This window comes from Chiloscyllium plagiosum, unplaced genomic scaffold (assembly GCF_037043375.1).
Source record: "Chiloscyllium plagiosum isolate Xiang-an unplaced genomic scaffold, Cpla_swu_hap1 HiC_scaffold_52, whole genome shotgun sequence".
NCBI lineage: Eukaryota > Metazoa > Chordata > Chondrichthyes > Orectolobiformes > Hemiscylliidae > Chiloscyllium > Chiloscyllium plagiosum.
Genome location: NW_028270190.1, coordinates 22,951,082 through 23,095,260, shown reverse-complemented (window position 1 = coordinate 23,095,260; position 144,179 = coordinate 22,951,082). Strand labels below are relative to the sequence as shown.

At 42.9% G+C, this 144,179-nt stretch overlaps 1 pseudogene; it reads right to left on the bottom strand.

Annotated features, from left to right (window-relative positions):
• Positions 1-88,957: 88,957 nt before the first annotated feature.
• On the bottom strand, positions 88,958-90,701 carry LOC148134878 (uncharacterized; annotated as a pseudogene).
• Between the last annotated feature and the right edge of the window lie 53,478 nt (positions 90,702-144,179).

Below are 144,179 nucleotides of genomic sequence, written 5' to 3'. Positions count from 1 at the left end.
AAGAAAGACAATGTTATAAAATTCATGGTGGACCTCAATATGCGGTTGTACTTGGATACACAGCTTGGTCACATATCTCAAAGAAAATGAATTTGTGACGTATGCGAGATTTTGTTTTTGATCAGCATGTGGTAGTTCTTGATTTGGGGATGATTGAGGACAGAGACTTGTTTAGGGATCTGCAAGTGATGTAGCCTCTAGAAGACACTGATCGCTGTTACCCTCAGTTTGAGAACGTGAATCTAAAATCAGAATTAATTTTATGTTGACTAAATGTAGCGACAAATATATGACAGAGTAAATGACAGAGCTGGAAATGAAATGCGAGTAGCAATGGCTGGGGTTTCTGGCAGTAATTCGGGACACACAGCAGAAATACACCCTCGGAATAAAACCCACTCTAATTTGAGAGAGACAGAACAGAGGTATTGACTGATATACCAAGCTGTTTACGGTGGCTGGCAGTTAGAAGACAGGAAACTATAGGCTGGTAAGGCTGACCTCTTTCGACGGTTAGATATTTCCACCATCACTCACGACGATATTACAGAGTACTTGGAAGTGCATGGTAAAATAGGGCTAAGTCAGCACGACTTCGTAATTCAGAAGTCATGCCTGATAATTCTGTTAGAATTCAATGACAGATTAGACAAAGGTAAGCTAGTGGATGTGATCCATTTGGATTTCCTGAACGCTTTTGATAAGGTGGCATTGCAGGAGTTGGCTGACTAAGATAAGTGCCCGTGCTGAAAGAATGTACAGGGGATTTGCTGTGTGGGAGGAGGCCAAGATTTGGAATACAGGGGTATTTTTCAGGATGGCAGCCACTGACCATATGAGCTTCGATGGGGTCAGTGTTGGAGTCACAACTTTTCACGTTGTATATCAACGATCTGGACGAAGTCATTGCGGGAATTGTTGCTCAGCTTGCAGATGACACAAAGATTAGTGGAGGGACAGATAATGCGGTGGAGGCGGAGCCGCAGCAGAAAGTTAAATCGCTAAAAGTGACAGGCAAGTTGAATAACATAATTTAGTACGCGTAAAGGATGCTTTATTATTCAAGAAATTAATTTTTAAAAGCGGGGAGGTTATGTTGAGCTGTTCAGAACATTGGTTAAGCCTCAATTGGAATACTGAAGATTAGATTAGATTACTTACAGTGTGGAAACAGGCCTTTCGGCCCAACAAGTCCACACCGACCCGCCACCCACCCATACCCCTACATTTACCCCTTAACTAACACTACGGGCAATTTAGCATGGCCAATTCACCTGACCTGCACATCTTTAGGACTGTGGGAGGAAACCGGAGCACCTGGAGGAAACCCACGCAGACACGGGGAGAACGTGCAAACTCAACACAGTCAGTCCCCTGAGGCGGGAATTGAACCCGGGTCTCAGGCGCAATGAGACAGCAGTGCTAACCACTGTGCCACTGTGTTCAGTTCTCGCAATCACGCCATAGGAAGGATGTGATACACTGGAAGGAATGCAGAGGACATTCACCAGGATGATGCCTGTGATAAGACCATCAGACAAAGTAGAAAAACGAGGCCATTCTACCAAAAAGCTGATTTGATAGCTCTCAATTAGCCTTTCCTTTCTTGTTCCATTGATTTTATTACTGAACAAAAATATCCCTATACCTGTCTTTAATTTATTTAATAACCAGCCTCATAAACTCTCTGTGATGTCCAATTCCACAGAATCAAGAAAGATAAATCTAGTAATTGGAATACGGTCAGCCAGCTGGAAATCAGTGTGAGAGTTCGCAGATTTAGGCAGCAAATCCTGGCCACTTAGGAAGCCTTGGCTGACCGACATGAACAAGAAAATCAGAGGTTCGCTCTGAGAGGCAACTCTGAGAGAGCTAGATCAGTGTCAAGGACTATCCACGAGTAAAGAAACAATGATTTTATGAAGACATACTGGCCACTTTGGAGTTAAATCAGGAAAAGGTATCTCAATCCTGTGGGATTATCTGGATGTTCTCTTATTAGAGAGATGACTTGTGGCATAAACTGAGGATCACCCCGTATCGGGCAAGGTGAGCGGATGAGATGTAGAATCACCCATGGCAATCTCAGCAAGCAAGAAAATTGAAGGCATGTTGCTGGCATCCGTCTGTTTTACAAACCATCGATTCATCCCACTGACAGAGTCAATCCACTAAATCCATAGAGTCAATTCACTACTATCTGATAGGAAAAGAAATGACCCCGCTCTTTTGCCTCAAATGGTCGACACCGTATTCTGAGAATCCGTCATCTGATTCAAGAATCCCACAGAAAATGAATCATCTTTCCAAATGTAGACTATCAAAGCTCCTATGCATCTTATTTCTTTTGTAAGGTCATAGTTGTACAGTTTCGTGAGGCTTCTCTTGTAAGTCTGGAAAGAGATGCATTCGAAGTCAGTTTCCATTCTCTGTTTCCCAAGCATCGCTTTTTCTTGTCAACAGAACAGGACAATTTATCAGATCTTTTCTTGGAAGCAAAACTCCAAAGTACAGGAAAGCGGCAGTAGGATTCGTTCATGTGCAGTTTGCAGTATAAGGAAAATCTACTGACAAAGCCCTGAAATCAAGCAATGATGTTGACACTTGTCTTTGCCACCAAACCGCACGCACAACTCTAAACAGAATGTAATTTTCTCTGACCTCAATTCCTTAATGTAGTCAATTCCCTTCCTATATTACATGACACAGCTTGTTCCGTCACAGAAAGATGGCTATTATCCTATCGTTTCTCTTCTGACATTGTTAATCAGCAATTCACCTTTTGCCATTCCCAATAACTATGCACATTTCTCCTTTTCAGACAATAATTCTTGCTTACTGGAATGAAACACCTTCCATTACATTCTTCAGCAGAACATTTCAGATCATAACCCTCACTCGAAGACATCTTTGCTTGAGTTGCTATTGTTTCTTTTGACAATTATTTTACATCTGTGTTTTTTTTTTGTTCTCGATTCTTCCATCAACTCCAAACCATTTCTCTCTCTCTACTTTGAACAGCCCCTTCACGATTTTGAGCACCTCCATCAAATCTCATCAGAACTTCGGCATCTCCAAGTGATACAGACCCAACCTTCTGCATATTGTCAACATCATTGAAGTTAGAGAGTTTTACAGGTAATTGCACAAGGAAAACAAAAGGAGGATGGAATCTTCCGATTAGGATCCCAGCTGTTACTGCACGGCAGGTTGTTCAATCACTTCCAATGGTCAGACCGGAGTGGGAGCGATGTGCATTGGTCTGGTCTGTAGATTGAAAATAAGGATTAACAGGGATTGCAAAAAAGATTGTAAAATATGACCGCAGAGCTCCTAAATTTTCACAAATAACTGAACACTTCGAGGCACTTTCATTCAGGAACAAGAAACCGGAGAAACGACCGATTAATGTATTTTAAAATTAACAAGGATATTTGCTCAGTAGATGTAGTGAAGGTGCTATTCACTTGTGTGGGAGTAAGGGTGAATAGTAAATGGTGTTATTTATGAAGACAGTTGAAGAATAACATTAAGAGCGAGGGCAGAAAGTGGAGTTTGTTATTGCGTGATCAGAACAGGCAGATTTCATACGGATATAGTCGGAACGGACACAATGGGCCTGAAAGCCTTCTTTTGTGCTGCCATGACCCCATGCATTTGACAGGAAAGATTTGCCAGTATCTGAAGGAAAAATGAATAGAAAATACAGATATTTGTAGACGAAGTGGGTGGGAGGATGATCATGTGGAATGTAAAGAATTGAACAGATTGAGGGGAAACAGTTCTTCCATCTCTGTGTTCTACGTTATATGTAAAAAAAAATTAAAAATGTATGTGAGACATAAACTTAGCGAACTGAGTGATTACTGACTCAGGTATGGGATAAAGCAACAGCAAGGCTATCTGACAGTAAAACAACTTCTCATTAAACAAAACAATATCCGGAATATTATTGTGCAGTGTGCATGTATTTTCACGATTGAAACAGAGTGGAAGAGGGAAGTTCAGAATGAACTAGGTTTGAGGAACCCAACCGGGGATAAGGTTAGCTTCTAAGTCTTTGAATGATAATTTCAGTGCCTTTCCAGGAGCAACAATAACTTGCTTTTGCATAACGCCTTCCACATTGTTGAATGTTACACGACGCTTCAAGTAGGGCCTTCTGGCGTAGTTTGGCACTGTTCGAGGAGGAAATAGGTGGAAATAAATCTGGGGCAAGATCGGAAGAGGACTTCAGGTAATAGGAGGAGACCATTCAGCCCCTCAGCCTTGTACCAACAGTCAATTTAACACACCTCAGCTTCTCTTTGATGTCAGCTCTTCATTACCACAGTTTCAAAATTCTATCCATCTCCTCTAAAAATCTAGCATTCGCAACTCTCTGAGTTACAGAATTCAACACAATCATTAACGTTTATGAGAAGAATTGCCTTCACATCTTAGTTTTCAATTAGTGGTCCTAAATTTTTTAACTAAATGCCCTGGTTCCAGATTCAAACACGAGTGGAAACGTCTTCTCAATATATTCCTTTCAAGCCCCCACTGAATCATGACTTTGAATAGAACATAGAACATAGAACAATACAGCACAGAACAGGCCCTTCAGCTCACGATGTTGTGCCGAACATTTGTCTTAGCTTAAGCACCTATCCATGTTCCTATCCAATTGCCCCTTAAGGTCACCAATGATTCTGACTCTGCCACTCCCACAGGCAGTGCATTCCATGCCCCCACCACTCTCTGGGTAAAGAACCTACCCCTGACATCCCTCTATACCTTCCACTCCCTTCACCTTAAATTTATGTCCCCTTGTAACACTCTGTTGTACCCGGGGAAAAAGTCTCTGACTGTCTACTCTATCTATTCCCCGATCATCTTATAAACCACTATCAAGTCACCCCTCATCCTTCTCCGTTCCAATGAGAAAAGGCCTAGAACGCTCAACCTATCCTCGTACGATCTATTCTCCATTCCAGGCAACATCCTCCGCACCCTCTCCAAAGCTTTCACATCTTTCCTAAAGTGAGGCGAGCAGAACTGCACACAGTACTCCAAATGCGGCCTTACCAAGGTCCTGTACAACTGCAAAATCACCTCAGGACTCTTGAATTCAATCCCTCTGCTAACGAACACAATCAATGCCCACAATCAATGCCCACAATCAATGCCACAGAGAGGAACATCTAATCTCAAACTCATAAAGAGTTGAAATCTTCTTGCAGGGTCTTAGCGTCGTTAAGTTGTATTAGCAGCTTCCAATGCTGGCAATATCGTCTCCAAAGTATATGATCAAAATTGTTTGCAGTATTCCAGGTATAGCAACAGCAAAACCACTACAGATAGAACAAGATTTACATTTAAAAACTCCAGCCCCCTCTCAATAAATGCCAAAATTCCTTTTTCGATCTGAATTACTTGCTGCACCTGGACGCTAAAATTTTGAGTTCCTTGAAGTCTCATCATTTCATCTACAAACATCAATGTTGATTCCTCCGAAAAAATGAGCCTTTTGCGACATTGAACTCCATCAACAACGTATGTGCTCCCTCATACAATCTATCTATATTTCCTGAGAGATTATGTCTTAACTCATCACTATATAACTTACCATTTTTAACATTATAGGCTAATAGGGGTACATTGCATTCTTCCCCGTGTCTGTTATTCTTATAGATCATAAATAATTGAAGATCCCAGCCATATTATTTTGGTACTCCACGAATTGCGTCATTCCAACCTGAAATAAGATCCATTAACTGTCAATTTGTCTTTCGTTTGTGATCCCTTTCTCAATTCATCCTCATGTATGACTTCCTAAACTAACAGCTCTCATTTCGTGCAATAATATATTACTTGAACGTTTGACCAATAAGTATTGTAAATTCAAATAAACAACATCCAACCGTTCCCCTTTATCAAGTCGACATCTCTGATCTTCAGAAAAATCCAAGCTATTGTTTCAAAAAATCGTTTCTCTTTCACAGCACATTGTTTAATCTGTTTCATAATGTTTAGGTTTTATTATATGTCGAGCAATTGCTACCTTATTAAGGGGAGAAAGAATGTTTCCACCAATCGATATGAAGCTCTGTCCTTTCATTTCCTGTTTCCTGTGGAGCTCCATTCGAGAATAAAGCCATCACTGTCACGATTTTTCAATTGACTGGAACCATCCTTGAATCCAGTATGCTGTGGAATATTTCAACCCATGCCTCCATTTTCCATGCAGACCCATCACATGAAACCTATAGAGACAAGCTGTAAACTCCCAGTGATCTGTCTTGCCATCAGGCCAATAACTTTGTTCAAACATTGTCCCTTGTATGAAAGAGACTGCTTGAAGTTATTTCCTACCATTATTACCTTGCTTATTTCTCTTTCAAATATTTCTATTGCGCCGAACCGTGATGACCAAATGACTAACTTATTTTTGGGTTCATATTATGAATTCCTCAGTTCTATCCACTCTGGGTTCCACATGCATTTGAGGTACTCGCGCTCTTTTTACATTCACAGGAAACCTTTGCAGTTTGCTTTTATATCTATTTTCAATTTACATTTATCAGTTTTTATCACTTTTCCTGTCTTAGCTTTTGATTCGACCCTTACCTTGACAGATTTCATTAAACACAAACGGATCTTCACCTCAGCGATCATAGTAGATATCTTCAAAACGCGATGAAACATCGGTCTAACGTTTACCACCTCCCACAAAAATCAACAAGTCAGTCAAATACTGTTGGTTCGACGCCAGGATTTGCACAATGTTTCAATGGGATTCCTCATCCCATGATAGCGCAATAGCGTGTAACACAGAGCATCAATGGAAAAACGCAGTTAAGTTTCAAAGACGTGAGTCAAATCTGCTCAAACAATCTGTGACTCATGGAACACCATAAAGTGACACACTCGGAAAGGAATTATAACACAAGACACATAAGGTCATCCTTTCAGAACTTTGTAACTACTCTGCAGAGTTCAAATTCATGGACAGGGAGAAAACCAGAGGATACCATACTCACTATCAAAACAGAATAAGACAACAATATTCCATAAGGGATACCATAAGGGTTAGGAACATAAATTCGGCGGTTTTGCCCATCGAATGTGCTCCACCGTTCAAAAATGGCTGATAAGTTTTAAAAACCCATTTTCCTGCTTTCTCCCCGCAGCCTTTGCTCCCCTTTGCAATCAGTGGCTGATCTATCGTCGTCTTAAATATAGTCAATGACCTGACATCCACATCCTTCTGTGGCAACCGGTTTCGCAGATTCAGCACTCTCAGGCTAAAGAAGTTCCTCCTTATCTCAGTTCTAAAGGGTCTTCTCTTTTCCCGAAGGCTGTGTTCTAGGGTCCTTGTATCTTTTCACAATGTAAATATCTTGCTAACAACCACTCCATCCAATCCATTCTTATCGCAAAATTCCAATTAGATCCCCTCACTCTTCTAAACTCCATTGAGTATATCCCAGAAACCTTAAACAGTCCTCATATGTTAAGCATTTCATTCTTTGGATTATCCTCCTCTGGGCCCGCTCCAGGGCCACATCTATTTCCCTGATATATGGCGCACAACCTAATCAATTTTCTAATCCTCTGGGATCCTTCCTGAATCCCGTACTACCTGAAAGAACACTAACATAACCGCCATTGTCTCATATGCCGTCTCCTTCAGAACTCTAATGTGTATCCCATCGGGTCGACGTGGTTTATTCACTTCCAGACTTTTCAGTCTTTTCAGCACCTTCTCCTTGGTGATGACCACTATACTCATCCCTGCCTTGTGACTCACTTGATTTTTTTTGGGTATAACACGTGTATTCCACCTTGAAAATGGACGCCCATTGCTCATCCAGTTCCTCAGTCATTTCTTTGTTCTCGATATTTCCTTCTCCAGCCTAGTTTTCCTGCTGCCCAATGCCTACTTGTTCCTCTGGTTTGCCCTTTATACATCTAAAGAAATTCTCGCAATCTTTTTGAATATTATCGGCTAATTTACACGTACATGTAATCTTCTTCCTTCTTATTTCTTTCTCCGTTGTCCTCGGTTCATATTTTTATGATTCCCAGTCCTTTGTTTTCCAACTGCCCTTCACCACATTATGTGAATTGGGCACTGCGTGAACAAGAAAATGAATAACATAATGATATGTGGGATTAGTGGTATGAAAACTATACCGATTCGAAGAGAGACAATACAGAGCACTCCACAGTAGCGAGAAAGTTAAAATGGAAGCATTAACACAGCAGACACGGTGCAGGTCAAGGAGTCTGGGATGACAGGTGAATGGGACTGTGCATGTCAGTGAGTCCAGAATTGATGGTAAAATGGAACAGTTTGGGTCAGTGAATATGGGGATGGTGGGTGAAGGGGCGAGTGTCGACCACTGAGTAAAGGGGAGATTGGTGAACGGGACAGCGTAAGCCTGTCAGTCCAAAGGTGATGGGTGAATGACTCCGTGTTGGTTAGTGAACACAAGGGTGACAGGTGAACGGAAGACTGTCATTCAGTGAGTCTGGTGTGACGTATAACCTGGATATTGTACGTCAGTGAGTACAGGGTGATGATTGAACAGGAGAATGTAGGTCAAGTGAGTACAGGATCGAAAGATTAACGGAGCAGCGCAGATCAGTGATTCTGGTGTGATGGTTGAATGGAAAAGTGCAACTCAGTGTTTCCAGGGTGATAGGTAAGCAGGGCAGTGTAGATCAGTATGATGAGCCACGATCTTGTTATGAGTGAAATAGTGTCAAAGGGTCAAATGCATTTGGCCTATTCAGTCCTGTATTGTGATGTCCCATGCAGCACTTCAGAAATGCGACGAAGAGCAGTTCAAGGCTATTCAAATGGTTTGGTGGAGGTTGGTCAATACAGTTGGGAGCATCCAGGCTAGTTCAGGAGGAGCCTCCTCTTGGATTTCTTCAGCTTGCCCATTCTACGTTTACCCCAGATGTTTGTCAGTCCTATTTTATGTTAATGCAGAACCAGTTTCGTTATGAATGCAGCCGACAAACCTCACTCAGTGTTTATTCAATTATGTCCGCTGATCTCGCCAACTGTGACATTATATAACCCACTTCCAAGAAAGAAACCAGCAAAACTTCCAAAAACGCGAACACAGACGGAACGATGCTGTGGTTATATAAGGTGTATTGTATCCTGTTTTATGTAGTTTTAAGGCAGAGGTCGCATTCAATCCATTTGTGTAGATAAGAAACGACTGATGCTACATTGTGGAAGTTGTGGAAGCCTGGTGGATACATCTTTTTTAAACTCTGCAGCATTCCTGTGTTGATAATGGGGTGCTGACGTCTTCGTTGGAGTGTTAATACAACGTTACAGGGCTTGTCTTCGTGGCCTATTTTGAAATCCTACTATGGCAAGTTTTAGCATTTGATTTAAACGAAATTCTGTAATTAAGAGTTTGATGGTAACCATGGATCAAGTATTCGAGGAAACTCACAATTTCTTCATTAACATCTTTTGGGGAAGGAACTCGACTTACTGAACTGGCTCAGATGTGAATCTAGACCCACAATGATATGCAATTTGGAATAGCCAGAGACGTGCAAAGCCTGTGAATTAAAACATAAAATCTCGACTCTCATTCTTCTCTCAATAAACTTTTATTTTGTATACATAATCAATAACCTTTGGAAAGCCAAATGCACTGTCTAGTAGATCCCTTTCAGCAAGTCTCTTTGTTATGTTTCCAGTGAACTCGAACAAATCTTTGCAGTGATTTTACATGGCAAAACACGAGTTATCCTTCATATACCCATGCAGACTCTGATTGCCTTATTCGTTTCCAAATGTCCTGCAATCCTTTCTTTATGATTAGAATCAAGCAGATTCCCAACAGTAAATGTCATGCAAATTGGACTAATACTTGCTGCCTGAAGGAAGGTTCATCGGAACCAGAAGATTATTTCTGATTTTTCTTCATAAACATTGCCAGACTTGCTGAGATTTTCAACCAACTGCACTTTTGTTTCTAATTTACAGCATCTGCAGATCTTCCAGTTTTATTTAGAGCTTCCTCCGTTCCGTCTTCCTCCTTGCTTGACGCATTAGAGGTTTGACAGCTTGCGAGAAAACTCCTGAAATCCTGGGACTTCTCGGATATTTCAACAATGCTGCTAGTCACTCTGCAAGCACATATGTGTGTACTGGGTGTCATTTTCTACTCGCCTTATTCCCCAGAGCCTTGTTGCTGATCACAATCCTTGTCCCTTGTGTTCGAGACAATGCAGGCACTTTCTTCACTTTACAGTCTTGCTGATATCTGTAAAATGCCAGTACTACCTTGCCCCGTGAGTATCCATGCAAAATACTGATTTAAATTACCTGTCTGTTCTCTATTTTACGTGATCCTTTTCCTTATTGCATCACTCAAGTGAACCACATCTGCTTTGATGACTTCCTTTCTTCCAACGCTCACATAGTCATTTGAACATTTTTATTTACGCACGGAAACTTTCTTGCTACTTGTTTTTATATTTATTTCCAATTTACTTCCATGGTATTTATTTTGTTTCCTTTCGTTTTATATTACCTTATGGTTCCGAAGCATTTTCTCCCAATGTAACAGCAGAAGCCAATTCCCTAGTCCTGCACATATTACTTGAACATTTGACAAAAGGATGCCTATGTCAGATTCCTTCACATCGAATATAGCTCCACCTTCAACGCCATCATTCCCTCCAGACGATCTAAAAACACAGTGAATTTGGTCATAGCGTCATAGAGTCATAGAGATGTACAACATGGAAACAGACCCTTCGGTCCAACCCGTCCATGCCGACCAGATATCCCAATCCAATCGAGTCCCACCTGCCAGCACCCAGCCCATATCTCTCCAAACCCTTCCTATTCATATACACATCCAAATGCCTCTTAAATGTTGCAATTGTACCACTCTCCAACACATCCTCTGGCAGCTCATTCCATACACGTACCATGCTCTGCGTGAAAAAGTTGCCACTTAGGTCTCTTTTATATCTTTCCCCTCTCACCCTAAACCTCTGCCCTCTCGTTCTGGACTCTCCAACCACAGGGAAAAGACTTTGCCTATTTATCCTATCCATGCCCCTCATAATTTTGTAAACCTCTATAAGGTCATCCCTCAGCTTCCGACGCTCCAGGGAAAACAGTCCTAGCCTGTTCAGCCACTCCCTGTAACTCAGATACGCCAACCCTGGCAACATCCTTGCAAATCTTTTCTGAACCCTTTCAGGTTTCACAACATCTTTCCGATAGGAAGGAGACCAGAATTGCACGCAATATTCCAACAGCGGCCTAACCAATGTCCTGTACAGCTGCAACTTGACCTCCCAACTCCTGTACTCAATACTCTGACCAATAAAGCAGAGCATACCAAACGCCTTCTTCACTATCCTATCTACCTGCGACGCCACTTTCAAGGAGCTATGAACTGCACTCCAAAGTCTCTTTGTTCAGCAACACTCCCGAGGATCTTACCATTAAGTGTATAAGTCCTGCTAAGATTTGCTTTCCCAAAATGCAGTACTTCGGATTTATCTGAATTAAAGTCAATCTGCCAATTCTCAGCCTATTGGCTCATCTGGTCAAGATCCTGTTGTAATCTGAGGTAACCCTCTTCGCTGTCCACTACACCTCCAACTTTGGGGTCATCTGCAAACCTACTAACTGTACCTCTTATGCTCGCATCCAAATCGTTTATGTAAATGACAAAAAGTAGAGGGCCGAGCACCGATCCTTGTGGCACTCCACTGGTCACAGGCCACCAGTCTGTAAAACAACCCTCCACCACTACCCTCTGTCTTCTACCTTTGAGCCAGTTCTGTATCCAAATGGCTAGTTCTCCCTGTATTCCATGAGATCTATCCTTGCTAATCAGTCTCCAATGTTGACCCTTGTCGAACGCCTTACTGAAGTCCATATAGATCACATCTACTGCTCTCCCTCATCAATCTTCTTTGTTGCTTCATCAAAAACTCAATCAAGTTTGTGAGACATGATTTCCCACGCACAAAGCCATGTTGACTATCCCGAATCAGTCCTTGCCTTTCCAAATACATGTACATCCTGTCCCTCAGGATTCCCTCCAACAATGTGCCCACCACCGAGGTCAAGCTCACTGGTCTATAGTTCCCTGGCTTGTCCTTACCACTCTTCTTAAACAGTGGCACCACGTTTGCCAACTTCCAGTCTTCCGGCACCTCACCTGTGACTATTGATAATACAAATATCTCAGCAAAAGGCCCAGCAACCACTTTTCTAGCTTCCCACAGAGTTCTCGGGAACAATCTGATCAGGTCCTGGGGATTTATCCTCCTTTAACTGTTTCAAGGGTCCTGGGGAATTACCCACCTTTAACATCCAGCACTTCCTCCTCTGTAATCAGGACATTTTGCAAGATGTCGCCAGCTATTTCCCTACAGTCTGTATCTTCCATTTCCTTTTCCACAGTAAATACTGATGCAAAATATTTGTTTAGTATCTCCCCCATTTTCTGTGGCTCCACACAAAGGCCGGCGTCTGCAAGTGGATCTTCAGCTTCGTAACCCACAGAATACAATCAGTGAGGATACGTAACTGCACCTCCTCTACATTCTCTCCAATTCATGACAATATAATTCAATACTCTTGCCCTGGAATGGTATGTCTTCAACCCCCTTCAGTACTCCCTGCACACTCACTACTGTGTTAGCAAATTCTGAACAAACAACATCTACAGTTTTGCTGCCAACACCAGCGTTGTACAACAGATATCTAACAACGTGTCTTAGAATACCTAAAGTATGTGGGGACTTCGTGGCGTTTTTTAATGAGAAAAATCGCTCTCTCAATGTCGGCAACACTAAAGAAATTATCATTGACTGCAGCCAAAAATTGAAGCTACCACGCCCCCATTTACATCAATGGAGTGGAGTTGAGAGGGTGGAGAGCACAGCAGGTCAGGTAGCATCCCAGGAGCGGGGCAGTTGACGTTTCGAGCATAATGCCCTAAACGCCGATTCTCCTGTATTTCGGATGGTACCTGACCTGCTATGCATTTACAATACCACAATTTTCGAATCTGACTCTCCAGCACCTGCAGATCTCACTTTCTCCTACTTTGGATAGCGTCAAGTTCCTCGGAGTGACGATCACAGACAATCCGTCCTGGAATTCTCACACAGATGCAACAGTGAAGAAGGCGAAGAACGCTCCTCCTTCCTCAGGTGCCTCATTTAAGTTAACTTTGAATGGACGTTATCTACCTTTTACAGATCTACCATTGAAGGCATGCTGTACACGTTGCTTGGGAGGGCGTATGCATGGGTAATGGCTTGGTACTGCAACAGAACTTCCCGGAACTCTATGCAACCACAGAAGTTTGATTGCCCAACCCGGATCATGATGCTAGCCATCCTTCCCTCCATGGACTCCATTCATACGGTTCAGTCGCAGAAAGGCTTGCAACACCATCAAAGACCCATCTAATACCGTTCATGTTCTTCTACAGCCTCTTTCATCAGGCAGACGATACAGTAGCTTCAGAAAATTCAACTGCAGGTTCAAGAACAATTTCTTCCCGACAGTAATTACACTAGTGAATGGACTCCGTTACTTCACATTGTGCTCATCTTGTTAATGATGATCTTGCCGAGTGCATGTCCTGTGTAGTCGAACCTGTTTGGGTTATGCTGTTTATTTTTATGTTTTGTCCCCGATGATTGGTCTATTCTTGGTCTCTGAGATTTGCTTGCACTGACCACAAACAAAGTTTTTCACTTCAAGTAGGCACACGTGACAATAATTCAAAACAATCATCGTCTCACTGAGTCCTACTCTTTATCAGAATGAATAATTTATGTGCGTTACAAAATATTTCCTTACTTTTCTGCTACTGTTCACCCAATGACTTTCCCTGGGTCGAATTTCGCATCCTGCTTTCGACAAGATAGAAGACAAAAATTTTGCAATTTAGACAATTGGTTCTTTCCAATCGATTGAGGGGAACCTCTACATGTGGTCGAACCTATGATCAGCTGTGAGTAACACAATTGTCCCAGCCTTCTCTGTCACTTGTGACCCAAGTGTACCACATTCCAGTGGAAAGTTTCCAACATGGAGAAAGTGAGGTCTGCAGATGCTGGAGATCAAAGTTGAAACTTTATTGCTGGAACAGCACAGCAGGTCAGGCAGCATCCAGGGAACAGGAGATTCGACGTTTCGGGCACAGGCCCTTCTTCAGGAATGAGCAGAGAGTGTTCAGCAGGAGAAGATAAAAGGTCAGTGAGAGAGGGACTCACTGAAATCTTTGTAGAGAGAGGCAGAGAGCTTCTTCAAGGAAGGCATCCTTGTAAGAGGATTCGCAGTAGGTTGAAATCTTCGAGGAGAAAGTGAGGTCTGCAGATGCTGGAGATCAAAGTTGAAACGTTATTGCTGGAACAGCACAGCAGGTCAGGCAGCATCCAGGGAACAGGAGATTCGACGTTTCGGGCACAGGCCCTTCTTCAGGAATGAGCAGAGAGTGTTCAGCAGGAGAAGATAAAAGGTCAGTGAGAGAGGGACTCACTGAAATCTTTGTAGAGAGAGGCAGAGAGCTTCTTCAAGGAAGGCATCCTTGTAAGAGGATTCGCAGTAGTTTGAAATCTTCGAGGAGAAAGTGAGGTCTGCAGATGCTGGAGATCAAAGTTGAAACTTTATTGCTGGAACTGCACAGCAGGTCAGGCAGCATCCAGGGAACAGGAGATTCGACGTTTCGGGCACAGGCCCTTCTTCAGGAATGAGCAGAGAGTGTTCAGCAGGAGAAGATAAAAGGTCAGTGAGAGAGGGACTCACTGAAATCTTTGTAGAGAGAGGCAGAGAGCTTCTTCAAGGAAGGCATCCTTGTAAGAGGATTCGCAGTAGGTTGAAATCTTCGAGGAGAAAGTGAGGTCTGCAGATGCTGGAGATCAAAGTTGAAACTTTATTGCTGGAACAGCACAGCAGGTCAGGCAGCATCCAGGGAACAGGATATTCGACGTTTCGGGCACAGGCCCTTCTTCAGGAATGAGCAGAGAGTGTTCAGCAGGAGAAGATAAAAGGTCAGTGAGAGAGGGACTCACTGAAATCTTTGTAGAGAGAGGCAGAGAGCTTCTTCAAGGAAGGCATCCTTGTAAGAGGATTCGCAGTAGGTTGTTCCCTGGATGCTGCCTGACCTGCTGTGCTGTTCCAGCAATAAAGTTTCAACTTTGATCTCCAGCATCTGCAGACCTCACTTTCTCCTCGAAGATTTCAACCTACTGCGAATCCTCTTACAAGGATGCCTTCCTTGAAGAAGCTCTCTGCCTCTCTCTACAAAGATTTCAGTGAGTCCCTCTCTCACTGACCTTTTATCTTCTCCTGCTGAACACTCTCTGCTCATTCCTGAAGAAGGGCCTGTGCCCGAAACGTCGAATATCCTGTTCCCTGGATGCTGCCTGACCTGCTGTGCTGTTCCAGCAATAAAGTTTCAACTTTGATCTCCAGCATCTGCAGACCTCACTTTCTCCTCGAAGATTTCAACCTACTGCGAATCCTCTTACAAGGATGCCTTCCTTGAAGAAGCTCTCTGCCTCTCTCTACAAAGATTTCAGTGAGTCCCTCTCTCACTGACCTTTTATCTTCTCCTGCTGAACACTCTCTGCTCATTCCTGAAGAAGGGCCTGTGCCCGAAACGTCGAATATCCTGTTCCCTGGATGCTGCCTGACCTGCTGTGCTGTTCCAGCAATAAAGTTTCAACTTTGATCTCCAGCATCTGCAGACCTCACTTTCTCCTCGAAGATTTCAACCTACTGCGAATCCTCTTACAAGGATGCCTTCCTTGAAGAAGCTCTCTGCCTCTCTCTACAAAGATTTCAGTGAGTCCCTCTCTCACTGACCTTTTATCTTCTCCTGCTGAACACTCTCTGCTCATTCCTGAAGAAGGGCCTGTGCCCGAAACGTCGAATCTCCTGTTCCCTGGATGCTGCCTGACCTGCTGTGCTGTTCCAGCAATAAAGTTTCAACAAAGTTTCCAACATGACTTCCCTTTCCTTCCATTGAGATAAACGAGAACAAAGAATAAAAAACAAAGCAAATTTACAGCCCAGGAACAGGCCCTTTGGCCCTCCAAGCCTAAGCTGATCGAAATGCACTGTCAAAATCTGTCAGTCAATTATAAAGTATATATATTCCTCTGCTCCTAACTTACACATGCATTTGTCCAGACGCTTCTTAAATGAATCTGCCATGCCTGCCTCTACTCCCCCTGCTGACAACGCGTTCCAAACGCCCTCCACCCTCTGTGTGAAGTACCGGCCGCGAGTGTCCCCCTTAAACGTTCAACCTCTCACCTTGGCTGGGTGAACTCTCATTATTAAATACTTCACCCTGTGCAAAAGTTTGCCTCTATCCACCCTGTGTATACCCTTCATGATTTTGTAAATCTCAATCAGGTCCCATCTCAATCTCCTTTGTTTGAATGAAGATAAACCTAACCGACTCAACTTTTCTTCATTGCCAGCACCTTCCATACCATGCACCATCTTCGTTAACCTTCTCTGTACTCTCTCCACAGCGTCTATATCCTTTTGTTAATGTGGCGACAATAACTGTGCACAGTATTCTAAATGTGGCCGAACCAATGTCTTGTACAATTTTAACATGACCTGCCAGTTCTTATACTCAATACCCCATCCATTGAAGGCAAGCATACAAAATGTCTTCTTGTTCAGTCCATGCATCTGTGCAGCAACCTTCAGGGTACAATGGATCTGCATTCCCAGATCTCTCTGCTCATTAACGTTTCCCAAGGCGCTTATGTGCATTGTATAACTTTCTCTCGAATTCGTCTTGCCTCAATGCATTGCCTCACATTTTCTGGATTGAAAGCCATCTGCCACTTTTCCGCCCTACACTCCAGTCTCTCTATACCCTCCTGTATTCTGTGACAGACCCTTATGCTTTCTGCTACTCCAACAATCTCCGTGTCATCTGCAAACTTGCTGAGCATACCAACAATGCCCTCTTCCACATCGTTTATGCATAAAATAAACAAAAGTGGCCTTAACACTGATCCCTGAGGAACACCACTGGTCACCTTTCTTTTCTTTCGAGAAACTCCTTTCAACTACTCCTGTCTGTCTCCTGTTGCTCAACCAGGTCGTTATCTACATAGCTAGAACATCTTGCACATCAGGGGACTTCACTTTCTGCATTAGCCTACCATGTGGAACATTATCAAACGCTTTAATAAAGTCCATGTATATGACACGCCTTACTGAGAGATCACCAACTCCTAACTGTGTAGTTGTGGATCGTCCTTTCGCTGTGACTGAGACATCTCCGTAATTCCTCCCCTCACCTTCACCCTTCGTTTCCAGAAAATTGAAAGAAATCCACTTGTCCCAAATTTCCCACTGCAAGAGAGTCCACATTCAAAACCGTCACTCTCCGTCACTTCCACCATTTCGAACAATACAGCTCAATGAAGCACATCTTCACTTCCCGTCCAATTTTAAAATCAAACCGGGAACCTTCCTTTTGTGACACCCTCCATCACCCTGAACATCTCATCATTCCAGTATGTCTAATTCGTGTGAAATTGCAGAATAGCCCTTGCGGAATAGCCCTGACTTTCAAATTGCTTCCCAATCCAATCACTTCCCTTGCTCGCATGTTCACATCTCAGATCTGGGCAGCTGCAGTGTTCCAATGAAGCTCAACGTAAGATATGGTCACACCTCGCTTGACACTTTGTTACATTACAGCCTGTAAGACTTAATGTACTGTTCCATAATTACACAGCCTGTCCCCATAATTCCTGTTGTCCATCGTCAGTAAGTTTGCAGATGACACCAAAATTGGAGGTGTAGTGGAAAGCGAAGAAGGTTACCTCAGATTACAACAGGACCTTGATCAGATGGGCCGATGCGCTCAGAAGTGGCAGATAGAGTTTAATTCAGATAAATGCGAGTTGCTGCATTTTGTGAAAGCAAATCTTCGCAAGACATATACAGTTAATGGGAAGGTCCTAGGGAGTGTTGCTGAACAAAGATACCTTGGAGTGCAGGTTCGCATCTCCTTGAAAGTGGAGTCACAGGTAGATAGGATCGTGAAGACGGCTTTTGATATGTTTTCCTAAATTGGACAGAGTATTGAGTACGGGAAGTGGGAGGTCATGTTGCGGCTTTGCAGGACATTGGTCAGGCCACTGTGGGAATATTGTGTGCAATTCTGATCTTTTTCTTATTGGAAAGATGTTGTGAAACATGAAAGAGTTCAGAAATGATTTACAAGCATCTTGCCAGGAGGATTTGAACTATCGGGAGAGGCTGAAAAGGCTGGAGCTGTTTTCCTTGGAGCGTCAGAGGCTGAGTGCTGACCTGAAAGAGGATTGCCAAATTATGAGGGGCACTGACAGGATAAATAGACAACGTCTTTTCCCTAGGGTCATGGAGTCTAGAATTAGAGGGTATACGTTTAGAGTGGGTGGAGAAAGATATAAAATATACCTAAGGGGCAGCTTTTTCACACAGAGGGTTTTGCGTGTATGGAATGTGCTGCCAGAGGAAATGGTGGAGTCTGGTACAATTGCAACATTTAAAAGGCATTTGGATAGGTATATGAACAGGAAGGGTTCAGAGGGATATGAGCCGGGTGCTGGCAGCTGGGACTAGATTGGCTTGGGATATCTGGTCGGCATGGACGGGTTGGACTGAAGGTTCTGTTTCCATGCTGTACATCTCTATGACTCTATGACTCTATAATCGTTCAATACGTTGTTCGGTGGAGGCAGAACGCCTGCAATGTGATAAAGGCAGTGTAGATTACTGAGCACATCGGCAACGAAACAAAAAGTACGTGCTTAAGGGGAAGTTTATGTTTTGGGGAAAGGATAATAAATCAGTAAATTATATAAGTGGAGCTATAACTCAGAACGCTCCCTGGTAATGATAGGCCAGTGAGCCTTACTTCAGGATCACTTTTGCGTTCAGTAATGATTGCCATATTTAAAAGTGGTTTGGATGAACGCATAGAAGGATAGGTTAGTCAATTTACGGAAGACACTTCGGTCTTTAGATTTGTGGATAGTGACGAATGATATTTTAAGCTACAGAGGGACATCGATAATCTGCAGAGCGGGGCTGAAAGTGGCAAATTGAGTTTTTGCGGAGAAGTGTGTGATGATTCACTTGGGAATGAGTAACAGGAATTCAGTGTACTGGGCTAATCGTAGGATAGTTGGTAGTGTAGATGAGCAGAGAGGTCTCAGTGTCCAGCTACGTAGATCCTTGAAAGTTGCCGCCCAGGTTTGATAGCGTTGATTCAATAGCATACATTATGTCAGACCTTTTCGTAGAGGGATTAAGTTTCGCAACCATGAGGTAATGCTGCAGATTTACAATACACAAGGAGCAGTCGCACTTGGTGTGTTGTGTCCAGTTCTGATCACTGAATTATAGGAAAAATGTGGAAATTTTGGAAAGGGTTCAGAGAAGTTTTCTTTTCGTTTGATGCCTGTTATGGAGGGAAGATCTTCCGAGGAAAGGCTGAGGGATTTGCTGCTGGTTTCATCAGAGACAAGAAGGCCGAGAGGCGACTTCAACTGAGCCATATGAGCTAATAAGAGGGTGAGGTAGGTTGGACAATGAGAGCCTTCTTCCACGGATGGCAATGGCTAGTACGAAAGCACAGTTTTAAATTGATTGGTGATAAATTTAGTACACATATCAGATTTATTTTCTTTACTCAGAGAGTAGTAGAGGTATGGAACACACTGCCTGCAATGCTCGTCGACTCTCCAAATTTAAGGACATTTATATCCTCAATGGATAGGCATATGGACGACTTTGGAATGGTGTAGGTTAGATGAGCTTCATATTAGTTTCATAGGTCAACGAATCATCGAGGGGCGAAAGGCCTCTACAGCACTGTAATGTTCTATGTTTTAACTTGGTGTTCTACAGAGCAATTTGTGCATCCTGGTACATGAGTAACATCGGGTTATTCTGAAGAAGCAGGAAATTGAATAATGTTATTTCTTGCAAAGGGTCTCGGATATGATCTTAAAGTTTTCTTTTTCTGAGTCTGTAAAGGGCAATTCAGAGAAAGCAGCGGTTGTAATGTGTGTAGTTATGATGCCTGAAACTGGCAAAACAAACGCAAATGCTTTCGAAATTTTTCAAAGATGTTTCCCTTTCCACACTAGGGGTTGAAGGCCTTAGTTTATTAAGTATAGACCTGATAATGAGAGATCTTCTTATGATTATTTAATGTCTTGAAAATAACATAGCCAATGAATATTTGATGGATATTTCTCCTGAATGGGAGAATAACAATGGGCGGCACGGTGGCACAATGGTTAGCACTGCTGCCTCACACGCCAGAGAGCCGAGTTCAATTCCCGACCCAGGCGATTGACTGTGTGGAGTTTGCACGTTCTCCCCGTGTCTGCGTGGGTTTCCTCCGGGTGCTCCGGTTTCCTCTCACAGTCCAAACGATGTGCAGGTCAGGTGAATTGGCCATGCTAAATTGCCCGTAGTGTTAGGTAAGAAGGGTAAATGTAGGGGTATGGGTGGGTTGCGCTTCGGCGGGTCGGTGTGGACTTGTTGTGCCGAAGGGCCTGTTTCCACACTGTAAGTAATCTAATCTAAAAACACTGGAGAAGTTATGTACAGATACTTGGAAGGATAATAAATGTGGCTTTGTGCATGTCAAATCATGTCTCACTAAATTGAGTTTGTTGAAGAGGTAACAAAGAATTTGGATGAATGCATTATGGTAGACGCTGTCAGTATCAATTTCAGGAAACATTTCGACAAGATTGGTAGTCACATTAGTGAGGTTAGGACACATGGATTCCAGGGTGCCTTGCCAATTGAATACAAAACTGGCTTAAAAGCTTCGGAGTGGTGGTAGAGGTTTGTTTTTCATTCTCGAGCCTGTAACGAACGGCGTGTTGGAGGTCAACATGGTATCGTTGAGAGTGAATATAATCTCCGATTATAACTGGTCCTCGATCAGATTGTTTGATGGACCAAGGAGTGGCAGATGGAGTTTAATTTAGACACATTTTGGTAATGTAAAGCTGACAAGCCTTATACAGTTAATGGTTTGAACCTGTGGAATATTTCTGAACAAAGTGACTTAACGTTGTAGGTGCATGTTTCCTTGAAAGTTGTGTCTCAGTTAGACAGGGTGGTGATGAACACGTTTGGCAGTCTTGCCGTTATTGAACAAAGCGTTGAACATAGAAGTTGGGAGATCACATTGCAGCTGCACATGTCCTTGGTGAGACCACTTTGAGAATGTAACCAAAAGCTAGGATTGTTTGGTTAAAGGAAGTACGTGGTAAAACATGAGAGGGTGCGGAGAAGATTCACAAGAATGTCGAATGTGTTCAAGAGGCATGAGAGAAGACAATTTTTTTGAGGCCTTCCTCCGGATTTTCGGAGGCTGAGGGGCGAACGGATAGAAGTTCATAAAATCATAAGGGGCATAAAGAGTGCGAATAAGCAAGGTATTTTTTTCCACAGCACGTTTGAGTGCTTAACTAGATGGCATAGTTTTAAGGTGAGACGGTAAAGGTTTGAAAATGACCTGAGCAGAAACATTTTCACGCATAGGGTGGTGCGTGTTCACAGTAAGCTGTCACAAGAAATGGTGGAGTCTCGTAGAATTAAACATTTAAAAGACATTTGGATGGTTACATGAATATGAGGGATTTAGTTGGACATGGGATACATGCTGACAAATGAGGCGAGAACAGATTGGGATGTTTGGTCAATGCGGACAAGTTGAACTAAAGGGTCTGTTTCCATGTTCTATGACTCCCGGAATCTCTGAGAGGTATGAGTTGAAAAGCTAAAGGGGCCTTTCTATTGGCGACTCTCTTCACCACAATTTAATGGCGCAATTCTGTTCTCATTTAGTTAAAGCTGAGTGAAGTAGCATTTGATAGAGAAGTGAGTCACAGATTATGAGATATCGACATGAAAGTGATGCTGAGACTACAACCAGATCAAGTCGAAAGTTAATATCGGCGGTTGAAGGCCCACTCTTGATTCTCAGTCCTACGTTGCTATGTTCCATTCACTCCCTCAAATCTACAGGACAGCAGCAGCTGGAGGAGAATAACTCTCGTGTTCAGAAACAGAGGAGATCATTTAGAACCTCAAGATTGTTGCACATGGTTTGGGTATTAGGGAAATGCAAGTAGAAAGTTCAAGCTGGTTACAAACGAAGCTCTTCATCTCTCTCTTTCCACTCTCTGCAACTTGTGCTTCATCTGTTGGACCGTTTGTAAACCCAGATTCACTGTGAGTACAGCTCTCATGCTTCATTCACAGACGGTTCACAAACTTCATTTGTTTCACTGACTGCAACATTTAATAACAGGACCCGCAGGAAAATAACACCTGGTAACTTTCCAATAACAGAGCATGAGAACATTAGAAACAGAAGCAGGTAATTTTCATCGCTGCCACACCCCCAAGCCACCCTTGCTCATCGATAATATCATGGGTGATTTGCTCCCAAATTTTCTTAAATGACAAGTCTTTTATTGCTTTCAACTGTCTGATAGATAAAAATCTACTTTCTTGTCTTTAAATATTTTCAGTGACCTTGCTCCCCAACTCGCTTGATTAGCGAATTTCCGATATTCACTGCCCTCTGCTTGAAGAAACATTTCTTGTCCTTACACCTTGACCTATTTTTGGTTCAGCTGCAGAAACAGCGGGATCCTCGACCAGTGGGCTGACTTGAAGGTGAATCACTGATTAAAAATTACTTTGGAGCACACGCCAAGTCGGAGCGGACACTAAACTGCTGGGCAATTGAACAGTTTTATTTGGGTAGTTTCGTCATCCGAATCGCAACTTAGGTAATGTCGCCCATCCACCCTCCTCGTCTAACTAAAGAAGGTTTATGTGCCCCTAATTGGGAAAAATAATGTTTTATTATAGTCTTTATTTTTCTACATCTCTTTAGGAGTTTAAAATCATGGGAATATCGGTTAGGGCAGTTGAATGTTCCTCCTGCAGAGCGTGGGCGGTAAAAGTCATCACATGTATCCCTGCTGACTTCCTCTGCGGTAAGTGCACCCAGCCACAGATCCGCAAAATCACATTAGGAAACTGTAACTGGAGACGAATGAACTTCAGATCGTTTGTGAGACGGAGGGGCTTGTTGAGAATAGTTACAGGGAGGTAGTCACACCTCAGGTGCAAGAATACGGCAAAAAGGTTTACAGTCGGGGTCGAAAAAGGAACCAGCAGATAATGCAGGCAACTGATGTAGCCACTCCCCTGAAAAAGTACACCGTTTTGATTACTGTTGGGGTGTATGACTTACCAGGAGTAAAGAATAGGTACAGGTCACTGGCACAGAGACTGTCCATGTTGCTCAGAACTGAAGGGGACAGAGGAGCACAGCATGATTCACTGGGGAATCCATAGTGAGGGGGACAGATAAAAGGTGAGTGGAATCTTCGTGCTAGGAAAAAACAGTGTTGTTATCCACGGTTCTGTTGCCCATGTCATGTGCTGGTGAGGCAAGAAATACGGAGAGATATGAGTTAAACACGTGGCTACAGGAATGTTGCAGGTGGGTGGTTTTGGGATATTTGGATTATTGGTGTTTATTCAGGGGTAGGTGAGATCTCTACAAATAGGATGGTCCACACCTAAATTAATGGGTAGAATAATCGTTTTGGTGGAACGTTTCTCATGCTCTTCGGGAGAGTTTAAATCAATTCAGCAGAGAGATGGGAAAATAAGTTGTAGTTCCAGTGTCCAGGAGGTGGAGAGTAGAGAGCTCAGACATGAGGTTTCAAGGTAGCAAAAGTTCACCGGCAAGCAAAAAAGCGGTTTGCAGTGTTTCTACTCAAACGGCAGGAACATCCAAAATAAAATGCATGAGCTTGCAGCACGGGTTGGTAGCTGGGACTTCGATGTTGAGGCCAATTCTGAGACGCGTTTGCAACAGGGATAAGAATGGTGGTTGCAATTTTCTGGACGTAAATGTTTCAGTAAGAACAGAGAAGAAATTAAAAGAGGGGGAGATGTCGCATTGATCATCAAGGGCAGGATTTCGGTAGCAGCAAGGACGGTTGTGGACAAGTCTCCTGAGGCAGTATGGGCTGAGGTTAGGAACAGAAAAGGTAAAGTCATCGTGTTGTGAGTTTTATGTTGGCCTACGAATAGTTCCAGTGGCGTAGAGAAAAGGACAACAAAGATAAATCTCGATAGAAGTAAAAGTAGCAGGGTAGTTGTTAAGTGGGGCTTGAATTTTCCAAATATTGACTGGAAATACTATACTTCGAGTATTTTAGATGGATCAGTTTTTTGTCCAATGCGTGCAGGATTGCTTGCTGACACAGTATATAGACAAACCCACATGGGGTGAGGTCACATTGGATTTGGTACAGTGTAAAGAACCCGGCCAGTTATTAGATTTTTGTGAGCACTTTGGTGATAGTGACTATATTTCATTTCTGCGTTCTTTCGCTGTGGAAAGGGATGGGCATGTTCCGCACGGCAAGATAAATTGTTTGGGGAAAGACAATTATGATGCGATTAGGCAAGATTTTGTATGCATCGGATGGGGAAAGAAACTGCAGTGGATAGTCACAATTGACATGTGGAGTTTATTCAAGGCAAAGATACTGGGTGTCTTTAAGTTTCTCTCTGTCAGGCAGGGAGGAAGTGATCGACCGAGGGAGACATGGTTTACTCAAGAAGTTGAATGTCTTTTCGAGAGGAAGAAGAACACAAATGTTAGGATGAGAAGTGAGGACTCAGTTAGGACGGTTTTACTTTACAAGATAGCCAGGAAAGACCTAAAGAGAGATCTAAGAAGAGCGAGGAGAGGATATGAGAAATCGTTGGCAGATAGGATCAAGGAAATCCCTAAAGATTTCTATACGTATATAAGGAATGCAAGATTGACTGGATAAAGATGAGGTCCAATCAATGATAGTAATGGAATCCATGAAGAATAGGGGAAGCGCTAAATGAATATTTTTCGTCAGTTTTCACACTGAAAAAAGACAAAGTTGTCGAGGAGTATTTTGGTAGACAGGATTTAGTTTGACAATGAGGATGTGTTAGTAATTCTGAAAATTGTGATCATTGATCAGTCACTTGGGCCGGAGGTGATTAATCCTGGGATCCTCTGTGAAGCCAGGTAAGAGATTACACAGCCTTTGACATTGATCTTTATGTCGTACTTGTCGACAGGAATAGTGACAGAAGAAGGGAGCAGGGCAAATGTTGTCACCTTCTTCAAGAAGAGAGTAGAAGCATCCCTGGTAATTATAGACCAGTGAACTTTACTTCGATTGTGGTAAAGTGTTGGAAAAATTTATCAGAGATAAGAATCATAATCATCTGGAGAGGAATACGTTGATTAAGAATATTCAACACGGTTTTATGAAGAGTACGTCGTGCGTCACAAATAGTTTTGAGTTCATTGATATTGAGAACAAACCGGTAGATGAGGGTAAAGAGCTTGATGTTGTCTACATGGATTTCAGTCAGGCGTTTGATAAGGTGCCCCACGGTCGGCTAGTGCATAAAATACGGAGGCATGAGATTGAGGATGATTTCGACTTTCGATCAAAAATTGGCTGGCTGAAAGATGAGAGTGTGGTGTTTGCTGGAAAATGTTCACCCTGGAGTTGAGATGCTAATAGCGTACCGCAAAGATCGGTTTTGGGTACACTGTGGCTTTTCATTTTTATATATGACCGGGATGTGGGGGAAGAGGAATTGCTAATTCCACTGATGTCGCTGGATGTTTGAATCGTACTGAAGGATGTAGTAGGCTGCAGAGGCACGCATACAAGCTGTAGATCTGGTCTGAGAGGTGGCAAATTGAGTTTAATGTGGAAAAACGTGATGTGATTCACTTTGGAAGGAGCATCAGGAATAAAGAGTAGTGAGAATGGTAAGAATGTTGGTAATATAGATGAGCACAGATATATTGCTGTCCACGAACATTGACCCTGAAAGTTGCCACTCAGGTTGATAGGGTTGTTAAGAAGGCATACAATTTTCTAGCTTTTATTGCTGAAGGGACTGCGTTTTGGAACCACGTGGTCATGTTGCTGCTGGACAAAAATCTGGTGTAGCGACAATTGGAGCAACGTATACAATTTGGTTTACCGTATTATAGGAAGGATGTGGATGCTTTGGGAAAGGTTTAGAAGAGATTTAAAGGGATGTTGCTTTGTATGGTGGAAAGATCTTATGAGGAAAGGCTGAGGGAATTGAAACTGTTTTCGTTGGAGAGAAGACGCTTGAGAGTTTACTTAATTGAGACACATAAGATAATCAAAGCATTAGATCGGGTAGACAGTGATAGCCAATTTCTTCAGATGGTGATGGCTGGCACGAGGGGACATAACTTTAAATTGAGGGGTAATAGATATTGGACATCTGTCAGAGTTTCTTTACTCAGAGAGTAGTAGGGGCGTGGAACACACTGCCTGCAACAATAGTCTGGCCAGCTTAAGCGCATTTAAATGGTCATTGATAAACATACGGATGAAAATGTAATATTGTAGGATGGATACACTTCAGATTGGTTCCACAGGTCGGGGCAACGTCGAGGACTGAATTGCCTCTGCTGCCCTGTAATGTTCTATGTTCTATTGACATGAACAAAATAAGTGAACACAAGAGTTCATTGAGGATTGACTGAGCTTGATGTCAAGGCACTTTTTCACTGAGGATGACATCAAGGATCTCAACAAATTTGTACTAATGGCAAATGGTTGCAATACCGACACGGGTTGGAGTGTTTTTAAGTACAAAGGAAGTCGTTTCTGATTCGTTGATCTCAATCCCCTCAATCCGAGGCGATCTTTGCAAGACATCTTCGAGATATTTTCATCAGCGCAAACATCTTTAACTCCTTAATTATTGTTTTTCTTCCAACAGAAAGTCAGACGTGGAGATGTTAACTGAGGATTACACAATCTTCTAAACAGTTTGCCTCACCTCAGCTCCTGAAGCACTCTGTATCCATGTGCAGGATAGCCTGTACAACATTCAAACTTGTGATATTAAATCAGTGGTAACATTCCTGCAATAGTACTAGCAGATAATGCACTTTTCCACAGTAAGACGAGCTAATTGAACATCTTACGTTGGCTTCGCAGCAATATGAGGAACCTTTCAGCCTATTAAAACCATTAGAAAAGAAGAGGGTTTGCCCATTCCTTCCCCCGGCCTATAACATAGTAAAAGAAGGCGTCGAGTATTTTGGATTGGATCAGAGCCGCTCAAAACTATTTTAAGAAGACAGCCTAGATTCCAACATTTACTTATTTTCAAGGTAAATGTAAAATATCTCTTCCAGTTGTTATATATCTGTTGAAACTACTCAATGTTAAGCAAAACACAACGAATTTAACAAGTGTAATTAAAATACAATCAAAGAAAGAGCGATTTCGAATAACGTAACTCTTCAAAAATTCAACAGAGTAGTATAAATTGTCACTATTAGTAATTAAGCGTTCGAATAAAGGAACATCGCATAAACACAGCCTTTGATTACAAAAGAAAAAAATAGATTCAGATTCTCATGTGCAATTCTCCCATCCAGCAGGGAAACACTCCTGAGAAAGAGCAGAGAGTGCAACCAAGAGACATTCACTGAAGCTTTCAATTCTTCTGAGACCCCAATAGCTAACATTCCCCAATATTACTGAGAAAACAACACTTAGAAATCCTCTTCTACGCGAATTGGCCACATCAATTCAGGTTGCAGTATAATAAACCCAAGGCCTCCCAAGATATATAACCAGGTGGTCTTAACGAAGCAGCTCAGCACCGCTCGTTCAATGTCTTTCTTAAAAGAGTCCAGGGCAACATAACCTCTTGAGCTCTAACATCATCAGAAGAGTAAGCACATTAAGATCTTAATCAGGAAGCATGGGGAGCCAGTCAGGACCTAGACCCTTTGCAATCGGGCATGGAAGAGACCTTGGAGAGCCGCTTTACTTAGACAGGTGCAGGAGGAAGCCACTCTGCAGCTCGACTAATTGGTACAGGGACCTATTCTGTAATTGATGCCCCATCATGATGCTCCATCATAAATGGATTAGATTTAGCACAGACACACTGCTCTGCATTATTCCCGCGGCTCCATTGCTCGTGGATTATATGTGGAATTTTAACATGGTTTTGTCGCAGTGACGAGGGAAGCGAATCGTTTTGCGTGAACTTTCAGTACAGCAAGATACTGAAATGTAGAAGCTGTTGGCAATGGCTAACTGTTTCAGAAAGATAGTTGTTGGGAGTGTGACATTATGATGTTCAATGCTGGGTCCACCACCAATTGAACATTAATGTGGGGAGATTTCATTCAGAGCCTGTATCTCTCTATCAATCGATGTGGGGCTCTGCAGAGGCACATAAACTTTTAGAATGTCCTATCCTGAGTAAGTATGTAATTTCTCACCCGAGCATTGTCTTTTTAGACATAAGTGCTCACAACCAAACTTCAAATTTCAACACAATTTCTTCTTATTCTCTAGCAGCGCTATAAATTAAATTAACAGCTTCTTCATTTTCTCCTCATTGTACCATCTTCTCAGTTATTAGACTGGTGACGGTCGTTTGAACTGGATCTGTAGCAGTTTTACAAAGGTGAGTAAAACTGTACTCAGTCCCCCTAAAACTCTCTTATCCGTACTCGGCAATTGCTGGAAGACGGATTTATATATGTCTCTGAATCTACTAAAGGAAAACTTATAATTTATGACCCAATTACTGGCGCCCTATATGTGATATTTTTGTTGCCTCATGATCAATGACACGCAGTCCACTTGGGAAAGCAACTTTTCCTAATCTGGCACCATTTCCGAAATGCAAAATGAGATGTATGTTTTTTTCCTACATCCAAACCGCTTATATGCATTTTAAAAAACTGTTACATGTGGTAGTCCATGAGCAACGGCTGTCAGTCCAGAAAAGGACGCTAATTTGTGTGAGTTGTCTCTACCTACCAATCCACAACTCTTTTAGTATTCTTAAACCCCTTACCCATAGACCTTTACTTAAGTGTCAATAACTTGTAAAAAGTATTCTGCAAATTCAAGTAAAACACTAAAACTGGCTTTCATTTGTGGACACCTCAACAAACACAAACCCCGCAGGTTTATCAATCTGACTTCCCTTTCCTGAATCTAAGCTTTCTCCTCAAAGTCATATCGTGAATCCCCAAGTGTCAAGTTATCATGTTCCTTCCAAAAGATACTGATATGTTTCTTACATCTGACATCAAGTTGTGCAATGTTTACCTTTTTTTCTGTTTTCCCTTTCAATTTATCGTTTTAAATATTTTAATATTTAGGTTTAAAATACCTAATTTCCAGTCTGTTGGCATGAGAGTTTTAAGAATACAAAGAAATTTGAAGAATATTCAAACATTCTTTCTTTTATATCCAACATCGGAAAAGCTCAGGCATAAGGCTAGATGTTTAGATTTGGATTTGTCGGCATCGATTGGTGGGATCGAAGCGTCTGTTACAGCGCTGCATGACGCTGTAACATTTTCACTGGATCCATTGCCATCTCCCTGGAAACTCTGGGATAAAGCACATCTCATGCAGCAACTTACCAAACTTCACTTAAACTAGTTCTTTGAGCTGGTGCTCATTATTAATTCCAATCTCCCAGTTTCTCACTTTCATTAGTCACTCTTTCCTGCAGCATTTCTGGAAATATTTCTATGCCTTCCTGTGTGGTGACGGAACGATTTTTTTCTCCCCAGCGGGCAAGGCAGCCTCCATCACCAATTGAATGTACAGGAGAATGGTACCCATTCATCTTCAGAATGTGCAAGAGTCACAACAGTACAATGAAACTGTCACTTCAAGGTCACTGACAGCACAGTCCTCCCCTAATGTGAGGTCACAGGTTATGCTGAAAGAGGTGACACAAAGCTGTGAAAACATCTGGAGTCAGGTATTTTGTGACACTTGGCCATCTGGTGAATGATAAGAGACACGGCTAAAGGGGTTGCCTGGTGGCACAGCGGTCAGCACTTCTACCTCACAGCGCCATAAACCGAATTTGGATTCCAGCTGAGATGACTATCTGTGTGGAGTTTGCACATTTTCCCCATGTTTGGGTAGGTTTGCTCTGGTCTTCTCCAACAGGTCAAAGACGTGCGGGTTAGGTGAATTGGCCATGTTAAATTGCCCATACTGATGGTTGCATAATTATTTGGAATATGGGTGTGCGGGTTACTTTTTGGAGGGTCAGAGTAGGCTTGTTGGGCCGAAGGGCCTGTTTCTGTATTGGAGGGAATCTAATCTAAAAGCTTGTATTGTTAACGCCTGCAGCTCGCCTCTCAGCCGTGGAACAATCTATGTTTTTTAAAGTATGTCAAACGACTTTCTGTGGGTTTTTTTCCTGAGAACTTTATAGAATGGATTACTGTGTTTTTTTCTTCGTATAACTCCGATCGCATACGGTGCAAAGCAACAACAGGAAACTGAACAGAGCTTGTGGTTTTAAAAAATATAAGTTCCATCCATTATGTTATCGGGGATATAAACAACACAGTGAACTAAGCAATGTTACGCTGGTGTGTGTTTCCAAAAAACGCTTGTGTTTAATAAATGGCATCTGATTGATTTCCAGATTCAAATTTGTGGAATTATTTATTCTATCTGAAACAAATCGGTGTAGTCGGCAGGGTCCTGTCTACTGGTCTAGACAGCTGGCCACTGTCCAGTAACTGGAGAAGAGTACTGAATAACATTGCAAAGAATCAGACGTCAGTAATTATTGACTTGTCCTGTCGTGTCAGAGGTGAGCGCAAACAAACAGGGAAGGACTTCTTTCCCTAGCATCTCGTCCGAGAGGTAGTTCAAAGGTGAGATACCCCGTGCGAAACTCTTCACGCTTAAGTAGGAGTGGACACTGGAAAATGACACTGGAGGCATGATATTCCGATGTCAGTGTTAGTATTCCTTTCTGGGAAATAGACATAGAATAAATTTGTGCAATCCAGGAGAGATCAATTTCAGTAGGAACGATCTCAAGTGAGATGCAGCCGGTGCAAAAACACACAACATTAGTGGGCAGTGGGTAAATCCGATCGTTGGACAAAAGTGCGTGAGTAAAAACGTTCCTTATTAGAGCAGAACACGAATATAAATGGGGACACCTACTTCAGCGTCAAGACATTCCTTGTTTGTTTGCGCTCACATCTGACGCCACAGGGCTGCCAGTCTCGCATTCACTTATAACAAGCCAATAATTGCTGACGTCTGATTCTTTGCAAAACTGTTCAGTATTCTTGTCCAGTTACTGGACAGTGGACCCTGGGTTTTCACATTAATCAATATATGACCGGCAGACATCCATTGATAAAGCAAATGAGAAAGGGAGAGATAGGAATCCTTCCAAAACCTAGATCAACAGCGAAAATTGTTCTCGGGCGAAAATAAAGATAGGACCAAGAAAGTTACAGTCTGTTTCGTTCACGAATTGACCAGCCTCATAGGTCAAATGTTGGAATACACAAACAAATGGACCAAAGAAAACAAAATCATTCAATTCGGTATGGGCGAATTGGAAAAGTGTATCCAGTTTTTGGACGAGAATCAGTAAAATCATTGCCACCTTATAGTTCTGGAGACGTTCCATCCACACCGCTTCCAATATTGAACGAGCCGTCTAAGGAGGTAAAGTTGACTCCAATGCAGGTTCGGGAGGATGGAGAGAATGCTCAGTTCCATCACAAACCATTCACCACTTGTGAACAATGGCTCGTGTGCTGCCGTAAGACCGATTGCGTGAATGCCAAATTCCGGTCAGAATTAGACATGATTTGCATGCGCCACCAACTACATCTTAAGGATATCTATCAACCTGTCTGGGCTGCGGATCGACAGGCCAAGTCGCGCCTCGCACTGGCGGGACTGTCAAATGTCATTTTGTAAAACAGAGAAAATATGACGATGGTAATGGTCGATGGCCAAAGTTGTCCCTAACAGTACATCAATGGAGGACAAACAAGAAGCTTCTGGTAAATGTTAGGCCAAACTCTCACGAGTGTTGTGCAAACCGCTCACCAGTTGGACTAAAATAAGCAATAATAAACAATAGATGGGAGGTGATCCGCCCGAATATGAGCAACAAGTCTTTGATGTCTATAAAGCAAGTTCAGGAAATCACCAGGCAAATTATCTGACCAAACATTTATACAGGTTTTCAAGGACGGTATGTCACTCGCGCAACAGGTAATCCTAAAGATGGGAGTCGGTGTCCTCCAATGCAAAAAAGCCTTGGTAGAATGTGCATCGGGTGTTAACGAAGGGATGGAAGGTAAGAAAACCCGGGTGAATAAAACTCGAAAGAGTGGGCGCCTTGTCAGAAAGGATTTGAGCTGCACGGAGAGGCTGAATAGGCTGGAGCAGTTTTCCCTGGAGCGTCGGGGGCTGCCGGGTGACCTTATAGAGGTTTACAAAGTTATGAGGGGCATGGATAGGATAAACAGACAAAGTCTTTTCCCTGGGGTCGGGGAGTCCAGAACTGGAGGGCATCGGTTTTGGGTGAGAGGAGCAAGATATAAAAGAGATTTAAGGTGCAACGTTTTCACGCAGATGGTACTACGTGTATGGAATGAGCTGCTGGTATAATTGCAGGCTGATGGAGGCTGGTACAATTGCAACATTTAAGAGGCATTTAGGTGGGTGTATGAATAGGAAGGGTTTGGAGGAATATGGGCCGTCTGCTGGCAGGTGGGACTAGATTTGGTTGGGATATCTGGTCGACATGGACAGATTGGACCGAAGGGTCTGTTTCCATGCTGTACATCTCTATAACGCTATGATTCTTAACAAATCCAAAACACCCTTGCCGAAATTGTGGCAACAAGGGCCACTTTACCAAGTCTTGAAGGGAACCTAGACAGAGCAAAGCAAAGTCTGGAAGTGTCTATCAGTATTGTGACCAAAGGATCCAATCTCAAGACACTTGTTGGGTAAAACATGGCAAACCAACAAACCAAAACACATTAGACTGACGTCCGCTAACTCCCACGGTGTTGAGTGATAAGGAAGGTAGGACTTATGTGCCTGCATTAGTTGGAGACAGACAATGTGAGATGCTTGTCAACACGATAGCCGCCATATCTATTACTGATCTACCACTGCTCAAACGAACAAAGTGGTTTCTGGAGCGGGGATTTACGGACATCTAACCCTTGCGCATTTGAGCGAAACCACTCTAGCAGAGACCAATAACCTGTATATACCGATTTGATTTTATGTATGTAAAAATAATTCGGGAATCATTAAGGGGAATGATTTAATTAAGGACTACGAGGTCCTTATAGATTGTGGGAAGGGTAAATTAATCTCGCCCCTTTCTGATGGGAAAACGAAATGGCGAGTTGTGTGAGTTACCTGGTTACCGTCCAAACCACAGCCCCTATAGGGTGTGATTGGCAACTGTAGGACAACCACTTTGGTGCCATTTGTGGCTCCGGGGGTGTGGGCAGAAAGTAGACGAGAAAAAAGCTTCAGTAAAATCGACCCCATTGTCGTCAAGGGCTCTGAACACAAGCTGCATCGGAAATCTCCTTTAAAACCGTCTTCTTGACGGGCTGATGTGGAGATTGTAAGTTGACTGGTGGAAAAGGGAATTCCCCAGGAAACAACGTGTACTGCAAATTCCCCACGTGACCAGTCAGTAAACCTGACCGGTTTTACCGACTGAAAATTGTTTACACCGCCTTTATTAAGGTCATCATAAATTACTCAGTATAGTCGCCAGTCCATCCATAACCGAAACTGGACTCTCCCCGTTCGCAAAAAAAAACTTTTCTGTACTGGATATTGCAAATGGATTCTGGTCTATCGCCTTCCATCGTGATTCCCAAAATAAGTTTGCATTTAGCTTTGTGGATAAACTATATACCTGGATGAGTCTTCCAAAGGTTTCCATAATAGTCCAGCCATGTTTCACCGTCAAATAAGAAACGTACGTAGCGACATCGATTTATCCCATAGCAGGACAAAACTCCAATGCGTCGATTTCATTGTTCTGGCTTCTGAGTCCAAACCGGTTCATCAGGAAGTCCTGTAATTAATCCTCCAACACTTGCATGATACAGGGTTAAAAGCCAGTCCGAAAGAGCACAGGCTGACAAAAGTAAGGTTTTTATTTAATTGGGACAATTAACCTCCCAAGGCACGAAACAGCAAGATGACTCCTCTTTGAAACTGAAAGCCATGTTAATGTCAGCCCCAGAACTTGATTGCCAGATGTGAGTAAAGACTTCGACATTTATTGTAAGAACGAGGGGGCTTTCACTCGGGGGTGGTCACCCAGTTCCAAGACGATGATCAGTGACCGATGTTGTACTTGCCATTTCAGAGGGACTGGCAGTTAATGGATTGCCTAGATGCATAGCTGTGTTAGTCTGTGCTGCATGGGAATCAGGGTCTGTGAACCCTTTGTGGTGACTGGGAATGTGACCTTACATACTAAGCATCTTTGTCATCATAATTCTGTCTTTTGTCCCCATCACACGCATGGGTTGAACTCATGGGAAGCCATCCACTGTGCCCGCTGTTCAGGCTTCCTCAACCATACAGCATCGCCCACAATGCTAGATGGATGGGACAACTGGGGTTTCTTTGTGGAGACTTCTGCTGCACGTGGAGTTTTAGGTGCCCAGCGAACGTTCCAGGGGGAACCTGCAGAGGGGGGAAACGGCAGCAGATTTGGTTGAATAAGAGCATCTGTGAGTGCTTTGTTCAATCCAAATGCTCAGTGGGTTGGAGTAGGCGTGGGTTGCATGTCAATACAATGCAATCCCATTCCCAGCTCCTTACTCCATCCGGTCGCCGATCAATTTCCTCTGGGAGTATACTGAGTCTTGGATTTGTCAATAAGATGACAGGTAAAATGTTGAAAACAGTTTGGATTGCAATTCAGAATGATTACGTTGGAATTGACCATTGTACCTAATTTGTCTGTGGCCTAAACGCCTACTCCTGGCTCCGTCCAAACGGTTGTAGATTTTGCTACCTTGCCTCCGTGGTCCTGTCTGCTCGACCTCCTCTGAACATCCACCTGTTACCTTTGAGATGGTTCAGAACTGAGACTGAGCGGTTGTTTATGATCGCCTTCCCTGTGTATGGGACAGCTAAGGGAGCGAGGGAACTGATTAATATGACCCCAATCTCGTAAAAATTAGCTAACCAACTCTGCCGAGAGCATTGAGGATATTAGCACTGCCATCTCTGATTTTACGCCTGGGCTTGTTGCCACCCACTCTGTTGCTGTGCAGAAAAGTCTGACCCTCCATTATTTGCCTCCAGAGTTTTACATGTGCTCCGACTGATGCATTTACATTCTTCATGCCTTGCATATTATGACTACTTTGCCTGACGACACACGACACGAGGCAGATAAGATTAGAACCCGCAGGGAGAGGGGGGGGGGGGGGCAATTCCATGATTATAAACCACCTGCCTCTCTTGGTTGGCTACTCGGCGGATATTGGAGCGCTTATATTTTCCATGCGATGATTGTTTTCGTTGTTATTGTAATTGTTTGTTGTGTATTTATGACACTTTTTCAATTCATATTGTAAAATACGTACTGCTCGTGTTCTGACAAGATCTAGTCTACATTCTGACGTTACTGTTCGTCTCCTCCAGAAGGATGATTGGCAACCAGTGGAGCTTTGTTTGTAAATGTCTAGAGTCCACACTCTTCGTTGCTTTTGAAGCCGGGTGCGGGTTGGTGGGGGGTATGGGGGCGTGGGTGGGAGGGGTGCTGAATTCGGGTATTTTGGGACACTTAACCAAAACCTGATTTGATGACGCATGCAGCTTGTTCTCGCAGCCATGGAAAAAGGATGGTTTTTAAAGTGTGTGAAACGACTTTGTGTATTTTTTATTTTCTTTCTCTGGAACGGATTTATGCGATTTTTATTTCTTAGGAGAATTCCGTTCGCACACTCAGCAAAGCAACAAAGAGAACATCAGCAGACTGTAAGGTTTTAACGAATGAATGATCCATCCATTCTATAATCGTGGAAACAGACAATACAGTGAACTGAGCGATGTAAAGCTGCTGTCTGTGTCCCACAAATGCGTTTGTTTAATAAATGACATCTGATTGATTTCTCGATTTGAAACCTTCTCTTTTTTAACTGAAAACAACCACATTTGAGATTGAAACTGGGTTCACAATTTGTCCCTGGCATAAGTCCATGTTGAGACAAGGATAAGTAACTGGATGAATGACCAAAAGAGAACTGCAACCGGCAAGGTGCAGATATTGGTTTATTCTGAAACAGCAGTGTGGCGGAAGTGAAGACTGAGGATATTATGGAGGTGGTAGCAGACAGGTTGGGTGATAGAGGGGATATTGAGACATAAATTAGCTCAGGACAAAATGGGGTCAGGTGGTCATGAACACGTTTGTTCCTCCCCTGATGTTTGTAATTGAAGGGTATGAAATTCATAGAATAGCAATGTGGTTTGTGACTGAAAGTAAATGCAATAGTTTAAATCGTTCTTGAAAGCATAACTAGCATTGGCGTTCAAACTAGTTTACAGAATGAATAAATGGGCATAAGTGGACTTACCAGGAATACCAGCAATAGCGAGGATGGGATAATAACCTGCCTGAATAATCAGCAGTATGGCATGTATCCGCTTTTCTAACCATAATCCAGACAGAGAAAGCCAGTGAAGACCCAAGGATAAACCCCTGCTCATTGTTAGAACATCCCAATCTGTTTGTCTCAGATTCTGATCCATTTTGGAACATTCCAGTTGATTCTACTCAGCTCCTGATCTCTCCCACTCTGTGGAGCTGCTGATTCCAATCCTGTTGAGGATGACGCTGCCACTGATGCTGGGGAAAAACCCAGTGAAAAAAGTCCCTTATAAATAGAACAGGGAAAACCTCCAGTCACATAATTGTGATCCATGGAGATTTTCATCAATCACAGTCACTGAACCAACAGCTCCAATTAACTCTTTCCGTTTCAGTGTGACAACAATACTTGGTTTGGGTGGAATGTTGACATCGCCTGATGTTGGTTTTATCGTTCATCTCCAATTATTCCAATAATTGTACAGGCAGTGTAGAAAGGTGACGCTTACTCTTTGCACGCTAAAATGATTCTGCTGAATTATCCACATATAATGGTGCATGTAGCTGTGCTCTGAAGAGGCAATCGAGAGGTTGGTAATACACTGAAGTCTCCTCCACCACCACAACAGTCAATCTAATAACTGTTACTGGCCACATCTGTCCTGAACACGTTAAGGAAATATGGATTACTCTGGTCGTTCGTCTCGCTAAATTAAAAAGGTTAAAGGTTTTACTTTTAATACAATGCACTTCCGTAATGTACTTCTCAAGCAGCAAACACATTTTTGCACAGTTTATGTATGTTGAAGCTATAACATTTCTGATCATTTGGCCTTAATCCAAAAGTAAATTGTCCATTTATAATTACCATGGATCAAAAAATCAGAGACAGAATGCATAGAACATAGAAAAGTACAGCGCAGTCCAGGCCCTTTGGCCTCGATGTTGCACCGATCTAAGCCCACCTAACCTACACTAGCCCACTATCCTCCATATGCCTATCCAATGCCCGTTTAAATGCCCATAAACTGTGTGATTGATTAAGAAACAGAAAGGAATAGAATGTAACGTTTGTGGAGACACCCCAGTAAACCCCTTTTTTTTTAGTCGGAATAAAATAAAACAAAATCGCATTTTGAGTGCGAGCAGCAGCGGAGATAAGACGAACCCGGAAGACTGCAGCTAAGGTAAGGCAGTTTTTAAAAAAATACTTTCCCGTAGCGGACAGCGGTGTTTTCCCTTTCACAGAAGGAGCGGGAGCAGCGGGGGAAGTGACGAGGACCAGAGGGGCAGCCAAGAAGGAAAGCATATATATCAGCAAGACTAATTGAGAGGAGTTACCGGGATTTGGTCACACCTAAGGCTCAGGACAAGGATAAATGAGTTACAGGTAGGGAGAGGAAAGGGGACAGTCAAACAGTGGAGGTATCCCCTGTGGACATTCCCCTCAGCAATAAGTATACCGTTTTGGATACTGCTGGGGGGATGACCTACCAGAGGAAAGCCATAGCAGTCAGTGCTCTGGCACTGTGACTGACACTGTGGCAAAGAAGGGAAGGGGGCAAAATACAAAAGTACTCGTGGTAGGGGACTCGATAGTTAGCGGAATCGACAGGAGAGTTTGTGGTCAGGATCGGGATTCCCGGAAGGTATGTTGCCTCCCTGGTGCCACGGTCCGGCACGTTTCCAATCGGGTGAAAAAGGGTCAAAATGGGGAGGGCGAACAGCCAGAAATGTTGTTACATATTGGCACTAATGATATAGCCAGGAACAGTATCGAAGATATAAAAAGTGATTTCAGGGAGTTAGGATGGAAGCTGCAAAGCAGGACTAACAGAGCAGCATTCTCTAGTTTACTACCGGTGCCACAAGATAGCAAGGCGAGGAACATGGAGAGGGCGCAGCTTAATACGTGGCTGCGCAGCTGGTGTAGGAGGGAGGGCTTCAGATATGTAGATAATTGGAATGCGTTCTGGGGAAGGTGGGACCTGTACAAGAAGGACGGATTGCATCTGAACTGGAAGGGGACCAATGTCCTGGGTGGAAGTTTTGCACGAGTAGTTCGAGAGGATTTAAACTATTATGGCAGGGGGGTGGGAACCTGAGCTGTATACCGGAGATGAGAGATGGTGCAGATGAGGCAGTAGCAAGAGGTAGACCAGCTAGTGGGAAGGATTTTCCTGGCAAGGAACCAAGGTATCTGTTAAACTGTGTTTGCTTCAATGCAAGGAGTATCAGGAATAAAAGTGACGAACTTAGAGCATGGATCAGTACCTGGTGCTATGATGTTGAGGCTATAACAGAGACATGGGTTTCTCAGGGGCAGGAATGGTTGCTGGATGTTCCAGGGTTTAGTGCATTTAAAAAGAATAGGGAGGGGGGAAAAGTGGAAGGGGTGCAGCACTACTAATCAGAGAGGGTGTCACAGCCACAGAAGCTTCCATTGTCGAGGAAGATCTGCCTACCGAGTCAGTATGGGTGGAAATTAGGAACAGCAAGGAAGCAGTCACCTCTTTAGGGGTTTACTACAAGCCCCCCAATAGCAGCAGGGAGATGGAAGAAAGCAAAGCTCGACAGATTTTGGAAAAGTGTGGACGTAGTAGGGTTGTTGTAATGGGTGACTTGAAATTTCCCAATATTGATTAGAACCTCCTTCGAGGTTTTTGTAAGGTGTGTTCAGGAGGGTTTCCTAACTCAGTACGTTGACAAGGCCGACGAGTGGAGAGGCCATTCTAGACTTAGTGCTCGGAAACGAGCCGGGGCAGGTATCAGATCTTGTCGTTGGAGAGCATTTTGGTGATAGCGACCAAACCTGCCTCACATTCTAAATAGCTATGGAGAAGGAGAGGATTAGGCAAAATGGGAGGATATTTAATTGGGGAAGAGGAAACTATGATGCGATTAGGCATGAGTTAGGAAGCATGGATTGGGAGCAATTGTTCCATGGTAAAGTCACTATAGACATGTGGAGACTGTTAAAGGAACGGTTGTTGCAAGTAATGAATAAATATGTCCTTCTGAGACAGTCAGGAAGTGGTAAGATAAAGGAACCTTGGATGGTGAGAGCGGTGGAGATTCTTGTCAAAAGGAAAAAGGTAGCTTACATAAGGTGGAGGTAGCTCGGGTCAAGTTCAGCTCGAAAGGATTACAGGCAGGCGAGGAAGGAGGTTCAAATTGGTCTGAGGAGAGCCAGGAGGGGGGCGAGAAAGGCTTGTCAGAACGAATTAGGGAGAACACAATGGCATTTTACACTTATGTAAGGAATAAGAGAATGGTCAAAGAAAGATTAGGGCCGATCAGGGATAGCATAGGGAGTTTGTGTGTGGAGACTGAGGAGATAGGGGAAGCCCTAAATGAGTTTTTTGCTTCTGTCTTTACGAAAGAAACGAACTTTGTAGTGAATGAAACCTTTGAAGAGCAGGTGTGCATGCTGAAATGGATAGAGATAGAGGAAGCTGAGGTGCTGAAAATTTTGTCAAACATTAAGATTGGCAAGTCGCCAGGGCCAGACCAGATTTGTGCTCAGCTGCTTTGGGAAACGAGAAATGCAATTGCTTCGCCACTTGCGAAGATCTTTTCATCCTTGCTCTCCACTGGAGTCGTACCTGAGGACTGGAGAGAGACAAATGTAATTCCTCTCTTCAAGAAAGGAAATAGGGAAATCCCCGGCAATTACAGACCAGTAAGTCTCAGGTCCGTCGTCTGCAAGGTGTTAGAAAGGATTCTGAGATATAGGATTTATCACCATCTGGAAGAGCATGGCTTGATTAAATGCAGTCAACACGGCTTTGTGAGGGGCAGGTCATGCCTCACAAAACTTATCGAGTTCTTTGAGGATGTGACTAGAAAAGTTGATGAGGGTTGAACTGTGGATGTGGTGTATATGGTTACTTCAGCAAGGCATTTGATTAGGTTCCCCATGGTAGGCTCATTCAGAAGGTCAGGAGGAATGGGATTCAGGGGAACATAACACGAGGGGTGATAGTTTTAAGCTGGTTGGAGGAAAGTATAGAGGGGATGTCAGAGTGGATTCTTTACACAGAGAGTTGTGAGAGCATGGAATGCGTTGCCTGCAGCAGTTGAGGACGCAGGGTCATTAGGGACATTTAAGAGACTCCTGGACATGCATATGGTCGCAGACATTTAAGGGTGCATACATGAGGATCAGTGGTCGGCACAACATCGTGGGCTGAAGGGCCTGTTCTGTGCTGTACTCTTCTATGTGCTATGTTCTATGTTCAATTCAGGGTATTACGTGCATCGACCGAATTTCCAAAGGAATTGGTGGAACCAGGTACAATTACAACATGTATCAGGCGCTTGAATGCAATCAGCGAAACTTTCCAGCATCTTGGTCTGACAGTGAGCAAACTTGTCAAATAACACATAAAGGTCGTCACGAAAACCGTAAAGACCACAGCCTCTTGCGATCATTGTGGGGTGTGTATCGCTGAGTTGTCGTTCTCCATTTTGTGTACTTCAGAGAGAGAGAGGGAGAGTGTGTGATCTCCAGTTCAGATTAAAGGAAAGCACAGGGTCAGTGGTGCAAATAACTGCTTTCAGCACTCTGATGCTCCACGTTGAGTTCACTGAAAATTTCAAGGACGTTTCTTCTGCTGAACTTTGTGATTAATCACAGTGAATGTCCGTGAAGTTCAGAAGTTCCGTTGCAGTCTGCTGGTGAGATACAGCCTGAGAATCAGGCTCTAATGTTTTTCGGGACAGGTGACCACACAGTCACACACACAAACACACATATATACACACAGGCATTCCTTTCTCACTCTGTCTCTCTCTCTCTCACACACACACTCATAAACACGCACACACACTCTCACTCACTCACACACTGTGTCTCATTCACCCACACTCACTCATAAACACACATATGTACTCACACACAAACATACACATTCGCTCACATGCACGCACTCCTACGATCAGACAGAGTTCGCTCAGACACATACATACTCAAACTCAAAGGAATAAGTACACATACACAAGTGCACACTCTTACACGCACAAACACTGTTAGCATTCAGGTTTCCAGTTCTCTGAAGTGGAAACACAGGCACACAGGGCACGGAATTTTCTTTTTGACACATTGGCTTCTCTTTGTCAGAGCACAAAGTATAAATGTTAGGCTGAAATTTTGCAGTTGTATCGGATGTTAGTGAAGCCGTACTTTGACTATTGTGTTCATTTTTAGTCACCTTGTTATCGGAAAGATGTTATTGAAGACGAGAGTGTGCAGATGAAATTCACAAGGATATTATATGGACTCAATATCAGAGTTATTGGAAGATGTTAGACATGTGCTTTTAGTGTGTAGGAGAATGAGGGGGCTTTTACAAATGCGCATAAGACGTTGAGAGGCATCGATAGGGTGAATACACTCAGTCTTTTTTCCCATGGTAGAGGAATCGAGGACGAGAGGGCATAAGTTTAAGATAAGGTGCGACAAAATAAATGGGTCGTAACGGGCGACTGCATTACACAATAGGCGGTATGTATATTTAATGAGCTGCTAGCGGAGCTGGTTGTGGTTGGTATTTTAAGAAACTTGTAAAGTATTTGGACAAATAAACAGTTAGGAAATAATTAGAAGAATATGGGTCAACCACTGAAAAATGGATTCATCATGGATTACAATTTGTTCGGCGCAGAACAGTTTGTGCCAAATGACTTGTCTCTGTGCATTGGAAATCTATGACTCGATGAAAGGAGGTGCGGCGAGCTGAATGATTTAATAAGAACGCCAGATGGTAGGAGAAGAATTTTATAACAGAAGAATATAAGAAACAGGAGTAGTAATAATCCATTTGGCCACTGGAGCTTGCTTCAGCATTCAATTAGATCGTGACTGATGATTTTTGGTGCTCAACTTCACTTCCCTGACAGTTTACAATAATCCTTGATTGATTCACTGTTCGAATCTCTATTTTTGTTTGCCTTAAAGCATTCGTAGCTGGGGACCGAATTGCACAGATTCACAGCCCTTTGGAGGAAGAAGTTGCTCTTCAACTCAGTCCGTAATCTGGTCCGACTATTTTGAGACTATGACCCTAGTTTTAGTTTCATTCGCCAGAGCAAATAACTTCGCTGCTCGTATCTTATCTTTTGGCTTGATATTTTTACCTGTGTCCATAAAACCTCCCCTCAATCTTCTAAATTCTAATGAGAATAGTCTCAGTTTACGCTTCCTTTTGTCATCAGTAAAACCTCTCTACTCCAAAAGCAATATAATGAACTTTCCCTGCATCCCCTCCAATGCCAATATATCTTTGCTCAAGTAAGGAGACCAAAACTGGCCTCACAAGAACCCTAAACACCTGCAGCTTAACCTCCGTCCAGAAAGCTATTAAGGGCAATAATCAATTTGCCTTCTAATTTACCTTCTTCACCTGCAAATCAACCTTCTGTGATTCATTCTCAAGAACACCCAGGTCCCTCTGCACAACGGCATGCTGAAATTTTAAATGACAGTCTAGTTTGCTGTTCCCCTGCCAAAATGCATGACTTCGCGTTTACCAAAATTGTATTTCATCTGCTTGACCCTTTGCCATGCACTTAACATCTCTGTGTCCGTCTGTACACCTTCAGGTTCTCCTGTACACGTTACTCTGTCACTCATGTTACTGTGGTCTGCGAACATTGACACACTACACTTGGCCGCCAATTCTAAATCATCGATCTAAGTTGGAAACAATTGCGATCCCCACACTGATTCTTGAGGCACACCACTAGCTTTGAATGCCAACCAGAAAAACAACAAATTATCCACAATCTTTGTTTTCTGGTATTTCGCCAATCCCCTAACGCCAATCGCCAATTCCCTCTGTTTTTCTGGGGAATGGCCACAGAGGGAATTCTACCCTCCCAGTCATCTTACTCTGCCATTTTCCTTCTTATCCTTGGAGTGTTTCCTTTTGATGTGACAATTACCCCGCCATTGTCCGTGTTACCGATGATTCCCGCAGCCTCGCAGATGTCCCATTGTATTCCCTGCATTGCTCCAATTCTGAATTCCCAAACATTCAGGAGCTTGGACTGGAGATACTTATTGTACATGTTTTAAGACTCAAGCACCTGAAATGTTCTTTTTTTTTACACATAGTTCAGGAGGAGTATCCATGGTTTTGGTTCACGTGCTTGGCCCCATTTTGGATTTGCCCTTTAAAACCCAAACACATCGATAACTTTTGTGCACCTTCTTCACTTGACCTTACATACGATGACCCCAAAATAAAGTCCTTGCAAATTCTAATCGCTAACCAGTGTATACATATGCAACATCCATGCTCCCACAAACCGAAACTTCCACTCGCCCATTTTGCTTTGAAAATGTGACCTCCGTCTGAATTTTCATCTGATAAGCGTTTCTTAAAGTTCACTTTTCTCGATGCCCCCGATTCCAGAAGTCCGTTCTTTTACTGGGAAGATCTGTCCTTAGGGTGATCTTTCCCAAAACTCCAGTGACTTAATAGCAACAAAGCAGCACTCCAGAGAAGACACAGTAACAATGAACAAGACTCCTCTTCCCGTCTCCTCAATTAATTGCTTCACCAAACATGGTCAAGTCACAGAATCATGAAGTCATACAGCATGGAAACAGGATCTTCGGTCCAAACAGTCCATTTGAACAGAAATGGTCACCTCCACCTGCACTTAGCCGACATTACGCAAACTTTCTTATTCATGTAATTATCCAAATACCTTTTTTTAACGTGTTACTGTCCCGCATTCATCACATTCTTCAGAAGTTCATTCCACACACGAACCTCTCTTAGTGTATAAATTTGCCCTTCATGTCTTTATTAAATCTGTCCCCTCGCAAAATCAAAAAATATACCCCATAATTTTAACTCCCCAAATATAGAGTAAATACTCTTGTCACTTAACTTAACTATCCCCCTCAAGATTTTAGACACCTCGGTAAAATCACCCCTCACCCGCATGCTCCAGAGATAAAATGTCGTCGTCTCTCCAATCTATAATTATTACACAAACACTGTTTGAAATTTATAGAATACTGAGAATCTGTAGACATCTTGAACATCTCTGTCAGCTCCGCTATAGTTGCAAAATGCTTAAAGGCCACTGCCATCGTCTCGGAGTCAAAGAAGTCGCCAGAATCCTGTCTTAAGGACGACCACCCCATTGTGCTTATAGCAATCATTATGAAGTGTTGCGAGAGGTTCGTGATGAAGAATGGTAAGACCCTGTTGACCACCTCAAAGGACACCCTGCAGATCATATATCGTCTAAACCATTCACCAAGTGATACCATTTCCATCATCCTCTGTCTGGCCGTCACACGCCTGTCGAAAATGGACGCCTCTGTCAGATTACTCTTCAGGAGCTTCAGTTCTGCATTGAACACTATCATTCATTAGGATCTGATTGGAAAGCTGAGTCTGTTATGCCTACATATATCCCTTTGTTACTGGTTCTTGGACTTCTTTCCTGAGAGTCCTCGGTTAGTCCGGATTTGGAACAGCATCTCCAACGACATCACACTAAGCAGGTGGGTGGTCTGGACCTGCTGTTCGCAGTGCTGTCACATGACTGTGCGGCGATGCGCAGCTCTAATCATATCATTAGGGTTGCTGATGACACGATTGAAGTACATTTCATTAAGAGGAACGAGTCAGTGTCCAGAGATGTGGTTCAGTGGCTAACGGACGGGTGTGGGGCAACAATCTGTCTCTGAACATGCGCAAAATGAAAACGATGGTTATTGACGTCAGGAGGACAGGAGCGAACTCTCTCTGCTGGAAATCGTCGGCTCCCCCGTGGAGTTAAGAGCACTACGTTTCTTAAAGTCTACCTGGCAGAGAATCTTACCTGGTCTGTCAACACCATCTCCAGAGACAAGGAAGCTCAGAAACGTAGTATAAAGAAAGCCCATCTCCCACCTCACATACTCACCACATTCTACAGAAGTTTAATTGAGAGTACCCTGAGCTGCTGCATCGTTGCATAGTTTGGGAATTGCACCCACTCGGATTGTAAAACTCGACAAAAGATCATTAGGACAGCTGGGAGTATCATCAGTGTCTCTCTCCCTCCATTACAGACATTTACAACACATACTGCATCAGAACGACAAAGAGCTTGGTGAAAGTCTCTATATATCTCTCGCACATATTCTTCTCCTTCCTGCCTTCTGGCAGATGATACCAGAACATTTGGTCTTTCACAGGCAGAGTATGCAGCAGTTTCTTCCGTGGAGCCACCAGACCACATAACACTGCATGATCAGACCGTAGTCTATCTGAAACTCTTCGCCCGATTTCAAATTGCGGCTGGAACAATGTTTGAATGATTATCATTTTTTCACGACAATACAATTTGAACACCATTGCGCCTATTGTTTTGACGTGGCAGGAATTACTGTGCTGTCTTGCGTGTTTTACACGTCGTATGTTCTTCATAATCGTGTAATTTATGCTGTCCATGCAGCACCTGCGTCTTGGGGAAGGCTGCCTCGTTTTTACTGTACCAGTTGTAGAAAGTAGAAATGACACGCAAAGCTACACTTTACTCTTGGCTCTTGAACCGTATCATGTCGGAAGGACTTTGAGTGAAGTGAACTATTTGATGAGGATTCCAGGCAGAATGTGTCATGCAAAAATGTTCAAAACGTATTTTGACCGGGAAGGAAAGCAAATGGTGATTGTATTATTGGTTGTAATTAAGATGCAAGATCCAAATAAACAAGATTTAGAATTAGACATTCTTCAAAATAAATTCGACACTCAGCAGGTTGTCAAAGTTTTCCTAAATTATTGAGTTACTTTCAGGGGAAAATCGAAATTACATGGAAGTGTTATTCCTATTACATGTGGACATATATGAAAATATGATGGGAATTACAAATCTATTTATTCATGAGTTAGATATCGGGAATACTGTTCCGATTAAGAAACATCTATTTCGGCATAAGCCTTTTAAGTTGGCTCAGGGACAAAAGGAGTTCAAACCCATTCTCCAAGACAACATGATCATTATACTTTGCAGTGACTGGAGCATACCCATAGCAATGATGCCAAGACCAAATGGGACCCAATAATTACAAGTAGGCTATCGTAAAGTCTATTCAGTTTCAAAATCTGATTCGTGTCCAATTCCATGTTTGGAAGACTGTATTGCAAATGTGATACAGGCAACTTATACTTCTAATTTGGATTTGATCATAGCATACTGGCCGGTATTCTTGTACGAAATAGGGATGGCAATTTCTGATTAAACGCCGAATGGACATTGTTTATTTCAAGTTGTTCCATTTGGCATGACAAGTCCGCCAGCCACATTTTAAATCCAACAAATGAGCTCATTTCAGAAGTTGCCATTTTCGTATTTTGTACTGCTGACTGGTGTTGTTAGTCACACATGGAAGGAACATTTGTAACCTTTCTCACAATTGTTCAATTGATTTTGGGAGGCAGGCTGTTTGATAAATTTGGCAAAGTGTGACTTTGCCAAAGCGCAAGTCACTTTCCACGACCATGTTTTCAGACATGTACGGATGGCCTTACAGAATGCAAAATAAAGGAAATTGGTGAGTTTCCCATCCAACCGACAAGATTAGTAGGACTCCGATTCGAGAGATTGAAAGACTTTATGGGAAATTCTTTCTAAAGTTAGCAGTGTGGCTGTTCAACTCACTGAGTTATTAAAGAACGGCGTAATGATTCAGTGGACAAAAGACTGTCCGAAGCCATTTGACACCCAGAATGTTGCGTTAACTACTCTTCCAGTATCAGCCACAGAGTCATACTGGTATCTATGCCATGCTCTTACAAGAATACGCCAAGTAGACAGAAAGACCTATTGGGTATTTCCGCAGGAAAATGCATATTCATCAGTAGAAATATTCACCGTTTGAGAAGGAGGCATCGAGCTTCGTGATTCAATATTCACGTTACCAATAATGCCCCCTCGACAATCATATACACTGATCATATTCCATTCAAGTTTGTGGAGACATTTAAGGAGAGAAATCCAGCCTGTCAAGGTGGAGCTTCTTGTTACAGCCATTCAATTCGAAAATTATGCATGTGGCAGGAAATGGAGGTGCTGGTTTGCAGGAGTTAAACAAATGAAACACAATGTAGTGGTGCACATTTGCATGTTTATAGCTAATGTAATGTCTCTGTGTTGTCGGGTACGAACAGTGTAAGATTATTTAGGTTCGAAATGAAACCATCTTTGGATATTGATGATTCATGTCTTCGTAACCGGGGCAGATGTGACAATGCTGCTCATTTAACAAGCTTAATGAAGGCTCGAACAGGCAGAGTTTCCGAAACATCTGGAAATATCTACTTGAGAGGCTTTTCCGTCTTTCAATTAAACCACTTGTACAACGAAGGCGGAGTGGTCTACTCTGACAATTCAAGGTTTGGCTTTGTTTAGTGTTAGCACGCAGTCTGTTTGAAACTGCTCGTCAAGTAAACAAGTCGATCCTGACATGTCTCCTGTAAGAATTTGTGTTAACACTTAACTTCCTTTCTTTTTACCAAAGGCGTGTTTATAGGGATATTTCAAGTATTTGGAACAGCATTTCGAAAACGCAGACGAGTGTAGCGGGTTTTTAGATCGATGACGCTATTCTAATTTGGGTTCTCTTTGTTGGTGTTTCAGTCAGTAACCTGTAAAGAAATTTGTTTTGTTTAAAGCTGAGTGGGCAATCTACAATACTCCCGGAATATACACTTTACACATTATTATACCTGCTTAGAATAACTAGGGTATGGTCTCCCTGCTTCAGTTGTTTGGCGGAAGTCTGGCCTGATCTGTAATACTGCACAATATGCAGCAGCTCAGCACTGTACTTCTTCCACGAACAACTAACCCCAGTGACGCTCCCACTCAGTATTCCCCAGCCACAATCCCACCTTGCTCCAATACCAACATTCTCCGACCGGGATGTCATTTTGCTCCATTTCCATGATCGGCTTTCCTCCATTTCCACTCTTCTTCCACATTGATGTGCCCCAAGCCAATTCCACCCCTTACCGGAGCAAGTGTCCCCATTGCCACTCCAACGTCAAACCTAGTTTCCCAGCAACAGATGTCTGACTCATTCCCTTTTTGTTTCCCTAGTAACAGTCTCACTTCACAGCCAGCACGACACAACAATAAAAAGATTTTTACTCACTCCTCACCGTCCCTTACCAAAAGACTCGTATTTTGCATTCTGCTGTGTTTCGCAAAAACACGTTCAGACCACACGGCAGTATATTCACCAAAAAATAGTATGCAATTCTGTTCCCAACAGTGTTCCCACGCCAACAGACAACGACCCACTGCCACACACTTCCATTAGCGATTAGCAGTGGATTAGATACTCCCATTGTATTCTCTGAGCAACAGTCTTTTGTCCACCTCTCTCCCGTTTTATTGAGCAACAGATTCCATGACAGCACACATCAGGTGAATCTCGCCTTGTTCCTCCTATGTTTTTTTAAAAGAAACAGGATTCAGCATCACTCCCACACTCTTCCCCCAGGAAAAGGCTCCACCGTCACTCCCAGTTAGTCCATCGAGTCACTGAGTCCAGAATAACTTCATCTTTTCTTCCCTGGAATCATGCCCCTGCTAACACTGATGTCCTTCCTTGAACAATAATCGCTGACCCTGATTCCACTATGCTATCCGACCAACAGACTCCAGTGACAATCCACCACTGTTCGCCTTTTAATCAACTCCACTTACTGTGCTTTCATATTTCCAGAATATCTTTCTCAGGCCTCCTAAACACTGTGAACTAGATAAATCATTTTTGGGCCAAATTCACGTATGCCACAGAGAAATTATGTTATTCTTTATTTTCAATCTATCACATATAAATAGACTAATGTCCCATTCCGGTAAATTTCCCAGAAAAAATGTCTCGTTCCCCATTTCCTAATCTATCCAACAAGCCACAGACCCAAGAAGTCAACTAATTCTGTTCCAAAGGTCACAATTTTCTGCTCTGCGCCGAATCCCTTTTCCATTAAAATATACCCAACCACAATATATGGCTGTTTCTGTCATATTCTGTCCCCATTTGCATCATGATTGATTCCTGCAATGTCTCCATGCTATTCTCCTTCGGCCGACGGACGCACCCTGAACAGTATTTACCGCGCAACAAGCTGGCATCCTGCTTACCCTCTGTTTCCCAAGCAAAAACGTGCTGTGCAACCGGCACATTGGTCCTCGAGGAATTTCCTGGGTTGAAAACCTTTTCTGCTTAACTATCAGCAGTCTGAAGTCCTGCACCCACCCTAATGCATTAGCAATGGCGTGCAGCCTCACTCCCATTGATTCCCTGGCACCAACTCTTGCTGACAACGACCATGTCGGGAAACGAAAGAAACGGGCAAGGACCACAATTGTACCTTCTTCAACAAACCATTCATCATCCTGATTTATGATTGAGTAGCCATTTTTATTATTGCTTTTGAGTCCAAATCCCGATAATCACTTCCTAAGGTAATTGGGGACGAATTGCAGCTCACAGACTGAAACAGGTCAAGAAACCAGCTCACCAAACCTTCAAAAGCTAGTGGTGGACACAAAATATCAATGATACTTTAATGCCGTCGGGTCCTCCAAAGTCAATTCCAGTCAGATAAAGAATAGTAAACCCCGGTTTCCAAGATCTGTAAAAGGCTATGACTTGCCCAATTGTGTTGCGCACGAGGCTTGGAGACAATGAGTAAGTTGAATGAGATTCCAGTTCCGGCCGTTTCCGCACTACTGCCAGAATCCCAAGAGAATCCCAGTCAAGATGGCCGAGTGGTATGTATAACCCTTTGTACGTTGATGAGTTTGACTGGCTATTGAAATTGAGATGCTAAAAGATGGAAACAGAGAGAGCGACAAAGTCGGAGATGAAAGCATGCTCTGGACTGGCAAGACCACTCAAAAGATTCTTAAGTAAGCAAATTGTTTCGATACATGTACAAAGAAAATTGCCTGGAATAAACTACCTAGGCTGTCTACCAGGTTTTAAAACAGATAAAAATGTATTTACAAAATTACGGAAAGAAACACAAACAACAGAATACGGAATACCCACAGAACTCAGTCCATCCAAACTAAACGTAACTATGCTCTTCTGAAAAATCCCTGCAGTCCCACTAAACAAACGCCTGAAACACGGAGCAAAAATGAAACAAAGGCAAAATTTCGAAGGGCAGAAAGAGAGGGATACAAGCAGCCTGTTTCCACACAGCCTACGACTGAACTGACTCAAACAAGACTTCAGCTTTCAGGATTGAAACCCTCCTTTCATGACATAGTTTGCTTCCAAAACCATGAAATCTGTAGTCTAAAGTCTCATCTTTTTACGTATAAACAAAGAGGCTACCCAATACCATTTTCATCTTGATCCCAAACAAGTCATTTCGAAGCCCGGACTGTTTAAGTCCCCTCTGAAAATGAGCAACAGGACAGTACCCTTGAGAAAAGGATCATCTTTCATGGAAAGAAATGAGCAGCTTTCCGAAAAGGCTGAAATGAAGTGAAGAATAATGCAATAAATCTACTATGGAGGGAGGGAAATGGACCTTGAAGTGGTGTGTGAAAGGGACTTTTTAAAAGGTGAAAGAGACTGATAAGGTGACAGTATATGTGCGAGATGTGACGGTTATGAGATTTTAGCAAAATTAAAGGAGAGAAATAAAGAAAGGTGGGAAACACGGTCAAAGGAATAGAGGTAAAGAGAAAGTGAGGAAGTTGTGGGAGAAAGTGAGTAGTACAGAGCGCTGGAGGTACACCAGGAGATCGAGTGCAGGGGAGGGGATGGCCTTTTTATATTATCATTGGACGGTTAATTCAGAGACTCAGATAAATTTATAAGAACAGGAGTTCGAATGCCACTATGTCTAGTCGTGAAGTTTGAATTCAATGAAACTCTGGAATTAAGAGTTTAACGCGGATTGTGAATCCATTATTGAGCGTCGCAGAAAACTCCAAAAGGTTCATTTATGTCCCTTTGGGAGGAAAATCCATCATTCTTACATGATTGTGCCTGCACATGACTTCAGACACACAAATAAATGGGGTTGACTCTTCACTAATCTTTGGCAAATTAGGTCCAGGCAATTTGCTGGCAATGAATAAACAGGCAGTGTTCCGATATTCAGTGAAGAAGGGAGAAAACGGAAGAAAGTGTGGAGGAGGATACATGGAGAGTTTTGAATACGCGACATGACCAGTGAAAATTAATAGGTAGTTACTTAACCCCAATTCATCGGGTCTGACAGTTGTAGAGCAAATAAAGTGATCCTTCAGTCTAACTTGTCCGTTCTGACCAGTCACATTCGAATGGGAATATTTACATGCGTTTGCATTTCACCCGTATCCCTCGAAAGTCTTTCTATTCATGTACTCCTTGAAATATATTTTCAATGTTGTAAGTGTTCTTATATCTAATACTTTCTCTGGCAATGTGTTACACACATGCACCAACCTCTGTGTTAAAGGAAATGGCCCCTTATTTTTTTAACCCAATAACCTTAATCCTCAGCCCGATCGTTGAGATTCACTATGGTCACTTCATCTTCCGAGATGACCAGCATCTGGTGCCTTGTTAGCCTCTCGCAAAGTCAGCTCCTTATTTAAGATGTTCACATTTAAAATTAGAGTGAACATTTATTGTTGCCAATCAGATAAAATGTGAGTCAAATTGAAATGGTAATTCTGTTTATTTTTTATTTCCAGAACTGCTGAGTTTCTCGAGCAAGTTCTGAATTTGTTTCAGATAATCATGCAGCTCCTTATATTATTCGGGTGTTGTCACTTAGAAAATCATGCAAACTCTTCACTTTATTACCTCAGTGCTCGACCGTTTCACTGCTGAAAATTTGAATTAAAATGACAAAATCCTTGATTTATTACTACGTTGTTACATTTGATTTGATTCATTTGAGTGAAAGGGTATTTCAGCACATGCCTCAGTTTCTGCCTGACGTTTTCGTATGTAATGGTATAAGTTGCAGTGATAGCGCAACAACTGATGAGCTCCAGCATGAAGCCCAAATCTGTCACACACCAATTCAGATGCACAGAATGATATCACAAACTGTGCATCCGGTTCCTATTGAATAAGCATTAACGTTGACATTAAAAGCGCGAAATTAGTCATGATGACAAGTTTTTAACTTATGATTTTCATCTTCGACTATAATTTCTCTGAGCACAGAGTCTCTTGCGGACTCCGACGTCATTAAAAAGTGCCAGGCGTTTTCAAATCTGAACCGCAGAATTAAGAGAAATGGGATAGTCGGGGTTAGAATGCAGTGGAGGAACGCAATTGGGGTCCAGTCTCCAAATTAATAAACATCGACAGTTGATCAGAGAACTGAGCATAATTTACCAGAACATGATCTTAAAACAGCTCAGCACGGTCAATATTCCCAGAACCACAGCCGCTGTTTTGAGACTGCTGCCCTGAAATGTCAACTTCTGGTCAAGATCTGTAGCAGTGGGTCAGAGAGAAAAATCGATGACTCCTTAACGCAAGATGTGTGAGCGTTACATTAGATTGCACCTCAGGAAAATAATGATCGCCACAGTGTGCAAGGAAGCTAATCAGCCAATCGCGTCTGCACTGACCTTCTAAAGACCATCTAATACAAACGAAGTTCTCTCTCCTTTACATCGTTGTTGCACAGCTAATGAACTTGGCCGACACATCACTGGTCTCTATCGGACAATTTGATATGGCTCAGCCACTCTAAACGGCATAGCTTTTGACTGTGGAAGGAAACTGGTACACCCGACGAAATCCACCACAGAAATGGGGAGAAAGTGCAAACTTTACAAGAACAGTCACGACAGGCTGAAATTGCTCTCGGGTTCTGGTACTGTGTGGCATCAGCGTTAACCAGCATACCTCTATGCCAACTAAATTCATCGTGAAATATCAGAATGTGTCTCAATATCTGGTCGATCACAACCATGAAAAGATCAGCGGCTGCCATGGAATAGGATGACTGACACGTGGAAATAATTACGGGGTTGACAAGTCAGATGGGAGACCATGACTATATTATTGGTGTGGAAAGGAAACAAATGAAAAAGAAGGTTAGCTGCCTGAAGGAAAAGATTGCAGTTGCGTTGAGGACCTGTTGGGATTTTAAATTGTGTACCACTGTTTTTTTTTTGTGATTTATTAAACAAATGCAGTTGAAATAACAAAGGCGAATGCCTGAACCGTTTCAAAATGAAGTAAAGTTCAAGAAACATCATCTGTCTACATAGACCTGTAAGAAAGAATGTTTTTTCGAAACATCCAATGCATGAGAATACTCAAAAGCAGGCATAACACCACATCGATGTTATTAATACGATAGGTGTGAACGTTGCTATGCTGAAAGAATCTTTGCCAGTTCCTTAAAGACAGGTTGAGTATGGACATTTCTACCTGCTAGTCTAAATTCTGTTTGCAACATATTGCAAATGCGAGAAAAAATATATTCACAGCTTTAATTACCTCAGTGGTATTGACAACAGCGTCTCCCTCTCCCTGGAACAGATATCTTTCTTTGAATCCTTATTTCTGTTCAATTAAATGACATCCAGTCGTTCAATTACAACACTGATTGTAGAATATTCCAGCAATGGTTAATCATAGATGGTCCCACATGAAGTAGGTTATTGAATTTTCCACAGAACGTCAGTTGCAGAATGTTCTCGAGAATGCTCTTAATAGAATGTTTCACATAATATTTCTGAAATAATGACTCAGAGTCAGTCAGTCTTAGAATATCCTGGATAATATTTAAGGTCATCAAGGAAAAGCAAAGGCAATTCAGTGAAAATGCAAAAAGGAAAAGTTGGGTCTGCCATTTCAGACAAGGATAAGGACGTATCTAATGGCTTCCCCAAAGAGTAGCTAAGGCTGAATATATGGATGGTTTGCTCGAATAAGGAGATAACAATTATGTGAAACCAAAATACAGCATTCAGCCATACCAGACCTTGAGAATGAGGCAGGAGGAAACAGTGCAGTCCTTTAAAGTGTCACGCAGAAAAAAATACGAGTTCACTCGGTGTCTGTGTGCATTCCATATTGCTACAGAAGTTCTTTGAATTCATTTATGCTGCTTTAAGAACTGAGGAGCTCTGATTGATTAACAGGAAGAAGAAAATCAAGGCCTTTTTAATTTTCAGGTCGAAAAGTTGAACATTTTGCAATGCTTCAAAGATCAATATGGGATCTTAAGCCAGTTTTAACCTACGACAATGCTTTGGACAAAGGAACTAAATGTTTTAGTGTTCGATTACTTAATAAATACAGATAATCGTTCAATAAATTGTTGGATAGAATGACAGATTTTACAAAGTAACATTGAATGGGGAAGTTGTCGGTACATGTTTAGAACGAAACAATAGTATAATTGGAGCTTTTGGAACATATCCATTTTGCAAGGCAAAAAACAGAGTAGCATCAACTATTTAAATGTAGAGAGATTTGAGAAATGGTTTTCGAGAGATGTTTGTCTCGGCTAGTGCAAATCCGTCCATTTGTACATAGATGCAGCAAGCGATTTAGAGGTAAAAGGAAAGGCTTTACTGCTGACAAAATGTGGTTTAAGATAAAAATGTTTGGAAGAGCAATGTGTCAAAGCAATGCTAAGAACACTTTACTCTGTCGATATAAGCATTAGAGAGTTTTAATCTGGTGGAATGCGTGCACTTTTGTTCTCCTTTATAGACATGAAGTAACATTTGCATTCGAAGCCACTAAAAGATGGCATAGTCTATATCCATGATCCAATTTCAATTGTGTGGATTTTTTTTTGTTTTCCATCTACAACGTTTCTAGTCATGTTTAAATTTCAAATGTATTTTCCGACTATTAATGTGAAATTTCTATTCATATATCGTACTTTATTTGATTCTGTTCTTCATTTTTAGTTAAAGTATTCTGATTTTACGTTCAAATTAACAAATTGTCCAACTGCAACCTTTCCCTTGAGAATTGTTATCTATTCCAGCAGGACGGTTCCATTTTTGATATATTGAAATTGGCTTTCACCCACATTATCATTGGCACTTTTTATTCCGTACCTTTCTGTTCCTGCCATCATTCAAAATTATATTTTTGTTCCATCTTCTCCAGAATCCAATACGAAGAAGCTTCTCTCAAAGTGCACTGAACATTTTACTTATAGAAAAATGTCCTGAGCAAAATATTGGATTGCTTAAGCTTATCTTTGGTCACAGTAACTAAAGCCCTTAAAAACGAGTCCTAATGTATTTTACCTGTTGTTCAAGGCACGGTAAGTCGGATTGTCCTGAATATTCAATCCTGAAACACCAGACTAATAATGTTTTGGAGAATTCCAGGCATTCTCCGAATATTGAAAAAAACTCATCGTTTTATGCATTGAAACATATCTTGGCCTGACGTAGAACATCAATGAACAAGAAATCTCAACAGTTGCATTGTTATTACTGCATGGTCATACCCTAATTTGTTTTTCTCTAAAGCAGCATGAGATATAAAGTTGAATCTATTGGTTCTGAACTAAATACATCTCGGCTAGCATGTTGCAGTTAAAAAAACAAATAATTAACTGTTGTGATCAGAGTTCGACAGCTGAAACTCGTTACAAAATATATTTCATCTCTGCAGGGAATTGACTGACAATACATGACTGCCACTTTTCATAATTAATCTTGTATGTTCTGTTATAGATCAACAGCATATAAATTGAATGATTTCAGAGCCTACTGACTCAGACTTTAACATAGTTAACAGAGAGATTCTCTGCATCAAAAGGCGACAAATCCCTTCAATAGAAATGCATTATCCAATTGACAATGTCTTGAAAATATATTATAGTACACTTGCTGCTGTTGGCTTACCTGGTAAGTGGATCATGGAACTTCTGTCAATTTCTTTGTGAGCTGGACCCTGCTTTTCGTTGTGTAATGGATAACGTTATTTCTGTTTTTACTATTTACGTTATACAGGTACCAATAAATGACATTTTTGTGTGGAAACAAATCTCCTGAATTTCTTTTCATGTTAATAGTTTTCTATCAAAAATGATTATCTGTTTCCATGTCACGACTACTCAGAATCATCAAACGGTCTGGTCAATGTAAAATCTAAATCATTAAGTCCAAGGAAAGAGTAAAGTCCAAGTGATAGGCCCATCATTTAAGTAGACTTTTTACCAGACTGGAAAGTAAGAAAAATCCACGTAATTGTGCATAGGCTGACGGTGATCAGACGATTGGACAACATATATGAACATAAAGACATAAAACAAAATCAAAAATGACAGCACGGAGATGATGTACATTAATATATCAGTATATAATGAGATTTTACTAAAAATAGTGGAAGAAGAAAACATTGAGCAAGATGTTTTTTTGCAACAAGACACTCGAGAGTTAATATTGGATCGTTTGAAAAAGGCAAATAAATTCAATTGATAGCTTCGATCAATCTTCCGGGTAAGAGATAGAAATAGACTCGAAGACATCACAATAAAACAATAAAGGAAGAGATGGAGGAACTGAGAAAACTCTCAAACAATAGTTCAGTGGCACTGAGGTCAAAATCGCATTTGGAATCCGTTATGTATTGTTTGAAATGTTCCAAATTACTCTTGCTTTTGGAGAGGTTCCATTTTATTTGAAGGTAGCTGTTGTTACTCGTTAATTATAAAAGGAGACAAATAATTAAATGTTCAGCACATCAGATTAGATTCCCTACACTGTGGAAACAGGCCTGTTGGACCAACAAGTCCATATCGACCCTCCGAAAGGCAGCCAGTCAGGATATACTTCCCTGTGACTAATGCACCTAACACTACGGACAATTTTCTATTGCCAATCCACGGAGCCTGCACATCTTGAGAGTGACGAAGAAAACTCGTTCAACCTGCAGAAATCCCATGCAGACACGGGGAGAATGTGCTACACTACACAGCCAGTTGTCCAAGGACGGAATCAAACTTGGGTCCCTAGTGCTCGCAGTCTGTAGTGGTAACCACCGGGCCACCACACCGCTCGTCAGAGGGAGTCGGCAGGATTCTCTGACAGGGAAAGTGCGTTTGATCATTTGAGTAAGTACACAAATAGTAAATGTTTGGAGGGTTATGGTCAAGTGCAGGCAGGTAGAAATAGTTTAATTTGGGATTCTGGTCAGCGTGGGCTGGTGCTCATTTATGTGCTCATATTTGGCATGGTTAATTAATTCGTTGGCCACAGTAACCAATATATGTTTCATTATGTCTTTCTCATCGTCGCAAGATTTAATGAGTGATTTCATACAGGGATTGGGATCCCAACTACTTATAGTTCACATATGTGAAGAGATGAGCACACCAACAATGTAATACGTAACACCAATATGCATAGACATGGAAGGTGGTGTAAATTGTTTGGTATCTGGGCTTATAAAATTTTGCAGGGACAATACGAAGAGCAGCAGATTTTCTGAATGCTCAGTTATTGCAGAACATGGAAAGACAGATGATGCTGAGCGGCCTCGTGCAGGAACCGCAAAACTCCCATGTGTGGGTACAGTAAGTAATTCGGGAATGATGTTAGAATATTCACTGCACTTTTTATGTCTGCATTTATGTTTTGTGTGTATGAACATTTTGGTCAAAAGTGACAAAGAACTGTTTATAAAATCACTCTAATTGAAGAGTTGGCTGTTTACCGAGAAAGAAACAAATCTAGTAGTCTTGCCCGTATTGTCCAACCAATACTTTGAACAAACATTATTTAAAGGTTGAGTTGTAGATGATTTATATGCAAGAGACTATAGAGATACAGCCTTTACTGATGGTAAGAAGCCCACTGATTTCTGGACGAGGTGATCGGTTATACATTACAGTGTGCCTGTCAACAAATTTTGAATTGATGTGAATAGAATTAATTGGACTGGGTCGAGGGAGAAATCCTAATTTAGTTCTTCATCAGTTCGGAGAAGAATGTTTTGAATTTCTGCTGCCACAATTTACTGGATATCAGAAGGAAATAAATTATATTTCGTGCAATAATTGCTTTAGACGATGGTTTTTAGCTGCTGAAGCAGGGATATTTATAATTGATCTGGTACCTTCTGTTTTAGGAAACAATTGAAAAATTAATGGAAAGAGCTGCTGAAACAGTTAGCCAGCAGAAGAGTCAGAAGGGACATCTCATCAACAGATGCAAGAATAAAAACAACTGAAGGGCGCTTCCCGTTCTTAACCTTTTCCTAAAAATAGAACCTTTGCATTCGTTGTGAATGCAAACTTAATTTTATAAATTGCTACTTCGAATTTACAGTGTTCATATGTCATCTTAAGTACCGAATGCATAAAATTGTTTACCTGTAAGTTGGATCCAGTTGATAGAATCCGTGCACGTCAGATAGAGACTACGCTGCTCACTGACCATTCAAAGTGCCTACTGTCACATCCCCATGGCTAAATCGACATGCACATCCCTGGACACCACAGACCAAATTATCGTAGCCAATCTACCGAGATTGCACATCTTTCCAGTGTGGGAGGAAACCAGGCAGCCACGCAACCGCAGTAAATTCCACACTGGCACTCGCACAAAGCTTGAATTGTACACGCATTCCTGGTGATGTAAGGCAGGTACTGTCCGGCCCACGGCACCCTTTTCTAAAAACAAAACATGGTTTCCTGTCACAGGAAAACCTAGTCAGCGATTGATATTAACTAGGGTCTAAAGGTCAGGCAAATTATGGAAGTTTTCGTGTGTTCGAAAATATTAAAAGTCGTATGTTGACACTGGGAAAAGGGGAGTTCGATTACCAGCCTGATATACAGCGTGAGTAGCACATCATATTTAATTATGTTGAAATCTGCCGTTATACAGAGGAACGATGAGGGTCCACCAGAATACTAAACTCATATTGTTCACTTTATTCAAGGTAGGTGTGAATGTATTGAAGCCAGTTCAATACGGTTTATCAGAATAATACCTGAAACGACTGAGCTGTACATTTTGGAAATGTCTTGCAAAATAACCTACTACTTGCCGCAGTAAGATGTGATCTAACGCTGAGGTTTATGACTTTCAGCCGACTTGCTTGAAACATGTGCTACCCTGATAGCAGTATAAAAGAATAAAAGTTACAAGAACGTTTTCACGTACTGGCCCATCTACAACAGCATGATAATGTTCTGATAAACAAGATTTCACTTATTTAAAGAGACATAAATGATTATTTAAAAATCGCGAATATTTCGACTTACCTCTCTGGAAATGTGGTAAATGTTGATTTCTTCTGTTACATTTAAAGCAAATGTGGATAAAATCGAGTTTAACATTTGCAGTTGTGAATGTCCATTTGATTTTCAATCAGATCAGCCATTTACCGAATGGATGACAGAGAAACCTGCACGATCTGAATGTAATGTGGCTAATTCTAATTCATACGTCTGAAAATTCCAAGGGATAATTTTGAACATTCGTCTTTGGATCTTTGAAACATACAAAAAATATTTTGTGCACAACAGGCATGCTATTTAAACTTTCCTTGTGAAAATTCATTGACAATGCGGATATTTTATTGTTTCATTTTCTGTACTTGATTAGATTACATTACAGTGTGGAAACAGGCCCTTCGGCACACCAAGTCCACACCGACCCGCTGAAGCGTAACCCACCCATACCCCTACATTTACCCCTTACCTAACACTACGGGCAATTTAGCATGGCCAATTCACCTAACCTGCACATCTTTGGACTGTGGGAGGAAACCGGAGCACCCGGAAGAAACCCATGCAGACACGGGGAGAACGTGCAAACTCCACACAGTCAATCGCCTGAGGCGGGAATTGAACCCGGGTCTCTGGCGCTGTGAGGCAGCAGTGCTAACCACTGTGCCACTGTGCCGCCCACAATTTCAACTTTTATAAGTCTGTTTAATTTAAAAATCTGTTTCTGCTTTTCCGTTTTACACTGTTTATGGAAATTGCAAAGGACAACTGAGTCATCACAATACCTTGCAGAAAAGAACTTCTTATCTTCTGTCAAGCAGCTTGGATACATCTAAGATCCATTTCACTTTACTTTATTTTCGTATCAACTCCCACGCCATTTTTAACTTATGCGCTTTGTAGCATATATTTGTTGTACCTCTTGAGGTTTGCGAACATGAGATAATTCCTTTATTTGACAGACTATTGAGTACACGTGTTGGGAGGTCATGTTGCAGCCAGTCAGGACGTTGGTGAGGCCACTGTTGGAATACTGCGTGCAATTCTGGTCTCCTTCCAGTCGGAAAGGTGTTGTGAAACTTGAAAGGGTTAGAAAAAGATTTACAAGGACTTTGCCAGGTTTGGAAGACTTGAGCTTTTCCTGGAGCGTCGGAGGCTGAGGGGTGACCTCATAGAGGTTTACAAAATTATGAGGGGCATGGATAGGGTAAATGGGTAAAATCATTTCCCTGGGGTCGGGGAGTCCAGCACTAGAGGGCATAGATTTAGTGTGAGAGTGGAAAGATACAAAACAGACCGGAGGGCGCAAGGTTTTCACGTAGAGGCTAGTACATGTACGGAATGAGTTGCCAGAGGAAGCGGAGGATGCTGGTACAATTGCAACATTTAAGAGACATTTGGATGGGTATATGAATAGGAAGGGTTTGGAGGGATATAGGCCGGGTGCTGGCAGGTGAGACTAGATTAGGTTGGGATATCTGGTCCACGAGTTGGACCGAAGGGTCTGATTGCATGCTGTTCATCTCTATGACTCTATGATTCCATGATTATATGACTCTAATAAACTGCAATTACTCTATTGGTTATCTCCAGTCCTTCTGATGAGAAAACAAATAATTTATAGTGAACATTCCCTTCTTCAGGCTTTCAAATCACCGTCAAGAATGCCACTGAGCAAGAGTGATCAGCTTTCACTGACTCGGCCTTGAAGCTTATAAATTGTTTTAATTTGTTTTGTTAATCCATGTTTCTTGTTTATACTCTACCTCATGAGAGAGATTTGCAAGTGTAAGTTGTAATCAACCCGAGACAAGTGATAGCGCTGCAATATGCCCCAGTGAATGTCTTCACACACAGTACTGCTGTTTCTCTCTCTCTCCCTTCCAGTGAATCTAGTAGCGATAGTGATTCTGTCGCATGGAAAATGCGGTCTGTCAAAGGGTACCAGTCGCTACCTGTTGTCTATGGCAACGGCGGATCTACAATTCATTATTACAGAGGTCATATTGTGGCGGATCACTTATTTTTATTTCCCATCGTCTTTCTTTCTCATGACACCTGTGTGTAGTGTGATCCATGCTTTGCGTCGGGCAACCGAGGAATGGTCAGTCTGGTTCACCGTTAATTTCACCTTTGATCGATTTGTAGCCATTTGTTGCCAGTGCCTAAGAGCAAAGTACTGCAGTAAGAGAACTGCAGGTCGAGTTCTAGCAACCACCGGTGCCCTCTTTTGTTTGAAAAACTTACCTCACTACTTTATACAAGAACCTGGATATGTAATAGATTAGATTACATTACAGTGTAGAAACAGGCCCTTCGGCCCAACAAGTCCACACCGACCCGCCGAAGCGAAACCCACCCATACCCCTACATTTACCCCTAACCAACACTACGGGCAATTTAGCATGGCCAATTCACCTGACCCTGCACATCTTTGGACTGTGGGAGGAAACCGGAGCACCCGGAGGAAACCCACGCAGACACGGGGAGAACGTGCAAACTCCACACAGTCAGTCGCCTGAGGCGGGAAGTGAACCCGGGTCTCCGGCGCTGTGAGGCAGCAGTGCTAACCACTGTGCCACCGTGCCGCCCATGTACCTTGGCTCTGTTATGTAAAACCGAGCTATTATACTGATCATGGATGTATATTCTTTAATTATTTCGATGTGGTTTCAACACCATTGCTCCCATTTGTTTTAATTTCGTTGCTGAACATTCTCACAGTTAGACACATATTAATAAGTAGCCACATCTGGAAGAGACTGAGAGGTCAGAATAGCAAAGATAATTATAATGATGCAGAAATGGAGAGTAGGAGGAAGTCTACGGTTTTACTCTTCAGCACATCCATCAGCTTCATTTTACTGTGGTTGGTGCATGTTATAGATTTCTTATATTATAGCATAACAGGAAGAAGTACAAGAAATTATCACAATTCTGAATTTATATTACAAAGAGTTGGATTCATGCTACGCAATCTGAGTTGCTGCACGAATACATTTATTTATGGTGCAACTCAGTTCAAATTCAGAGAGCAGCTGAAGCGTGCACTCCAATATCCCATCAAATTAATGCTTCATCTGATTAATAAACAGGATATTTGAGAGGAGCTTCCAGACGTATCCCATTGCTCTCAGTCTATTACTTTAAAACCACGTCAGAGATGTTCAATTAAAAGCATGACAATGTATTCTGAAATTCCATCAAAACGTGATGGGAGACTGGGTAACACTCATCCAATGTTTCTTTTATCTCTTCCAAAACGCTTGGATTTTTGAAGACCCAAGTTTCGTTTTGGAAATCCATGACATATCTTTATAATCAAGCTGCTGTTTTCTATGTTACCGGCAATTCTTTCCACAATTCCGCAATCCTTAGTTTATTAAACTGTCCGACCTGTAATTTCTGGTCTTCCACATGCAACCTTTCTTGAAGAAAGTGATTTTAATATTCCAGAATTCTGACACCTCTCCCGTATCTGAGAATGCCAAAAGATTGTGCCCAGTACACACTTCACACCACTTGCTTTTGTCAAAGTTTTTGATGAATCTTAATTGGAATACGTCATTCTCATCATTTTTTTCCCATTCGTGATAAATTATTTCCTTCAGTTACCCGGGATTAGCATCTCTTTCTTTCAGAAATAATCGCTCCACACCTCGCACAACACGAAAACTCATGGTGACCTTCCTTAAAATCAAACGTATCATGTAAAATTAGATAAACACTGAATCACACAAAGAATAACTCCAGTTACATGCTGAACACAAATCTTCCTTTAAGAATCTTTCTTTAACATATTTTTGCTGAAGTGTAAGTCCGTTCTTAATTGAAATCCATCATTGTTAAACCAATGTTCAATTGCAACTGAAAATCTAATTTAATCCTCATACTAGTTTTAATACTAATTGAAATCCTGTCCATCAATCTAATGTTACATTTGATAGCTAAACCCAATCAAACATCAAATCTATTTGTAATTTTATCCAAAATCCAACACATTCGCCCTCCTCCTTCCTGGCTCTCAATTAACATTTATGTTTATTCAACAGCCAAATCTTAATCTATGTCGAAAGTATTGTTAACTTTAAACAAAACTCAATCCCTAAGTATTCTTCACAAACTGGTTATTTGATTGCAACTGCTAATTGGAAGCCTAACATACAATGGTGTATGAATATAAATATTACATAGCTTTCAAAATAATGTAAATTCATCCCATAAACGATTGGCCTGTAAGCCTGACACTGAAGAGCAAAACTAGATTTGTAATGTACCCTTTGTGGAAACACTGAGTCGCTGGCATTCAGGTTAGAGCTTAGAATTTAGATCCTCTGGCTGTCCGTTATTTGGAGAGGACGAGTGGGAATGGGTGATGGCTGGTAGCCGCAGTGGGTAAATAGCTGTTCAAAAGTCCACACTGTCTGAGTTTCACTTCTAAAAGTGAAATCACATTGCACACACCGCATACCCTGTTCCCTTCACCACCACTCCACACTGCTGGTTGTTTTACTCTCTTAAGGAAAGACGGTATTTTGCATGCATTGCTACATTTAAAGCAACTGGAATGAAGTGCCTGTGCGGGGAGCAGTGATCAGGACGTAATGGAGTGACGGTTCTTTTTCAATAAAATACCTATGGGGTATTGTAGGAAGGAGCAGCCAGAGAGATAGAAGATGATTGAGAAACGTTCTTAGGTTAGGAGTTCAGTTAGTTCTAACTTGACGTGAATGCCCGAAAGTCAGTTGTTGAAATAATATATCTCCTTACTATGGCAAATATACTTGCAATGGGAGAGGGATAAGTCAGAATGTAACGATTCCCCTTTGTCTGCTCCGGTGATGTGATCATACCGGAAAGACATAGTCTCAAGGCAGACTTTCACTTGGTATTTCTACTGCTACAGAGCAAGGCAGAACAGCTCACAACTACACCTGATCCTCCCACTTAGGGAATATTATGGGAATATCTTATTTTTGCAAGGCAAGGTTCGGGCGCTGCATTCCAGATATGTTTCGAATTATCTACCACGCAGTTTTCATCGAAACGTTCTTTATTCATAGCGAGGTTTGAGAAGATTTGTTGTTCAAGTTGAGGTTTGCTCGCTGAGCTGCAAGGTCCATTTCCATACGTTTCGTTACCCGACTAGGTAACATGTTCAGTGGGCCTCAGGCGAAGCAATGCTGAAAATTTCTGCTTTCTATTTATGTGTTTGGGTTTTTTGGGTTAATGATGTAATTTCCTGTGGTGATGTTATTTGCTGTGGTGAATTCACTTCCTGTTCCTTTTCTAAGGGGGTGGTAGATGGGGTCTAACTTGATGTGTTTTTGACAGAGTAATGGTTGGAATGCCATGCTTCTCGGAATTCTCCTGCCAGCGACTCAGTGTTTCCGCAAAGGGTACATGGCACTCACATCGAGTTTTGCTGTTCAGAGTCAGGCTGACAGGCCAATTGCTTAAGGGATGAATTCACATCGGATGGATGTGTTGTCCGAGTCGGATTTGTTGTCCTACCTCATCCATATGTCAGGAACTGACTTAGTGGATAATGTACCTTGTCTCTAGTTGGTGTTCATGTATTCTGGCGGCACGTTTTCTGTCTGCTTCTCCAATGTAGCGCTTGCTACTGTCCTTGCACGGTATTACAATATACAACAGCATTGCATCGTTTGCACAATTATGCGAATTACAAGAAATGAGGGCAATCTGAGATTTCAAGTGAACCATTACCAAACCAACGTGTCATTTCATAATTGTGTATATCAGAGCAACCGAGTGGTAGTCAGCGAGGTAAACTGCATAATTTCTGTTCGTTACTGTAATGATGGTAATCTTTTTGAAGCATCTAAGATTGGTGAAGTAGCAGATAGTGAAGGCGACTGTCAGACAAAATGCAGCAGAATAGGAAATGGAAAAGATAGTTGGGTGGAGCAAAGGCAGAAGGCGTTCAGTCCAGGCAAATGAGAAGTAATTCATTTTGGAAGATCCAGTTAAAGAGCGAAATAACCATGGGGAAAATTATTGTACAGAATAATCCGGGTGTTCAGGTCCATTGTTCTCTGAAGGTACAAACACAGTTAGTTAGAGTGGTTAAGAAGTAATAAGGCATCCATTCCAAGTTCAGGCGGGGTATTGAGTGTAAGAGATGGCATGTCATGTTAAAGTTGGAGAGGACTGAGGATTGACCACATTTGGAATTCAGCCTACAGTTCTGGTCGCCATATTACCGAAAGGGTATGGATGCTTTGGAGAGAGTGTAAAGCAGCTTCACCAGGATGTTGCCTGTTATGGAGGCCGCTAGCTATAATAAGAGTTTGAGTAGGGGAGAATTATTTTCATTAGACAGATGGAGGTTGAGGACGGAACTGATTCATCTCGACGACATCATGAGAGATATAAACAGGGTGGAGAGCAAGGCGATTTCCTTTTTATCCCTGAGTGGAGCACTATATTACTAGGGGTGTGGAGTTCAAGGTGGGGTGGACGTTTAAGGGAGATTTAAGTGGAACGTTCTTTTCACAGAGTGTTGTGGTGCCGAGAACGCGTTGCTCGTAGAGCTACCAGAGGCAGTCATTATAGAGTAATTTAAGATATATCTTGACGGACAGATGAGTGGGCAAGGAACAGAGGGATATGGTTACTTTAGGAAATCGGCGACAGGTTCATATGCAGGTTCTGGATCAGCGCAGATTTGAATGGTCAATAGACCTGTTGGTGTGCTCGTATTTTCTTTGCTCTTTGTTCTTTATTCATCGGGGAACATCAGGTCATATTCAAGAGACCTTGTAAAAGTCTGTGAATACCCTGTCAGTTCGTCCACGCAGTGTCTGAGTCCTCAGCTGAGCACTCCATTTGAACCCATCGCATTCCAAGGCTTGAGGTTCAAGAAGGCAATTTGATCATCTGTCGTGGTCACTGAGGTTACAGGTGCATCCGAATATCTCTGTGCAGGTGACTTAATTCAATTTTCATTCTGTGCAAAGTGAGCATAGAATACATAGAACTCATTGGCATCGGCATCATTAGTTCCTAGCGATACTCTTTGACTTCAATTTGTCTACTGTTAAGCTTTGACTCAAATATTAGGTGTCCATCTGCTTAGTCTGGCTAATGCCGTTAAGTTCGATGTTGTCTCTTGGCATCCCTGATGACCTTGCAAAAGTCTTACGAGTATTTCCTGCATCCGTCAGTTTTACCAACATGAACACCTCACATCGCAAATTAATTCGGGAGTAGGTCTTTCGGTTAAGCCTTGGTTTACGCTTGGAGAGCGTCCAGAATCACCTCTTCAGCATACAGTCATCCATATATTGAGTAACGAAGTCTGTGATGGCAGTGGCAAATGATTTCAATTTCGTCACTGGTTTCTTGAATATAAACCAATGCACGCTCTCTAAGCAATTCCAAATAAAAACTTCTGTTTCCTCAGACCAACACTTCAGCATTTTGTGTTAATTATCTTTGAACTTCAATTTCCAATGTAAGTCGGGAGTAGAAACACAGCATTCTGGTCGGGTTATCCGAAATGTGTGTGGGGTATTGAATGTTAGGTATATTTGATTGTCAAGAATATTTGGACCTCTGGTTGGAGGTGATTGCTTAGTGGAACTGTTGGACCACATTCTTGAGATTGGCTTGCTTGACATCACTCGCTATGGTGAACAAGGTTTCCAGGTGTTCAATCTCAATCTTCTCGGTAACGTTGCATGATCCATCCGGTGTTTTTTTTTTTCACATTCACGGATTGGTATAGATCCCTTTTAGAATATCAGGTGAACACCCGTGGCAGATAATGGAATAGCACTTTATTTAAGCTATTTAGGTCGACACAGCAGTAAGTGCACTCCTAAACTTAAACTTCTGCTGCATGAATACGTTTTGCCTCATGTCACATGCGGTTCCTTGCCAATTGCCTTACATCGGTGCCTCATCATTCTTGATTCTTACAAGAACGTGAACATTAGGATTATCCTTCCTTTTTCGCAGCTTCACTTCCATCCAGGCTGTCAGTCAAGTTTGCAATCAGGTATCCATCAGCCGTGTGTGTATTCACTCTGACAGGTTGCAACCTCTGTGCATTTACATGAAGCGGCAGTTTCCCAACATTTGGTGACATATGACTTAGATATTCCAGACTTTGATCTGTGCAGTGTGATGGCCATTGTGAATTTGGAGGATCTTCACTTGGTTAGAACTAATTTGTAGAAGCTAAATGGGCAGAATGCATGAAAGACGGCTACTCTAATTGAGCAGTAGATATCGGAGAATGTGTGAAGTCACTTGGCCCAAGAAGCCTGCTCTCCCATTTAGCAAGGTCATAGCTTACTCAACTGTGGCCTTCATTTGATTTCCCTGGCACTGTCTGTTTCTTCTCTGACACTTTGTTTGTGCCTGGTTGCCCAGTGAGAGGAAGTGCGCAGTGACCAGCAGTAGACTTGATATCTTCCAGTAATATTGGACCCTCAGGATACAAAGTGTCTCACAGACACTGATAAACACTTTCCGATTTAGGCATTTTCACGTTTCCTGTTCCATTGTTTATACTTGGTTCCTGATTTGGGGTTACTTTAAATTGCTTGGATTATCTATTTGCTGAACAAAACAGCAAAGAAAAAATTCAGTCAGGTCGCTATCCAGAGGCCTTAAACTCTCTCACTGAATGTATAAAATGCCCACGGACCGTTCCCAGCCACTTCCTTGTGCTCTCTTACGTCATATAGATGGCTGTGCTGAGTAAATAACAGGATCCATTGACTGAACAACATGAGTGAACCAGTTGGTTATTTAATGACAATCCGGCAGCTTTTTTATTCACTATTGCATAGTGCCAACAACACCATTTACTGTATTAATTCATCTTTATTTCACAAGCTTCTTTGCAATGTGTACGTTATCTCGCAACGTTCTTATTTGTTTTAGATCAATTCCATAGTGTTTTATACATTGAGGAAGTACAGTTAGGACACATTCCAAATATCACAAAAGGATCTGACAGATATGCCTAATTTAATGTAAATTGAATACCGTTGGAGTTTAAAGCATCGACGGTGGATGCACCATTCACAGCGAGGAGAATCTGCTAGGCCACAGGCAAACATATGACTTTCTTGAAAATATCCCAATGCCACATTGACAAGAAGCTGTGGATTTGAGGGGAGTGCGGGAAGGGTTTTAATTCCGATCCAATCTGCAAACACATTGGCACAGACACACCAGGGCGTAACTGTTCACCTGCTCTGTGTGTGAGAAGGCATCCATGAAGTCCTCCCACCTGCTAGTTCACCAGCGGCTTCACACTGGAAAGTGGATATTCCCCTGATCCGATGGTGGGAGGAATTCAATCAGACATCTCATGGAATAACACACCAGTGAGTCCACATTGGGGAGGCAACTTTCACTTGCTCTGAATGTGGGGAAGATTCCTCCCAGTCATCCAGCCGGCTAGAACAGTAGCAATTTCACTCTGAGAAGAGGCACTTCAAAACGTGCAGACTGTGGGATGAACTTTTAAAGTGTCAGTGTTCTGATGTGCTTCAAAGTTTCGAGTCGACTGATGTATCATTGTGCTCACATTAAAGAGAGAACAATAAAGTGCTCTCACTGTGGGGCTGGGTGAAGAGTATCATCACCTTTCAGCGTAGACTGGCGAATACATACTCGGGAGAGGCTATTCATCTGATCTGAATTTAGGAAGAATTTCAATGTCATTCCGCTGAATAAAGCATCAGTGCCTTCTCGCAGAATAATAATTTGGAGTTTTGATTTTATTTGTTCACATGAAAAATTGCATCGCATGCTGGGGCAGCATTTATCATCCATTCAAACTGTCCAGAGGATACTGAAGAGTCAAACAATTGTTAGTTGTCAGGATTCAGATGTTGGCCAAACCAGATCAGGATGGCTGATTTCCTTCACGAAAGAGTAATAGCAGAGCATACCTTTTTTTAATTTCGGAATTTGACTGTATTCAGATTTCACCGTTTGGAAGCTGTTGTCACTTCAGGTAGCTGAACCAGGGAATTTTAGGAGGATTGCAAAATTTATTTGGCACCTTGTGCCCAGCACTCTTGATAAACCAGCATAATAATGATACTTTAAGTTTGGAACAATTACTGAAATTAGCTGTCCAGTTTTTTTTTTGAGGGCAAGGATTTGCCTCAATGTAAATGTGCATGTTTTCCAATCAAATTGGCACTCAAAGAATCATCAAATGACTCAGTTTCACGTCAATACCTCCACAAATACCATGAACGACCTGAACGTCAGAGACAGTTGTGGGTCTGTGGGAAGGCCCTCTTACAGTAAGTTTTATATCTGGCAAAGTTGCATTATTATTTAAGGAGCTTATCCTGTAAATAAAATATAACAGTGTACCCGCTTCATTGTGTTTAAGTTACTCTGTGTGTGTTTTTACGTTGATTATATGGATTTCTGCATTATCTACAATAACTAATCAACTGGCAAACTCCTGATCTCTGTAGGTGCAGGTTAATAAATGTTTTGCTGCTATTTACTGAGAAGCATGCAGTTTTGTTGATTAGCTATTGCAACAATAGTGAACTTGCCAAAATTGTATGTCCCATAGCCATTGGTCAAAAGGTTTCAGATAATTGATTGACCCAGAAAATAACTGGTCTGAGAAACAGGACATTTCATGGTTCAGACCTGGTTGTTAATGGTTATAGGAGTAGATTGGAGAGCAGCCACAACATTAGGCTGACTCATGATTTGCTAACAGCTGGTTTATTCTCTGTAAAAGTGAACCATTTTCAATTGTCACAACTGGATACTTTCTTTTGATATTATGTATTTCTTAGATAAATGGTTCATTCATAATCTCGATAAATTATTAGGAAATTGCTATATATACAATTGGCAATTTATTCATTAACATTAATCCCAAACCCCCAAAAGCCAACAAATCACATTTCCCAGAACAATATTCTGAGGTTCTGAAACACCAGCCAACTGACAGTAGTAGTTACACCCCTTGTTATTTCTAATTCTGCTGCAAATCACATCCAGAACTGAAATATGTTTATTCGATCTGTTCTGTTGATATTAATAAAATCAAGCCGAGTTATAAGCGCTAATATTCTGAGGATCGTCAAAGAAATCAGCTTTATGTTGAAAAATGATACATTGTTTTAAAATATTTCTCACTGCATCATTTACTCATGGCCCCCAATGTTGGATAGAACAACAAATGGAAACATCCTGTCTAAATCAATCTGTTCGACATATTCAGAATTCGAAGGACATATACCATAATATTTGCCATAACATATCATAATATATAACAAAATATCATTATGATATAATATGCCATAATATATTTAATAATAAACTCTATTCCTGTCATTCCAGGATAGAAATTCTTAATGATCTGCCCCCTGTTTCTTGCTCCAGGGTGCCCACACTCACATCCTTCTGGACATTTTGGAAATGTGAAACAAGAAAACCATTGACATTTATTGTGAATCTCTGTCGACCAAGACAATCCATTGTGGTATCTCACCATAATCTTCGAATCCAAAATATCAAAAAATCATTTCTTCCAATTCCTTGTCAAATCCTACAAATACATGCCGGTGTAATACTGCAATCGCATTGGTTTTGATTCTGCACACGAACAGTATAACATTCTGACAGAATGGGTTCAGGAATAGTGTGTCATTTTTTTTTCAGATGTTTTTGTGCTTTGAGATTTCTGACTGCTAATCTTCCCCTTTTAATACTCTGTAAAAGAGTTATTACTGCAAGTACCAGGTAGAAATCCAGCACATATGTTTTGATATTCAAAGAAACTTTATTCTCTCTCTTGTCCCCCATTGTTTCAAATCGACATGGAAATTGAGAGGTAATCTCTTTGAAACATCTCGAAATCTTTCAGGGATTTACAGGATAAACGCTGAGAGAAGTTCCCCTCACGGGAGAGTCGAGGACCAGATCGTGTTTGTTGGTTTCTCCTCTCTCGTAAATCTGGTAAATGTGAGCATGGTGTGGACAGTCTAGCGTGCGTTTTCGATTTCAGATCTCTTACTCATTACAAAGATGTTGTCTACATATCTAACCAGAGTTTTGGTTGGCTACTGTCTATCAGGGTCAGATTTACAAGACAGGAGTGTTTCAATGAATCACAACACAAACTTGAGGAACAAATTCTCATCTTCATGCCAGGCAATTCACAACCTATTGGATGACAATGCCTTCGAGTTGTGAACTGTTTGTTTACTTGTCTTTTTGCGTGTTACATTCTGCTAGCATGTCCTCTCTCCCCTGCCCCCATCACAGTGGAACTGTTTGTCTTTTCAAGTCTGGTAGGAGGAAAACTTCGGTTCCGCCATTCTCACCGTCCAACCTCTTAATCTGGACGACTAGCGTATGTTCTCCGTCAGCATCCTCCTTCCAATACCCCCATTGACGCCTCGCCCCAACTTTACCATAAACCCCGACCCCTCTACACTTCATTTTGGCTCTGAAGAAGAGTCATCTGGCCTGGAAACATTAGATTGCTGACTCTCCTTGGACACTTTGTTACCTGCTGTGATCTTCAAAATTTGCTGTTTATACTATTTTCTTCAATACATTTCTCTTGTCCACTGTTGGATTAATAAGATGCCTCCACATCCGTTCTGCTGCACATAATATCAAGATAGAGCCCATGAAGATTATACTGCTACTGAGGGCCAGGGATTGTAACTGTTGGAGCTGCAGCTTGTTCTTGCAGTTCCGCACCGATGCGGGGGTGAGGCAGGTCTTGGGGGATCATTGCTTTCTCCTCTAAACATTCAGAACTCAGAGCAGAACGGGACGCCGCAGTGAGGCTGGGGTAAGAGAAGGAACTGCAGTGAATCATTGCTTTGATCTGCAAGATTGACAATGCGCATTGTCCCCAATGACCTTGTGTAAACATGGCGACCTCCCTGGTGCGAAAGCCTAAGCAGCTTTCAGTGGTTATATTATTCTCAACGTGTTAAACATACCTTCGAATGTTTTCTGCTGGATCCAACCTGTCTTCACTGTGAACCTGTGCGTGATAAGGCTACCATGATGTTCCATCTGAATCTGAGTGGACAATCAACACCAACATAGCGCAAGCTCAATCCAGCGTTGTTCCAGGTGAATGAAGGTGATTCTGCACCAATGGTAGCATGGGGACGGGTCAGCATGTCCGACCTGGACGGATGGTCCTCCAAACTTTCGGAGTGAATTTGAGGCGAACTTCTAAATGAATCACTATCTCATCTGGTTTGATAAACATTCGGCCCGTGAAGCCTACTGGACTTTTCATCACCATCATGGCTGATCGACCAACTCAATTGCCTAATCCTGCTTTCTCCCTATAATCTTGGATCCCATTCACCCGTAGTGAGAGATCCAGTTGCCTCTCCAATGCGGTAAATGGTAAGGCATCAACTACGTCCTTTGGAAATGAATTCCAGAGGCTCGACCACACGTTGGAGAATCAACTATCTCCTCAGCTCCTAAATGAACCACCTGAATCCTCAAATTTTCACTCCTGGGTCTGAACACACCCACCATCGAGAAGGTGCTCCCTACATCTCCCCTGGCGTTTCCCTTTAGAATTGTATAAGTTTCCGAGAAATCTCCCCCTCATTATTCTAAACTTTAGCGAAAACAATCCCAACCCAGTCAATCTCTTCTCATATGTCTCTTAATCCATCCTTGGAATCAGCCTGGTAAACGTCACTGCACTACCGCGAAAGTAACAGCATCCTTCCACAGAAAAGTAGACCAAAACTGCAAGCAATATTTAAGATGTGTCCTCCCCAAGGCTCTGTATAATTGCGACAACACATCCCCAGTCTTGTATCTGTCAGATTCCAGGCCATTTCCTCACCTTGTCAACACACTGACATTTCCACATCTGCTATGACTATTCCACAATCTGATGATGTTTGGAAATTTACAACGAATAAATTCTCATTCTCTGTCGATTCTTGTTTAAAATCATGAGATATGAGCCTTGTGGAACACGGGCCTAATATGATTTTAACTCAATCAAAATGTCAAACATGAATTCACACCACACCTGAGTTGAAAAATGTGGTGCTGGAAAAACACAGCAGGCCAGGCAGCATCCGAGGAGCAGGACAATCAACGTTTTGTGCATAAGCCCTTCTTGAAAAAGAATTTTATGGTGATGGAATAATCGGTAATTATTTTTTCTTGGGAATAGAATTAATTAAGGAGTGAAATATTTCGTGTGTATCCCTCTTGACTCTGTCATTTCACTGGACGTTCTCGAGTCACCCACGCGTTTACTTAGCATTTGATAATGTTACTAGCTGCAGACAGCGTTACTCAAACGTTTCATTATTAGAGTCGTATTCGCCATGCAGAGCCGGTGAGGCAGCATCTGAGGAGCAGGTGAATCGACGTGTGTGGCAGAAGCCCTTCACTTGGAATAAGGCTGGAAGCCTCGGGTGGGGCTGGGGAGAAGGTAGCTGGGAGTGCAATAGATAAAACAAGGAAGGGGTAAAGGTGATAGGTCGGAGAAGAGAGTGGAGCGGATAGGTTGGAAGGAAGATTGGCAGGTGGGACAGGTCATGAGGATGGTACTCTGCTGGAAGTTTGGAACTGGGGTAAGGTGGGGCGGAGGGGAAATGAGTAAACCTGTGAAATCAACATTTATATCCTTGGGTTGAAGGGTTCCGAGGCGGAAGATGAGGCATTCTTCCTCTACATGGCGGGTGGTGAGGGAGTGGCGGTGGAGGAGGTCCAGGACCGGCATGCCCTCGGCAGAATGGAAAGGGGAGTGGAAATGTTCGGCCATGGGGTGGTGGGTATGATTGGTGCGGGTGTCATGGCGATGTTCAGTGAAGTTGCCTTCTCGAAGATTTCCAGCTCAGCATTATCCTCATGAACTGTCCCACCTTTCAATCTTCTTTCACACCTATCTGCTCCAAACTCCCTGGTAGGAGCATTACAATTAAGACACTCATAATGCATCGGGATTTGTAAATGATTAGAAATGGTTCAGAGGGGTATGGAAAAAATTCAAATAGATGAGATGAGTTTTATTTATGATATCTAGTCAGTATGGACGAGTTGGAACAATGGATCTGTTTTTGTGCTGTACATGGGCGGCACGGTGGCACAGTGGTTAGCACTGCTGCCTCACAGCGCCAGAGACCCGGGTTCAATTCCTGCCTCAGGCGACTGACTGTGTGGAGTTTGCACATTCTCCCCGTGTCAGCATGGGCTTCCTCCGGGTGCTCCGGTTTCCTCCCACAGTCCAAAGATGTGCAGATCAGGTGAATTGGCCATGCTAAATTGCCCGTAGTGTTCGGTAAGGGGCAAATGTAGAGGAATGGGTGGGTTGCGCTTCGGTGGGTCGGTGTGGACTTGTTGGGCCGAAGGGCCTGTTTCCACACTGTAAGTAATCTAATGTCTGACACTGTGTCTTTCTGTCTTGCACTGGTTTTACACGTCAATCTGCTCCAAGTGCAGAGACAGAGTTGGGATTGGGATGGGCTAGTGAACACTGGATTGCTCCAAGTTCAAACCAGTGTTACTCATTCATATCACTGAGGGCGTTTTGGTCACAGAGAGCTTACAGGAATGGAGAGAGTGGGAACTGAGGTCTAGTCCGGTTGTGGCTAAGCATTGGCCTGAGCTGCACGTGAGATGACAGAAATGTCTTTGAGGCAACAGCTCCAGTTAGTGATTAATTCCCTCTCTCCCTTGTATAAAGACGAAGCTCAGTACGAAGAGAGCAAGAATAAGAGACAAAGAGAAACCGCGTGAGTGAGACAGAAAGAGAGTATGACCGAGAACGAGAGTGTGTGAGACAAACAGAGTTTGTGAAATATGGACAATGTGAGAGACACAGAGCTTGTAGGTGCTGGGGAGAGAGTGTGAGTCAGAGTATGTGCAATAGACAGAGAGAATGTGAGAGTGAGAGCGAGAAAGTGCGAGAAAATGAGTGTGTACTTAAGGCAGAATGCGGGAAATAGTGAGACATAGAGTGTTTGAGAGACAGAGTAACACAGATGGTGAAAGACAATGCGAGAGTGACAGTGAAACTGTGTGTGAGACCGAGAGCGGCGGTCTGTGTATGTCTCCAAATATGGGAGAAATTATACGTCATGCAATTATGTCAGACATACCATGAAATGCTTTGATGCACAGGTTTCATATCCAGCATCTTCTTTTTATTTGCAAATATCAGCAAGAATTAGATAAAGTACAAACTCTCAGCACTGGCGCGCCAGGAGTGCCTGCTCCCTCAGAACTGATCTTACAACAGCGCCCAATTCCTTTGCACTGACCTTCCTAGATTGCCTGCTTCCTTAGCACTGACTGCTCCTGCTCCCTCAGCATAGACCCTCCGACAGCGCCCACTCCCAAAACACTGACTTTCTACAGCGTCCACTCCCACATCACTGATCCGCTGACTGTGTTCCCTCCCTCAGCAATGACCCTGTGACAGTAAGTCCTCCCTCAGCACTGACCTCTGACAGTACGCCATTATGACAGCCCCGTTCCCTCAGCACTGATCCTCTGTTAGTGCCCTCTCCCGAACACTGGTGTTGTCTCAGTGCCTGCACCGTTAATACTGACCATGTGACAGTAATCGCTCATTCAGCACTGACATTATGACATTCATCTCTCCCTCAGAATTGCCTTCCGGACAGCATCTACTCCCTCAGGAATGACCCTCCAAAAGTTACCACCGACTGAGCATTGAACTTCCGACAGCATTCTTTCCAGCAGCAATGACCATAAGACCACTAGAAATAGGAGCGGAAGTAAGGCCATTCGGCCCATCGAGTCCACTCCGCCATTCAATCAGGGCTGATGGGCATTTCAACTCCACTTACCGCATTCTCCCGTAGCCCTTAATTCCTTGTGACATCAAGAATTTATCAATTTCTGCCTTGAAGAGATTTAGCGTCCCAGCCTCCACTGCACTCTGCAGCAATGAATTCCACAGGCCCACCACTCTCTGGCTGAAGAAATGCCTCCGTATTTCTGTTCTGAATTTACCCCCTCTAATTCTAAGGCTATGTCTACTGGTCCTAGTCTCCTCACCTAACGGAAACAATTTCCTAGCGTCCACCCTCTCCAAGCCATGTATTATCTTGTAAGTGTTCGATTAGATCTTCCCTTAGTCTTCTAATCTCCAATGAATACAATCCCAGGATCCTCAGTCGTTCCTCTTAAAATATTTTAAAAACTATGCACTTAGCTGCTCCTGTACTGCGAGCTCTCTCTCGCAGGTTCCTTCAAGTTCATCTTGGAATTTGACTGTTGCTTAATTTTTCATAGACACACTTTGATGTCCAAAGGTACTTCCCTGTAGCAGCTGTGTAAAGTAGTTGTGTCGATTTCTTTCTCCTTTAATACCTTGAGCACGAGGTTCTTGCCTTTGTCTCTCTGTCTTTTTTTAAAAGTGTCATTTTTATTCTAATCTTTCTTTTCCCCAGAATTTCCAAAACAATGCAACAGCTTAGAAAACAGTAATTGCTGCTCCTGGAATTTGAGGAAATGACCTCTAATACCTAAATATCTAAAGAAAAAATGGATTAGATCATACAGCAACATTTTTTCCGGTCCTCTGTCTCAGATTACATCGATCATGAGAAAAATAATCAAAGGAAGGAACTGATATCTGGATCAAGCCGGGGGAACTGAATGGAAACAAAGTATCCCTGGAAACAAATTTATGATTTAAAAACATATTTTATACAGTATGCTATTTAATCTTTGTAATTGGAAGCTTCTCGTGTTTTTGTAATTTGTCCAGATGTGTGGATCCGAGAGTTCTGTGAGAAAGAGTTTCCCACTCTGGCCTGCAGTGAGCAATGATACATTTACCAGGTAGTTTATTTCTGTGTCTGCTTCACTTGCTGTGCAGTGGTTGCTTGGAAGATTTTTTTTCTGAGGCATGAATCATTCCTCTTTAGGTTTGGGCTTTGTTGTTTAGCTTTCCATATTCTGCTGCTCATTGCTATCAGCAGTATACTTTTGACTTTGTTTCTCTAGTCTTTTCCGTGTTGCTGCTTGGATGGAGTCATTCCTTTCTCATTGGAAAAAACAACAAAATCTTGTTGCTACTCCTCTTTTTCCCTTTCGTTCATTCCTCACATGGACACCTCGTTCCATTATCTGCTGCATCTCATGTTGGCTCTCAGTCACTTGGATTTATTCATCAATTGAATTGTTTTTATAACTGGATATTTCACGGCATACTTTAACTGGTCTCTAAATGTTTTCTTTGTCACCACATAAATAAGTGCATTTGTGTAGCAACTTAGGTTCCGCAGCATGTATGCAACTTGTTCAAAGAGATAATAATCATGCACGTAATCACCAACATAGAACATATATAAAATATACACAAACCAGAGAAGGATAAAATTGGCGGATTTGGCAAAGAGTAAAATCACAGATTTCTTTCTGCTTTCTATCTCTGGGTCATTCTCTGTTTTTCTCTGACCCCTCAGTCCTTTACATGCCTTAACTGCCTCAAAGATGTGCCTGACGGTCAGAATGTTGAGAAAGAGAATAAAAATGAATGGGAGAAATGGTGTTAAAAATATTTCAATATATGTAAAACTCACCCAATGTACATTGTCATAATAACTGTCTCTTCTGTAACAGTACCATGGAATGTTTCTAATGATCCTTCCGGATTCAAATATGAAGTAATTGGGAATATTCTTTAAAGAGAAGAAAATGCAGATTGTTGCTAGAACTCTCATTGCTGTTTTCGCTGTGCAATACTGAGATTTCATCTGATGAATACAAATGGCTACAAATCGATCAACTGTAAAAGCAACAGTTAACCAGACAGAACAATCAACAGTAAAGCAGCTCAGGACGTGGAGAACACTACAAACAGGAGTGATGTCCATAAAAGACTGCGGATAATAATAGTAAGCAAACTCATCAAATATGATATCAAAAATAATGAAGAGTAGATCAGACACTGCCATGGCTTCGAGATAGCGAGTGGAACTTGTTGAAAGGCCACACTTGCTCCGAGATAAGAATGCAATTGCCACCAGACTAACTGCAAGATGAAAGAAAATAGAAGAAAACAGATTGGAAATGATTAATTAAATTTTCTCGATACATGTTGAATTTTAGAACTCAGGTTTCTTTTTGTTCAGTACAATGTCATGGGAACCACGACAGGAGCTTCTCTCAAGTGAAATAACTTGCACTTTCAAAAGAGAAACAGAATCACATGGGCAGAAAATTAATCTCAGAAACACGACCAGGTACTCAATACGTCTTTTTGCGGGGAGGGGGAGGGGTGGGTCGGGAGAAGGTATATATTTTGCTTTACAGTTTACTCTGTCTAGCTGTAGTTTCCCATAACAAAACACGCAGAAAAACACACACACACACACACACACACACACACACACACATACCCAGAATCAGTAAAACAACGAATCGGAGACTCTTGATGAGCAACTGTTTCACACAGAAGGTGGTTTAGTTTTGTAATGAACTGCCACAGGAATTGATAAATACCGGTACAGATGTAATATTCAAAAGGCATTTGGACAGGTACATGAATAGGAAAAGTATAGAGGGCTTTGAATGGCACAGTGATTCAGTGGTTTGGATTGCTGTCTCACAGTACAAGGGAGTCAGGTTAGATTCCAGCCTCACTGCAACTGTCTATGTGGAGTTTACACGTTTTACCCGTGTTTTACGTCAGTTTCTGTCGGATGCACCAACTTCCTTCAAAAGTCCAAAAATGCACATGTCAGGTGGTATGACTGCTAAATTTACCCTGGTGTTCAGGGATTTGTAGGTTAGGTGCGTTAGCGTTTCGAAATGCAGGGGATAACGTAGGAGGATCGGATACAGACTTGTTGGACTGAGCTGCCTGTTTCCACATGATGTGGATCCTATGAAATGCAGAACTTAGTCGGCATGGACAAGCTGGACTGAAGTGCGCGTTTCCATCGTACAACTCTATGATGCTCATCGTGCATTTAGGGATGGTAATGGCATTGTAGGTCAATGGGTGTTTGGTAGACTCTTACTGCTTAAGATTATTATTGCCTGGTGTTTGCGGAGTGCGAATGCTATTTATCAATTACCATGCCAAGCTGGATGCTATCATGAAGTTTTGGGGCACAAATGTCTTCATTATACAAGGAGTTGCAAACTGTGCTGAACGTGGTGTAATTGTATGGAAACATCTTCGCTTTGGACATGACAAGTGGAGGGAATGGCATTGGTGAGGCAACTGCAGAGTTTGGGGCCAAGGACACGACCTTGCAGAATTCGTGCATCGACGTATGACAGCTGAGATGATTGTCCTTTTAGTGCCAGAACCATCTCACTGCAGGCAGTGCAATAATAAAGGGAGTTATAATCGCATTGACTCCAGTTTCTTAAAGGCTTCATGTTGTCAGTATATGTTTATACGTTAAGAACACGGAGATTTTATTTCAGTTCATAAAAAAAACTATAAAAATATGAAAATCTGATTAAGGAATAAACATGTTGTAATTACAAGTCAAACAATCCGGAGTTTGTCACATTTTAGAGTTTAACACATGGTTATGATGAATGGTTAGAAGCTGTGGAATAAAAGTTGGGGTTGTGTGATGAGGTTGGACATCTGGCAGAGTTAGAACGTTTATCATTATCACACGAAAAGAAGACAAATGCTCTCTACTTGGAAAATTAGATTTATGAGCTCTGCCAGTAACATGAATTACGTCAACGGCCAGCAGAATCTCACGAATATGCTTGAAGTCAAAAATCTTGTTCACGATTTTCTGTATTATTATACAACATTCTTTATTGTATTCTCTTTCTTTTCTGTAATCCTCTCTAATTCAATCATTTATCACAGCCATAATATTGCAAGTGCTGATGCCCATTATTTATTGCATCAGAATGTTTTCCTTTTAAATTTAAAATGCTTTTTAATAATATTGCCTTAAAAATAACTGGTGCAACGTCCTTAACAAAACCTCTTCCTCCCAAGGAGGACACACATCACAAAGTAATGGACAGTGATCACTTCAAACATCAACTGCGCTTAGAGTTTGAATAACCGATTCAAACATTGTTATTCAAAATCTTACCTGATGCAGGTGTGAAATAGTGTCAACAGTTGTTAGTCCAGATCCTTCATGATTAACGTCTCGATAAAGAAATGTAGTAGCCATGATACAGGCTTGCCCTAACCATGCTGGAAAATCAATCAGTCCAAAAGATTTTTTAAGTAAACATTATATGTACATCGGACAAATGACTGATTTGACATTGCTTTTCTGTTATTTTCACGATATGCGAATGAGTCACATATATGTACCCCCAATGGAACATTTAACTTTGCAAACTTAGTACCAAATATACACATCAACGATTTATCTAATTTGCATTCAATCGTATTTACAATCTGCAATGACAATTTCATCAGTGAACACATCAGAAATTGGAAATGTTTTATGAAATAAGCATTCCACGTTTACAGTCAAATTATGGTCCCCGTTATGAACGGAGTCAGGTATTCACTTGAATTCGGTTCACCACAAACAGTTAAGTTCTATATTCATAGATACTCTTACTACAAAAAGCCACTGGGGTAAGTTGTTCCCCCCCAGTTAGTAACCCACACTCAGTATAATTTTACTTTGATTGATGCTCCCAGTAACACCTGGGCACTGGGGTTACTTGTTCCTCTTTGAATAGGAACCCACATTCCGAATAATTCTAATTGGAAGATGCAGAGATATGTACAACATGAGTGGTTCCAAGACTTACCAGGAACTCCAACAACAGCAATGATGGTGTAGTAAACCTTTTTGGCCATTTGCCTTGGAAGATGCATTTTATTGTTTGTGGCACTAACTCTCCCTTGCTGCAGCTGTTAATCTGTTGGAATTGGAGCATTATTTCGAATTGGAGGTAATACAGTTTCAGAGACTTTACTTTATATAGTGTGGTATACACACTGGGAAATTATTATGACACTTTCAAAGTTTTACTCATTTTCAACAACCAAATTATCCCAAGTGGTATACTTTAATGATGTTTTTCACAAAGACAATTTGAATACCCCAATTTCTGAATTAATTGGATCCTCTTGGGTCACAAATGTGAATTTCAGGTTGTCTTCAAACAACAAGACTTGCTTTATTTCTCTCACAATTAGTCCCCAAAATATAAGTTTTTTGCACTTCTTTTCACTAAGGACACTTGTTGCTGAGGCTATTCGGTCATTCAATGCCTCTCGTTCGTTGAGCTGTTCTACTCAACATGGTTATATTATTGCGTTCCTTATAATTCACTTTTGCAACTCGTTTGGCAAAATCTATCTGTGAATGAATTCCCTGAATCAGAACCAGAAGTTCATAGTAACCATCACAACAGTTTGAACGTACACAAGTTAATATTTCTTCAAAGCGAAGACAAAAATAAGTTAAGTTCAACTTATGTGAATTTGCCATGTTAAATTGCCCATAGTGTTAGGTGAAGGGGTAAATGCATTGGTATGGGTTTAGGTGGGTTGCTCTTCGGAGGGTCGGTGTGGACTTGTTGGGCTGTAGGACCTGTTTCCACACTGTAAATCGTCTAATCTAATCTAAAAACAGAAACTAATTCAGAAAGTTAACTTACAAATCATTGAATGATAACATCATATGGGACAGACTTGACTCATCGATCCATCGTGTTTGTAACTCGAAAATTATATTATAAACTACATGAGTCCCATTTCAAAACTTACTCCATTGTCTTGATTGCCATTCAAGTACTTTTTAAAGATTTTGAAGATTCCCAACTCAACCGACCGTCCTCTGGGTGTCATCTTCCCTTTGAACCTCGAGCCTTTCAGCTAAAAAATGGGCCACATTGCTATTGGATCTTCAGAGAAGGGGAGAAACTGCTTTAGATTCCCCCAATCCATGCCCCTCATAGTCTTATCCTCTTATCTCTACTCGTAAGATCGCAACTCGACCTTATCCAGAATCTGTCTTCACAACTAAACTGCTACTCTCCCAGCAACATTTTCACGAATGTCTTTCTGCACCCTGTCTAATGCAATCACATCCTTCTTATCGTACAGTGACCAGAACTGCACACAAAACTCCAATTGTGACTGAACAAAAGTCCTCCAGAGCACCGACAGGAAATCTCTGCTGGTAAAGGTATCTTCTTCACTGAACCATTAACCACTTCTGCCACATTGAGGGATCTTTATTTCCTCTGAGCTTCCTAGTATCCCATCACTCATTGAGTAATTTCTTGTCTTGTGCATCCTGGCAAGAAGCATCATCTCACATTTATCAAAGTTGAATTTCATCTACCACTGACATGCCCAACTGACAAATTTGTCTGCTTCTATCTGTAACCTGAGATTATCTTCTTCACTGCCAATCACCCTGTGAATATTTGTATCATCAAACTTACTTATCATCCCTAAACTTCCCCTCTGTTTATCCCACCAACCAGCCTCACCACTAACACACAGCACATATACTTCATGAGCATGAAAAGTATGCTAACATGTTTGTACTTATTATCTGACTTACTGTGGATAAGTATTTCCCTCTGCTCCTTCACAGTTCCTTCAAACTCAGCAAATACACAAACCCGCCTCAATGAGAAGCAAAGAAGATGGTCTCATAATTACTCATAAACAGTTCAAATAAACATGGCTGACAGCTAGAAGTAAGTTTGGAGTGCACATAGCAGGACTTGCTCGTAGAAAAGGCCAATATACAATTAATTATGCCAGAAGTTAAAGATGTTACTGTTTATTAGATAGGGGATATAGCAAGTGATATTCAAGACATTTGGGGGATGTGGGAAGCAGAGGTGTTTACGATTTGACTAAAGCAAGACCTCCTAAGTCTCAGCTGGACGATGCAGTGATAGTGGATGAGTCTCAGGATGAGGTGTTAGAAAGACAGTGGCAGTAGAAAGACAGTGCTCCACAAAATTTGAGAAGTGAAGCAATGTTATTAGGGGAGCAGGAAGTGATCCTGCAAATAGATAGAAATCCATTCCTGCCAAACTGGTAGAGTGTACCAGGCTCTGCACTGCATGTCGCCTTACGGGTAAATAAGGGATATCAATCTAAAGATTTAGGCCCTATGGCCAGGCATGTAGAAACAATTAGGGAATGATATATGCTCACGACAGGGGTTTGGGAATCCAGGGATGGCAGCTATATTAAAACACTAGCGTACTGCAACTTGACAGGGAATCCAAAGGAAGCCAAGGTAACAACCCAGCGGAGCATACCATTGACAGTGGAGGAAGATGATCAATATGGTAATGATTAATTGGATACATTACCAGGCAATTTGTGGTCGCAACATGATACAGATGGGGGGAGAGTGAAATCAGCTGGACCAGTGGAAATAAGGTTGAAAGCAGGAGCTGGGACAACAGTGACATTTATGACGAATGAAGATATCTCAAGGGTTGGTATACCGTCGGAAATCAGCTCAGAGAATGGGTCTGCCTTTATTCAGAACGTAGTTAATTTGATGCTGCATTCTTTGAAAATCAAGCCGAGGTTTGGATGCGTATATCATCCCCCGTCACAGGGTATGGTGGAAAGAATTCATGGGACATTGACTGCCAAATTAAACAAGATCTGCGCAAGCACCAACCTTAATTGGATTGATGCTTTACAATCTCACACTACATGAGATGCTCACACCGCTTGAGAGGCTCACAGGTAGACCTGTGCCAGTGCCGAGGTGGAGAGTCCCATACAAAGGGCCTAGCTTGGAGCAGTTAAACTCATAAATTAAGCAATATATGCAGCAGCAACCTATGATACATGAGACTATCCACCTGCTGGAATTACAAAGGGGAACTGACAGCTGTCAACGGGGAAGGACCGAGTAAGCTCGAGGATTGTGTGTACGTGCGGATTTTTCGAAGATGCTGAAATGAGTCGAGGAGAGAGAGAACTTTCTTAGTGATTAAGGCATCATCTACCGCCATCCAGTTGGAAGGACGACACATATGGTACCACCTTAATCATTGAACTAAACCTCTCTCATCGGCACATATTAACTCTAACACTGAGGTAAGTGGAGTTAAGGCTGAAAAACATGGACACGGGTAGGGCATACAGCAGGCTAGTACGCCTCCACAGGGTTCTGAACAAGGTACAGGTGAAGTTCTTGGGAATTCTGATCATTCCAGAAATGATACATATGGAGATGTTGAGAACAGTCCTCCTGGCAGCAAGGATGGGGAAGACATGGGGAATGCCCCTGATAACCACCTCTCGGATGCCAGGCCTGTTAATCAGACTTGGCGACCATTAACTTGGCAGTCCTGGACAAATAATGCCAGGGTTACTTTGCTGCCCTAGCATGGGTACGCGCCCGTGACAATCACTGGTATCAATGGGCAAAAGACACAGTCGTCGTAATGGCTCGACAGGACTGCTTCTTGTGTACTAAGTTAACCCCCTCATACTATGTTGTCCATATGCCCTTTAACTTGAGCATCTGTACTGAATGGTGTTTGCAGCACTCTCGCCGACCCCTTTACCCGAATGATTCATCAACTTACAGGCAATCCCTTTGCTCCCTTTTGGTGCCTGCTCCTTCAGGCCACTACATTCTATCAGCAAGATGACGTGGGCTGGCAGCAACTCCAACGGTGGTGCTGATATAGTACAACGTGGTTCATCAGTAAGACTAATTACATGTTTCCCGAGGCTGCATTCAGGAAACGGGAAGGGTTGTGTTTTGAAAGCTTTAAGTGAAATGGCTCCACACTATCAGCAACTTTATGGGTCTTTGTGGGAATACAATTCAAATGGAGGTGGACACCACATTTAGGGCTGTTTTAAAACCTCAACGTGTCCCACTGACAGATACTTACTGGCTGGAAGGTAAGAAAGTAGGGTTGCGCATGACGCTGCTCGCTGACAGAAGTGGCAGCTTTGCCCGGGTAATGCTCCGACACGAGGTAGTTATATCGCCACATGCAGCTTGACGCTACGTCACAGTCGCCAAACTAAGCGACGGGATGTCCCTGATCCGACAATTCAGATTGCTCGTATAGGACAGCCAAGAGGTATTCCTAACGAGGTTAAGGCCCGCAATGAGATTGCCGTGGGCTGTGAAGATCTTATCCCAATGATAGGGGTGAGCAAGAATGCTGAATGGATTAATTATATTTGTTACAACCAACAGAGATTTATCAATTATACTGATGTTGCCGTTGTGGCCTCCGGAGAACAATTGAATGCTTCTACTAAAAGGACATGACAAAACTAACAGGCCTTAGATTGGATACAGGAAGCAAAAAGCGGAATTTGTGTGATGCTTGGGGAACATTGCTCTACATTTATACCTAACAACACTAGCCCTGGGGGGGTCTTTGAAAAAAGCAAAAGAAAAACAGAACAATCCAAGAAGGTAGATTAAAAAAAACATCGTGGGGTTTGGTCATCAGCTTTTGATTGGCTGAATAATATATTAGGGTCTTGGGGAGCATGGTTTGTCAAGATTTGTCTTACTGTAGGTGCGGTTTTGCTTGTTGTTGCTTTTATCTTTTGTTGTGCTCTACCTTTTATTAAGTCCTTTTTAGTTCGCGTCACTGCACGGCAACTTCTGGTCATTTCAGCTACCCCAGGAAAAGCTTACTCCTCTGGTGGAACCCCACTGTTCGATGATTATGATCTAACAACCGTCACAATGCAAGGAATATGTCCACGTGGGGACGTCGATGATACTTCTGAAGAATGTGCGGGTCCAAGATTGTGAGGGATCTTGGGTCTGTTTTCCTGTTCTGGTTATTGGAGGGCAGGTTTTTGGCCCAAGGGACCTCAGGAATGGAGGAAGAACCCTTTAAGTTTCAGACTTCGAAAATTATTTTGTCCATGTTGGGATCTATATTGCTGGTATTGGGCACAAGACAGGCTATGCTTATTGTCTTCTTTCGTTGCGTGATACCAATAGGTCTCAAAGGGGGGAATATGGAATATAAAGAACATGATAGCATGGAAGGGTTAAAGCATGAAGACCACTGTCATCTGTATTGTGTGGAAGGCAGGGGCAGGATAGGATAACCATTGTGGAACATTCTTGCACCAATTCGCAGAGTAAGGTTAAGGCTGAAAGGTCACTATGGCAAGATGAGATAACACAAGTAATAAAGCATGTTCCTCTGTTAAGTGTTATTATGACAGGATTGGGACTATAAATATTTGGGACATGACATTAAAATAGCTAATTAATAGTTACTAGAGTGAGCGTGAGACAGGAGACGATTGTAACAGATGGAATAGCTAATTATCTATCATGATAGGTTAGTCTGCAATTGAAGATCACTGTAGCAGAGTTACCAATAAATATCTAACGGTGACATTAGAATAACATTAAGTAGAATGTACAACTTAGGTGATAATCGGAACTAACACAACTGGTTTATTGTGTACCTAGAGTGAGGTATTTGATAATGCATTTGGACATGCTGATAAGCTAACAGAAACATGATTAAAAAACTATAAAAATCCACAGAGCCTGAGGTCGGTGGGATATCGAGAATCAGCTTTCTCGGTGTCACGGTTTTTTGTTTGCAAATAAAAGGCCTACTTCTTGAAGAACTCTCTGCGTCTCCTGGTGTTTCTCTATATTTTCTCCACAACAGTGTTCGACAAGGTTCCTCTGCTGCTAAGCCACAGACTGCTGAGGAATATTCAGATCACATTGAATACAGTCGATTCAGCCTCTCCCCATAGCTCAAACCCTCCAACCCTAGCAGCATCCTTTTTTACATTACATTACATTACAGTGTGGAAACAGGCCCTTCGGCCCAACAAGTCCACACTGACCTGCCAAAGCGCAACCCACCCATACCCCTACATTTACCCCTTACCTAACGCTACGGGCAATTTAGCATGGCCAATTCACCTGACCTGCACATCTTTGGACTGTGGGAGGAAACCGGAGCACCCGGAGAAAACCCACGCAGACACGGGGAGAACGTGCAAACTCCACAGAGTCAGTCGCCTGAGTCGGGAATTGAACCCGGGTCTCTGGCGCTGTGAGGCAGCAGTGCTAACCACTGTGCCACCGTGCCGCCCTTGGAAATCTTTTCTGAACCCTTTCAAATATTGTTGTCAAACATCTCAATTTCAGTAAGGCGTTGGATAAGATTCTCCACAGTCGGCTATCACAGAAATTACGGAGGCATGGGATTGAGGGTGATCTCGCGGTTTGGATAATTAATTAGCTGTAAGAAGACAGAGGGTGGTGGTTGATGGGAATTGTTACATCTTGTAGTTCAGTTACTAGTAGTGTACTGCAAGGATCTGTTTTGATGTCCCTGCTGTTGATCAGTTTTATAAATGATGTGGATGAGGGTACAGAAGCCTGTGTTTGTACATTTGCGGATACCATTAATATTGGTGGAGGTGCAGATAGTGCCAAATGATGCTGTAGGTTACAGTGAGACATAGATAAGCTGCAGAGCTGGGCTGATAGGTGACAAATGGAGGTGAATGCGGAAAACGGAGAGGTGATCCACTTTAGAAGGAGTAACAGAAATACAGAGTACTGAGCTAATGGTAAGATCCCTGGCAGTGTGGATGAGCAGAGAATCTCAGTGTCCATGTTAGAGCCCTGAAAGTTTCCACCCAAGTTGAAGGGTTGTTAACATGGAAAAGGTGTGTTAGCTTTTATTAATAGAGGGATTGAGTTTTGGAGCCATGACGTCATGTTGCTGAAAAAATCTCTGGTGTGGCCACACTTGGAATACTGCGCACAGATCTGCTCACTGCATTATTAGAAGGATGTGGAAGCTTTGAAAATGGTGCAGAGGATATTTATCAGGATGTTGCCTGGTACGGAGGGAAGGTCTTATGAAGAAGGCTGATGGACTTAATGCTGTTTTCGTTAGAGAGAAGAAGGTTAAAAGGTGACTTGACAGAGGCACACAAGATGATCAGAGGAATAGATAGGGCAGACAGTGAGAGCCGTTTTCCTCAGATGGTAATTGCTCGCATAAGGGGGCACAGTTTAAACTGAGGGGTGATACATATCGGCCAGATATTAGAGATAGATTCTTTAATCAGAGAGTAGTAAGGATATGGAATGCCCTGCCTGCATCAGTAGAGGACTCGCCAATTTTAAGTCTGCTCGATGCAGTATTCTGGTACGGAACATTCTCTACACCTGATTGGGTATTCTACATCACACCTTCTGATATTAAACTCAGTATTCTCCACTGCAGCCAGCTTTTCCCGGATTTCCTGGTGTCGGCTCTGATCTGCATCATGTGCAAATATTTTATTGAAAACAAAATACTTGTGAATGTCTGATTTAGTCCATATGTCCCGAAATGGGGAACTTTGCAAGGCAGGGATGATCTCACAATTCCCCGTGTTACTGAAACAGTGATCTAGACATGGGCTGTAGGTGGTGTCGAGAATGATACAGCCCACTGGCTGGTTATTGTGCTGGATTGTCTTATTCAGCAGAGTTTGGAAAAGCTGAGCCGCGGTGCGGTTCCCCTTGATCTGGGCGGGGTTCAGCAATTTACTTTCTGGGCAACGACTGCCGCTGTTCGGGAAGACAGCGAATTAATTTCCACCTCGGGAGTTCAGGAAAATGTTCACATCGTAGGTAATGAAAGGATGTATTGGTCTGCCAGGGTTAAAGTCTACACGTCTGTTGGTCTTTCTGCACTGGGAAGCAGGTAAAGCCACCAGGAAGGAGAAGTGTTCTCTCCCATAATCGGTCGCCTGGTGCCCAGCTGTTATCCGGAACCTGAAAGAGGTAACGTCAGGGTATGAGTCAAGGTACAGAGTTTGGGTAATACATTCTCTTTGCAGTGTCAGTAGGCACAGTTTGAGATGTGTTACTTGGAACAATGCCCATCATATTAAAGAAAACGTGACAACCTGCAATTCACATTTCAAGTTCTTGCATGGGAAGGTCAATGTTGAATTGCTTTGTATCCCTGTCCCAGTGTTGTAGTAAATTCTGGGATCAGTGAGATGTTTAAAGAGAGAATCAGGGTAATTGCCAGAGAGCAGAACAATGTTACTTATTTTTGTACAAATCCTCCTGCAATGAATCAGAGACTCTCACAAGCCTTCTTGATAACTCGCTGTAACTTCATTATAAGTTACTTTGACTGATGCACGACTTGATGCCGCATGATACACGGGATGGTTAGAAATAAATAGAGATGGAGAGAGAGAAAGAGAGAGAGAGAATGAGAGCTACAGGTGCAATCAGTGGGAGCTGGTGGGAGGGAGAATCCTGGAAGAATTGTTAACCAGAAAAATGTTTGGGGCATACAGAGACAAACAGAACAAAAGACTTGCAGACTGACAGGAAATGGGAATAATAGCAAAGGTGGCAGAGGGAGACAAAGGAAAACTGAGAGGTGAGTGAGATGATTCCATAAACATTAAAATGTTGCCTGTGTGAGGGATTTGGACTTTCTCTTCAAAGCTCACTCCGATGTATTTCACTCTCTCCTTTACTTCGGGGTCAGCGGGTGCTATCGAAATCACTGTTAGAGATATGACCCCGGGAAATCTGGAAATAGTTTCCTTGGAAGTCCCTTCCTCTGGCTGTAATGAGAGTCCTGGTTAATAGGTTCAGGCTTATTTCCCACAGATACAGAGCACTCCCTATACTTGCCGTGTCCTTGCCATTTATTACCAGCCTGCTCCAGGCAACCAGGCTCTGATTTGACCTCAGATTGAGCACAGCCTCCAGCTTACAGAGATGGCCATGCAAGATCTGTTTCACTGACACTTACTGATTGACAATGTCACTCAAGACACGGTTATCCAGTACAGCCGCATCTGACATGGGGATTGTGAACGGCACCAACAGGAACAGGCAGAGTGTCCGCATATTGAGATTTGTCAGCACCCTTTAACCGTACTGTAGGGAAAACACAGAAAAAAATCTGAAAAGGATGAAAAAAACAACTTGTTCAATTCATACGACATTGGCAAGTGCATGAAAGATATGCAGGGAGAGACATGTCGGCAAACAGAAAATGTGTGTCTATCGTCCTCGGTGGTGCTTGCACAAAAACTAAGCAGATGTTCTGGTTATCTTCCATGGGTACGATTTGCAGGTGAAGATTGGAGTTTATTCTCGGAGTTTTAGGGTATAGCTAACCCATACACTATTACACCTGGAAGAGGGGTGGGTGGAGGAGATGTGGAGGGATAGCGCTGGACAGTGAGCGAGAGAGTGTGAAGGACAGCGAACGAGAGGGAGCGCGGGAAAGAGAGAGAGAGGGACAGCGCGGGACAGAGAGAGAGAGGGACAGCGCTGGACAGTGAACGAGAGGGAGCGCGGGACAGTGAGAGAGGGGGACAGCGCGGGACACTGAGCGAGAGACAGCGTGGGACAGCAAGTGAGAGAGAAGGGGACAGTGAGAGAGAGTGCGTGACAGAGAGAGACGGGAGTAGGGAGAGGGGGAGACAGTGAGAGAGAGGGGGAGACAGCAAGAGAGAGGGGAAGACAGCAAGACAGGGGAGACAGTGTAAGATAGCGCGAGGGAGGGAGGTAGAGATAGAGAAACAGTGAAAAGGACATATAGAAAGAGAGACAGCGGGAGACAGAGCAAGTGCAGGACAGCAAGAGAGAAAAAGAGACTGAAACCGAGAGAGAGGGACGAACAGCTAGAAAGGGAGGAAGGGACAGCAAAAGAGGGAGGGTGGGACATCCAGTGGGAGAGAGAGATAGAGAGACAACCAGAGAGAAAGAGAGACGGTGAGAGAGACAGAGGGCGAGAGAGAGAGAGAGACATAGGGAGAGAGAGAGACAGCAGGAGAGAAGAACAGACAGTGTGAGTGAGCCAGAGAGAGAGATTGAGAGAAAGAGAGCAATAGCTTTGGGGAAGAGAGTAGTAAAAAAAGAGATAGAGAGACAGAGAGTATGAATGAATGAGTGAGTGAGTGAGGGAGAAAGTCAGACAGAGAAAGACACAGAGATAGAGAATGGCAGAGACCGGGACCTGGAGAAAGACAGTCAAGAGAGAGATACAGTGGGGTGCAGGGAGCGTCAGTGAAAGAGAGAAAGGTGGGGGAGAGAAAGGGAAAGAGATACAGATAGTGAGAGGTTGATAGATGTAGCCAGACAGAAAGAGACAGTAAAAGAGAGAAAGAATGAGAAATACACGGAGAGAGAGAGATCAGCAGAGAGGGAGACAGTGAGAGAGAGAGACATGGATAGAGACAGTCAGAGAAGTTAAAAAAAAACAGAAGGAGAGAGAGAAAAAGTGTGTGTGTGTGAGAGAGAGACTGGCAGAGGCAGGGGGAATGTCTGAGAGTTATTGAGAGAGTGAAAGATAGTGTAAGAGAGAGAGAGACAGCATTAGAGACAAAGCTAGGAAAGGAAGACAGTGAGTGACAGCAAGAGAGAGAGACAGAGAGGGAGAGAAAATGAGAGAGAAAAACACAGAGAACAAGGCAGATGGAGAGACAGAGTGATAATTACAGAGACAGATAAACAGACTGAGTGATGAAAAAAGTGAAAGAACAAGAGAGAGAGTCAGCGTGTGAGAGAGCGAGATAGTGAGAATGACCGAGCAACACAGAGAAGAGAGAGAAGGGGTGAGGGAGATTGTATCAAATGGAGACAGGCAGAGAGAGAGAGACAGAAAAGATTCACCAACCTGAACCACTGCTTCTCTGAACTAATTACCGACTCTGCCCTTGTGTCCGCAATTGATGTCACTGTCCCTGTTGGCCCACTCCTTCTTTTGATTTGGTCAGACACTTACATATTGCAAAATTACCATCTCGGCCAGACGTACAACAAACATCCAGCCACCTGTTGCGTCAACAGGGATTGAACGCAAAATGCAGGAGATAGTTTCGATTGCAGTTGTATATTCCTTTCCTTCTGAAACACTCGATTTCTATAACCTGGTCCCTGGTTCCAGACTCCCCCGAAAGAAATACGTTTATTCATCGTCCAAACATTCAATGGAAATAATCATGTCTGTGTCAGAAGGCAAGTACTTCATCTGCAGAAATAGTTTTATGCTGATCTCTCCACTGGAAGCATAACCTTCCCTCATAAGATCAGCGATAGTGTATACACTTTACTCAAAGGCACAAGCCAGCTGACATCTGGCATTTGGACAACCTGACAGTGAAGCAATGCCTCCCCACTGCTCCTGATAATGCGACAGTCTGTATACTCTGTAGTCTGGTTAGCTTCCATTTTAATCAAAGATTCTAATGATTTCATCATTTGTAACAAATTTGAGTTGCAAACATCAGCAAAAGCCTAAAAAGATCTAATCCTGGAATTCAGGGGAAGGTAAAGAATGTTGTTAATTAAAGGAAGAGGTGTACAAAGGCGATGGTGGGTGGTGGGGAGCGTTTTCTGGTGCAGTGGTAAAGTACTAAATGTATAAAATATATATAAAGCTGACGTTAAACCCCGTGCCTGGAGACTCAGAACAGTTTCTAATTCAGTAAAGGGAGGGACTAACAAAATAATGCATTCTGAGAGAAAACACCATGAAATTAAACTAGTGAGAGATACAAATTTGTTTGCAACAGCTTACTGCAGGTAAAGCAATATGTGATCAGGAAAGTCAAATATGTGCCCTCGATTGGCAGCAGAAGAAAAGCTGCAATCCGGACAAAGTAAATAACAAAGAAATAAAGATGATTCTTTGGTCTTTTTCACAGAGACAAAATTTCACTAAGTTTCTCAACAATACAACAGACACAATACCTTCGTCAAATGGTCATTCATGAACAGAAGTAGAACATAGAACATAGAAAAGTACAGCACAGAACAGGCCCTTCAGCCCACGATGTTGTGCTGAGTATTAATCCTAATCTAAAACAAAATAACCTAACCTACACACCCTTCAATTCACTGCTGTCCATGTGCATATCCAGCAGTCACCTAAATGTCCCTAATGACGCTGCATTCACCACCACCGCTGGCAACGCATTCCATGCATTCACAACTCTGCGTAAAGAACCTGCCTCTGACATATCCTTTATACTTTCCTCCTAACACCTTAAAACTATGACCACTCGTACCAGTCCATCCTGCCTCGGGAATAGTATCTGACTATCGACTCTATCCATGCCTCTTCTTATCTTGTATATCTCAATTAGCTCACCTCTCTGCCTCCTCCACTCCAGAGAGAAAAATCCGAGCTTAGTCAATCTCTCTTCGGAAGACAAGCCCTCCAGTCCAGGTTCCATCCTGGTAAACCTTCTTTGTACCCTCGCCAAAGCCTCCGCATCTTTCCTATAATAGTGTGACCAGAACTGGAAACAATATTCCAAGTGTGGTCTCACCAGGGTTTTGTAGAACTGCAGCAAAACTTCGCGGCTTTTAAAGTCGATTCCCATTAATGAAAACCAAAACACCATATGTTTTCTTAACAACCCTATCCACTTAGGTGGAAACTTTGAGGGATTTACCCACTTGAACACCAAGATCCCTCTGTTCCTCCACACTGCCAAGAATCCTGTCTTTAATCCTATATTCAGCATAAAGTTCTACCTTCCAAAATGCATCACTTCGTATTCATCCAGGTTGAACTCCATCTGCCATTTCTTAGCCCAGCTCTGCATCCCGTCAATGTCGTGCTGCAGCCTGCAACAGCTCTCGATACTATCAACGGAACCTCCAACCTTTGTGTCATTGGCAAATGTACTAACCCACCTCTCAACCTCCTCATCCAGGTCATTTATAAAAACTACAAAGAGCAGAGGCCAAGAACAGAGCCCTGGGGTAGCCCACTCACCACTGATCTCCAGGAAGCATATCTTCCATCCACAAAAAACTCTCCACCTTCTGTCAGCCAACCAATTCTGAATCCAGAGAGCCAAATCTCCCTGTATCCCATAGCTCCTGACTTTATGAATGAGCCTACCGTGGGGAACCATATCAAATGCCTTGTAGTACTGGAGAAAATAATATAATCATGGAATTCAGAAGATCAGCATCTGTGAATCGGCAGATTATTGTTGGAGTGATGGTGCATAATCTTACATATGTTGCTGGTTATCTTTCCCAATTCGAGAAGCATTGGAATCATTCCTGCAGATTCTATGATGTTGCTATGGCATCAACCCCAGTGAAATATCAGAATGAATTGAAAACGATGATGTAATTGGACGCTTAAAATAAAATGTTCTGATTGGATGGAGTCAACACAAATTTATCAAGACAAACATTGTTTCACAAGCTCGATAGTGCTCCGTCTTTGGAAGAATTAACTGGCAGAATGCAGACAATGTAAATAGTGAGGGTCTAGTATCCAATATTACAGAGAGATGTAACTATGGGTAACAATCTGGTTAGCATTCAGCATAGTTTAATGGCCAGCAAACAAATAATAGGAATACGTAGGCCATTCTCGGGTTAGCGTGTTGTGACCAGAATGTTTCCAAAAGGACCAGCCTTTTCACACCAACCATCCCCAATCAGCATGCATGGTTTGAATTTTGTGACCAAATTTACGAGTTAGCTGATGATGTAAAGTGAGAATGCAAGTTTCAAGGTGAGCATAAAAAGCCAATACATGATTAATACAAGCTAAGTGTGGAGGAATAAAAGTGTGGAAAATGCAAACCAGGAAAGATATTACAGTATAGTGCCAGAAAATAATGTTGTGGTGTTTCAGTGAAGATCTCATTAATGGTAGGGGGGGGGGGGGGGGAGCGGGGAGGAAGACAGCACGAAATAATGTATTCCTGCTTCTAATTCCTACCTTTTCGGTGTCGGTGCAGTTATCCAGCAAGATTATCCCCACAGCTCATCATGAGCTGAGCACGTTGCATCTCACTTCAAGTAAAAGATTCTTGTGGTGCCTTTTCCGTCAATGCGTCTGGCATGGTCAGCCCTGTATTGTAGAATCAGACTTGGTTAAAACTGGGGCAAATACTAGGAAAGGGTGAACATCATTTTGTGTCTCATTGATTTTACTGCATGATTATTTCACTAACAACTGATTAATGCAGACACAGTCATTGTATGCCATTGTAATACAATTATAAACACGAGAGAGCTTTCACAGAATAGTATGAATTGAAAACTAGGATTCCAATTTCGAAGAAATACATAAATCAACAGAAATGTGGAAGCAACGATCTGGTCAAATTGGAAATTTTGGTCTTGAAGCAATGTTTCCGTGGGTTAGTCTCTCAGAATAAGTACTTATTGTAATTCATATGTCATTGGGCTAATTGGGAAGCATTCCACCAATCTAATTTATGAGGGTCCTCTGCAGTTTCGACATTGAAAGCCCATTTCCAATAAATTTGCATTCCTATGGCCCTGCAAATTTATATTCCACAAGTACCCATAAAATTAAGTTTTGAAGTCAAAGCAGGATATGATTCTGCTCTGTAAATAAGATGCTTCTGGCGAGAAAAGGTACCCGAGAGATTTGACTCTCGGGTATCCAGCATTTAACAGTGTAAGGTTACACAGGGCCAGAGAAAGTACAATGGATGTCCCTGGATGAACAATTACATACACACGGAGAAAAAAATTACAATTTGGGGTGTGAGAGCTTCTGCATCAGGGGGTCGTTAACATTTCACATGGTGGGTTCAAAAAACCAAGCAAAAACAAAACAACATTTTTCGGACATCATTCTATGCACAAATACCATATACATTTGAATAATAGTTGAATATTTTTGACTAGTTTTTAAGGTTAAATCTATGTTGCTCCGACTTTTGAGGGGCTGAAATCCATGTCCATGAAACTTCAAACCATATCATGAGCAAGAAGACTGATATCTCTGCGCAGTTCCTCAGGTTGTCCGAGACCCAGCCAGCTTCAGCTGCTTCATGAATGAACCTCCCTCAGAAGCAGGGATGTCCAACGACGATATCACAATGCCCAGCATCATTCCGGATTCCTCAAATCCTGAAGCTGCCCATGTTCGTTTGCAAAAAGATCTGGACAATATCCTGACTTAGATTTAAAAGTCATTTTTGAGATTTACACCAAATAAATATCAGGCAAAATTATCTCCATTATGAAGCAATTTAACAATTGTCCCTTGATATCCAATGGTTTTACCGTCACTAACACCCTCACTCTCAATATCCCCAATAACCATTCACCAGAAACTCAACATGATTTGGAAGCTGGGGAACTTGGGGAAATAAATAGTGATGTCTTGAAAGCTGTCCATATTACAGAGGAGGTGGTGCTGCAGATCTTAACATTAATAAAGGTAGATATATCCTCAGTACATGATCAGGAATCCAGAATACTGTAGAATATTTATTTCCCACCTTTTATTCATGTTAACCTAGTCTCCCTGGTGATCAGATCCAAGTCATCCACACATGTCAATCTGTCTTATTGCAGATGCTTTGCACATTCAAGTAGAGAAAGTATAATTTACATTTTTATTAAACGTTAAACTTGTCCCTTCCTGTTCCTTTCTGCTTATCCTCAGCCACATGATCATGTTATTCCAATGTTTCAATCTTTCTCTGTTTTTGGAAATATCCACCTACCTGACCCCTGCCCTGCCTCACCTCTGTCAGTTTAAACTGCTATCCATAATCATATTCATATGATTGACCAGGACACTGGTCCCAGCACTGTTCTCGTGGAATCCATCACAATGGGATATATCGCTTTTCCTGAATACTGATGCCAGTCCCCCATGAATAAAAAACGCTTTTTCTGACAGTGTTGTTTGATTCTGAAATCTTCTGGCATGCTTTTGGGATCGACCTGTATCCCTGCATGTGGAATACATCACTGCTGCTGCCTCTGTCTGTCACTTTCTGTTGCAGCTGCTCTGAGATCCTGGGCCCACAGAATTCTCTGCTCTCAAGTAAAGAGCAGAAAGATGATGTTGCACAGGCCAGGATTGGAGACTGCGATTTTCTAGATCTTCGTGAGACTCAGTACCATTCCATATTTTTAATCCTCTCAACATCAGTTTAATTTATAAATCTGTCTATTTCTGTGTCTCCGGTAGTTGCTTGGAATTCCTGACTTAGCAGAATTCCCAACTCCTGTCTCGTCCAACACCACATGGAAAACAATCAACCAGCCAGATGGATGGAGAGTGAGACCTACAGCCTTCAATAAATCCTGCAGGTAATTTCACTTGTGTTGTACAAAGTGGAGATGAATTAGAGGGTTCAAAGTTGGAGGCCCACAAATGTGAAATAGCCAGAGGGCTGATGTGGGAGCACAAAGGTTCCATTGTCATCCTGCCAAGAGAGGCCTGCTTTCACCACTGTTTTACTGAGATTCACGATGATAGCACAGGCCACAGTTGATGACTGGGATTTTCACATGATGTTTTAATGAAGCTCAATTTAAGAGGTGAAAGCAGGCCTCTTAGGAGAGGCTGATAAAAATGTCTGATATCTTTTCATTCTGTTCTGTTTTCTGTCTTCAACACAGTACTTATGTCACGTCTTATGACCCTGTGTGTTTCATCTTTAAAACTTTTATAACAGTCCCAATCTCTGTAATCTCCTCCAGCCGTGACTGCTCTCCCTATCTCTGCGACGTGCTCCAGTATCTAAAACATGCCCGATCTTAGCAATCTCATCCTCCAGTCATTGCAGTAGTCTCCAATTGCCTCCAATCTCTGCAAAATCCTACGACCTTCCTCGTGTGTGCAGAGAGTAATACAGTCTCTTCAGTTTGGCTCTTCAGTCCAAACTGGGCCATGCTAACTATGACGCCCACAAAGCTCATTTGAAGTGCCCAAATTTCTCCATATCCCCCTCAACCCTTCCCATCCACGTTCCTTAAAAATGCTTTTTACAAAAACATTGCTATTGTACCCACCTCAACCACGTCCTCTGGCAGCCTCGTCCATATACGCACCACTCTCTGTATGACAACGTTACCCCACAGGTCCTTCTTATATCTTTCAGCTCTCACCCTAAATCAATGCCCTATGGTTTTCAGTTCGCCATCCCTGGGAAAACAACTCATATGCATTCATCCTGTCAATGCCCTTCATGGTTTTATAGACCTCCATCAGGTCACCCCTCATTCTCTGACATTCCAAGGAATAACGTCCTATACTGGCCAACCTCTCCCTTTCACTGAGGGCTAATTGTTTTGGCAACATCCTCAGATCTTCTTTGCACTCTTACCAGTCTTCCAAGTCATTAGTACAAATAACAAACGTCAAGCATCCCAGCGCTGAACAATGTGGTACACTGCTGGTCGGAGGCTTTGCGTTACTAAGACAACGCTGCATCAACACCCTTTGCCCCGTATTTGTAAGCCAAGTGTTAATCCAGTTTGCCAACTTGTTTTGGATCCCTGGGCCCTTTCGTTTTGTACCAGCTTTCCACGTGGGACCTTGTCAAATGTCTTTCTTATGTCCATGTAAACCACATCAACTGCGCGACCCTAATCAATATATTGAGACATGTTTTGAAAAACTCAAATAAGTTAATCTTCCTCCAGTCCTGTAATCCCTCTTTTCTTAATTTGCCTCATTCCTACTCCCCTCCCTGCTTCAGCAAATTGTATAATTCCGAAAATACTTCTCTTCGATATAATCTTACCTTCCTGCAATGCTCCATACGACTGTAAACACTCCCAATCCCGAGGAACCTTTGTGACTTGAACATTTTTCATTCATTACAGCATTCCCCATTCACTGTTGCCTACTCCAGCCTCTAACCCTGTCCCTGCCTCTGCAAGCCCATCTCGGATGTACAAATCTCCCTTTGGCTGCAACCTTCCCCATAGTCCCTACAGAATTCTCGATCTGAATAATGTTTTCATATCTCGACAACCCTCTTGATCGCTGTAAACTCTTCCCATCACTACAGCACTGATTAAGTCTGTAACCTCTTCCCAACTCTACAAACTTTGCTCTGTCTGTAACCTCCTCTATCTCTGGAAGCTTCTTCAGTATCTCAAATATTCTGTTTCAGAACAATATTCTCAAGTCGATACATTCATTTCCATCTCTGTAAACATCTCTTCCCATCACAAACTTCCCTATCCGTGCATTCACCTTCTGTTCCTACCAACTTCCCATTTACTGGTGGTGTGCCACAAGTATCTGTTTTGGGACCACTGCTGTTTGTCACTTTTATAAATGACTTGAACGCAGGCATCGGTGGATGGGTTAGTAAGTTTGCAGATGACACTGAAGTCAGTGGAGTGGTGGACAGTGTGGAAGAATGTTGCAGTTGCGGGGGGACTTGTATATGATGCCGAAGTGGGCTTAGGAGTTGGAAATGCAGTTCAATGCAGAGAATTCCGGGATAGTTCAATGCCGGGGTGGTGAGGGGAGAGAGAGCGAGGGGGCAGGGTGGGGGGAGAGACAGAGATAGAGAGACGGCAAGCGCGTGAGAGAAACAGTGAAAGAGAGCAAGACAGTGATAGAGCGAGCCAGAATGTGTGTGTGAGAGAGAGAAAGAGAGAAAAACGGTGAGAGAGGGATAGAGGAATAGCAATAGATGGTAAAAAGAAATGAAAGAAAGAGAAATACTCAGATAGAGAGAGAGAGAATGGCAAAGGCAGAGACCGAGAGAGATACAGTGGGAGAGAGAGGGACAGTGAAAGCGAAAGGTGCAGAAGAGAGAGGGAAAAAGATACAGATAGTGAGCGATACATAGAAAGAGATAGTCAGAGAGAAAGAGCCAGTAAAAGAGAAATAAAGGGAGATACATAGAAAGTGTGATAGAGAGACAGTGAGAGAGGGATACTGAGTGAGACAGAGTCAGAGTGGGTAAAAATGCAGGAAGGAGGGATGATAAAGTGAGAAAGAAAGACTGGCAGAGTCAGTGAGAGAGAGAAAAAGGCAGTGTGAGAGAAGCAGTAGTTGAGAGAAAGACAGAAAGCTAGAAGAGAAAGACAGTGAGAGAGAGCAAGATAGAGAAAGAGACACAGAGAGAGTGTGAAAGTGAGAGAGAAAAACACACAGAGAACAAGGCAGAGAGAGAGAGACAGACAGACAGAGTGATGACGAAAGAGACAGACAGACAGTGAGTGATATAAAAAGTGACAGAACAACACAGAGTCAGAGTGTGAGACAGCGAGATAGTGAGAATGGCAGAGCAACACAAAGAAAGAGCGAAAAGGGTTGAGGGCCATTGTATCAAGTGGAGACAGGCACAGAGAGAGAAAAGTTTTACCACCTCTTCTCTGAACTAATTACCGACACTGCCCTTGAGTCCACAATTGATGGCACTGTCCCTGTTGGCCCACTTCTTCTTTTGATTTGGCCAGACACTTGTATATTGCAAAACAACCATTTCGGCCAGACGAACAACAAACATCCATCCACCTCTTGCATCAACAGGGATCGAATGCAAAAGGCAGAAAGTGGTTTCAAACACATGTTTATATCTCTCACTAGTTTAATTCCATGTTACTTTCTCTCTCAATGCATGATTTTGTTAGTCCCTGCTTTATGGAATTAGAAAATGTTCCGAGTCCCCAGGCCCAGGTTTTAACGTCAGCTTTATATATATTTTATACATTTAGCACATTACCACTCCACCACAAAACGCTCCCCACAACCCGCCATCAGCTTTGTACACCTCTTCCTTTTATTGACAACACTCTTTACCTTCCCCTGTATTCCACGACTGCATGTCTTTCAGACTTTTGCTCACTATTGGAATTCAAATTTGTTGCAAATAATGAAATCTTCAAAATTTGCGATTTAAATGGAGGCTAACCAGACTCCAGCATATACAGACTGTCGCATTATCAGGGGCGGGAGGAGGCAATGCTTCACTGTCAATTGTCCGCTTGCCAGATGTCAGCTGGGCTGTGCCTTTGAGTAAAGTGCACAGTATCGCTGATCTGATGAGGGAAGGTTATGCTCCAGTGGAGAGATCAACATAAAAGTATTTCTTCAGATGAAGTACTTGCCTTCTGACAAGTACTTATACAGAGGCATCTTATTTCCATTGAATGTTTGAACAATGAACAAATGTATTGCTTTAGCGCGGTCTGGAACCAGTTACCAGGATTTAGACATCAAATGGGTCAGAAGGAAAGGAATATACAACTGCAATCTAAATTATCTTTTGCACATGGCTTTCAAACCTGTTGACACAAGAGCTAGCAGGATGTTTGTGGTTCGCCTGGCCAAGGTCATTGTTTTGCAATATATAAATGTCTGGCGAAATCAAAAGAAGGATTGGGCCAACAGGGACAGTGATATCGATTGAGGGCTGAAGGGCAGAGTCGGTAATTAATTCACAGAAGAGGTGGTTCAGGTTGGTGAAACTTTTCTGTCTCTAGCTCTCTGCCTGTCTCCATTTGATACAAAATCCCTCACCCCTTGTCTCTCTTTCTGTGTTGCTCTACCACTCTCACTATCTCGCTCTCACTCTCTCTTGTTCTTTCACTCTTTATGTCACTCACTGCCTGTCTGTCTCTGTAATCATCACTCTGTCTGTCTGTCTCTCTGTCTGCCTTGCTCTCTGTGACTTTTCTCTCTCACTTTCACTCTCTCGCTCACACTGTGTCTCTTTCTCTATCTTGTTGTCTCTCACTGTCTTTCTCTCCTAGATCTCTGTCTCTGTAATAGTGTCTCTCTCATACTGTCTTTCTCTCTCTCTCTAACTGACTCTGCCAGTCTCTCACTCCTTCTGCTTTTTTTTAACCTGCTCTGACTCTGTCTCGCTCAGTGTTTCTCTCTCTCTGTTTCACTGACTCTCTATGAATCTCTATGTATCTCTCTTTCTTTCTCTCTTTCACGCTCATTGTCTCTGACTACATCTTTCAACCCATATCTCACTATCTGTATCTCTTTCACTCTCTCAACCCCCCACCTTTCTCTTTCAATGTCCCTCCTTCTCCCACTTTCCCTCCCTCTCCCACTGTCTCTCCCCAGGTCTCTGCTTTTGCCATTCTTTCTCACTCTGTCTTTCTCTGTCACACTTTCTCTGTCACTCACTCATTGATGCTCTCTCTCTTTCTATCTTTCTCTGAGTCTTTCTCTTTCTTTCATTTTTCTCTCCCTCTATTACTGTTCCTCTCCCAGAGGAACAGCAAACGCCTCTTTCAGGCTTGCTTACAGAGGTGGTTACAGAGATAGGAATGATTGTATTCACTCGATAATGTCATTCTGAAACAGAATATTTGAGAGACTGCAAAAGCTTCCCGGGGTAGGATGTGTGTATGGACGAGAGGAGGTTACAGGCACAGCAAAGTTTGTAGAGTTGGGAAGAGGTTACAAGAGATAATCAGTGCTGTCGTGATGGGAAGTTTACAGTGATCAAGAGGGTTGTCGAGGCATGACACCATTATTCAGATAGACAGCTTTGTAGGGACTGAGGGGAAGGTTGCAGCCAAAGGGAGGTTTGTACAAGCTAGATGCGGTTTAGAGAGACAGGGACAGTTTTAGAGGCTCGTGCAGTTAACAGTGAATGGGGAATAATGTCATGAATGACAAATATTCGAGTCATAAAGGTTTCTCAGGATGGTAAGAGTTTACAGTTATATGTAGCATTGCAAGAACAGAGGTTCATATCGACGAGAAGTATGTTAGGAATTATACAATTTACTGAGGCAGGGAGTGTAGTTGGAACGAGGCAAAGTGAAAAAGAGGGATGACAGGACTGGAGGAAGATTAATTTAATTCAGTTTTTGAAAACATGTCACAACATATTGATTAGGGTAGTGCAGTTGATGTGGTTGACATGAACTTAAGTCAGGCATTTGACAAGGTCCCACATGGAAAGCTGGTACAAAACATTAAGCGTCAAGGGATCCAAAACAAGTTGGCAAACTGGATTCAAACTTGGCTCACAAATATGAGACAAAGGATGTTGGTGCAGCGTTGTCTTAGTAACGCAGCCTCTGACCAGCATTGTGCCACATTGTTCAGAGCTGGGATGCTTGCTGCTTGCAGTTTATATGAATGCCTTGGAAGACTGGTAAGAATGCAAAAAATGTTTGAGGATGCTGCCCGGACAGGTAGGCCGGAGGTATAGGGAGAGATTGGTCAGTATTGGACTTTATCTCTTGCATATTCAGAGAATGAGGGGTGACATTAGAGAGGTGCATACAATCATGAGGGGTACAGATAGGATGAATGCATATAGTTGTTTTCCAAGGGATGGGGAACTGAAAACTAGAGGGCATTGGTTTAAGGTGGGAGGGGAAAAGATTTCGACGAACCTGAGGTGTAACTTTGTCACACAGAGCGCGATGCGTATATGGACTGGGCTGCCAGAGGCAATGGTTGAGGCGGGTACCACAGCAATATTTTTGGAAAATATGTTTTTATAGGTGCATGGAATTTGAAGAGTTGAGAGTGATATGGAAGAATTGTGGACACTTAGAATAAGCTTTGAGCGCGTTATAGTCAGCATGGCCTATTTTAGACTGAAGGGCCTGTTTCCACGCTGTATTACTCTCTGACTCTGTGTGAATGCAGAAGGTGGAATTCGCAAGTTTGCAGAAGACACAAAAATCGGTGATGCTGTTGATAATGAGGAGGCTAGTCCCAGTCTGATACTGGTCAGCTGGTAAATTGGGCAGGGCACTGGCAAATGGAAATTAAGGACATACACAATGAATGCTCAATTCCTGTGGAGTACGAAGGGGTTGTGGCGTCCACGTCTATAGATCCATGAATGGGGTCAGTGCAGGTTGACAAATTAGATACAACGGTACAGACTGGATAAGGTTACAGAGTTCACAAAGGTTGCAGGAACAGGAGGAGGAAGCAGACATAGTATGTAGCGTAGAAAGTGGTTTATAAATTAGTGTTTATTGGAAGGATGGAAGAAGGTTACAACAATAGGAAGGTTGCAGGCGATTACAGAGATAGGGATGGTTGTCAAGACTGGATGACGTTCATGACATGGAGGGCTGTAGACAATGGAGGACTGAAGGAGGTGACAAAAAGACAGCTGTGGGGACTGGAGGTGATTACAGCAAATAAGAGAATGTTACAGGAACATGGATAGTTTTAGAGGCTGCAGGAGATTACAGCGTGAGGAAGGCGAGTCATGACTGGAGGAACTAGAGATAGGGAACACTATAGCAACGGGAGGAGGTGAAAGATAGAGAACATTGTAGAGACTGAATGAGGTGACAGGCATGGGGAGGGTCAAAGTCGTTTCAGGAGGTCATATGAATAGTGAATGCAGTAGAGACTGGAGCACGTTACACATGGAGGGATTGATGTTGTGTTTTGAGAACGTTCAGCAGATCGGGAGGTTTGTATTAATGGTAGGAGATTACGGAAGCAGTGAGTTGCTGTCGGATGGGAGGAAGGAGTGTTGCAGAGACTGGAGGAGGGTGCTCAAATGAGGAGGGTTGTCGGAGGTTGCAGAGACTGGAGGAGAAAGGGAAGATAGTTACTATTGCATTGATTGGAAGATGAGATTGCTGAGATAGGGCACGTTTTAGAGACTGGTGCAAGGTACAGAGATAGGGAGAGGAGTCGGGACTGGAGGAGGTGGCAGAGATTGGGGCTGTTATAGAAGTTTCAAAGATGAAACACACAGGATTATAAGACATGACATAAATACCGGGTTGAAGACAGCGAACAGAATAGAATAAAAATATAGCAAACTTTATTACCAGCCTCTCCTAAGAGGCCTGCTTTCACCTGTTGAACGTAGCTTCATTAAAACAGCCTGTGAACATCCCAGTCATCAATTGTGGCATGTGCTGTCTTAGTGCATTTTAGTAAAGCAGTGGTGAAAGCAGGCCTCTGTTGACAGTGTCCTCTAGCAGTGTCACATTAGTGGGCCTACAGCTTTGAGCCCTCTAATTCATCTCCACTTTATCCGACACAAGTGAAGTTACCTGTAGGATTTATTGAAGGCTGCAGATCTTACTCTCCTTCATCTTTCTGGCAGGTTCATTGTCTTTAATATGGTGTTGGGTGAGACAAGAGTTGGAAATTCTGCTAAGTCAGAAATTCCTAGCAGCTACAGGAGACGCAGAAATAGACAGATGCAGAAATTAAACTGACGTTGTGAGGATTACACAGATAAAATGGTACTGAGTCTCATGGAGATCTGGAGAATCCCAATCTCCATCCCTGGCCTGTGCTACATCATCTTTCTGCTCTTCTCTCAAGAGTGGAAAATTATGTGGGCCCAGGATCTCAGAGCAGCTGCAACAGAAATTGGCAGACTGAGGCAGCAGCTACGAATAGAGTGGTGCTGAAAAAGCACAGCAGGTCAGGCAGCATCCGAGGAGCAGGAGCAAATGCCCGAAATGTCGATTTTTCTGCTCCTCGAATGCTGCCTGACCTCCTGTACTTTTCCCCCACCACCCGAATCTTGACTCTCATCTCCAGCACGCAGCAGCTCCACCCACACAGTGATGGATACCACATGCAGAGTTACTGAGTGACCCCAAAAGCTTGAAGGAAGATTTGGGAATCAACAACACTGTCAGAAGTGGTTTTCATTCATGTTGAGGGTGGGGGGTGGGGTGTGCCTGGCATCAGTATTCAGGAAAAGCGGGATATCCCATTGTGATGGATTCCACGAGAACAGTGCTGGAATCAGTGTCCTGGCCAATCATATGAATACGATTATGGATAGCGATGTAAACTAACAGAGGTGACACAGGAGCAGGGTATCAGGTCAGTGGATATTTCCGAAAACAAACAGAAAGATTGAAATATGGGAATAACATGATCATGTGGCTGAAGCTAAGCAGAAAGGAACGGGAAGGACAAGTTAAACTTTTGATAAGAGTAAAACGTATACTTTCTCTACTTGAATGTGCAAAGTATCTGCAATAAGACAGCTGGACATGAGTGAATGACTGATCTGATCACCAGGGAGACTTGATTAACGTGAACAAAAGGTGGGACATAAATATTCTGGAGTATTCATTTTTCAAACAGATAGGCAGAATGGGAATACAGCGAGGAGGAATATTTTAGTTAGGAATAACAAAATCAAGACTGACAAATTATTTATCTTCAGATTATGAAATAAAGCCAGTAGAAAAGCAATTTGGAAGGGCGATGCGCCAGGAATTGCAAAGGGAAGAACAGTGTAGCGCCTGCCTAATAGCACTGCACAGTTAGACACTGAATTGAACAGAAACTTATTGGATTTGTTAAAGGAAGCGATTGTGGGGGATTCAATCTTCATGTAGTCTGGGTCATTCACATTGGCAAGAGTGATCCCGAAGTGGAGTTTGTAGAATGTTTTTGTCAGTGTTTGTTGGTACAACAATCTTGTTCACTGACTGGGGAATGTACCTGTTTCAGATCCAGCATTGCATCATGAAGCTGAGGAAATGAGTCATGTCACAGTTAGAGATCCTCCATGAAATTGGGAATAAGATGGAATTCAGAGGGATGAAAAAGTTTTAAAGTGATCCCCACAAAGGACAAACAATTACTGGGGACCAGAAGCAGATTTCCATGAGTTGAATCTGAGAGGGAGCATTGCCTGAGATAAACAGGGAAACAGTGAATTGTCTGACTGCAAATGATCAGGGATAAACATGGGAAGGCACAGCCTCAAATACACAACAAAAAGGCATATTCTTTAGCTCTGGGCACACTCACCATCTGTTCCCCTCAGGTCTACACCACAAACCCCAGCATTTTCCAGCAGTTCCTTCCAGTTCTGAATAAGAGTTAGATCAGACTCCTGACATGAACTGTTTCTCTCTCCACGCAACCTCCCTCAGCAACTCAGTTCCCGCAGCGCACTCTGGGTGGACTACTTTACCCATGCTGCTCTGGTAGACAGCGCCTGCGCAGTAAGGACCGGTGAGCTTAGTGTCGTGGAGGATCATGCCGCGGGGCCGAATGGGAATTGTAGTTCTGACGGGCGCACACGCATTTTGCGGCAGTTGGTGGCTAACGCGGGGAGTTCGAATGTGCGGGCGCGGGATTCCCCCCGGGCCGCGGTGACGTGGAGCGGCTGGATTGGGGGCGCGCTCCTGTAGATAGCCTGGGGGGAGGGTTGGGGTTTATAGACCCAGAGACCTATCCCAATCAACAGCCTCCTTCCCAAACTTGGGGATATGGGAGAACAGGGGAATGGCACAGATATTACATCAATGTTTTCTCTAATTTCTGGGTGGAATATAAAAAGAAAATTACTAATTACAGGGGACAAAGATCCTCAGAACTATAGACGAATAAGCCTAACGTCTATGGTGGATGAATTACCTGATAGGATTGTGAGGGATAAGATGTACATGCATTTGAAAAGATAGGGTTTGATTAGGAACAGTTAGCATGGCTTTGTGGATGGGAGATCATGCCTCACAAATTTGTTAGAGCTCTTTGATGAAGTGACCAGCAAATTTGAGAAGGGCAGGGCGGCAGACGTCGTCTGGATGGAGTTTGTGGAACGTTTTTGTCAGTGTTTGTTGGAACAACAACATTGGTCACTGACTGGGGTTGTACCTGTTTCAGATCCAGCATTGCATTATGAAGCTGAGTAAATGAGTCATGCCACAACAAGAGATACTCGGGGAAATTCGGAATAAAATGGAATTCAAAGGGATGAAGTAGGTTTGAAGTGAAAGGACAAATAATAACTGGGACAAATAATAACTGGGAACCAGAAATAGAGCCTTAAGGCCTTTGATAAGGTTCCACATGGCAGGCTGTTCTGGAAGGTTGGATCTCATGGAATCCCAGGCAAGCTGGCAAATTGGATACACATAGAACATAGAACATAGAAGAATACAGCGCAGTACAGGCCCTTTCGCCCAAGATGTTGCGCCAATCCAAGCCCACCTAACCTAAACTAGCCCACTATCCTCCATATGCCTATCCAATGCCCGCTTTAATGCCCATAATGAGGGAGAGTCCACCACTGCTACTGGCAGTGCATTCCATGAACTCACAATTCGCTGAGTAAAGAACCTACCCCTAACATCTGTCCTATACTTACCACCCCTTAATTTAAAGCTATGCCCCCTCGTAATAGCTGACTCCATACGTGGAAAAATGTTCTCACGGTCAACCCTATATAAACCCCTAATCATCTTGTACATCTCTCTCAAGTCACCCCTAAACCTTCTTTTCTCCAATGAAAACAACCCCAAGTGCCTCAGCCTTTCCTCATACGATCTTCCTACCATACCAGGCAACATCCTGGTAAACCTCCTCTGCACCCGTTCCAATGCCTCCACATCCTTACTGTAGTATGGCGACCAAAACTGCACACAATATTCCAGGTGCGGCCGCACCAGAGTCTTATACAACTGCAACATGACCTCAGGACACCGGAACTCAATTCCTCTACCAATAAAAGCCAGTATGCCATATGCCTTCTTCACCGCACTATTTACTATAACTTTCAAAGATCTGTGTACATGGACACCAAGATCCCTCTGCTCATCCACACTACCAAGTATCCGACCATTAGCCCAGTACCCCATCTTTTTGTTACTCTTACCAAAGTGAATCACCTCACACTTAGCTACATTGAACTCCATTTGCCACCTTTCAGCCCAGTTCTGCAGCTTATCCATATCCCGCTGTAACCTGCCACATCCTTCCTCACTGTCAACAACTCCTCCGACTTTCGTATCATCCGCAAACTTGCTCACCCAACCTTCTAGCCCCTCCTCCAGGTCATTTATAAAAATGACAACAGCAATGGTCCCAAAACAGATCCTTGCGGAACACCGCTAGTAACGGCACTCCAAGATGAACCTTTACCATCAACTACTACCCTCTGTCTTCTGCCAGCCAGCCAATTCCTAATCCAAACATCCAACTCACCCTCAATGCCGTACCTCCGTATTTTCTGAAGTAGCCAACCATGGGGAACCTTATCAAACGCCTTACTAAAATCCATATACACCACATCTACCGCTTTCCTCTCGTCCACCTCTTTAGTCACCTTCTCAAAGAATTCAATAAGGTTTGTGAGGCACGACCTGCTCTTCAAAAAACCATGCTGACTATCCTTGATCCATTATTCCTGTCCAGATGTTCATAAATCCTATCTCTTACAATTCTCTCTAAGACTTTGCCCACAATAGAAGTGAGACTCACCAGCCTATAGTTACTAGGATTATCCCTACTCCCCTTCTTGAACAAGGGAACCACATTTGCTAGCCTCCAGTCTTCTGGCACTACTCCTGCAGACAACGAGGACATAAAAATCAAGGCCAATGGTTCTGCGATCTCCTCCCTTGCTTCCCAGAGAATCCTAGGATAAATGTCATCAGGCTCAGTGGACTTATCTATTTTCACCCTTTCCAGAATTTCCAACACCTCTTCCCTACATACATCAAAGCCATTCTTTCTACTTAATTGTGACTCAGTACTCACATCGGCAACAATGTCCTGTTGCTGAGTGAATACTGATGAAAAGTATTCATTCTGTGTCTCCCCAATCTCCTCACCCTCCGCACGCAACTTCCCACTACTATCCTTGACTGGACCTATTCCTACGCTCGTCATTCTTTTATTCCTGACATACCTATAGTAAGCCTTAGGATTTTCTCTAATCCTACCAACTAAGCAGCTGCTCTTAGCTCTCTCTTCAGATCCTTCCTGGCTACCTTATAACTCTCAATCGTCCCAATTGAACCTTCACGCCTCATCTTTACATAGGCCGCCCTCTTCCTTTTAACAAGGGATTCCAATTCCTTATTAAACCACGGCTCCCTCACACGACACTTTCCTCCCTGCCTGACAGCCTTATTAAACCACGGCTCCCTCACACGACACTTTCCTCCCTGCCTGACAGGTACATACATATCAAGGACACTCAATAGTTGCTCCTTGAACAAGCTCCACATATCAATTACGCCCTCGCCTTGAAGCACACTTTTCCAATGGGAAGGAGACAAATGATGGGGAATCGTAGACCAGTTCGCTTAACTTCTGTAGTGGGAAAATGCTTGAATCTATTATCGAGGAAGAAAAAGCAAGGCATCAGCTCCTTGAAAGTGGATTGAAGGTCGATAGGATAGTGAAGAACAGTTAAATGCGTGGCTACAGGGATGGTGCAGGAGGGAGGGATTCCGGTATTTGGATAACTGGGGTTCTTTCTGGGGAAGGTGGGACCTCTATAAACAGGATGGTCTACACCTGAACCTGAGGGGCTCCAGTATCCTTGGCGGGAGGTTTGCTTGTGCTGTTGGTGGGGGGAGGGGTGGGGGGCGGTTAAACTAACTCTGCAGTGGCATGGGAACCTAGACTGTAGATTTAGGGTGCAGGACCTGGAGTGTAGGGAGGTTAGGAACATGGCATCAATCTCAAAGGAGTGTACCTGTAAATAGGAAAGTGGCTTGAAGTGTGTATACTTCAATGCAAGAAGTATACGAAATAAGGTAGGTGAACTTGTAGCGTGGGTTGGTACCTGGGACTTCGATGTTGTGGCTATGACGGAGACATGGGTAGAACAGAGACAGGATTGGCTGTTGCAGGTTACAGGGTTTAAATGTTTTATTAGGGTCAGAGGTGGGGGTAAAAGAGTGGGAAGTATGGCATTGCTTGTCAAAGTTCGGATTACAGCGGTGGAAAGGACGATGGATGAAGACTCGCCATCTGAGGTAGTTTGGGCTGAGGTTAGGAATAGGAAAGGTGAGGTCACCCTGTTAGGAGTTTTTTACAGACCTCCTAATAGTCCTAGAAACGTAGAAGAAAGGATTGCGAGGATGATTCAAGATAAGAGTGAACGTAATAGGGTGGTTGTTATGGGGGACATTAACTTTCCTGATATTGATTGGGAAAGCTATAGCTCTAGTTCGTTAGATGGGTTGGTGTTTGTCCAATGTGTGCAGGACGGTTTCCTGACACAATATGTAGATAGGCCAACAAGAGGTGAGGCCATACTGGATTTGGTTCTGGGTAACGAACCAGGCCAGCTGTAAGAATTAGAGGTGGGTGAGTACTTTGGGGACAGTGACCACAATTCGGTGACTTTTACTCTAGTGATGGAGAGGGATAAGTGTGCACTGCAGGGCAAGAGTTATAGCTGGGGGCAGGGAAATTATGATGCGGTGAGGCATGACTTAGGATGTGTGGCTTGGAAAAGTAGGCTTCAAGGCAAGGGCGTTATTGATATCTGGAGCTTGTTCAAGGAGCAACTATTGAGTGTCCTTGATAAGTATGTACCTGCCAGACAGGGAGGAAAGGGTCGTGTATTCACAAGCTTATCCTGTCTTTCTCTCTCCATGGAGCTACTCGATTGTGGAATCTGATTCCTGGAAAACAGAAGCCCAGGAATATCCAAAACAGGGCTGTCACTCTGAGTGAATCCAGAGAGATTGGATATTTTTGGCAGAGGAGTCCCTCTCAGGTGAAAGGCACAGTCCCCTTTCACTCCTGCACAGATTCGTCTCTCAGTAGGCTTACTGGGTACTGGTATCTGAACCTCCAGCCTCCTGGAGTAATGTACCCCACAGGCCCACGAATATTGAGTGTAATTGTCACTGTTCCATTGCAGCCCAGACAGAGACCCACTCTGGCTCCTTTGTGCCTGTGCATGTCACCAGCAGGAAGCATTGAGGCAGAGATATCCTGTCGAAACCACACTGAGAGACCGGCCCCTTGTGTGTCGTGACCCTCTGACCTCACAATGAGCGATGGCCCTCACTTTGCTCGAGTGGAGACTTGGAAATGGTCAATAGAATTTCATCCTTGAGCACAGCCGGTTGAAAGATGTGCGGGTGGAGTGCAGAATCAACTAAAACTGTTCACGTTATGACCGCAGTGATGCTTTTCACTTCCAAGATTGACACAGTCCCCCTCAGTCTGGATCGGAGTGAGTTCAAGACTCTCTTCTTTCACCATTTGGAGTGAACTAATTTCCCCACAATCTGAACACGCTGAAGATTAAACATAAACTAAAGAGATGGAAATACGATGTAAATAACGGGAAGAGTGGTGTTAGCGTGCAATAATAAATATAGAAACGTATTGAAACTAATCGATGTTGTATATCTAATACTAAAGCAGCTCATAAACACTCACTTGATCCATTGCAGATGCTGCAGTTTGTAGACGGTGGAGCAATGAGGGGACAGAATTGTTGGTTAAGATGTTTAATGAGATGGTCAACTCCATCAGTGACTGGTTTGTTCTGACAGTGAGGGCAATATTCTCAGCACAAAACACTGAGAAGGCAGCAGTACGGAGCCTGGGGGGACAAAAAGAACAAGAACCAAAGTTTATTAACAGCAGTATTTCTGACACAGACAGAACTGTAAAATATGGGCTATTCTGTTCCAGTAAACTGAAGACAGGAAGCAGGTGGAATGTTCCTAGGTCCTGAATGACATAGATGACAATGAGAAGCCTGGGAGCATTCCATCAGAACTCAAGCAGTGCCTTCCCTGACATCGAGAGCAATAAATCACAATTCTCAATTGAGGTTTTCTCGTTTTATTCATTCATGGGAATCGGGCATCCCTGGCTGGGCCAGCATTTATTGCTCATTCCTACTTGCCAAACTCAAAAGGTGGGATGAACTTCTTGAATCGCTTCTGTCTAACTGTCCATTGTGGGTTGACCCACAATGCCTTAGCGAGGAAATTCCAGTATTCTGACTCACTGACAATGATATTTTCAACTCAGGATGGTGAATGGTTTGGAGGGGAACTTGCAGGTGTAGTACTCCTATGTACCTGCAGCACTTGTCCTTCTAGATGGAAGTGGTTATGGATTGAGAAGGTACTGAAGAAGGATATTTGATGAATTTCTGCGGTGCATCTTGTAGATAATACACACTGCTGCTCCCGAGCATTGGTGATAGAGGGACTGGGGATGCTTGTAGATGTCAATCAAGTGCACAAGGATACAGAAACATGTACTGACATTGATATTTAGCCCTCAGTCCCACTTACAGAAAGTGCTTTAGTTCTCTATCCTCAAAATGTTAAATTCAAGATGAGTTAATATTTGATTAAGTGCAGAAAATTTCAACATTACCAACAGGAAAGAACTTAGAAATGTCAACATTGAAGTCCAAGTCAATGTAAGGAAGGTTACATCAATACCTTTCTTAAATCTCAGCAGATTGAATTCAGGGGAACATTTGAATTTTCTTGATTATTCTGTGCATAGTGAAGGTAACCAGTTCTAAAATTAAGTAGATAACATAAAATATTTTCAGAACTTCGTGCATCCATTAACTCAGAGTACATTGGGTAAAAATGTTCCCATTGGTGAAAGAATTGGGAACCAGAAAACATTTTATTTCAGGTAATTGGTAGGGGAAGCAATAGCAACATGAGGAAGTTATTTCCTGCATTAAATGGTTAGGATCTGGAATGTTCTGCCTGAGAGTGTATTGAGGTAGATTCAAATCAGGCATCCAAGACGACAATGGATTATTTTCTGAAAAGCGAGATAGGGGACAAATAAAACAATGCAGGTGTTTGTGAGGAAAGCAGGCACAAGTTCTGCATGGCATCATTTTTTACAGGAATCTCTCAATAGTTATATTAGTAACAGGTTCAATGATGCAAATGATATGGCTCAAATATTAATCTACAGTGGTAGCCACCTAGTTGTTATGATTGAATGTCCAGTACTTCTTTCCCTCCCCCCCTCCCCCCACCCCCAACCCCGCCACCACCATGTCTGTATTTATCAGTTTGGGGTCAATAGTTCCACTCCTGAACCTCCCAGTTTATTATTGTTCAGCGTCAGGAATGTCAGTGACTGATTTGTAGTGAGAGCGGAAACAAGTTCATGAGCACCAGAATATGAGGGGCCAGCATTTGTCGGGATTTAGTTTAGAGATGGAGGGGGGGCGGGGGGGGGGGAATAGAAAATTGAAATTAAAGTGAAGCGGACGTTAAATTTGACATGAGCGCTCTGATACAAATAAAAGTGTTCATTTTGGAAGGGAAATAATATATCAGTATTATTTAAATAGGGAAAAGGTGCAGAAAGCTGCAACACAAAAACTGAGGGGAACCTGTGCAGGAAACACAAAGCTAGCAGAGAGGGTGCAGTAGATAATGCTAATGGAATGTTTGATCTAATTTCAAGTTGGTTGGAGGATAAGAGTCAGGAAGTCTTACTGCAGCCGCACAAGATGCTGGTGAGACCACATCGGGAGTGCTGTGATCAGCTTTGCTTCCTTTATTGAGGGAAATGTTTCATTTCATTTGATGCAGTTCAGAGAAGATTCACTTGGATGATCTGTAGTATGCAGAGATTCCCTTAGGAACAAATGTTTAACAGCCTGGGACACTACTTGCTGCAGTTTAGATAAATGAGAGGTGATCTCATTGAAACATTCAGGATTCTTAACGGGCCTGACAGAGGAAATACTGAGAGGAGGTTTCCCCTCATGGGAAAGTCGAGAACCAGAAGACATATTAGCGCCCCCTTATTTTAGACAGAGATGAGGAGAATTTTCCTGTCTGAGGGTTGTCTTTGGAATTACAGGCCATTGAGAGATGTGGGGCAGAATTATTGAGACAGCCAGCATGGAAGCAGACACTTCAGTCCTACCAGTCCGTGTCAAACACATTCCCAAACTAAACTAGCCCCACCTTCATGCTCCTGGCCCATATCACTCCAAGCCTTTCCTATTCATCTACCCATTCAAATGTCTTTTAAACGTTGTAATTGTAACCACATCCACCACTTCTTTAGGAAATTAATTCCACATGGGAACCACCCAGTGTGGGACAAATTGCTCTTAGGTCTTAATAAAATCTCTTTTCTCACCTTAAAAATATGCACACGAGTCTCGAAATCCCCCATCCTCGGAAAAAAAACCTACAAATTAACGCATTATTTTATAAACTTCTGTCAGGTCACTTCTCAACCTCCTGTGACCCAGTGGAGAAAATTTCAGCCGATCCAGCCTTTCTTTATAACTCAAACCTCCGATACTCTGCAGCATCCTGGAAAATCTCATCTTAACCCTCTCCAGCTAAATAATATCATTCCTATAACTGGGCGACCAGAGCCGGACCCAGTATTCCGGAAGAGACCTCATCAATGTCCTGCACAACGTTACATGACTTCCGAACACCTCTCCTCAAAAGGCTGAGCAATTAAGGCAAGCCTGCCAAATGCATTTCCTAACAACCGATGCGATGCCATCTTCAAAGCTTTATGTACATGGACCCCTTGGTCCCTGTGTTCTGCAATACTACCCAAGGCCATATATTTCATTCTAAGCCCACCCCTTGTTTGGTGTACCAAAATGCAATACCTTGCAATAATCCAGATTGAACTCCATTTGCCATTTTCAGACCATTGACACATTTGATCAACATCCCTTTGTAATCTAACAAATCCTTCTTCACTGCTGTTATGCCACCAATTTTAGTGTCACCCTGCAACTTAGTAATTGTCCCCTTTGGTGTATTTAAGGCTGAAATAGATAGATTCTTGATCAGTCGGGGAATCAAGAATTATGGAGAAAGGGCAGAAAAGTGGAAATGTTGGACCAGCCATGATCCTATTGCATGGCAGAGGAGGCTCGAGGGGCTGAATGGCCTACTACTTATTTCGGAACTCATGTTAACGTTGTGCAGAACATTGATGAGGCCTCTTCTGGAATCCTGTGTCCGGTTCTGGCCGCCCAGTTGTAGGAAGGATATCATTAAGCTGGAGAGGGTTCAGAAGAGATTTACCAGGATTCTGCCTAATATGGAAGGTTTAAATTATAAAGAAAGGCAAGATAGGCTGGAGTTCTTTCCACTGGATCATAGGAGGTCGAGCCGAGACCTGATAGACGTTTATATAATAATGAGTTACATATTTCTTATGGACTTATGTGTTAATAATGTATAATGTGATACAATATATAATGTGTTACGACAGTGTCACTGATCACAATAATGTACAGTGTTACTTTATGATGGAATATTTAAAATATTTTAATTACTGTTACTGACATGAAAACTATGGAATTCATGAAAGCTCTGTTACTAGTAACGTAGTGCTGATTAATAGTTCTATTACACATTAACAATAATGTACAAAACCTTTATTATTGACAGTTTTGCTGATACAAATTGTCATGGTGTTGAATGCCACTAGTACCTCTGCTGGTTAAGTACTTACTTTCAAATTATACAATCACTATTACAAATAGTGGTCAGTTTAACTAATGAGTCATTACTAGGACGAAAAATAATGTAGTGTTGTTAATGAAATAGCAACTGTCAGTCGTCATCACAGTGCCAGATAATCAGTTCTTAAAACCACTCTCTCACAATCTGGCACTTACTTCAGAATCTATATTTTACGGTTTGGAATCCCCACAGCCACAGACAGTTGTTTCACTCCCAAATGACACAATTTATCACCAGTTTGGGTCAGATCCATCACGGAGCAATGTGCACTGAGAGCAGAGATGAGATCAGAGGTCCCAGAATCTGATACTGACACCATTCATGCCAGAAATTGGATCAAGCAAGGGAAATAATGGAAAGCAGAAAAGATAGCATGTGTGAAATTCAGTATGGACAAGGATACTGCAGCTATGTACAGTATTTACAGTATAAAGAACAATATACTTATAGGACTATATTTGTACGATCAATTCTAACAAAAGTGAACCATATTTAACAATACCAATACTATACTAGTTTTGCCAATTGTAATGTAGCGTATTTTTCAGTCTCACTGAATACTGTGAATAAAGTATTATTGATATTAATAGCATGCAGAACTTTTTAATTGTTATCGATATAGTATATTGTCAGACAATGTCAAACACAATGCCACAAAGGCTGGTACTTCCTGCAGTGTGTGTATTTTACGGTTTGTGCTCCTCAGTCATAGATAGTCCTTTCACTGGTACCGATACAGATACAGAAGATTGCCCGGTTCTTCCGTTCCTTGTTCAGCCGGATTTTAGTTTCAATCAGTTCAGAGTTTGATTACTGAGTGGGCCTGCAAGAGCTAGCAAATATGATTCCATCTGTTTTACCTCTCCACTCTTGTTCAATTTCACTTCCACTGTTTGGTATTAATGTCATTACTAATACGCTTAAACTTGCACATTTTTATTAAGTGTACAGTGTCAGGAATCTAGTCATTATAAACATCTCACATTCTGCGACTTACTCCAGTCCCTGTATTGCACAGTTTGGTTTCATTGGAGCCACAGATGTAATTTTATTCATGAATCCCCCTGGTCATTGCTCTGGAAAATGAACAAAAGTAGCGAGAAACGTATTTAGTCAAACCAAAATTTATGCAAAATGTGTGTCTCGAATATTACAAGAAACATGATAAAGTCAAATGAGAGCTTCTTTGATGTAAAAATACAATCCAACAGTACAAATTGGAAGGTTCTACTGAAATTAATAAATGGCAAGTAACAATGATATTTGACTAAAGACCCATTACTGGAGATATCCCTCACCCAATTTCACTTTCAATGGAATTTCCATTTCCCAAAGCGATGGAACAGAGAAACAAGAACAAATTGAATTGGCTGTCAATTCACTATCACTGGTCTTATGCTGTGGTGAGGTCTGATATCACGCAGAATCACAGAAGTGCAAAAGTGCAGAAAGAGACCATTTGGCCCATTGTGCCTGCACTGCCTTCTAAATGAGCATCATTTCTAGTGTTAATCTCTTGATTCTCTCTCCCCATATCATTTCACACCATTTATATCCAAGTGATCATCCAGTGCCTTGTTGAATGCCTCGATTGAACCTGCCTCCACCATATTCCCATACATCACATTCCATACAACTCTTTGCTAAGTGAAGAACGTTTAACTCACTTCACCTTTGCTTCTTTTGCAAATGACCTCTTTTGGCATGTATTAAATACTTCGATTTTCTGCAAAGCAATGTCTTTTCAGCCTAGCTTCTTGAGAAGTGAGAAGTGTAGCATCACTTGGATATCTTCGTTGATATGCTGTAGGCTCAAAGGAAGCAGAAAACTTAACTCGTTCTGGGGTGTGTGTGTGTGCGTGCCTGAATGAATGACTGAATCAGTGAGTGAGTGAATGAATGGACTGCAACAGTTCAAAAAGACAGAACACTACTAACCTCCTGAGGGCAACTAGGGATGGGCGATAAATGCTCTCATCTTGTGAATGAATTCGCAAAAGGGCCAGGTAGGCATATGGGTGAGGTAAGTGGCTAGAGTGGCAGGTTAGGAGGATGGTGGATGCAGAGCGTGGCAGGTTCCTGAGGTAAGTCAAAATTAGGCAGTTTGGGTCACGAGATAGTCCGTTCGGGTCATGACATAGTCAAGACTGATGAAGGAGTGCAGTCAGACTGAGGGTTAGTTTTGTGTGTGTTGTGTTCAAGTTCAACTCCCATGTTGAAATACCTCGAACGAGTGTAAAGCTCAATTAAAAGGAGTTGAATAAAATTATCAGTGCTTGGGATCTTCCCTAAGAAGGACCAATCAGTCCCTATCCATTTCAGTTTCCTTCAACCATCTCTTGTGGGTCCCAGAGCCCTATCTGGACTTAATTCATTGCAGCTCATTCACACAGTCCTGCTGGAAATCCTCATTAAACAACAGTTCTGATCAGGAAATTAAAAAAACAACAACACTGTTCCTGCTGCGATCCCGTGTGCTGTTGTAAGGGGTGTTTGTGTGGCTGCTGGGTGTAAACACTGGAGCATCCCCGCCTAAATCGTGTTGGTGTAGGACGCCCGGGTGATGCTGCCTTTATGTATTCGTTTTTGTTCCAGTCTTACTCAGCTCCCTTGCTACAGCCAGTACAGTCATGACTGTCTTTACACCATCCCCGTCAATCAGCCGGATATGGAGTAAATTCATTCACCTTTTTTCAGTTTCCACAAATGCCCTTTATTTTGTGGAACGTCTGTGGTACCTTTCCCCTGCCTTCACTTTCTCCCATTCCATTTCAAGCAATTGCATGTATCAGCTCACAGACTCCGATACCTTTCATGCTCCCGACCCCATCACTATTTCCTTGTCCTGTTGATACCACTGTCCATGCAAGTGCTTCAGAAATAGTGCACAGCCACTTCCTTACATCAATCGCTTTGTTAGTATGCTCAATAGCGAAGGAGGTTAGCTGAGATTACAAAGGGATCGTGATCAATTGGGAAAACAGGCTGAGGAGTGGCAGATGGAGTTTTTGTACAGTCAACAAGGGCAGGATTTAATCAGTTTATGGTGGATAACTGGATTGTGTTTTGAGCAGAGACCGAGAGATTAGGGGGTGAGGAGGTGGAACGTGTGGGGCAACCTTTTCCACAGAGGGTGGTTTGTATGCAGAATGAACAGCCAGAGGAGGCTATCTGGGCAGGTAAGTGAATCGGAAAGGTTCAGAGGGATAGACATTATTGCAAACAGATCGGACTAGTTTAGTTTGGGAAACCTGGTCAGCGAGGATCAGTTGGAAAGAAGGGTCTGTTGTTTCCATGTTGCATGACTCCATGATTCCAAGATTGGGGGCGATAGAGTGTTCATGTCATGACTGTGAATTCAGTTTTACCATCTCACAGGAGTTAACACGAGGCTTCATACTATCTTTTGTCTGGAGAACTAATCAAGTCAATGCGTCAGAACTGGCAGAACACTTCTGCTCTAGCCCAGAGTTACAGAGAGTCACGTGTAGAAGGGAAATTGCACATTAACAAGTTCACAATTCATGGATAATTCACACCAAAGTCCACGCTTCAGATCTTCCAAAAGATCCCAGCGTCCATCTCAACTCAGAAGATCTATACAAATGTACCGTCACCTTAAAACCTCTCAACCCCCCTCAGTTCACTCTAAATCCCTTAACAGAAATACTCTCCAAGATATTAATGATCACGACCGCAAAATTTGTTCTATTTCTGTTTCTTCTTTAATTCCAATTTCCGTTAATATGAGACAACATAACCCTCTTGTCTGGCAGTTCTGGCGATCCTGCTACAGGAAGGATATCACTTAACTAGAGAAGAATCAGAAAGGATTTAAGAACCAACATAGAATTACCTCAATACTTGGCACTCGGGGGCCAGATTTTGGAATCCTTCAGAATTGCCTTGTACATCGCGGTGTTTAATTGTGTCATAGAATTCACTGACATTCCACAGTCCACCAGGAGCCAGCCTCAATCCATCAAGCTCCTTTTCCTTCCCAAGAGCTTCACTGCGGAGCTTCCCAATGTCCCTGGGATCTGAGGTCTGGCATTGTGCGAGTGCAGCGATAAACCCTTGGCTGGCGACGTGTGGGAATGTGTAAATCACACAGTGCAGAGTCGAATCTCTCACCAATAGTTCCATTAGGAACCCAGACAGGAAGTTCATTTCTGAATACAACCTTCCTCTTCGGAATCCTGTGAAAGCCATCTCACCATGCTTCAGTAATACAGCACAGAGATCTTCAATCTCTCAGCCATGGTTTTCCTCAATGTTGTAACTACAGTCAGATTATAGTGGGGTAATGGTCTTCGGAAGTTGTTGCAGTTTCCTGTCGCGTTCTGTGAAAAAGGACCTCAATAACAGACCGAGGATCCAGTAGTACGAAGGGTTGTAGCCCATGGTATATTGGATCTTGTTCTCCTTCACGTATTTGTAAACAGCTGCTGCCATCATCTGAACTTCAATAATTCTGTTGAAATATTCATTCTGTTCATCATTAGCAAATCTCAGGATTTCAGGCCAGGCACTGAACTCAGCTATTTCCAATAAATGGGACAGCTGACCACGAGCACTGAATTATCCCTGGAGCAGCTTGTGCTGGATTAAACTGTACACACAGGGTCAGACACTGTCACACCAGCATTCAAGGTCAGTGCACATGAACTGAGGGTCTATTTTTCAGAACATCAGAAATATCAATACTGTCTTTGATTTCTTCCAAACCATCAAATATAATGAGCAATTCCTCTGGGTTCTTCCAGAGCTCTCCAATAACATTCCCAAAGTAACAATACGGTTCCAGCATCAGGATACTCAGATTTATTCCATGGTGACTCGCATTCAAATCCTGAAATTTAAATGGAAAACAAATGAAAATTTGGGTATATTTCCCCAGTGGCCCAATCACATACAGTCTTTCCGACCATTGTTTTTCCTCCAATTCCTGGGTCCAATAATCACTGCTACCGTACTCCCAGATGTGGAAGTTCTCTGGGATGAAAACATTGCTCTGGAACAACTGATCAGTTTGTATTTTTTCTAGTTCTCTCCAGGGATGTTTCTCTCTCTACTCTTCACGGATTCAGCCTCTTACCAGAAGTTCATCTTCTCGAAATGTCTAATATCATACATCGGTGATGAGCATTAACTCAGCATATCGATCAACTAGCTGGAAACTCATCTTCTCCTTTCTTAGGATAGTATCCACTCAGCTTTTCAGTTTGTACCTGAAGTATCTACTTGTGTTTCTGTTGAACACCTTCAGCTGAAACAAAGAGAAATCAGTTCTCAATATTAATATTAGCTATATTATCATTACAACAATTCATCAATACCATTTCAAGATTTGGCAATTACTCCTAAATAAATTGGTGAGATCTTATTTACAGCTTCAATCTACCTGCGTGCATCAATTGGATCTGTTAACAGAAAACACTTGCAAGTGGACAAGGATCAAGAAATGTTTCAATAATCAGCTGATTTCACTCGGTACTGAGCATGAAGATTTCAATGTTGGTGATACTTTCCATTGGATCTCTAATAATAACCACCCACCCCATATTCCTTGTATCCCATTGTAAACCGACACATGGTCCTTGCAATCCCATAGCAAATACGAACAAGAAGCCAATCAGTTCTTCAAACAGTGCTGTTATTTATTAAGATCATATTGAAAGAGTCATTCTCAGGTTGTCAAGCTGTGACCAGAAGGATCAGTGATTGTGCCCCTGCTCTGGGGACCGATTGTAATATTTCCACGTTTGCAGATGACATAAAACTTAGTGGGATTGCAAATATTGAGGAAGGTGCCAAGAGGGTTCAGGTGGACTTAAATAGGCCGAGTGAACAGAGAAGAGCATGGGAGATGGAAGAGAATGCTGAAAGTACAAGGTTATCCACTTTGGGTGGAAACCTGACGGTGCAGACCATTTCTTAAATAGAAAACGTTTGAAAATATTGAGGTCCAGAAGGACTCAGATATTCCTGTTCACAAGGTACTGAAAGTGAGCACGTTGGTGCAGAAAACAATTCAGAAGGCAAATCTTACGTTAGCTGTTGAGCTTTCTGTATAGAGGTGACATCTCACGTGGAGTATTGTGCGCACATCTGGTCCTCTTGCATATTTACCTAAGAAGGAGTATAGGAATGTTCACTAAACTGATTTCTGGCTGGGTGGGACTGTCCTATAAATTAGCGATTGAGGAGACTGGGCATGTTTTCTCTGAAGATTAGTAGAATAATCAATATTGTCATAAAGTTACAACATTCATAAAGGGATAGACAGATTAAATGTAGAAAGCATCCACAATCTACAAGGCACAAGTCAGGAACGTGATGAAATAATCTACAACTTGCCAGGATGAGCAACGGTGAAAACGTATGACATGCGACTGTGAGCAAAATTAGGGCGCATGGTATTGGGGGCAAAGTACTAACTTGGATTGAAAGTTGGTTGGCTGACAGGAAACAAAGAGTAGTGATAAACGGCTCCATTTCAGAATGGCAGGCAGTGACCAGTGGGTTGCCGCACGGATCAGTGCTGGGACTGCAGCTTTTTACAATATATATTAATGATTTCGAAGATGGTATTAGTAATAACATTAGCAAATTTGCTGATGATACAAAGCTGGGTGGCAGGTTGAAATGTGAGGAGGATGTTAGGAGATTACAGGGTGACCTGGACAGGTTAGGTGAGTGGTCAGATGCATGGCAGATGCAGATTAATGTGGATAAATGTATGGTTATCCACTTTGGTGGCAAGAAGAGGAAGACAGATTACTACCCAAATGGAATCAATTTAGGTAAAGGGGCAGGACAAAGAGATCTGGGTGTTCTTGCACACCTGTCAATGAAGGTAAGCATGCAGATATAGCAGGTAGTAAAGAAGGCGAATGGCGTGCTAGCCTTCATAACAAGAGGGATTGAGTATAGAAGCAAACAGGTTCTCCTGCAGCTGTAAAGGCCCTGGTGAGACCACACCTGGAGTATTGTGCGAATTTCTGGTCTCCAAATTTGAGGAAAGACATTCTGCCTATTGAGGGAGTGCAGCGTAGGTTCACGAGGTCAATTACTGGAATAGCGGGACTACCTTACGCTGAAAGACTGGAGCGACTAGGCTTGTATACCCTTGAGTTTAGAAGACTGAGAGGGGATCTGATTGAAACATATAAGATTATTAAAGAATTGGACACTCTGGAGGCAGGAAAAATGTTTCCGCTGATGGGTGAGTGCCGAACAGAGGACACAGCTTAAAAATACGGGGTAGACCATTTAGGACAGAGATGAGGAGAAACTTCTTCACCCAGAGAGTGATGGCTGTGTAGAATGCTCTGCCCGAGAGGGCAGTGGAAGCCCAGTCTCTGGATTCATTTAAGAAAGAGTTGGATAGACCTGTCAAGGATAGTGGAATCAAGGGTTATGGAGATAAGGCAGGAACAGGAGACTGATTAAGGATGATCAGCCATGATCATATTGAATGGTGGTGCAGGCTCGAAGGGCAGAATGGCCTACTTATGCACCTATTGTCTATTGTCTAAATCAGTATCACATGTTGCATTCCATTCACCACCTGCAATATTCACTCCCTTCACAACCAACACTGAGTGGCAGTCGTGTGTGCCATCGACAAGAATCACTGCAATAACTCATCAAGGCTCCTTAGACAGCACCATCGAAAATTCTAACCTCTGTCATCGTCAAGAGTATCAAATACATGGAGCCACCTGCAAGATCTCCTCCAAGTCATGCACCATGAAGACTTGGAAGGTTGTTGTGTTTCTGTTCGCCGAACTGGAAGTTTTTGTTGCAAACGTTTCGTCCCCTGGCGAGGCGACATCATCATTGCTTGGGAGCCTCCTGCGAAGCGCTTCTTTGATGTTTCCTCCGGTGTTTATAGTGGTCTGTCCCTGCCGCTTCCGGTTGTCAGTTTCAGCTTTCCGCTGTAGTGGTTGGTATATTGGGTCCGGGTCGATGTGTTTGTTGATGGAGTTTGTGGATGAATGCCATGACTCTAGGAATTCCCTGGCTATTCTCTGTCTGGCTTGCCCTATGATAGTAGTGTTGTCCCAGTCGAATTCATGTTGCTTGTTGTCTGCGTGTGTGGCTACTAAGGATAGCTGGTCGTGTCGTTTCGTGGCTTGTTGATGTTCATGTATGCGGATTGTTAGCTGTCTTCCTGTTTGTCCTATATAGTGTTTAGTGCAGTCCTTGCATGGTACTTTGTACACTACATTAGTTTTGCTCATGTTGGCTATCGGGTCCTTCGTTCTGGTGAGTTGTTGTCTTTAAAAACCGGAGGAAACATCAAAGAAGCGCTTCGCAGGACGCTCCCAAGCACTGATGATATCGCCTAGCCAGGGGACGGAACGTTTGAAACAAAAACTTCCAGTTCGGCGAACAGAACCACAACAACGAGCACCCGAGCTACAAATCTTCGCACAAACTTTGACTTGGAAGGTCTTTGCTTGTCGCTTCACTGTTGCTCAATCAAATTAGTGCTTGGTGACCTGCAGAAGTCCTCATCAAGCAGCTGGTTACTTTAGAGGCCAAGAAGATGGTGAAACACCAAGAGGAAGAGGTACCCAACACTTGAACAGAAGACTCTTGCCACAAGCTACACAGATCAATACACCCGACACAACATCCCTGTTTGTTCTCACGGATAAGTAAAGCACTCTCAACTGACACAGATCATATATTTTTCCTCTCCATGTATTATAACTAAACAGTAGCTTTGTCATGAACATAAGAAGCTAACTTAAAATGACTTACCAGTTCTCAATCTCTTACTCTGGCTCCTTTTCCTTCCTTCCACCCACCATCCTCACTCGTATTTTTATGCTGCCATATGCATCTAATCTCTACCCCTATTGAAGTGCTCTCCTTCTCTCCAGTGACAGCTGTCATTCAGAGGGGTGGCGCCTGTACATAGAGAATCACACATCCACTCACTACGTCGTAGCCTCCCCCTGCTCACCAAACCCCAGCTTCTTGCCTTCACCTACCCAAGTGGCATGCTGGCACTTACAAATCTCCAACACACTCACCTCTCACGGCCTGCAGCCTCAAGCACTGCGGCATCTGCTGTCCAAGTCCCAGACTGAATGAAAGTAGGGAGGTTCACATAGACTGGAAAATCATCAAGTCGGGGCCCTTTCTCTCCCACAGTTACTGATGCTGCTGCTGGGTTCATGGATGAGAATTTCCCCTGAATGAAAGAGCAACTCCTTACAGAATCATTCATCTGTATTTGGAATGACTAAAGGAGGCTGTTAAGAGCACCTTGGAAATGGACAGGATGATAAATAAGGAATGTTGTCCTTGGGTGTAGTGGCGCAGAAGGCACTGTCTCTCCACCTGGGAGAAAAGCCCACATTCATTCCAGCCATTGGGCCATGTGATGGGCAAGCTTATTCTAAATGTTCACTTCCTTCCCTTATCCCAATCAACACCGAGCCTATTGCCTCGCCATGTTTAAACTTTTTGCTCGAGTTCAGGAGCCTTTTTCCAGATTAGAAAACATTTTCCATTCTGTGAAAAAACCTGTGTGTATTGTTGAAGATATCAAATTTTCTCTCTTGTTCAAAGTTCAGCTATGGTGTTTCACCTTCCCAACTGATGATGCCCAGAAATTTAAAAAAAAGTTGGAAGGTTTTTGAAAATATTAAATTACCTATTAACCTTCCCTCCATGTCAGTGCAACCACTGTTAGCTCTACAATTGAATAGGAACTATAGACCGGTGAGCCTGACATTAATCATGGACAAGTTGTTGGAGGGAATCCTGAGTGACAATATTTGGATGCATTATATTTGGAAATGTGTGTATTTGGAAAAGCACGGAATGATTAGTGATAGTCAACATGGCTTTGTGCGTGCGAAATTGAGTCTGACTAATTTCATTGAGTTGTTTTGAGAAACAAAGTGCATTGACGAGGGAAGAGTGGTGTACATGATCTATTTGTCTTCAGTAAGGTGTTCAATAAAGTTCCTCGTGGCGGCCTGGTTAGTAATGATACGCCACACAGAATAGTATACTTATTTGGATACAGAACTAGCTCGAAGGTAGAAGACCAAAGGTGATGGTGGAGGATTGATTTTCAGATGGAGGGCTGGAACCAATGGCGAGTCACAAGGATCGGTGCTGGATTCTCTGTTTTTCATCATTTATTTCAACGATTTGGATGTGAACATCGAAGGTATGGTTCTCAAGTTTACAAATGCCACCAAAATTGGAGGTGCAGTGGACAGCGAAGATGGTTACTTCAGAGAACAAGATCTTAATCAGCTGGGCCACTGGGCCAAGGAGTGGCAGTTGGAGTTTAATTTAGATTAAAGTGAGGTGCTGCATTTTGGAATGGCAAATCGGGATGGTTCTTAATGATACTCAATGCTAAGGTCCGAGGCAATGTTGCTGAACAAAGAGGACTTGGAATGCAGGTTCCCAGTTCCTTGAAAGTGGCGTCACATCTGGATAGGATAGTGAAGATCAACAAGTTGAACCGAGGAGTCTGTTTTCATGTATCTATCTTTCTGACTCTATCGGATGTGTCAAAGAGTTGTGTTTCACCGGCCAGGTCACATACTGTCTGATCTCAGAATCATATTGCATGGAAACTGATCCAACATATCAATTCAAACCAGATTTTCTGAACTGGAGATCATGGAATAGAATCCCAAGAGTGTGGCAACAAGTGAGTCTATTCAACAAGTCCACACTGACTCTCCAAATTCCATCTGACTCAGGCTCACCCACCTGCCGTATCTCTGTAATCCTGCATTTCATACAGCTAATTCACCTGACCTACGCATCCCTGGAGTAGTCTCACTTATCTACATTCGGCCCATATCCTGCTATTCTTTCTATCCATGTCCCTGTTCAAATATCATTAAAATCTTGTAACTGTATCGACTTCCATTAGCAGCTTATTCAGTATACGCACCACCATCTGTGTGAAAACAAATCCCTTTTAAATCCTTCCCCTCCAAACTTGAACTAATCTCTTACTATCCCTAAGCTGGGGGAAAGACTTTGGATATCACCTTATCTATGCCCCTCATGATTTGGTAAACCTCCAAAAGGTCACCCTTGAGCCTCCAGCATTCTAGGTTAAAAACAAAACCCATCCTCTCCACTTTCCCCTTATAACTTAAACCTTCCAGTCTGTGTGACATCCCAGTAAATCTTTTTTCATGCATCCAATTTCGTAACATCTGTCCTAAACGAAGGCAACCACACTTGTACCCAGTACTCCGTATGTGGCCTTACCAGTACCTTGTACAGCTGTAGAAAGTGAGGACTGCAGATGCTGGAGATCAGAGCTGAAAAGTGTGTTGCTGGAAAAGCGCAGCAGGTCAGGGAGCATCGAAGGAACAGGAGAATGGATGTTTCGGGCATAAGCCCTTCTTCAGGAATTAGGAGGGTGTGCCAAGCAGGCTAAGATAAAAGGTAGGGAAGAGGGACTTGGGGGAGGGGTGTTGGAAATACGATAGGTGGAAGGAGGTTAAGGTGAGAGTGATAGGCCGGAGTGGGGGTGGGGGCAGAGAGGTCAGGAAGAAGATTGCAGGTTTGGAAGGTGGTGCTGAGTTCGAGGGTTGCAACTGAGACAAGGTGAGGGGAGGGGTAATGAGGAAACTGGAGAAATCTGAGTTCATCACTTGTGGTTGGAGGGTTCCTAGGCGGAAGATGAGGCACTCTTCCTCCAGCAGTCGTGTTGTTATGGTCTGGCGATGGAGGAATCCAAGGACCTGCATGTCCTTGGTGGAGTGGGAGGGGGAGTTGAAGTGTTGAGCCGCGGGGTGGTTGGGTTGGATGGTCCGGGTGTCCCAGAGGTGTTCTCTGAAACGTTCCGCAAGTAGGCGGCCTGTCTCCCCAATATAGAGGAGGCCACATAGGATGCAGCGGATGCAGTAAATGATGTGTGTGGAAGTGCAAGTGAATTTGTGGCGGACGCCATCTCGCGGACACTTTACACCGCAGTGGCTAAACGCCAGCTCGTGGACACCTCCTCCTACTGCCCCCTTGTCCATGACCCCACCTCCCACCAAAAAATCATCATCTCCCAGACCATCCATAATCTCATCACTTCAGGAGATCTCCCATCCACCGCCTCCAACCTCATAGTCCCACAACCCCGCACCGCCCTTTTCTACATCCTGCCAAAAATCGTCAAACCTGACTGCCCCGGCCGACCCATTGGCTCACCCTGTTACTGCCCCACCGAACTCATCTCTGCATACCTCGACACTGTCCTGTCCCCCTTAGTCCAAGAACGCCCCACCTACGTTCAGGACACCACCCACGGCCTCCACCTCCTCCATGATATTCGCTTCTCTGGTCCGCAAAGCCTTATCTTCACCATGGACATTCAGTCCCTGAACACCTCCATATCCCATCACGAATGACTCAAAGCCCTCTGCTTCTTCCTTTCCAGCCGTACCAACCAGCACCCTTCAACTGACACCCTCCTTCGACTGACTAAACTGGTCCTCACTCTGAACAACTTCTCTTTCCAATCCTCCCACTTCCTAGCCATGGGCACCCGCATGGGCCCCAGCTATGCCTGCCACTTCGTATGATATGTGGAACAGTCCATCTTCCGTAGCTACAGTGGCACCACCCCCCACCTTTTCATCCACTATATCGATGACTGTATCGGTGCTGCCTTGTGCTCCCACGAGGAGGTTGAACAGTTCATCCACTTGACCAACACCTTCCACCCCGTCCTCAAATTTACCTGGACCGTCTCAGACTCCTCCCTCCCCTTCCTGGACTTCTCCATTTCAATCTCGGGCGACCGAATCAACACAGACATTTACTATAAACTGACCGACTCCCACAGCGACCTAGACTACACCTCCTCCCACCCTGCCCCCTGTAAAAACACCATCCCATATTTCCAATTCTTTCGTCTCCGCCCCATCTGCTCCCAGGAGGACCAGTTCCAAAACCGAACAACCCAGATGGCTTCCTTCTTCAAAGGCCGCAATTTCCCCCCAGACGGGATCGACTATGCTCTCCACCGCATCTCCTCCACTTCCCTCTCCTCCGCCCTTGAGTCCCGCCCCTCCATTCGCCAATTAAAAAATGTACCCCAACACCAGGGATATATTTCCCTCCCCTCCCTTATCAGCGTTCCGAAAAGACCACTTCCTCCGTGACTCCCTTGTCAGGTCCACACACCCCATCAACCCAACCTCCATTCCTGGCACCTTCCCCTGCAAACGCAAGAAATGCAAAACTTGCGTCCACACCTCCCCCTCACTTCCCTCCAAGGCCCCAAGGGTTCCTTCCATATCCGTTAGAAATTCACCTACAGCTCCACACACATTATTTACTGCATCCGCTGCACCCGATTTAACCTCCTATACATTGGGGAGACAGGCCGCCTACTTGCGGAATGTATCAGAGAACACCTCTTGGACAACCAACCCAACCGCCCCGTGGCTGAACACTTTAACTCCCCCTCCCACTCCGCCAAGGACATGCAGGTCCTTGACCTCCTCCATCGCCAGACCATAACAACACGACGCCTAGAGGAAGGGCGCCTCACCTTCCGCCTAGGAACCCTCCAAAAACAAGGGATGAATGCAGATTTCTCCAACTTTCTCATTTCCCCTCCCCCACCATTTCTCAGTCCCAACCCTCAGACTCAGCACGGCCGTATTGACCTGCAATCTTCTTCCCGACCTCTCCGCCCCCACCCCCTCTCCAGCCTATCACCGTCACCTTAACCACCTTCCAACTATCGTATTCCCAACGCCCCTCCCCCAAGTCCCTCCTTCCTACCTTTTATCTTAGCCTGCTTGGCACACCCGCCTCATTCATGAAAAAGAGCTTTTGTCCGAAACGTCGATTCTCCTGTTCTTTTGATGCTGCCGGACATGCTGCGCTTTTCCAGCACCACATTTTTAAACTCTGATCTCCAGCATCTGCAGTCCTCACTTTCTCCGTCTGTCATATCCATGCTGACATCCCTGATCAACACTGTCCCTCGAAGTCCAACAATGTGAAGATTAGATGGATTGGCCATGCCAACTTGTGCAGGATAGCTGGATTAGACATGAAAAATTCAGGTTCACAGGGATAGGTTGGCGGGAGCAACTCTTCGATGTTTCAGCATGGACTCGATGGGCTGAATGGCCTACCTGTGCACTGTAAGGATGCTATGACGCTAAGAATTTTAACAGACCTTAAACCTATCCTTCACTATTTTCTCCAATAGAATCAGAATTCCTTGGTTCCACTAACTAGTGTGAAATTCTCTGGTCAAAGTAGAACAAGTTTTTGCAAATTGGAAAATTGCTGGCAGTCCTCCAGACCTCTGGCACCTCTCCTGTTGTCAGAGATAAGTCCAAAATTGTGTCAGCAGTACAGCGTTTTACTCATTATCTCCTGCAATAGTCTAGGATACAACTCGTGTTGAAATGGGGATATTTGTTCAATTTTAAATCCACCAAAACTATCTAAAACTCAGTGTTTTTCTCTGAATCTTCTCAAGAACTTCACACGTAACATGGTAACGGTTTGCACTTAAATCTTCCTTGTCTGGAGCGAAGATCTTGTGTGAAGTATGCAATTGTCAGTCGTCCAATGTCGTTGATTTTCACCCACAGAGTAGCCCTTAGTCCCTCATCGATCTTAATATTTCCCTCATAAATTTATTTTTACCTTTTTTATTCTTGTAAAGCATTTTTGATTTTCCCTAAACTTATCTGCCAGTATGTTCTCAGATCGCAATTTTCTCTTCGAATTGTGTCCTTGAGCTTTCAACCCCCCACATTCCCCACCTCCCAGCATGGTATATACAACTAAACACAAAGGAAAGGAGCTTCAGCCTACGATCATGTACTGAACTTGACGCCAAATGAAACTAATGTCTTTTGCCTGTCTGTGCGCCGTATCACTCCATTCCGTTCATATTAATATGCTTATCTAAAAGTCCCTTAGATGCGACAAGTGGACCTACCTCCAACATTACCTTGGCAGCACATTCCTGTAACTCTATTGTAAAAAAAATGCCCGTTTCAAATGTTCCCCTCTTCTAATGTTAGATCTGTCGACTCTGGAAATTAGATTCTGACCATTAACTCTATCTATGCATCGCATAATGTTATGGATTTCTAAGAAGTCTTGCCTCAGCCTCCGCCTCTTCAGAAAAAAAGTGCCCCAATTTTTCTAGCTTCTCCATAAAGCTCATATTTTCTAATCCAGGAAACATAATGGCAAATGTCTTCCCCACCCACTCCAAAGCTCTCACATCTTCCTGAAATGAAACGGTCAGCAGTGAAATCAATACTCTAAGTTTGATCAATTCAAATTCTTATTAAGTTGCAACATGCAAACCTGACTCCTCTATTTAATTCCCCAAACGATAAAAGCAATCAAGCCATAGGTCTGCTGTACCACAGCGGTCATATTCAGGGAGGCATAGTCATGAACCAGAAGATCCCTTTTCATCAGTGCTTTCCGGATCCCTGAAAATCAGTTCTGCCACTAAGTGTATACTTTTACTTAACATTTCATCTGCAAAAAAGCAGCAAGACACAATTATCTGTGTTAAACTTCGTCTGCCATTTCTCCGCCAATATCTGGAACTGATCTTTATACCATTGGATACTTTGATCAACTTCTAAATTATTCATAAGTTAACTGAACTTTTTTACTCTGCAAAAATACTAATCCACCCATCTACATTTTTTCCAACGCATTCATATGTGTGCATGTGTGCGTGTGTCTGTATCACAAAGAGCAGAGGTCCCAGTACAGATCCCTGGATAACACTACATGTCACGGGAATCCAACCAGAAAAACAGCCATCCGCCACTATCTACTGTACTCTCGTGGAAAGCCAAGCAGCCAAGTGACCGTGGATCCCATGCATGTTGCTAATCTGAATAAGTCTACGTTGAGGACCTTTTCAAAAACCTTACGAGCTTACGAGCCAAATGAACAATACCCACTGTTCTGTCCTCAATAATCATGTTTGCACCACCTCGAAAATTTATTTAATGACAGTAAAATATAAGGTGCCCTACTCAAAGCCATGCTGACTGTTCGTAATTTAGCTATCCGTTCCCAAATGCGCATGAATCCTTTCTCTCAGAATTCTCTCCAAATGCTTTTGAACCACTGAGGTGGCTACTAACCTGCATTATCACGATGTCCCGAAATCAACGGAGAAACAACATCAGCTGCTCGACACTCCTCAGTGACCACTTCGGTGGCTCGCAAGAATGTAAAGATTTTGGTCAAGCCATCAGCAATCTTTTCTCATGCTTCCCTCACTAACCAGAGGTAAATATCATCGGCCCATGGGGACTTATCCATTTTAATTCTTCCTGCAGCACCTGCATTCTTTGTGGTACCCCGTTGTTTTTCTCCCTTCGTTCCTGGAATGTATCCATCATTCCCATTTCTCCCAGTCCTGATGTCCTGACGAAGGGCTTATGCCTGAAGCGTCGATTTTTCATGCACCTCGGATGCTGTCTGACCTGCTGAGGCTTTCCAGCAATACGCTCTCAACTCTGATACTCCAACACCTACGGACCTCACCTTCCCCTGAATATATCATGTCATGCAGCAGCTCTGCGCTTGTTGCTTCATTGTTTTATGGTAAATGAAATTGCTGCGAGTAATCATTGAACACACCCCTGCTCTTCTGTTGATTTGCCTTCACGTAACTGTCGCCATTATATTTTAGCTAGGTCCAGTCCTACTTTAATAAAATCTGCATGACTGCAATATGTGTAGATAAGATTTATCCTTTTCAATGGAAACTCAAATAGGACGGTTTTGTGCTTGCTCTTAACTCGAATGCTAGCCGCGTGTTCCCTCGAACATTTGTTTGTTACATTTGGAAGACATAGAACCAACGCTGCACATTACATTGCAGCACCATCTACATATTGGTACAGAAAAACTCGTGTGAGCATTTCAAGAAATGTGCCTCCTATAAGCACTTTAAAAGGTATCTTTGGTGAACTGCTTCAGCAAAACCTGATTTGAAGTCGTAGAGTTCAGTAGAACTATAAAACGTCCCAGGTGGAAGGTACATTTTTCATGAATAAAACTTCAGGAAAAAAAAAACTGGACTAACGTGTTTCGAAATTCCCACCATACAGAGATTCCAGGAAGACAAAAGTTGTGACTTGTAGTATTGCATGCATGTTGTGATGGTGCAGAAAGGTCTTGTAATCTTTTATCTTTTGTGAAATATGATAAAATCTCGCCTTCAGCTTGAATAGCTAAAAATAAATCCAGACAGCATTAGAAGTACCTTATCAGCAAATGTCTGCATTATGGGAAACATGGCATTTTTCTTTACAAGTACGTTTGGAAAAGTTCAAGAAAAGTGATTCAGCAACAAAATTCCTTCAATTATTCATTGTTGACATAACACCAACAATGACGAACAATAAATAAATGGTAGAATGACCAAAATGGCTTGAGGATTGACATTTCTGTTTTACAAAAGGTGCTGGAGAACAGAGAGAAGACCGAATTATACTTTTTAGACATCAGCATTCAGGTATGCTAGTTGTATATAAAGAAAGTAACAGATTCTCAGAGACGAATGGACATACTGCACGTGAGTTTGGTGCTGGATATTATCGTTTTCCAGTGGGAAGAGAGAAGGACAGAGAGAGGTAATCTCGGCTACATCATTTATGAAAATTTATGAACAGAAATTGTTGGAGAAACTCAGCAAGTTCGAAAGCATCTCTGGTCAGAAATCAGACTTAAAATGACGTGTTTTGAGATTCTTCAAGGTACCAAAGAGAAATCTTCGCCAAATTTAATTCGAACTGTGCCCCTGTGATTAGTCGCTGGATTCCAGTAGATCTCCATTTCTGTGCAACTGGGATAAAACAAAAACCGTACAATGTTCTGTGTTTGCAAATCTAAAATTCATCTACTCTACGTTACAATGCTATGTTTCCTTGAAACATTCCCCTTAGTGCCACAAAACTGGAAATTCAAATAATGGATGTAATTCAGTTGAAAATTTCAAATATAACTGAACTGAATCGATTTACTTCATTGTTTCATGTACTGAAATGTGTCCAGTGATAATTTTACTGTCGTCACAGTACAGCGCCATCGGAGGTACAGAGGTACCTAGGTATGGATATCAACGATCAAATTGTTAGGAAACAAGAAATGTTAGGAAAGTAAAGAAACAAACAAATTCAAAAGTATACGCCATGGGAATAAAATAGAAAAAAATAATGATGCAAACAGTTCAGATCTAGTCTTTCTTCCAGAAAGTTCAGTCCTTCTGATCTAGTCCATGCCAGTAAACAATCTGACAGGAGACCTCTAACACTTCGTTATGACGTGCGCTGGAACCAAATACATTGGAGTTGTCCCATCTGAGGTACTATCCCTTCGTCACTCGGACCATTTCTTCGGCACCACCAAACTCACATTCACTCCGCAACCAGATGTCCTTCACACCGCTGCCAGGAGAGCCCACATGTTCAGCTATGGCTGCAGATGCTCCTTTGCTGGCACCACCATTTGGAAGCGTCCGCTGCGGTCGTCGCTGTTGTCCCACATCACAGGATGAGCCTGTCTTCCTCTGGTCCCAAACAGCAGAAGAACAATCCTGCTGCTGGTACCAGAGCTAACGAAAGCCAAGACAATCCCCGTCCAACATTCTGGTCTCGATGCAGTGTGGGGCTGACACAAGAAATAAGAGGGAAAACGCACCAAAGCAAAAGGGAAATAAACCTAGGGAAATGAACAGGAGAAAAAAAAAACATAGGTTTCTGCAGCTGTGCACTTGATCAACGTTTGTTGCATGGTAGCCAGAAACATCACCCTTTTTCCAAAACTAACAGAAGCAGAAAATGCTGGAGGAAGTAGCATATCTTACTAAGCTGCCTCTGTGGAGAAAAACAGAATTGACATTTCTTGAGCAGCGATCCTTTTTCAGAGTCTTCCTCTCAACGATGCCCTTCCTGCCTTAACCACGGTGGTCAGTCAAATTAATTAACTGCAATCCATTCAGTTTTATGTATACACACACAAATATCATGAACAGCAGTTAACTCATTTCCCATTACCCAATGTTGTTCTTTAATGCAGGTTGAAATATTTTCATCACACAGTCACAGGACAGTCATCATTGCAGCGGGTTGTATGTGTTTTCTTTGGTGTTAAGATAATGGTGGTCTTCTTATAGCAGGTTGGGATATTAGACTGAATCAAAGAGAATTTAGAGATGTCATTGAATACTTTGCTCAGCTAGTTCACATCGTACACGAGTGCATGACCAGGGAGTCCATCTGGCTGGATTCCCTGGGTTGAGTGTAATGAAGTCCAATCTGACATCTGCAGCGGTGACAGAGGTCTCAGATCTATCGGCAGCTCTCAAAGCAGGTGGAACTATTTCACTGAATTCTGTTCGAACCGAGTACAAAATGCATTCAGCGCATCAGACAGTATTGTATTTTGTCCACTAATCTTTCCTGCTTCACTCTGTAAGCCGAATTGTCGTGTAGGCCATGTCACAATGTGTGGATATCTGGTTAATTTAAGTCTCTTACTCAGTCTCTTACTATAGTCTCCTGATATCCCTTACGGCCATAATGAGGTTGTGTCTGGATTTCCTATATAGCTGTAGTTAGTCTGACCTGAACATAACGCACCTGATTTTGAGTAAGCAATGGTTTTCTCGGTTCAAATATGGGGCGGGGAGGGGGTGTGGGGTGGGGGGAAATATATAGCTTGACATATTTGGTACGTATCCAGTACGCGCTTGTGAGTAAGGTTGGTAATGATAAGACCACATGCGTTTAGGTTTGCAATGGAATTCCAGAGTGTCGACTAGTCCATCACTTTCACACAAGCCTACAGAAGTTATTCACCTGCTCAGACCAGCACTGCATTACTTTCTGCATGGTATCCTTACGTTTCAACTTCTGTTTGTAGTATGGGAGGGAAACACAGCATTGGGATTATATTTTTGAAACTGCAGATGCGGAATGGAGTGATCGGCATTTTGATGGTTCTCCAGCAATGGTCAAAGATTGTCGACACAAGGAGGGACAGGAGATGTGTTGATCGTATTTTAGTACCATCCTTGTGATATTGTACAGCAACTCTCGGTGCAATTCACAGTATGCGACCTTTCATCTTCGAAAAAACAACAGTACATGAATATGCACTCGAAACGTCATAACCTTTATGGGCTATTACAAATTGGATGGGCTACACCTGAACCAGACTGGAACTAATGTACTTGGGGGAGTTTTTGCTCCTGCTGTTTTGGAGGTTTTAAACTAATGTGTCAGGGGACTGGAAACCAGAAGAGAAGACAAGTAGACAGTGAGGTGGAAACTGGGGACCGTAAGAATCATGAAGTTAGCATTAATAAGGGAGAGAGCAGGTGAACGCAAAACACTGTTGGCCTGATGTGTACATACTTTAATGCAAAAAGTATAGTGTGGAAGGCAGATAAACTTAGGGCTTGGATTGGTGCCTGGGAATATGATGTTATTGCAATAACAGAGACTTAGTTGAAGGAAGGGCATGATTGGTAAATAAATCCAGGATATAGATGCTTCAGGCAGAACAAGGAGGGGAGTAAAAGGGGGGAGGAGTTGCATTGCTGGTCAGGGATTATATCACGGCTGGGCTAAAAGCAGGCACTATGGCGTGCTTAATTATTGACACGTATTGGAGCTGAGAAATAAGAAGTGTGCAATTACATTTTTGGGGCTGTAGAACAGGCCTCCCAGCAGTGAACGCGAGGTAGAAGATCACTTAGGGAAATGGATTATGGAAAGATGGAGAGGCAACAGGGTTGTGGTGATGGGATATTTTAATTTTCCCAACATTGACTGGGATGTACTTTGTGTCAGAGGTCTAGACGGAGCACAATTTGTCAGAAGCGTCCAGGAGAGTTTTCCAAAGCTGTATGTCAATATTCTGACGGGCGAAGGGGCCATTTCGGACCTGATGTTGGGGACTGAGCCAGGCCAGGTTTTAGAAGTTGCGGTGGGAAAAGTGATCATAATTCTGTAAGTTTTAGAATACTCTTAGTCAAAAATGAGAGTGATCCGAAGGGAAGAGTCCTAAACTGGGCCAAGGCCAATTATACCAAAATTATGCAGGAGCTGGGAAATGTCGATTGGACACAGCTATTTGAAGGAAGTCCACATTTGATATGTTGGAAGCTTTCAAAGATAGATTGAAGATAGTGCAGGATAGGTATGAGATTAGATTAGATTACATTACAGTGTGGAAACAAGCCCTTCGGCCCAACGGACCCGCCAAAGCGCAACTCACCCATAACTCTAACCTAACACTACGGGCAATTTTTATTATGGCCAATTCACCTGACCCTGCACATCTTTGGATTGTGGGAGGAAACCGGAGCACGCGGAGGGTGCCCACGCAGACACGGGTAGAACGTGCAAACTCCACACAGTCAGTCGCCTGAGGCGGGAATTGAACCTGGGTCTCTAGCGCTGTGAGGCAGCAGTGCTAACCACTGTGCCACCGTGCCGCATTTACCACTCGCCCTCACAACGCGGATCTCTCCACTCCCTCTCGTTCAATCCAAACCTCACCATCAAACCAGTGGTTAAAGGGGCGCAGTGGTACTTTGCTGCACTCACCTCGACACTGCTGAAGCCAGCAGCCAACTCAAATGCACCGCCTCCTACCGCCCCTCGACTATTGCCTGACCCCCATCACCAAACCATCATCTCCCAGACCATACTCAACCTCACCACATCAGGAGTTTTCAAACCGACAGCTTCTGACCTCATACTTCGGGAACGCACACCGCCCGATTCGACCTCCCTTCCAAAATCCACAAGCCTGAATACCCCAGCTGACGCATTGTTACACCCTTCTCCTGCCCCACTGAACTCATCCCCTCCTGCCTCGATACTGTCATACTACCCACTAGTCCAGGAACTCCCCTCATACATTCTAAACACCACCCGCGCCCTCCACCTCCTCCAAAACTTGCATTTCCCCGGCTTCCAACGCCTTATCTTCACCATGGATATCCAATCCCTCTACACGTCCAACCGCCATGACCATGGCCTCCAAGCCCTCCGTTTCTTCCTTCCCAAAGTACACTTTCACTGACACTCATTCGTTTGACTGAACTCGTCCTCACCCTTAACAATCTCTCATTCGAATCCTCCCACTTCCTTCAGACAAAAAAAGGATAGCCATGGGCACACGCATGGGCGACACCTATGCCTCTCACTGTTGGCTACGCAGAACGGTCCAACTTCTGTAATTACATCGGCACCACTCTCCACCTCGACCTCCGCTACATTGATGACAGCATCGTGTTAACTTGTGCTCCCGCGTGGAGATTTAGCAGTTCACCAACACATTCCACCCCAAACTTAAATTCACCTGGACGGTCTCTGACATATCCATCCCCTTCCTGGACCTCTCTGTCGCCATCAATGGAGGCAGAATTAACACTATCATGATTTAAATACCATAATTCTTTAAATACCATAATTTCCCTTTCCACGTGGTTGAAGATGCCCTCCAACGCTGCTCATCTCCGTTCGCACTTCTGCCTTGAAACCCCACCCTTCTAACTGCAACAAGGACGGACACCCCCCCCCCACCCCATTCTTCACCTTCGATCGTACCAGCCTCTGCATAATCCTCATCATCCTACATTTTCGCCATCTACAAACAGACCCCACCAGCAGGGATTTATTTCCATCCACACCCCTATCCGCTTTCCGCAAAGACTATTCCTTCCGTGATTAGTTGGCAGGTGCACGCCCCCCAACACCCCACCCATCCCTCCTGGCACCTTGCCCTGCCACCGCAGGAACTGCAAAACCTGCTCCCACACCTCCCTCCTCAGCTCCATCTGAGGCTGCAAAGGAGCCTTGCACATCCATCAAGGTTTCACCTGCATATTCACACTGTCATTTAATATATCCGTTGCTCTCCGTGTGGTCTCCTTGGTATTGGGGACACCGGACGCATTCTCGCAGACCACTTTAGGGAACATCTCCGGGACACCCGCACCAATCAAACACACCGCCCCGTAGCCGAGCATTTCGAGCCCCAGCCTACTCTGCCGAGGACATGCAGGTCCTGGGCCTCCTCCCCCGCCACTCTCTAACCACCCGACACCTGAAGGAAGAACACCTCATCTTCCACCTCATAACACTTCAACCCCAGATCATCAAAGTGGACTTCAACAGTTTCCTCATTTCCCCTCCCACCACCTCACCCCGGTTCCTATCTGCATGCTCAGCACTATCCTCATAACCTATCCTACCTGCCAATCTTCCTTCCCACTGATCCGCTCCACTTTCCTGTCAGATCTATCACATTCATCCCCACCTCCATCAAACGATTGCACTCTTAGTACATTCTCCCCAGCCCCAAACCCTCCCATTTTTTTCTCCACCCCAGCGGCTCCCTGCCTCATTCCGGATGAATGGCTTTTGCCCGAAACGTCGAGATTCCTGCTCCTCGGATGATGTCTGACCTATTGGGCTTTTCCAGCACAATTCTAATCATGTCATGTTGAAAGCAAGGGATAGGAAAGACAAAGTTCTTGAACCGTGGATGACACGAGAAATCGTACGACTAGCAAAGATGAAAAGGAAAGTACATTTAATGTCCAGGCAGTTAAGAACAGAACCGGCCCTGGTGGAATATCGGGAGACTAAGACCAGTCTTAAACGAGAAGAGAAGTGTGCTAAAGGGAGTCATGAAATAGCTTTAGTCGGCAGAATTAAGTAAAATACCAAAACACTGTATTCATACATAAGAAGCATGTGGGTAACGAAAGAAAGGATTATCCTACTAAAGGATAAGGGATTTATTTCCATCCACACCCCTATCCGCTTTCCGCAAAGACTATTCCTTCCGTGATTAGTTGGCAGGTGCACGCCCCCCAACACCCCACCCATCCCTCCTGGCACCTTGCCCTGCCAGGTGCCACGACTGTGTGTCGATCTGAGAAAAAGGGTGAGATTCAGAATGATAATTTCGCATCAGTCTTCACTGAGGAGAGGTACATGTATGAAAGTTGAGAATAGAGATTAAAGTTTCATTACTCTGGATCACGTGGACATAAGTAGGAAAGATGTGTTGGGTAAGCGAGATGTTATTAAGGTGGATAAGTCCCCAGGACCGGATGGGATCTCTGCCAGGTTGCTTGGGGAGGCGAGAGAGGAAATAGGTGGGTCCCCGACATGTACCATTGTAGCATGCTTAAACACAGGTGAGGTGCCAGAGGACTGGAGAATTTCTCAAGTTGCCCCCCTGTACAAGAAGAGTAGTCGTGATATTCCGGGTAACTGAATAGTGTAAGCCTGAAGTCAGTGGTGGGAAAGTTGCTGGAGAAGGTACTGAGCGATAAAATCTATTTATATTTGTAAAAGACCGGGCTTATCCGTGGTAGACAACATGGTTTTGTTCGGGGGAGATCGTGCCTTACCAACGTAATTGGGTTCTTTGATGATGTGAACAAGTTATGAGATGATGGAAGGGCTGTAGATGTCATACATGTGAACTTTAGTAAGGCGTTTGATAAATGCCCATGGTAAACTAATGGAGAAAGTGAAGTCACATGGTGCGCAGAGTGTTCTAGCTAGATGAATAAAGAACAGGTTGAGTAACAGGAAACAGAGAGCCGTAGTTGAAGGGAGTTTCTCAAAATGGAGAAAGGTGATTCGTGGTGTTCCAAAGAGATCAGTGCTGTTGTGTGTGATACACATAAATAAGCTGGCAGAGGGCACTATTGGTATGATCAACAAGTTTGCAGATGACACGAAAAATAGTGGAGTAGCAGAAAGCATAGAGCACTGTCAAATAATACAGGAGAAAATAGATAGACTGGAGAGTTGGGTGGAGGCGCGGCAGATGGAGTTCATTCCAGACAAACGTGAGGTGATGCATTTTGGGAAGTCTCATTCTGGAAAAAAATATACAGTATACCGAAGAGCCTTGGGGAATGTTGATGAGCAGAGGGCTCTGAGAGTTCAGTTCCATTGTACCCTGAAGGTGGCTGGTGAGAGTGGTCAGTAAGGCAGATGGCATGCTAGCCTTAATCAGGCGAGGTATTGAGTATAAGAGTTAGCAGGTCATGTTAATATTGTACAAGACTTTGGTTCGGCTGCATTTAGAGTACAGTGTACAGTTCTTGTCGCCACATTACCAAACGGAAGTGGATGCTTGGGAGATGGTGCAGAGAACGTTTAAGAGGATATTACCTGGTATGGAAATGTGCGAGCTATGAAGAGCGTTTGAGTAGGCTAGGACTGTTTTCATGAGAAAAAATGGAAATTGGTGGGGTGTCCTGATTGAGGGTAGATAGTGATAAGCTTTTTTCCCAGGGTGAAGGATTCAATAACGACAGGTCATACGTTCAAGGTGAGAGGTGAAACGTTTAACGGGGACACACGTGGCAATTACTTTTCACAGAGTCTGGTAGGTGGCTGGAACGCGTCGCCAGCATAGGTAGTAGAGACAGGTACAGATACATTTAAGATGCATCTGGACATGTGCATGAGTTGGTGGGGAACAGAGGTATACAGATGCTTAGGAGTTGGGCGACAGGTTTAGACAGTGGATTTGCAACGACTGAGGCTTGGAGGGACGAAGGCCCTGTTCCAGGGCTGTAGATTTTCTTTGTTCTTTGCTTTTTCTTCTAATTCTCAAGTGCATGTCAGTGGCATTAGAGTTAAAATGTTGATACAGACACGATGGTCTAAAGTGCACCTTCAGTGCAATTTGACTCAATGCTCCTGTGTAATTATCAAATTGAGTATTCTGCTATAATAACGACTTATAAGTTTTGGCTTGTCCGAAAACGGTGAACAGAACATGGAGGTCATTGTGGGCCAACTGTATCACTGGACAATTCTCCTTTTGTATTAAAACGGAATTTGAAGGCTTTATTTTCGTATCGCATCAGCTGCAGCATCATCTCTGGGGACAACAGCGAGAAGAAAGAAGGAGAGGAAGGACTGCAGTCTGTGGACAGGAGATGACACCGTAACAAAATTAGATCACAATTCAAGAATGGTCTCCCAGAATATTACATAAATGATTCAGAATCTGACTACAATGAATTGGTCTGTTATAAAATTGCACAGACACTTATCTTATTTCATTGATATGGTCTCTGCAGATCATTGGTGTATAACATTACCTGATCGTTTCGAATGTGCATTTTAAATATTTCAGTAGTTTTACATTCCGATTTTGGTTGCAATTGTGGTTCCCCAGTCAGTATCATCATTCAACTGTTTAATCAATTCAACAGATTAAGCTGTTCGGTTGAAGAGACACCACACTCGAAACATTAACTGTGTTTTTTTTTCCCGCAGATGCGGCCAGAGCTGCTGAGGTTCACCAGCATTATTATTTCTCTTCTTTATATTTCGTTTGACAATTTTGCTGCTAAAACACTGCATTTTTATGACTGAATGTCACAGTCATCTATAGCAGTGAGCATTGTCATTCAAACGCTGCTCGATCCTTCTGGTGACATTACTAATGAAATCTCTGGGCTCTCTCAGCCAGGTTAACTCTGTCGCCCTTGATATCACTGAAGTGTTGGAAAATTGAATCCTCTCCTTCTAAATTGACAGCACAAAATATCTTCTTTATGCTTTAGTTCCATTACAATCTCTGCCCAATGGATTATGGCACGATGAGCTAATTTCCAATCTCATTTGACTCCCTTAATCTATTCTGAACTCTGTTGTGATGCTGTCAAGGTACTTTGCTCAGCGCACCTGCAGTCCTTCTTGCCAAAAAAAAAAGAAATTGTGTGTCAGTTCACACAGCTGTGTTACAGCTGACAGCGTAAGATTGCTGCTAGTACAACAATATCAACGGTTCTTGAGGCAGCTCCTCAGTGTCTAAGATGGTTTGTTTTTTTTTTCTCCACGTGGGTGCTGTAGGAACTGAATAATCCAATATTGGAACAATTGAATCTGTATAGGGCAGTTTGTGTTTGAGGAGACAATTCGGCGGGATGTTCTGAATTCTGCGCATGGTTTCATTATTTTGCATTACCTGTCTTATCAACAGTCTGTCCATTTAACCACTCAGTAGCTTTTATTCATAAGTATGTTGTTGCTTTTGTTATTGTGTATTAATACTGCGTGAGTTGCATTTTGTTTCAATGACTCATTATGTAAAATGTCCTTGTACACAGCATCAATCAAAGTAACAATGGTGCCAACAAAAACAAGTTCACAGTCTTTATGAACACTTCCAAATGTAATGCAGAAAACGATTAAGTTTGCAATTAAATAAATGAATGTCTGCAGTAAAGTTTGCAGTACCTGCATCAAACTTTGATCCACACCCATTCACTACCATCCATCGCAGGATGATACAGATCATTCAGAGGCATTGCATAGGTTT